The following is a 101,808-nucleotide window of genomic DNA, read 5'->3' on the forward strand; positions in this document are numbered from 1 at the left end:
CCTGGCCCGGGTACCCTGGAAGGATATTGACCTCATCCCGTCAGTTGAGGATGCCTGGTCATTCTTTAAATGTTACTTCCTCACCATATTAGACAAGCATGCTCCGTTCAAAAAATGCAGAACCAAGAACAGATATAGCCCTTGGTTCACTCCAGACCTGACTGCCCTCGACCAGCACAAAAACATCCTGTGGCGAACTGCAATAGCATCGAAGAGCCCCCGCGATATGCAACTGTTCAGGGAAGTCAGAAACCAATACACGCAGTCAGTCAGGAAAGCAAAGGCCAGCTTTTTCAAGCAGAAATTCGCATCCTGTAGCTCTAACTCCAAAAAGTTCTGGGATACTGTAAAGTCCATGGAGAACAAGAGCACCTCCTCCCAGCTGCCCACTGCACTGAGGCTAGGTAACACGGTCACCACCGATAAATCCGTGATAATCGAAGACTTCAACAAGCATTTCTCAATGGCTGGCCATGCCTTCCTCCTGGCGACTCCAACCTTGGCCAACAGCCCCGCCCCCCCGCTGCTACTCGCCCAAGCCTCCCCAGCTTCTCCTTTACCCAAATCCAGATAGCAGATGTTCTGAAAGAGCTGGAAAACCTGGACCCATACAAATCAGCTGGGCTTGACAATCTGGACCCCCTATTTCTGAAACTGTCCGCCGCCATTGTCGCACCCCCTATTACCAGCCTGTTCAACCTCTCCTTCGTATCATCTGAGATCCCCAAGGATTGGAAAGCTGCCGCGGTCATCCCCCTCTTCAAAGGGGGAGACACCCTGGACCCAAACTGTTACAGACCTATATCCATCCTGCCCTGCCTATCTAAGGTCTTCGAAAGCCAAGTCAACAAACAGATCACTGACCATCTCGAATCCCACCGTACCTTCTCCGCTGTGCAATCCGGTTTCCGAGCCGGTCACGGGTGCACCTCAGCCACGCTCAAGGTACTAAACGATATCATAACCGCCATCGATAAAAGACATTACTGTGCAGCCGTCTTCATCGACCTGGCCAAGGCTTTCGACTCTGTCAATCACCATATTCTTATCGGCAGACTCAGTAGCCTCGGTTTTTCTAATGACTGCCTTGCCTGGTTCACCAACTACTTTGCAGACAGAGTTCAGTGTGTCAAATCGGAGGGCATGTTGTCCGGTCCTCTGGCAGTCTCTATGGGGGTACCACAGGGTTCAATTCTCGGGCCGACTCTTTTCTCTGTATACATCAATGATGTTGCTCTTGCTGCGGGCGATTCCCTGATCCACCTCTACGCAGACGACACCATTCTATATACTTCCGGCCCTTCCTTGGACACTGTGCTATCTAACCTCCAAACGAGCTTCAATGCCATACAACACTCCTTCCGTGGCCTCCAACTGCTCTTAAACGCTAGTAAAACCAAATGCATGCTTTTCAACCGTTCGCTGCCTGCACCCGCACGCGCGACTAGCATCACCACCCTGGACGGTTCCGACCTAGAATATGTGGACATCTATAAGTACCTAGGTGTCTGGCTAGACTGCAAACTCTCCTTCCAGACTCATATCAAACATCTCCAATCCAAAATCAAATCAAGAATCGGCTTTCTATTCCGCAACAAAGCCTCCTTCACTCACGCCGCCAAACTTACCCTAGTAAAACTGACTATCCTACCGATCCTCGACTTCGGCGATGTCATCTACAAAATAGCTTCCAACACTCTACTCAGCAAACTGGATGCAGTTTATCACAGTGCCATTCGTTTTGTTACTAAAGCACCTTATTCGACCCACCACTGCGACCTGTATGCCCTAGTCGGCTGGCCCTCGCTACATGTTCGTCGTCAGACCCACTGGCTCCAGGTCATCTACAAGGCTATGCTAGGTAAAGTGCCGCCTTATCTCAGTTCACTGGTCACGATGGCTACACCCACCCGCAGCACGCGCTCCAGCAGGTGTATCTCACTGATCATCCCTAAAGCTAAAACCTCATTTGGACGCCTTTCCTTCCAGTTCTCTGCTGCCTGCGACTGGAACGAATTGCAAAAATCTCTGAAGTTGGAGACTTTTATCTCCCTCAACAACTTTAAAAATCTGCTATCCGAGCAGCTAACCGATCGCTGCAGCTGTACATAGTCCATCTGTAAACTACCCACCCAATTTACCTACCTCACCCCCCATACTGCTTTTATTTATTTACTTTTCTGCTCTTTTGCACACCAGTATCTCTTCTTGCACATGATCATCTGATGATTTATCACTCCAGTGTTAATCTGCTAAATTGTAATTATTCGATTTATTGCCTACCTCATGCCTTTTGCACACATTGTATATAGATTCTCTTTTTTCTACCATGTTATTGACTTGTTTATTGTTTACTCCATGTGTAACTCTGTGTTGTCTGTTCACACTGCTATGCTTTATCTTGGCCAGGTCGCAGTTGCAAATGAGAACTTGTTCTCAACTAGCCTACCTGGTTAAATAAAGGTGAAATAAAAATAAAAAAAATAAAAAATAGTCCACCACAGCTTTTCCTTTGCCAGATATGGATGTAAAGTTGTCTCTTAAAGGGTCATATCCTTCCATTAACAATACACATTTTAGAGTCACCAAGGAATTATTTTAGAGTCACAAAGGAATTCAACCTGTGATGGACTATCATTAATATCATTTATATAGTCATCTAACCTCCCAATTCGACTGTTAAGATCCCCACATATGTAAATAGCATCTGCTTCTGTATATAGGTATACTTGACTTAACAAATTACTATATAAATGACTATATCTACCCAATGTGGACTGTTCATGTGGCAAATAGCATGAAAACACAACAAAACAATCTGACTCCCTATGTTCAAAGCGCAAACCAATAATTCCTTCTATGGCTTTATCGATCATTTCAATTTTATATGCTTTCATCATATCAGACTTTACACATATTCCCTTTCACGTGAGTGTTCCTGGGTGATGATTTAACAAGCTCATTTGCGAAAAAAGCACTGCCGTTGCACCAATGTACCTAACCATAAACATCAATGCCTTTCTTTAAAATCAATACACAAGTATATATTTTTAAACCTGCATATTTAGTTAATATTGCCTGCTGACATGAATTTCTTATAACTAGGGAAATTGTGTCATTTCTCTTGCGTTCCGTGCAAGCAGTCAGGGTATATGCAGCAGTTTGGGCCGCTTGGCTCATTGCGAACTGTGTGAAGTCCATTTATTCCTAACAAAGGCCGTAATTAATTTGCCAGAATTGTACATAATTATGACATAACATTGAAGGTTGTACAAAGTAACAGCAATATTTAGACTTAGGGATGCCATTCGTTAGATAAAATACGGAACGGTTCCGTATTTCACTGAAAGAATAAACGTTTTGTTTTCGAAATGATAGTTTCCGGATTCTACCATTTTAATGACCAAAGGCTCGTATTTCTGTGTGTTATTATGTTACAATTAAGTCTACGATTTGATAGAGCAGTCTGACTGAGCGATGGTAGGCACCAGCAGGCTCGTAAGCATTCATTCAAACAGAACTTTCGTGCGTTTTGCCAGCAGCTCTTCGCAATGCTTCAAGCATTGAGCTGTTTATGACTTCAAGCCTATCAACTCTCGAGATTAGGCTGGTGTAACCGATGTGAAATGGCTAGCTAGTTAGCGGGGTGCGCGCTAATAGCGTTTCAAACATCACTCGCTCTGAGACTTGGAGTAGTTGTTCCCCTTGCTCTGCATAGGTAACGCTGCTTCGAGGGTGGCTGTTGTCAATGTGTTCCTGGTTCGAGCCCAGGTAGGGGCGAGGAGAGGGACGGAAGCTATACTGTTACACTGGCAATGCTAAAGTGCCTATAAGAACATCCAATAGTGAAAGGTATATGAAATACAAATCGTAAAGAGAGAAATAGTCCTATAATTTCTATAATAACTACAACCTAAAACTTCTTACCTGGGAATATTGAAGACTCATGTTAAAAGGAACCACCAGCTTTCATATGTTCTCATGTTCTGAGCAAGGAACTTAAACGTTAGCTTTTTTACATGGCACATGTTGCACTTTTACTTTCTTCTCCAACACTTTGTTTTTGCATTATTTAAACCAAATTGAACATGTTTCATTATATATTTGAGGCTAAATTGCTTTTATTGATGTATTTTATTAAGTTAAAATAAGTGTTCATTCAGTATTGTTGTAATTGTCATTATTACAAATACATTTTTAAAAATCGGCTGGTTAATTGGTATCGGCTTCTTTGGTCTTCCAATAATCGGTATCGGTATCGGCGTTGAAAAATCATAATCGGTCGACCTCTACTCCAGACGTCCATATTCAAGAGCTATGTGGTCATGTAGCTGCTTGTTATTATTCTCCAGTTGAGTCAGCAAAGCTGTATGATTATCCTGAATGGCTTTCTCCAAAGATGCACGTAAACTGTCAACTTTACTAATCATTCCTTTTTCAATACTCAACTTAATTTCGTCCATCTTCCTTTCCATTTTTGTTCCTAGACTCCGTATCTCCATCATGAGATTAGCCATGCTATTGGCACTTTCTTACTTTGATAAATTCGGCTCCATGCTTTTCTCACCACTGAGTAGATTTCTACCGGAGTCCATGTGTTTTGGCGGTTAAGTGTTTCTGTTTTTGCTGGTCAAGGTAACGTTAGATAGCCCGCTAAATGTAACGTTATAGCTAGGCTAGCCAGATTACTCGCCAAACAATCCCCGACAAGTATGTCTATTGACTGTCTTTCACCCTCACCTGGGTTTCAGCTTTATCATTTTTTATTAATTTGTAAACATTTCTAAAAACGACATTCCACTTTGACATTATGGGGTATTGTGTGGCACATGTTCGAATCACCAGCGATTGCAGCTGTGAGTCTTTCTGGGTAAGTCTCTAAGAGCTTTGCCCACCTAGATTGTACAATATTTGACCATTATTCTTAATCAAATTATTCAAGCTCTGTCATGTTGGTTGTTGATCATTGCTACACAGCCATTTTCAAATCTTGCCATAGATTTTCAAGACGATTTAAGTCAAAACTGTAACTAGGCCACTCATGAACATTCAATGTCGTCTTGGTAAGCAACTCCAGTGTATAATTGGCCTCGTGTTTTTGATAATTGTCCTGCTGAAAGGGGAGTTTGTCTCCCAGTGTCTGTTGGAAACCAAGTTTTTCCTCTAGGATTTTGCATGTGCTTAGCTCTATTCCATTTATTTTTATTTAAAAAAAACTCTAGTCCTTGCCGATGACAAGTATACCCATAACATGATGCAGCCAGCACCATGCTTGAAAATATGAAGAGTGGTACTCATTGATGTGTTGTTGGATTTGCCCCAAACATAACACTTTGAATTCAGGACAAAAAGTAAATTCGTTTGCCACATTTTTTGCACCATATTGTAAACAGGATGCATGTTTTTGAATATTTTTTATTCTGTACAGGCATCCTTCTTTTCACTCTGTCATTTATGTTAGTGTTGTTGAGTAACTACAATGTCGTTGATCCATCAAATTCTGTAACTGTTTTAAAATCACCATTGGCTTCATAGTGAAATCCTTGAGCAGTTTCTTTCCACACCAGCAACTGAGTTAGGAAGGACGCCTGTATCTTTGTAGTGACTGGGTGTATTGATACACCATCCAAAGTGTAGTTAATACTGTAACTGCACCATCTACCAATAGGTGCCCTTCTTTGCGAGCCACTGGAAAACCTCTCTGGTCTTTGTGGTTGAATCTGTGTTTGAAATTCACTGCTCGACTGAGGGACCTTACAGATAATTGTACGTGTGGGTACAGAGATGGGGTAGTCATTTGAATATCATGTTAAAATCCTATAGCACACAGAGTCCATGCAACTTATTGTGTCCTGTTAAGCACATTTTTACTCCAACTTACTTAGGCTTGCCATAACAAAAGGGTTGAATACTTTGATGCAAGACATTTCATTTTTTTATTAATTTGTAAACATTTCTAAAAACATAATTCCACTTTGACATTATGGGGTATTGTGTGGCACAATCTCAATGTAATCAATTTAAAATTCAGGCTGTAAAATTCAGGCTGTGTATACTTTCTGAAGGCACTGTAATTACCCGCACTGAATTTAATATTAATAAACAAATGTTGTTATTCTGCATCCTCTTTCAGATACACTGTTTTAAAGTGTCCTTTTTCATTGAGTCCTAGTAAAATGAGAACTACAAGATGTTCGCAAGAGGACTACCCGGTGGATGTGATTCTCTACTTTTCAGATGGTCTACAATTTAAAAAAAGACTCAGTAATGGGTTGAAGGGTAAAGGAACAGACTTGGTTCGGGTTGACTTAGACTTTGTCTTTGGATGTGTCTGATAGGAGCAGAGCACCTGGATGTGAACAAGGCAGAGGACCATGAGGTAGACAGAGCATGTTAGAATTGTCACAGAGCTCTGCTACAACAACAAAGACCAGGGCCTTATTCACAAAGCATCTCAGATAAAGGTCCTAGGTAGGAATCCTGATTAAAAACTGTTTTTAAAACCCCAAAAAACCTCCCAGCTCAGAGTAGATTTTAAGAGGATTTTAAGACAATGCCCAGACAAACTCTCAGCTGGTAATCACGACAGTTTAAGGTACCGCAAAGGAAAGATAGTGATGACACTCATTGACATTGTTGCAAATGATGGGGGGGACAATGGAAATGAGGCATCGCCAGCTGTGAACTCTATAGCACGCTTCAGACAACCACGGTGAATGTGACTGTACATGTTAATGTTGCAATGGGAAAACGTTTGATATCATTTCACGTGACACAATCACTTCTCCTATCGCCTAATATATTGGCATGCATAGCCTTTTTTTTTACCAATTCTGATGGTTGTTAAAAGCATAATTTTGACAATATTGCCGTTATATCAAAACACTCGTCACTCCCGTTTAAAAACGAATTCGCTTTGGCACAGTCGGCCTCAAGTCACTTGCCAATAATGTTGCATACAACTCGTGAAAGGTCTATCATTTTTATCGAACACAATCAAAGTTAACAGTCTTTAGATTCCTTCAAGTGCCCAATTTAGGCATATTTTTTTACAACGTGGTATTGCACTCCAAAGGGATAACTTGAAATAACAATGTAATTCAATAATCGAAATACATTTATTTCTTCACCTATTTGTTAAGTATTTAGGCATATCATGTGAAATAGGCCTCATGTGAAATCATTGGTAAAGGCACAAGAGATTGCCTTCTCGCCGTTCCTCACGGTTTGCCCTTGCTGCCCTGAAAGATACAAATAATTTGACAGGAATTCTAAACAGCCTATAGGAGGGCTAGATTGATCCATCACTAAGTGCAAAGGGAACCCTTTCTGTTTGGAGTTGTGCACAGCTGAACATTGAGCACGACACCTTCAATATTCTGGGCAAACTACAAAACATCATCAGTTTGTCATGAACTAAAACATATGGAAGGAAAAAGTTCAAACGTATTAAAATACCCTTGGAATAAGCAGTTTATTCTTTTACAATTTGGACTTATTCAAACTCAATGACGTAGTGCCGAGACTGAATTATTTCACAGATTTAATTGTCATCTGAGAAGAATTGTGAAAGAAAGATATCACTCCAATCTTCACGCCACAAGTCACAAAACCATAATATCTTAAAGATGTTTGTGGGGATTGATGTCGTGTCTTCCAGGCAGAGTATTGTGATCTGTCCATGCACTAATACCAAATATCACAGTGTAATAAATGTGTAATGAAGTCAATAAGCCAATACATGAGGCGGACAATGATAGGCATGATGGAAAGTCTCAAATATATATATACACACACACAAAATACATTTAGTTGAAAAAAATACATTTGAAATAAATATTTACACTACATCAAAATGCATCACGGTAGAAGAACGTGAGAGAGCTGCAGAGTAGAGTTTCAAATCTAATGCTTCACATCTTCAAAACCTTCCAAGTCACAACACCTCCACCACAGTCACAGTTTTTCCTTCTCCAGCCTTCTACTTCCTCTTCTCATTCTCAACCTTGCTTCTTCCCATACTCCAACCCGTTGACATTCTTCTTCGCATCTTTTCTCTGGACTACACATATTCCTTTAGGGGCACGCTGTTGGAGGTGATAGGTTTCGGAGGATCAGGTGCGAGGGGGGAGGGGCGCGTGTTAGGAAAGCTCCGGCCCATGTATCCCCGGCGGTACTCCCGTCCTCCGCTCTCGATATGGGGGCAGGTGCTGCTCAGCACGGCCCCGCTGATCATCAGAATAACCGCAGATGCCCAGCCCAGGTAGATCGCCTGGCCCAGCTCTCGCTTGTACATGACAGGCACTTTGGGGTTGTAGAAGTCCTGGACCACCGTGTTGGCGGTCCAGGAGACGGGCACCAGCACGCACAGGCCCGTCAGGATGAATAGCACGCCGCCGGAGAGGGCGATGCCTGCCTTGGCGCGGCGGTCGTCGCCAGCGCACGTGGTGCATTTCATTCCACAGCAGGACACTGTGCAGGACAGCCAGCCCAGAAAAATTGCCACACACATGAGGGCACGAGCTGCCTGGAGGTCCGGGGGCAGAGCCAGAATGGAGTCGTAGGTCTTGCACTGCATGTGGCCCGTGGTCTGGTAGATGCAGTTCATCCAGATGCCCTCCCACTTGATCTCGGAGGTGAGGATGTTGCTGCCGATAAAGGCGGACACCTTCCACTGAGGCAAGGCCGTCACAGCGATGGCCATGACCCAACCTGTCACCGCGCAGGTGAAGCTGATCAGCTGCATGCCTGTGTTGACCATGGCGGCTGCTCTCGATGTCTTCTGACCACCCGAAACTGACCTTTACCCTTGTCGATGTCTTCTTTCTCACTTCAAGGCCCACTTCTTTGCTATACCTGCCCGCTCTGTCTGGGGCTTTCACAATCCTGAATTTGAGTCACTCACTGTCCTTTTCTGAAACGACTTTCCTTTCTCAAGCTTCTTATGTCTCCGTTTCTTTTCAACATCTGGTCAGATGTCTTCAATTTAGCTTTTTTTTTTTACTTGAGGTTTTTCCCCCCCAGTGATTGGAGTGACAGGTGGTGGTAGAGGGAGAGAAGACTCAATTGCTTTCCTCCCTCTATCTATTGAACTGATGAATTATTTAAGAACCAATAACTGTGCAGCCACTTGTGGCAGCTCCCCTATTTTCGATTGATTGAGCTTCAGAAACGTCACCATCAGGCCCAGTGGGTTTGTGGGTAGGGTACAATTGGATGTCAGCAGCTCTGGCCCTGTAACCTCACACTAACACAAGCTGATTACAGGAAAAGTGTCTATTACCCCACAGGTTTGGTGTGGCCTTACCTAGATGGGTCATGCCAATAAAACCTGATACTCGATCAAGGGACGTCGCTGAAGATGTATGTTATCGCTGGAAGTCAAAAACAACTGATACAGTCCTATGAGCAAAAAGGTCCACAGAAGGTAAGCAAAAAGGCTGATGTCTTGATAAACCGCAAATAAGGCTTGGTCCAATAATGACCTTTGTCCAAGTGCATCCAAACTATGCCTCCAAATGCACCAAAGCTTGATAGTTGATGCAAAAAAGTTTCACCGCTACAGCTTAAATGGTGTTACGGTGTCTTGGAGAACAAAGCCTTGGAAAATGAAGCTGCAGACCTCAGCTGCCGCTGGCGCCTGCTGAAGTGTCTTCGTCACAATGGGCTCAGCCTGCCGAGGCCACTTCAGACTCAACGCAGTTTCAGCTTGCTGCCCCCCCCCCCCCGCAAACCCAATTGGGTCAGTCCAATCCGGGTGTTAGGGTTGATAGTAGGCAAGACCACTTAGTCAGACTGCCAGGTAAGTGGAATAGTAAGTCCGTCCGTCCCTCCCATCTTCAGAACAACCTCAGTTTACTGTCAACCTGTGAGAGCAACACTGTGTGCCTGGAAAGAGAGAGAGAGGGAACGAGACAGTACAGGGGGAGGGAGAGAGAGTGGTATCTGTAGGTGCGTCAATTAACAAAGACAATCCAGAGGGCCTCTACAATGGGGCTTAAATGCTCTGCTTTGCTCTACGCGTCTCTAAAGGAGCATTTACAACTCTTCCTTTTGCTGCAACCCCCCAGACAAAAAGCAGAGACGGCTAAAAAGGGGGCTAGGTGGAGTGAATGTTGTGTGAGCAGAATGAACCGGACTACAAAGCTGAACACCCACATGAGAAATACAGGTCAGGTGTAAACATTCACTTTCCATCAAAGGGAATGGAGCAGTGGTGTTACCTAAACAAGTACTATTAAAATGTACTCAAACATTTAATTTATAAAATGTATAAATTGAGGTAGTTTGATTCTTTCACTCTTGGATGAAAATAAACTGTCTATGGTCACAAATAACTGGTCTTGCATATCAATGGCGGATATCCCACTTTATGGATTATATCAATGGATTTACAATTTACTGCTGACTTCAGTTACAGGTGTAACTGTGTATACTGGCCAATAGCCCAACTGTGATAGAGAACAAATAATTTTTTATTTCTGCTCACTACATCATTGAACCTTGGTGTGCCTATGTTGATGAATTAAATATGGCAACCAGATCCGCGGTTTGAGTTTCCTTTCTTGTGTGAGTAGGACCTCTCCTTGACAACGGTGGTCATGACAACAGCACAGGACATAGGAAATGGAAGGAGGGGTAATGATACAATGAGAGCGGAGGAGAGAGGAGCACAGGCAATGGATAGCTGTCTATTGTGAATGAGACATGTTAACCTGTGGTACTGCATATGATGAATACCACAGCGTAAGAAATCCACTGGAATCATTAGCACACACGAAAGTCAAAAGAAATGATTGACAAATATATTGCCAGGTTTTCATTGATTTAAGATGGACATCCCTGAGTGGATTCATCTCTGAAATAGATCAGCTGACCACATTACTTATTGTCCAAGTCAACAAATGCTGTCAACAAGTACCCTAGAGACTTCAGATTTTAATTTGATTTTTGGAACATGATACAGTGGCATTGTCAAAGAGACAGCTTCTTATCTTTGGTTATCCTAAACTATGAGTAAGGAGGGTGTTTTCCAGGAGTCCCATCTCCTCTGCTATTTGTCAGCCAATGAGCTGATAACAGACCTGCCCTGCTCAGAGAAAACGATGCCATCTACTGGCCTATGCATGTAATCACTCAACACATTTATTAGTAAGAATATATTAGAAAATGGAATAGAAGACTAGCATTTTCCCTTTGTGTCATGTGTGGTGTTGGGATAAAAATAAGGAATAAAGAGGGGAAACACCAGCGTATGATATAGGCATAAAATACCAATTTATTACTTTGCACAATAACAAATATTCCCTGCAGGCAAAAAAAAAAAAGTTTAAACATGTCACATAGCAATACAGCAAGTGATTGGGCACCCTTGTGGGAGGGGAAGCCCCACCCCTCCCCAGCAGGTCAGACAGGGAACTGTTCTATTGCTGTTGGACAGTCACACAGCTCATACCACTAGCAGAAAACAGCAGAGCTACACACCAGAATAAAGAACTAAAAAAATGTAATTACACTTACAATGTCAAATAACAAATCTGTATATATATCAAAGAGGAATTAAAAAATAAATCATGCTCTCTTTCAAACGGGGCACAGAAAGAATGGATCGTTAAAAAGGTTAAAAAGAGGTATTCCTGTGGCCGTGGACGCCTTGGGCCGAGGCCCCCCACAGAGAGGAAGTGCGCTTGTGTGGGTGGCCAGCAGGGTGGCGCCACGAGACAGGGGAGCCCCAAGAGGCGTGGCAGGGGCACAAACCAGGAAGTGGAGGCCTAAATGGACACTACACTGGGGCCTGTGAGGGGGCGAGGGGTCAAGTCTTTACCGGGCCCACGTTTGAAGAAAGTACCTCGTTTGTCTTCGGGTCACGACGCAAAGGCTCGAACGCTCAACCTCCAGTGGCCTGTGCCTCCGTTTTTTTACTGACATTTGTGTAGGAATCTTTCAAATACATCTTGAAGAGACTGGACGATATTGCTAGCCTAAAACAGTCTCACTAAATTCATAAACAGTTACCCAATTTTTCTTCTCCTTCTGTCTCTCTTGATAAATATATATATATATATTTTTTTTTTTTTTTTTTTTTTTTAGGGACAGTACTCTGGCATGCAGGTGAGAAAAGTCTAAATGTTTTTACCTGTTTCTCTTTTTTCTCAGAGCCTAAAGAGCTTGTCCACTGAATGCACATTCCCACTGATTGATACAGGCAAAAAAAACAAGTTACAGAAACACAAACGGCAACAGAGAGCAGACCAACAGCCAAGTCGACAAGAAGAATTATACATTTTTCCTCATTCGAAAACTGGATTTAGAGTTAATATTGCTTTGCAATGATAATATGTTCAAAACTGAGTCGTCATCACCGCCTTTTGGATCCCCTGCTAGGGGACCACACCCCTATCCTGCACACTCCTCCAGTCTGGTCACACCCACAGAGGGCCACAGACTACAACACCAGGCTGATGTTTACAACACCAGGCTCTCTTGCAGCCCCCTTACCCCGTAGGAAAACTGTCTTCAACAGCTCAGCCCCGCTCCTCAAACGTATTGCATGCAATGCCTGGAACCCCACCATGCTTCACTCCCACAGGCCAGCACCCAAGCCCTCGACAGGTAGGCGCCCAAGCCCTCGACAGGTAGGCGCTCAAACTCATTCATAGCAAACCTGCTGCTTTACGGATGGTTTATTACGAAAGGGTTTTTCGCTGAGCCGACCCCCCTGACGAAGTGGGTGCGCCACAGTCGACCCCCCCCTCCCATCCTCACCGCGAGTGGCAGTGGCTTTGCACGACAATAACCTTAACCACGACTGGTTAAATAGGATCTTTAACCGTGGTCGTGACTGGTCAGGTGTTCTTAGGTCCATGGGCAGTGTTTATGCTTTATGTCAATTCATATCCGGTGTTCAAAACCTTAATAAAAAATATTAAAAAACGCCATAAGTTTAGACTTGAATAGATATACTTGTTCAAATACACACAAACCGTCATAGATACACATTATGAAGTTCGAAAAAGTCTACTCATTGCCTATTGCATACTTCTTTTTACCACTCGCTCTGCCCCAGTTTCTTCCTAATGCCAGCTCTGATTGTCACCTTCCTTCCATTCAAACCGAAACCCCCTGCTGCCAACAGTACTCTTCTGCCTCCTGTTTTACCAGTCAGGGGTAACGGTGATAGCTCAACAGAGATCTTTCCTACTGGAGAACATGGCCAAAGCCTACCCTACTACGTCAATGAGGAGCAGAAGGGAGCATAAACCGATACACCTTGGGCCTCCCTCCACCGTAGGCCAGAATGCTACCAAAGTGTCCAAATCTAAACTCAGCCACTCTTACCCTGATCTCATAACTACACATCCGATTGCTGCCGGTCTGATAATTATCATAATCGTAGATAAGAACAACAACATCAAATATAACTACTAAGTCTGAACAACAGTTAAGATTAGCCACAAAACAGTTTTATATTAAACTCTTACAAATTCTGCTTTTTGATTCTGATGTATAAATGCATAAAAAGGTAAGAGAGAGTGCCCTCTGTTGCTTGCCTAGCGTCCCGGGTCAGTGCAATGAATTGGCCGGTAGCAAAGGAGACCCCAAAAGTTAAGCGAATGGGTTTTCCGCCTCCGAACAATTCAGACGACTAGCGCCTTGCTAAAAAACCGTGCTCCGCCCCAACAATGTCATAACCATTCAGACAAACGGGTTTAAGGGATGAATCCCCTTCCTCACACGGGGCACCAAATAAGGTGGCTTAGCCCAATGCCGTAATCCCGCAAAAGCTCTCAACCATTCAATAGGTCCCAATGCCCAGTCAGTCACATGGGCTAAACCACGGTTGCTACTGCTACACATACACCCACCGGCCTCTGTGAAGCCTGTATTGTTCAATCTGTTCTATAGATGTAAATATTTATATATATATATATATATATGTCATGTGTGAATATTTAAAAAAAAACATCAACTGTGAGGCATTTTACAGCAGTTTTCTTGATTTTCCCTTTACAATTCAGTGGCCTGCCATGAAACACACGCACACACGTATATACACAAACACACACGCACACACTCAAGCACTTAATTCTTCGCTAAATGGGAGAAGAGTAATGGGTATGGATACCCAGGTGACCTCGCTTGTAAAAGACTGAAGAAAAGGAGACAGTTAAAACACAATCATAAAAAGAAAAACATATATATATATCATTCTCAAAAGATCCTCCCCACCCATGTTTCCATGCAAACCCCCCATGACCCCAACCCCCCCCCAAGAAATTGTGAAAGATTTTCGCCCAAAGGGGCTTTGAGGTAAAAAGTAGACAGAGTTCTGCTTAGCTGGGAGAGCTAAGAGCTGCCACTGACAATTGCCGTCAGTCCACTCCATTGCTCAGTGTATCTTTTAAAAACAAAAGAGACATTCAAAAATAAACAACCCTTCCCTCCCCCCAAAAATGTCTCAACTTGTGTTTTCTTGTTGTTTTCTCTGTGCATCGGAAACCCCAACGGTCTCTCGGTGCCTGATTGCTGGTAGAGGGCGGCTTCGATCGGGAACGCCGGATGTCGTTTTTCCAAAAAGGAAAATACTCCACTGGCACACTTCACTGGCTTCGAACCGTTTTGGTGCACATCAAGACGCAAGAGAAAGATAGAGAGACTGGCAAATAGAGAGAGAGGAGAGATAGAGGACAGAACTGCTCACAGGGCTCAGGCGAAATACATAGTGTGCTGAGTGTCATAGTGGATCTGGACTGCCTTGGCCAGGGCCAGGGGGTCCCGACCGTTACTCTGGCCCGACACGTGGCTGCCCTCCGCACTGCAGGACAGGACGAGAGAGACGGGTCAGATACATGACAACGTAAGAACAAAACCACTACTGTTGGGCTCCACCAACTGTAGTCATATTGAACATCATGTACCGTAATGTATTTGCCAAATTAAAATGGTATATTCAGTAAAAGCTAGACACACAATGTTGCAGATATAAATCGAACATATAGGGCAGCCAATACAGTCCATTCGTGTCTGTTCTGACTAAAATAACGTTTCCTGTTTATCTGTGATACCCCTCAGTATTCTGGCCATGTGCCTTGCCACATTCGTCATTACCTGTCGTGATCTTTGTCCACCAGGTGGTAGCGGGCGCGGAAGGCCACCAGCCGGGCGTAGTAGGCTGGCGCGGGGATGGAGACAGAGCGGGTGCAGCGGACGTAGGTGTGGCACAGCTGGTAGGTGAGCAGCTGGAGCTCGTCGGCCGTGAAGCAGTTGTCGTCCCACAGGACGTGGTAGTGGGAGGGCCGGCTGGTGCCCTGGATCCCAGCATGGCTGCACAGGTAGAAGTCAAACTCGGAGGGGTGGGTGATTGTGCTGTCCACCGTGGTTCCGGCTGGGACGTTGCCACTCTTTCCAACCTGTAGGGGGAGAGAGTTGTGATTACAAAAAGACATGCTGGAGTGCTAGTCGAAAAAGGGGCTATTGTTGCAACCCCTCTAACTTCAGCTGTGTCTAAATTATCAATCCAGTGAAATGCCAGCTCAGAGATTACGCCAAGGATATGTGGTTGGAGAGGTGCATTTAAAAAGTATTGGAACACTGCCACAGCCCTCGATGCCCTCCCTCATGAAGTACTGTTTGTAGACGTTGCCCCTAACCACAGATACAGGGTCAGAGGTTTCATCCCCTTAATGGCTTACAGTTGGGTAATCTGATCCTATACCCGCGGATAATTTAAACCTCTACATCAGGGGTGTCAAACTCAATTCCTGGAGGGCTGCGTGTCTTCACTCCTCCCATGTACTTGATAGATAATTAAAAAAGTTAAATTGCTTAGGAACTCCCATTAAAAACCACAGACACAGCCCTCCAGGAACAGAGTTTGACACCCCTGCTCTACATGGGTCTCCACTCACCCTCTCGGTCTTGTCTGAGCAGAAGAGGCGGGTGTGGTGACGTTTCTGAACCACGATGTAGGTGATGCCCGGTCGGTAGTCTTCCTCTAAGCTGATACAGGCCTTCCTGATGGCAATCAGCTCGGGCCACGCCACCTACTCACAGTCACACACAAAGATGGGGAAGAGATAAAAAAAGTGAGCTTCACATTGCATTGGAAAATGCGTTGCTAATGATTCTCTGGTTGAGGCGAAGTCGGTGGTGTTTACACAGGCAGCACAATTCTGATGTTTTGCCCAACTATTGGGAAAAGATTCAATTGGTCAAAAATATAACCAATCATTGCAAAATAACAACTACTTTGAGGGAAAATGTACTTACTATGACTGATATGTGGTTGTCTCAGCTAGCAATCTTAAGATGAGTGCACTAATTGTAAGTCGCTTTGGATAGGAGTCTGCTAAATTACTAAAATGAAAGATCAGAATTGGGCTGCCTGTGTAAACGCAGCCAGATCCTATATCCAGGGCACTATGACAAATTAAAGAGTCACTATTGCATCGTCAATGCCGATGTCCAACACTGACAGGGTTTTGCTGGGGTGCAAGTATTTCGTCAGCAAAAATATTACAATATAGCTAGAGTATGTCAAGGGGCAGGGCTCCAGACTGCGACCATTTAGTCACATTTTGTGACACTTTGACTTGGCGGTGCGAGTAAAGAAAAATGTATTGGTCGCATCATTACATGGTCACCTCGTTCAAAAATTTCAAAAAACGTCCTATTTGTTTGCTGGCTAAAACCGTGATTTGGTCAAACAGTTTTATTTATTTCATCTTTATTTAACCAGGTAGGCTAGTTGAGAACAAGTCCTCATTTACAACTGCGACCTGGCCAAGATAAAGCATAGCAGTGCGACACAAACAACAACACAGAGTTAGTTACACATGGAATAACAAACATACAGTCAATAACACAATAGAAAAAGTCTATATACAGTGTGTGCAAATGAGGTAAGATAAGGGAGGTAAGGCAATAAATAGGCCATAGTGGCAAAATAATTACAATTTGGCAATTAAACAACACTGGAGTGATAGATATACAGAAGATGGATGTGCAAGTAGAGATACTGGGGTGAAAAGGAGCAAAAAAACAAAATAACAGTATGGGGATGAGGTAGTTGGATGGGCGTTTTACAGATGGGCTATGTACAGGTGCAGTGAGCTGTGAGCTGCTCTGACAGCTGGTGCTTAAAGTTAGTGAGGGAGATATGAGTCTCCAGCTTCAGTGAATTTTGCTGGAGCACGTGCTACGGGCGGGTGCTGCTATGGTGACCAGTGAGCTGAGATAAGGCGGGGCTTTACCTAGCAAAGACTTATTAGATGACCTGGAGCCAGTGGGTTTGGCGACGAATATGAAACGAGGGCCAGCCAACGAGAGCTTACAGGTCTCAGTGGTGGGTAGTATATGGGGCTTTGGTGACAAAACAGATGGCACTGATAGACTGCATCCAATTTGCTGAGTAGAGTGTTGGAGGCTATTTTGTAAATGACGTCGCCGAAGTCGAGGATCGGTAGGATAGTCAGTTTTACGAGGGTATGTTTGGCAGCACGAGTGAAGGATGCTTTGTTACGAAATAGGAAGCCGATTTCTGGATTTAATTTTGGATTGGAGATGCTTATTGTGAGTCTGGAAGGAGAATTTACAGTCTAAACAGACACCTAGGTATTTGTAGTTGTCCACATATTCTAAGTCAGAACCGTCCAGAGTAGTGATGCTGGACGGGCAGGCAGCGATCGGTTGAAGAGCATGCATTTAGTTTTACTTGCATTTAAGAGCAGTTGGAGGCCACGGAAGGAAAGTTATGGCATTGAAGAAACCAAGGCTGTTGAGTCTGCCGATAAGAATGTGGTGATTGACAGAGTCGAAAGCCTTGGCCAGGTCGATGAATACAGCGGCACAGTATTGTCAACTATCGATGGCGATTATGATATTGTTTAGGACCTTGAGCGCGGCTGAGGTGCACCCATGACCAGCTCGGAAACCAGATTGCATAGCGGAGAAGGTACAGTGGGATTCGAAATGGTCGGTGATCTGTTAACTTGGTCAAACAGTAAAGTGCATTATCCTCACACCTCCTGTAATGAAAGTGTCTTGCCAGCCCTTAGAACTGTTCCACTGAGGCTTGTTTCGCTGGGGCCTGCTTTTGTGATGAGCGAGTCACTCTCTCCCCGATGCATGCTCCAGGTGAGAAAAAGGTTTCTAGTTGTATAATATTTCAAAATCCAAATTGCGGGAAATACATGGCTTTGTAAGCAACTACCATTCTCAGCTTTCTGTGGATATATTTTGTTATCTCTCAATACTGAATAAAAATAAAAACAACATGTAAAGTGTTGGTCCCATGTTTCATGAGCTGAAATAAAAGATCACAGAAATGTTCTATACGCAAAAAGCTTATTTTTTTATAAACACATTTGTTTCCATCCCTTTTAGTGAGCATTTCTTCTTTGCCAAGATAATCCATCACCCTGACTCGTCAAGAAGCAGATAAAACTGAATGATCATTACACAGGTGCACCTTGTGCTGGGGACAAAAGGCCACTAAAATGTGCAGTTTTGTCACACAACAATGCCACAGATGTCTATAGTTGAGGGAGTGCGCAATTGGTACGCTGACTGCAGGAATGTCCACCAGAGCTGTTGCCAAAGAATTTATTGTTCATTTCTCTACCAAAAACCACCTCCAAAGTCGTTTTAGAGAATTTGGCAGTACGTCCAACCGGCATCAACAGCAGACCACGTGTAACCACGCCAGCCCAGTATCTCCACATCCGGCTTATTCACCTGCGGGATCATCGGAGACCAGCCACCCAGACAGCTGATGAAAATGAGTAGTAGTTCTGTCGGCTCCCCAGTGAGTGGCCCTGGCTCCCAAGTGGGTGGGGCCTATGCCCTCCCAGGCCCACCAATGGCTGCGCCCCTGCCCAGTTGGGAAATCTATCGATTAGGCCCCAATTTATTTATTTAAATTGACAGATTTACTTATATGAACTGTAACTATGAACTGCAAACAAACACTCAAACTGGACAGTTTAATCTCAATCTCTTCATTCAAATAATTAATCATGGACACTCTTACTGACAGTTGTGGCTGCTTTGTGTGAGCTAACATATGGAATTGTTATAACGGTCACAGCAAGGATAATTTAGCTATTTGATTTTACATTTTAAGACCCCTTAAGGCAGGGGTGTCAAACTCATTCCACGGAGGGCCTAGTGTCTGCAGGTTTTTGGTTTTTCCTTTCAATAAAGCCCTAGACAACCAGGTGTGGGGAGTTCCTAACTAATTAGTGATGTTAATTCATCAATCAAGTACAAGGGAGGAGCGAAAACCCGCAGACACTCGGCCCCCCGTGGAATGAGTTTGACACCTGTGCCTTAAGGTATATTTACAAAAAAACATCTTTACACAAATGATTTGATGAAACATTGAATTTGGCCTTACTGCTATAAGCCCACAGAAACGTACTGAATAAAATATTCACTAAATGGAACATTTAGTTTTTCTGGAGTGTCTGTCTTTTATCTTTTTAAGACTGATTCTTCGAGATGTCTCATGGTCTGACAAACACCGCTGTTGCTCTGCCAGCTTTCACCGCAGATGCGGAAGGGCGACATTGGTGGATGCAGTAGATTGCGACACGTCCAATGAAAATTTTTTAAATAATAATGTTCTCTCTAGATTAAACAGACAGATTTGATGGGGAAGCGTGTGAAAAGCACAGCGGCCATTTTGAGTGCATAGGGTTACAGACTACAACTGCAAAGTTTTTTAGGACATTCAATTGACTGTTTAATAGATTAATACATGACTACTAGCAGTGAGTATTATATGTAGTGTTAGCGATCTAGCTCATGTGTTCTGAGTTCTCACTTCCTTGTGGTGAATTAGACCCCTATGATATTAGTGCACAAAGATTTAGGCAAATTCATCTCTATTGCACAACAAAATTGAGAAGGCCTATTTCAAAAGAAAAAATATAACAATACCCTATTGGTCACAATACATGACAATCACTGGATTAGGTTGCACATCGAATGATCTTGAATCATGCATTTCTGCTTGGACGTGTTCGATGAAACTACTTACTTCTCGAATAGCCTTCCATCTCAGAAATCTACGACACAATCTGAAGCACTGTGAATGACTTCAGGTATAATAATTTAAAGTATAATCTATTGTGTGACGCTGCGGGGAAAAATTGGGCTGGTGCCACCAACTGAGAAAAAAAATGTAATCTGGAGCCCAGTCAAGGGGTGTGATGTTCTATCTGCTGCTGAGTAATGTGTTCTTCTGCCAATGTTATGCAGAAAAATATGTTGGTAGGACAAGGCCATGTATGTTCGTGCACATGGAAGTCAGTGATTTAGGTGACTAAAAATGGCCCATTATTTTCATAACTAGACAAAATCATTGCTCAAATGACAAAAATATGACTTCATTATATTTTTGTCAAAATAACAAAAACTAGACTACATAAAATACAAAAGCGTCACGAAAATGAACACTGGCCCCGCACCTTCTAAACCCTTTGAGTACTGATAGCATATGCTACCCTTTACACCACTTAAGGTATTGCAAAAGGGCTGCGAATTATAGCCTTATTTCATCAGAAATTTCAACAAAGAATAACTACTCAAAGGGTTAACCAGCCACCGACTCAATATAAGACGCCATTTTGTAATGTAATTCAATGGTCAATTCAGTACAAGGCGAGAGAACTGAAAGAACCGAAATGACACACCACAGACGCGAATCACCCTCCCAGTTACCTGTTTCATTTGGCCCTCGGACACGCCGCCTCGGTAGTAGATGATGCGTGTGGGCTTGAAGCGTGTGGACTTGTAGAACTGGATGAGCAGCTCGCGCACCATGTTGGTCAGGTCCTGGATGACCTCCTGGCTGTACAGCTGCTCCTGGGACAGGTCCTGGCGCGACGTCTGCACGCGCACCGTGGCACAGTAGCGGCTGGGGTGGCCGTCCATGCTGCCCACCACCGCCGCGATGGAGGGCTTCTTGCCGTCGCCGGCTGGAGGGTGAGTGACGTCTGCCCCCAGGAAGATGACGGGTTGCTGGAACACAGAGGGTCTGGGGAGAAGATGTTTTATTATTATTTATTTTTTTAATGGGCAGAGATGGCAAATAAAATAAACGTACAGAGTTTATGGCGCGTGAGTGTACGCGTGTTGCTTTGCTCTCAGAGAAGAGGTGTAGGTCTTTGACACAATACATTTGATTGACATGTCATGAGGTAATTGTAAGTTTTGTGGGTGTATAGTGCCTTCATTGATGACAAAGCAGTGGTTTTTTTTTATTCCCAGTTTTACTGCATCTGTGTTGCCTGCAGGCAATTTCGTCAAAGCCATGAAGGCTTGGAAGACCATCGTGAGAACATCTGTGAGGGTCAACAGTGAGGGTCAACCTGAGTTAATGAGTGAGTGTGTGTTGTCACCTCTGATGGGGCACCAGGACGTTGTTGATGCCCCCCAGCTTGGCGTTGATCTTGAGGCAGAGGTTGGAGAGGGTCTGGGGGGACGTCTTCACCACGTTCTTCACCTGGACACACTGAGTGGCCATGCCCAGGAGGGTGTCTCCTACCCGCTTCACCTCCGCTGTGGTACCAGGGACACAGAATAATAATGTAGAGCTAATATTCTCAAATGAAAAGTGAAAAGAGTAGTTAGTTTGCCCTTTCAACAAAATATATTTCCCAAACAAAGAGGTATGAAAATGATTCTTACCGTAGACAGGGGTTTTTCCAGGCAGGATGACCACGATGAGCTGCAGTCCCACATAGGACAGCTTGAGGTGTTTGAACATGGGTTCCACACTGTCCGCTCCCTGGGCGTATTTACAGAAACACGGCTGGCCCTGGATGGGCATCCCCGCGTCCTTCGAGATCTTCCTCAGTTGGTCTGTGAAGCTCCTAGAAAACCCATGAACAAACCTTTAGGGACTGTAGTCTAGAGAAAGAAAAGTGCATTCAAACTGTTGAACAATAAGTTAAAGTTTTGTGGTCCAAATCCTAACTTAAGATACATTTGCTCAACTAGTTTGCGTACATCATCGAGAGATGTGAATCATTTTTGAGATAAGCCCACAGATCTCAAGTTTGGATTTGGCCCTAAAATGAGTAATGGTCACCACACAGACTAAGGAGGGCTATGGGGATTTTTGGGTGGAGTGGTGCGTCTACCAAGGTTGACGGGCAGATGACTCACTTGAGCAGGTCCTCTCTACACTGTTTCTGTGGGGCGAAGCAGGCCACGGCCCACACCTTGATCTCTATCCCGGCGTAGAACTGCTTCCCCCGCATGTCCCACACGCCCTGGTTGGGCGTGGCCACTGTCTTATTCTGCGGAGAGAGTCCCTACGCTCTTAGTGAACCCCCCGGTTTAACCAGCCGACACAGCAAATACAACTCCCCAGCCCGCACCACACACACACACACACGTTGGGGGTAGAATTTGCCACATACCACTGATACAGCGACAGATCATTTTACATGTGTGTCTAAATGGGGGTGATTAGGATTGGGAGGGTAGGAGAATCTGACCCTAGATCTGTGGTCCGAAGGGAACTATCGTATGCTCCTATTACACACTATCCCATAGCAAGTAGCCTATAGGTAAGACAGCACCAGAAGCTTATTAAACAGGGCAGAACATTCATGTATAGAATAGACATGACCGTCATAGTTACGATTGTACAATACAAGATAAGCCCAGAATTGTCCAATCCACAGGTGAGCAACTACTTTACAATGCAGGCTTCCACCCATCCAGTTCTAAACATATTTTGCTGATACACACTTAGGTGCCATGTGTTATTCATTTATCACAACTTAAGCAATAAGGCACGAGGGGGTGTGGTGTATAGCCAATATACCACAGCTGAGGGCTGTTATTACGCACGACACATCGCGGAGTGCCTGGACACAGCCCTTAGCCGTGGTATATTGGCCATACACCACAAACCCCTGAGGTGCCTTATTGCTATTATAAACTGGTTACCAAAGTAATTACAACCGTATAAATACATGTTGTCATACCCATGGTATACCATGGCTGTCAGCCAATCAGCATTCAGGGCCTGAACCACCCAGTTTATAATAAAAGCACATACAGTACCAGTCAAAAGTTAGGACACCTAGTCATTCAAGGGTTTTGTCATTTTTACTATTTTCTACTTTGTAGAATTATAGTGAAGACATCAAAACTATGAAATAACGCATGAAATCATGTAGTAACCAAAATGTTAAATTAAAATATATTTTGATTTGTAGCCACCCATTGCCTTTGACAGCTTTGCACTCTTGGCATTCTCTCAACCAGCTTCATGAGGAATGCTTTTCCAACCGTCTTGAAGGAGTTCCCACATATTCTGAGCACTTGTTGTCTGCTTTTCCTTCACTCAGCAGTCCATCTCATGGCATATCACTGCAGAATGCTGTGGTAGCCATGCTGGTTAAGTGTGCCTTCAACTAAATAAGTCACTGACAGTGTCCCCAGCAAAGCACCACCATAGCATCACACCCCCTCCTCCATGCTTCACAGTGGGAACCACATGCAGAGATCATCCGCTCATCTACTCTGCGTCTCACAAAGACATGGCGTTTGGAACCAACAATCTCAATTTAGGACTCAGACCAAAAGGACAAATTTCCACCGGTCTAATGTCCATTGCTCGTGTTTCTTGGCCCAAGCAAGTCTCTTCGTCTTACTGGTGTCCTTTAGTAGTGGTTTCTTTGCAGCAATTTCACCATGAAGGCCTGATTCACGCAGTCTCCTCTTAACAGTTGATGTTGAGATGTGTCTGTTACTTGAACTCGGTGAAGCATTTATTTGGGCTGGTAATTCTAATAAACATATCCTCTGCAGCAGAGGTAACTCTGGGTCTTCCTTTCCTGTGCCGGTCCTCATGAGAGCCAGTTTCATCATAGCGCTAGATGGTTTTTGCGACTGCACTTTCAAAGTTCTTGAAATGTTCCGTATTGACTGACCTTCATGTCTTAAAGTGATGGACTGTTGTTCCTCTTTGCTCATTTGAGCTGTTCTTGCCATAATATGGACTTGGTATTTGACCAAATAGGGCCATCTTCTGTATACCACCCCTACCTTGTCACAACACAACTGATTGGCTCAAACGCATTAAAGGAAAGAATTTCCACAAATTAACAAGGCACACTTGTTAATTGAAATGCATTCCAGATGACTACCTCATGAAGCTGATTGGGAGAATGCCAAGAATGTGAAAAGCTGTCAAAGGCAGAGGGTGGCTACTTTGAAGAAACAAATATAAAATATATTTTGATTTGTTTAAAACATGATTCCATGTGTTATTTAAGAGTTTTGATGTCTTCACTATTATTTTACAATGTAGAAAATAGTACAAATAAAAGAAAAACCTTGGAATGAGAAGGTTTACAAACTTTTGACTGTTACTGTATATCAGGATCTGTATCCACAAAGCGTCTCAGAGTAAGAGTGCCACTGCTGATCTAGGACCAGTTTTTCTTTTCAGTTCATAATGAATAATAAGATTGTATGGACAGATCCTAGACCAGCACTCCCAAACCCGAGATGCTTTGTGGATACAGGTCCAGATATTATCAGATCATTCTAGCTATGAATAGAAGTACCTCCAGTGTTCAGGGCCCATAGCGTCTACTTACATTTTGCATTGTGTCGAGTTAGCTACCCTCTCTTGTAACAATTGGGCAACCATATTGTATTCTCCAGCAAGCTATACATGTACTAATGTGCAATTCAAGAAAGAAAAAGCCCTGAAAACTGGGGTGCTGATCCAGCATGGAGTCACATATACATCAGATTGTGATTACACTGAATACTAATACAGTCATGCATGTTTAGTTCTCTGTGTGAAGTTCATTTAAAGTTTGGCCTATGTGATTGAATTGTTGCATCTACATAAACAATGTTAACGCACAGTAACCAAAAACCTGATCTAATTTACATATTCAGACAGCGTTTTCGGCAAATATGCAGCAAACGGTAGAATGTTCGCCACAAATTTACCAGAATTATTTGCCAGAAGTTCACACGTCGCCGCAACAGTTTGCCACAAAACTAATTTGCATGTGAAAATAGGGTCTTGCAGCACATTTGAGGCAAATTTGCCAAACGTTTGCAACAACTGTTTGCTAGAAGCCTGTTTTTTTGTTAAGAGTTATTTTATTTAATTCAAATGTGCTGTGTGGCATGAAGTCTCATCCTCCTCCCCTTGGTTAATCCACTCATCCTTTTCATTCACACACACAGACACGAACACCAATAGCCCGTCCCTCCCGTGATTGGCCCAGCCCTAGTACTCACCCTGCCACAGTCCCGCCCAGTGTCGGTACTAACCCGGCCACCATACTGCAGCATGGGTGCTGGGAGGACTCGGCCCGTCACCTCGGTCATGTCGTTGTGCACCACGATTCCGAACTCCTTCAGGTAAGGGTCAGGACCACCCACCATGCTGTTGCTTTTGACCTGGGGAGGACGAAGAGAGAGAGGTTGGTGTGAAAAGGAGGAAAACGGGTTAGGCAAGCAGAGAACACATGGATTTCCTGCTAGTGTCTAGAGCATTTGCGACCCGTTCCAGGAAGCTAGCCGTATGTCGCACGTCACTACTTCACATTTGAACGGAAAAAAAATGATTTAAAAACATTTTTGGGACAAGAGTGCCATCTGGACAATATGAACTTTCATGTGCCTTAATAAAAAACTTTATTAAGGTTTTGGGGGGAAATTGAATATTCAGAGTAGAGAAACCATATGACGCCAGGCAAGAGATGTGTACTGAGGTTGGCGTTTCAAGACTGGGGACCATTTCTGGACCACCACACATCTTTAGAAAACAGTAAAACTGACATGGCAAACACTCAAAAGACCCAACAGGGCATTTTCCTTGCAAAAACCTCACGGCTGCCTCAGCCTACGGCTGCCTCAGCCTACGGCTGCCTCAGCCTACGGCTCTGCACTTCCTGTGTTGCAGTTCACACTTGCACCACTGAGGGAGGAGCAATGACTCACCAGTCGGCTGATCTCTTCCTGCCTGTCGGGTGCAGAACGTGCTGTAGCTTTGATCATGGTGGAAGTCTGGTTGTCTGTCAGCTTCTTGATGCAGCGCTGCCCGGCCACAATGTTACAAACCTGTATGCGGACAGAGAATAGTTAGTTACTGAATAACGCTGTACTCAAGTAATGGAGAAACATGAAAAGGATTGTTTCTTATGGGACAGGTACTCGTTTCTGTCCATTTGGTGCCTAATGAACTGCAGTAAACTGGAAACTAAAGTCTGACCATGCCTACGTCCCAAACCTTTCAACAATGCATAGGTGCACTGAGTGCATCAGTGATGCCTTCAGGCAATTTCGTCAAAGCCACGAACGCTTGGAAGACCACCGTGAGAGAAACTTGCAGCGATATCTTGAGTGCACTCTATACATACAGTAGGAGTTAATTTGAGGTGTGTGTGTGTGTGTGTGTGTGTGTGTGTCTTTTAGAGCCACCCTCTCACCTCCAGGGGTAGGTAGGTGTGCTTCTGTTCCTGCCCCACTTGTAGGCAGGGCAGGTGGGGGTATTTGAGCTGTAGGCTGTACTTCTGCTTGAAGTACTGAGCCACTGTACACTCCATGGCCTGGCCATTCTCCAGCTGTAAGGGGAACCTGAGCAACAGGCAGACAAGAACATAATACAGTGGGGAGAACAAGTATTTGATATACTGCCGATTTTGCAGGTTTTCCTACTTACAAAGCATGTAGAGGTCTGTCATTTTTATCATAGGTACACTTCAACTGTGAGAGACGGAATCTAAAACAAAAATCCAGAAAATCACATTGTATGATTTTTAAGTAATTAATTTGCATTTTATTGCATGACATAAGTATTTGATACATCAGAAAAGCAGAACTTAATATTTGGTACAGAAACCTTTGTTTGCAATTACAGAGATCATACGTTTCCTGTAGTTCTTGACCAGGTTTGCACACACTGCAGCAGGGATTTTGGCCCAGCCACGACCCATCTTCAATGCTCTTACTGAGGCAAGGAAGTTGTTGGCCAAGATCTCGCGATACATGTCCCCATCCATCCTCCCCTCAATACGGTGCAGTCGTCCTGTCCCCTTTGCAGAAAAGCATCCCCAAAGAATGATGTTTCCACCTCCATGCTTCACGGTTGGGATGGTGTTCTTGGGGTTGTACTCATCCTTCTTCTTCCTCCAAACACGGCGAGTGGAGTTTAGACCAAAAAGCTCTATTTTTGTCTCATCAGACCACATGACCTTCTCCCATTCCTCCTCTGGATCATCCAGATTGTCATTGGCAAACTTCAGACGGGCCTGGACATGCGCTGGCTTAAGCAGGGGGACCTTGCGTGCGCTGCAGGATTTTAATCCATGACGGCGTAGTGTGTTACTAATGGTTTTCTTTGAGACTGTGGTCCCAGCTCTCTTCAGGTCATTGACCAGGTCTTGCCGTGTAGTTCTGGGCTGATCCCTCACCTTCCTCATGATCATTGATGCCCCACAAGGTGAGATCTTGCATGGAGCCCCAGACCGAGGGTGATTGACCGTCATCTTGAACTTCTTCCATTTCCTAATAATTGCGCCAACAGTTGTTGCCTTCTCACCAAGCTGCTTGCCTATTGTCCTGTAGCCCATCCCAGCCTTCTGCAGGTCTACAATTTTATCCCTGATGTCCTTACACAGCTCTCTGGTCTTGGCCATTGTGGAAAGGTTGGAGTCTGTTTGATTGAGGGTGTGGACAGGTGTCTTTTATACAGGTAATGAGTTCAAACAGGTGCAGTTAATACAGGTAATGAGTGGCGAACAGGAGGGCTTCTTAAAGAAAAACTAACAGGTCTGTGAGAGCCGGAAATCTTACTGGTTGGTAGGTGATCAAATACTTATGTCATGCAATAAAATGCAAATTAAATACTTAAAAATCATACAATGTGATTTTCTGGATTTTTGTTTTAGATTCCGTCTCTCACAGTTGAAGTGTACCTATGATAAAAATTACAGACCTCTACATGCTTTGTAAGTAGGAAAACCTGCAAAATCGGCAGTGTATCAAATACTTGTTCTCCCCACTGTACATACTAATACATTGTATTAATAAACCAAAAGAGAAAACCAAAAGGAAAGAGCAATGCATCTCGCCTTGGGTTTTGCATCAAGAGAAACGTCACGTAGGAGGGCTAGGGCCGCAGGGACACGTGAAAGACGCTAACTGGAATGTGTAGCGACTAGTGCAGCACTTACGTTTGGTGGCTGGCGGGGCGGCGAGTGACATTGCACACGCGATACTTCCTCTTCATCTGACCACAGTGGGTGACCTCGACTTTCAGACCTGAGAGCGAAAAACATACGCATAGAAACACCCAGAAGAGCACATCAAAATACGACCACAGAGGAAGACGGGGAGTATAACGAGGAGTTTGAAAAGACATTTAAGCATCATTGAAAATCTAGACAGTTGGCGAGTCACTCCATCTGAGTGTCAAAATGGCCTAACTCGAACTTACTATTGCTGTGCATAACTCAAACCCATTCACAGCAATGCATGATTTACACAAAAGTTAAAGTTAGTCAAACACGCATATCTCACGTTAGGATTCAGCCCATAGTGCAGATTATGGGTGTACAACACGGATGGTTATCAAATCCATCTCAATTCATATCCATTGAAATTCCAAGTCAAGAGATAAGTTATAAAAGGGTCTTTTATTTTTAGTAAAGATTCTTCACAATTCTTAAGCTTCCTGAATTGGAATGGACTTGACACGCGACCCTGAGGTACACTACAATTGTCTGGGTGGGTGGATGCTGTCTAATAAGGTGTGGTGCACCTCCAAAATGTCACCCTATTCCCTATGTAGGGCACTACTTTTGACCAGGGCAAATAAGTAGTGCATTATATAGTGAATAGACTGCTTGGTTGTTTAGCAACAAAACCGATGCGTGCGCAACTATGGGGCAAAACAGACGAGGTTGGCTTAGACTGTTGACAACATTAAATCTAGTTTACGTCTCCCAATATTTATTGAAAACAAACTTACATTTGCACAATGAGCACTTGTCTCAAATACATCGTTACAGCTGTTTAATAGCTAGCGAACTTTTGCCATATTTGCATAGACGTGACATCAGTCAAAACAAGACATTGTGTATCAAGAAAAATATAAAAAACTAGCTGAAACGAGACACCTACAATACCCCACATGGCCGCTTCCTGTCATTGTAGCTAGCTATCTGGCCATCCAGAATCACAACAACACAGAGCCTTCTGCCCCATTGAAGCGTGCGCACAGTTTGTGACGTTGTCAGCTAACACGTCTATAGGGTGCCATTTCAGATGCAGACTTGGTGTGTAGAAACATGGTAAAAACATTGGTCTGACCTGCAGGTCCCCACCCACCTCGGATCTCCTTGGTGAACTTGACGCGCTGGGAGTCGGTGAGTGGCTTGGTCTGCTCGTTGATGTTCTGGATGTCGAGCACCTCGCACATGAACTCGATCACGGGCTGGGCACGGTAGAAAGCAGTGGCGGAGACTGTTGGGGTCAAAGAAAATGTAGGGTTCATGACCAAAGAAACCCTAAATCTATGTTATATTACCCCAACACAAATGTAAAAGCACACACAGCCTGGGATTTTTTTATTTTGTATCTACACAAAAGTTACAGTAAGAAATTGACTACTGCGCTTACCATCGATGTTGAGCATCATGTTCCACATGGCAGGCCGGACCGACTGATGGAAGCCGAACCACACCTCCCTGCCTCCGCCCAGGGGGTGGTAGTAACCCTCCGGAGGGGAGAAGAAGGAGCGCCCCACTGGAGTGTACCTGGAAACAGCCACATGGACAGTCCGTGTAAATGCCAGACAAGATCATTCTGTGAGAGATCACTCTCTATGACACAACGTAAGTTCCCTCGGGGGAAAAAAAAAACGTCTCACTTTTGTTCTTATGGAATAACTCAATAGGCAGAGTTACTTGTTTGGTCGTTTTGTATGGGAACAGGCCATAGTTATTCACTGTCTATATAGGCAAGGCTATTTGATATAGGATACCAAGCAGTAACAATGCCATGAACAACAACTGATATTATGATAAAGAGATGTTATGGGGCCATGTTATTAAAGCCATGTACCTAATGCCTAGGGCTATGGCGGTCATGACATTTTGTCAACCGGTTGTTGTCATGCAAAAGACTGTCGATCTCACGGTAACTGCCCGTTAATTAACAGACACGTTTGACATCTCCAAGCATACAAGCCGCTGATGCGCGCCTTCGGAACATCTAACATTTTTAAAAAGTTGAATAAATCAATTACAATACACAAATCACAATCCATAATTTACACTGAACAAAAATATAAATGCAGCATGAAACAATTTAAGATTTTACTGCGTTATAGTTCATATAACGAAATCAGTCAATTGAAATACATTCATTAGGCCCTAATCTATGGATTTCACATGACTGGGAATACAGATATGAATCTGTCGGGATGGATCAGAAAAGCATTCCATATCGGATGTGACCACCATTTGCCTCATGCAGTGTGACATCTCCTTCGCATAGAGTTGATCAGGCTGTTGATTGTGCCCTGTGGCATGGTTGTCCCACCCCTCTTCAATGGCTGTGTCAAGTTGCTAGATATCGGCGGGAACGTGAACACGCTGTTCAGCACGTTGATCCAGAGCATCCCAAACATGCTCAATGGGTGACATAGGGTGACATTCACGGTATCTCTGTACATTCAAATTGTCATCGATAAAAGGCTATTGTTCATTGTCCATAGTTTATGCCTGCCCATACCATAACCCCACCACCTCCATGGGGCACTATGTTCACAACGTTGACATGAGCAAACTGCTCACCCACACGACGTCATCTGCCCGGTACAGTTGAAACCGGGATTCATCCGTGAAGAGCACACTTCTCCAGCGTGCCAGTGGCCATTGAAGGGGAGCATTTGCCCACTGAAGACAGTTACAAGGTTGAACTACAGTCAAGACCCTGGTGAGGACTACGAGCTTGCAGATGAGCTTCCCTGAGACGGTTTCTGACAATTTGTGCAGAAATTCTTCAGTTGTGCAAACCCACAGTTTCATCAGCTGTCTGGGTGGCTGGTCTCAGACGATGCAGCAGGTGAAGAAGCCGGATGTGGAGGTCCTGGGCTGGCGTGGTTACAAGTGGTCTGCTGTTGTGAGGCCGCTTGATGAACTACCAAATTCTCTATTAACGACATTGGAGACTGCTTATGAGAGAGAAATGAACACTAAATTGTCTGGCAAAAGTACTGGTGGACATTCCTACAGTCAGTATGCCAATTGCACAATCCCTCAAAACGTGAGACATCTGTGGCATTGTGTAGTGTGGCATAACTTCACATTTTAAAGGGGCCTTTTATTTCCCCCCAGCACAAGGTGCACCTGTGTAATGATCCTGCTGTTTAATCAGCTTCTTGATATGCCACACCTGTCAGTTGGACAGATTATCTTGGCAAAGGAGAAATGCTCACAAACAGGGATGTAAACAAATGTGCACAACATTTTAGAGAAATAAGCTTTGTGTGTGACTGGAACATTTCTGGGATCTTATTTCAGCTCATGAAACATTGGACAAACACATCACATGTTGCGTTTATATTTTTGCTCTGTATATTTTAGGCAGGTCAAAAGAAACATGATTTGAAGAAAATATGTTTTCAGATGAACAGAATGAGTTGCTATCTGGCTATGCGCCATGCCTTAGGCTGTAGGCTTGTTCATTTAGCAGACAAGATATGATTAAGTCCCGTGCCATTATCTTATGATTTTATAAGAATATAACTGAACTGAATAAAATAGGAAGGACGCTTTTCACCATTCCGGAGCGAGTGTGCATATCAAGTGGCTATGTTGAGCATAAAAGTGATCATTTGAAACAGGTCCTACACACTAGGATTTAGAGTTATTTGGCAACTTTAATTGTGAATGATACAAACCTTGGAATGACTTAGAAATCAGAGATATGGGCAGCATGATGCAATGATAGGCTATTGATGACTTGAGAAAGTACCAAAAAAGCTTGCCCAACGCATCACCGGGGGCAAACGACCTGCCCTCCAGGACACCTACGGCACCCGATGTCACAGGAAGGTCAAAAAGATCATCAAGGACAACAACCACCTGAGCCACTGCCTGTTCACCCCACTATCATCCAGAAACCTCTTTAAGGAATACCTAGGATATGATAAAGTAATCCTTCTAACCCCCCACCCCCCCCCCTTAAAAGAGTTAGATGCACTATTGTAAAGTGGTTGTTCCACTGGATATCATAAGGTGAATGCACCAATTTGTAAGTCGCTCTGGATAAGAGCGTCTGCTAAATGACTTAAATGTAAATGTAATGTAATGAAAGCAAGGTCAGTACAGGTGCATCAAAGCTGGGACCGAGAGACTGAAAAACAGCTTCTATCTCAAGGCCATCAGACTTTTAAATAGCCATCACTATCACATAAGAGGCTGCTGCCCTATATACAGACTAAAAATCACTGGCCACTTTAATAAATGGAACACTAGCCACTAATGTTTACATATTTTGCTTTACTCATCTCACATGTATAATTTGTATTCTATTCTACTGTATTTTAGTCTATGCCGCTCCGACATTGCTCGTCCAAATATTTATATATTCCTAATTCCATTCCTTTACGTTTGTGTGTGTTGTGAAATTGTTAGATATGGCTTGTTAGATATTACTGCACTGTTGGAGCTAGAAACACACGCATTTCGCAACACCCGCTAAACACGTGTATGTGACCAATAAAATGTGATTTCATGTCATCCTTATGCACTCGAATGGAGGCCACTTTCCCACCCGTTTGTTTTTCACTCATGTGGGGTAGGCTACTCCGGTTATTTCACTCTCTCACTGCAAGACAGGTGATATTCCACCCAAACTCTGTATGCCACGGGCTCTCCAATCCTATTCCTGCAGCTACCCAGTGCATACTTTGGGAAACCAAGTGAAATCGGTTGCGGAAAATGAATAGTAACATGTTTCCAGAACGAAACAGGTTTCATTAAACGGTTGACAGCTCCTCTCTATGCGCGCTTAAGAAAGCAATGAAGGAGAGAGGGGAGTAGATTGAAATGCACAGTGGTGAGATATTCTGTTGCTAAAGGGAATGTGTCAGTCAATGAATTATGCAAATATAAAAAATGCCTTAGTAGGCTATTCAAAATCAAATACAAAGTCACTAATTGAAGGCTAACTCTGAATTTACTTAATTTTGGCGTACAGGCTAGACCAATTATGTACCCAAGACATTTTTGTATGTTTTCCTGCCCTGCGTAATATGCGGGACGCTGTGTGTTGTATAAATAGCACAATCATTTTAATTGGTCTCTCTCACACACACACAAACTCAGCAAAAAAATAAACTTCCCGTTTTCAGGACCTGGTCTTTCAAAGATATTTGGATTTTTACGAATTAACTTCACAGACCTTCATTGTAAAGGGTTTAAACACTGGTTTCCCATGCTTGTTCAATGAACCATAAACAATGAATGAACATGCACCTGTGGAACGGTCGTTAAGACACTAACAGCTTACAGACGATAGGCAATTAAGGTCACAGTTATGAAAACTTAGGACACCAAAGAGGCCTTTCTACTGACTCTGGAAAACACCAAAAGAAAGATGCCCAGGGTCCCTGCTCATCTGCGTGAACGTGCTTTAGGCATGCTGCAAGGAAGGCATGAGGACTGCAGATGTGGCCAGGGAAATAAATTGCAATGTCCGTACAGTGAGACGCCGCTACAGGGAGACAGGACGGACAGCTGATCGTCCTCGCAGTGGCAGACCACGTGTAACACCTGCACAGGATCGGTACATCTGAACATCACACCTGCGGGACAGGTACAGGATGGCAACAACAACTGCCTGTTGTAAGTAGAGGTTGACCGATTAATCGCAATGGCCGATTAATTTGGGGCGATTTCAAGTTTTCATAATCGGTAATCGGCATTTTTGGACACCGATTATGGCCATTTACATTGCACTCCACGAGGAGACTGCGTGGCAGGCTGACTACCTGTTATGCGAGTGCAGCAAGGACCCAAGGTAAGGTGCTAGCTAGCATTAAACTTATCTTATAAAAAAACAATCAATCTTAACATAAATCACTAGTTAACTACACATGGTTGATGATATTACTAGTTTATCTAGCTTGTCCTGCGTTGCATATAATCGATGCGTGGCCTGTTCATTTACCATTGAATCACAGCCTACTTCGCCAAACGGGTGATTTTACAAGCGCATTCCTGAAAAAAGCACTGTCGTTGCACCAATGTGTACCTAACCATGAACATCAATGCCTTTCTTAAAATCAATACACAAGTATATATTTTTAAACCTGCATATTTAGTTAATATTTCCTTCTAACATGAATTTCTTATAACTAGGGAAATTGTGTCATTTCTCTTGCGTTCCGTGCAAGCAGTCAGGGTATATTCAGCAGTTTGGGCCGCCTGGCTCATTGCGAACTGTGTGAAGTCCATTTATTCCTAGCAAAGACCTTAATTAATTTGCCAGATTTGTACATAATTATGACATAACATTGAAGGTTGTGCAATGTAACAGCAATATTTAGACTTAGGGATGCCACCCGTTAGATAAAACACGGAACGGTTCCGTATTTCACTGAAAGATTAAACGTTTTGTTTTCTAAATGATAGTTTCCGGATTTGACCATATTAATGACCGAAGGCTCGTATTTCTGTGCGTTATTATAATTAAGTCTATGATTTGATAGAGCAGTCTGACTGAGCGGTGGTAGGCAGCAGGCTCGTAAGCATTCATTCAAACGTTTGCCAGCAGCTCTTCACAATGCTTCAAGCATTGCGCTGTTTATGACTTCAAGCCTATCAACTCTCGAGATTAGGCTGGCAATACTAATGTACCTATTAGAACATCCAATAGTCAAAGGTATATGAAATACAAATGGTATAGAGAGACTCATGTTAAAAGGAACCACCAGCTTTCATATGTTCTGAGCAAGGAACTTAAACGTTAGCTTTTTTACATGGCACATATTGCACTTTTACTTTCTTCTCCAACACTTTGTTTTTGCATTATTTAAACCAAATTGAACATGTTTCATTTTATATTTGAGACTAAATTAAAATAAAAATGTTCATTCAGTATTGTTGTAATTGTCATTATTACAAGAAAAAATATATTATAATAAATTAATAAATAACAGGCAGATTAATCGGTATCAGCTTTTTTTGGTCCTCCAATAATCAGTATCGGCGTTGAAAAATCATAATCGGTCGACCTCTAGTTGTAAGGCAACAGACATCACCGGCAACAACATTGCCTATGGGCACAAACCCACCGTCGCTGGACCAGACAGGACTGGCAAAATGTGCTCTTCACTGACGAGACGCGGTTTTGTCTCACCAGGGATGATGGTCAGATTCACGTTTATCGTCAAAGGAATGAGCGTTACACCGAGGCCTGTACTCTGGAGCGGGATCGATGTGGAGGGTCCGTCATGGTCTGGGGCGGTGTGTCACAGCATCATCGGACTGAGCTTGTCATTGCAGGCAATCTCAACGCTGTGAGTTACAGGGAAGACATCCTCTTCCCTCATGTGGTACCCTTCCTGTAGGCTCATCCTGACATGACCCTCTAGCATGACAATGCCACCACGCACAGAACGAGTAGTATGACTGATTTCCTGCAAGACAGGAATGTCAGTGTTCTGCCATGGCCAGCGAAGAGCCCAGATCTCAATCCCATTGAGCACATCTGGGACCTGTTGGATCGGTGGGTGAGGGCTAGGACCATTCTCCCCCCAGAAATGTCCAGGAACTTGCAGGTGCCTTGGTGGAAGAGTGGGGTAACATCTCACAGCAAGAACTGGCAAATCTGGTGCAGTCCATGAGGAGGAGATGCACTGCAGTACTTAATGCAGCTAGCTGGTGGCCACACCAGATACTGACTGTTACTTTTGATTGTTCAGGGACACATTATTCCATTTCTGTTAGTCACATGTCTGTGGAACTTGTTCAGTTTATGTATCTTATGTTCATACAAATATTTACACATGTTAAGTTTGCTGAAAATAAACAGTTGACAGTGAGAGGACGTTTCTTTTAATGCTGAGTATATATATATATATATATATATATACATATATATATATATATATACACACACACTGCTTAAAAAAATAAAGGGAACACTTAAACAACACAATGTAACTCCAAGTCAATCAGACTTCTGTGAAATCAAACTGTCCACTTAGGAAGCAACACTGATTGACAATAAATGTCACATGCTGTTGTGCAAATGGAATAGACAACAGGTGGAAATTATAGGCAATTAGCAAGACACCCCCAATAAAGGAGTGGTTCTGCAGGTGGTGACCACAGACCACTTCTCAGTTCCTATGCTTCCTGGCTGATGTTTTGGTCACTTTTGAATGCTGGCGGTGCTTTCACTCTAGTGGTAGCATGAGACGGAGTCTACAACCCACACAAGTGGCTCAGGTAGTGCAGCTCATCCAGGATGGCACATCAATGCGAGCTGTGGCAAGAAGGTTTGCTGTGTCTGTCAGCGTAGTGTCCAGAGCATGGAGTCGCTACCAGGAGACAGGCCAGTACATCAGGAGACGTGGAGGAGGCCGTAGGAGGGCAACAACCCAGCAGCAGGACCGCTTCCTCCGCCTTTGTGCAAGGAGGACCAGGAGGAGCACTGCCAGAGCCCTGCAAAATGACCTCCAGCAGGCCACAAATGTGCATGTGTCTGCTCAAACGGTCAGAAACAGACTCCATGAGGGTGGTATGAGGGCCCGACGTCCACAGGTGGGGGTTGTGCTTACAGCCCAACACCGTGCAGGACGTTTGGCATTTGCCAGAGAACACCAAGATTGGCAAATTCGCCACTGGCGCCCTGTGCTCTTCACAGATGAAAGCAGGTTCACACTGAGCACATGTGACAGACGTGACAGAGTCTGGAGACGCCGTGGAGAATGTTCTGCTGCCTGCAACATCCTCCAGCATGACCGGTTTGGCGGTGGGTCAGTCATGGTGTGGGGTGGCATTTCTTTGGGGGGCCGCACAGCCCTCCATGTGCTCGCCAGAGGTAGCCTGACTGCCATTAGGTACCGAGATGAGATCCTCAGACCCCTTGTGAGACCATATGCTGGTGCGGTTGGCCCTGGGTTCCTCCTAATGCAAGACAATGCTAGACCTCATGTGGCTGGAGTGTGTCAGCAGTTCCTGCAAGAGGAAGGCATTGATGCTATGGACTGGCCCGCCCGTTCCCCAGACCTGAATCCAATTGAGCACATCTGGGACATCATGTCTCGCTCCATCCACCAACGCCACGTTGCACCACAGACTGTCCAGGAGTTGGCGGATGCTTTAGTCCAGGTCTGGGAGGAGATCCCTCAGGAGACCATCCGCCACCTCATCAGGAGCATGCCCAGGCGTTGTAGGGAGGTCATACAGGCACGTGGAAGCCACACACACTACTGAGCCTCATTTTGACTTGTTTTAAGGACATTACATCAAAGTTGGATCAGCCTGTAGTGTGGTTTTCCACTTTAAATTTTGAGTGTGACTCCAAATCCAGACCTCCATGGGTTGATAAATTTAATTTCCATTGATCATTTTTGTGTGATTTTGTTGTCAGCACATTCAACTATGTAAAGAAAAAAAGTATTTAATAAGAATATTTTATTCATTCAGATCTAGGATGTGTTATATTAGTGTTCCCTTTATTTTTTCGAGCAGTGTATATATATATATATACATGCATAATCTCTAATATGCGTATGGGTGTTTTTAATTAATCACCACACTGTCCATTTCATTGTGTTAGGCTTTGAAACATCCACAACCACCATGTTTACCACTCAGTTTCAACCTGTTGTTGAACTTCTTTCTTCATATTGATCAATCACAGTGAGCGGAGTTTTAAACGCACAATACTGTTTTGATGTGGTTGATGTTCTTTTCGATTTCATTTGCATTGATGTCAGAGTGGTTAGAGGGACAATGAGTACCAGGCCATTAGCGACCTGATGATCGTTAGCGAATTGGGTACTACCAACGCATGTCCAGAGTGCATAAGAGGAGAATAGCATGACTCAACGCTCACGTGGAATTTTACTGCACTCATGACTGCCAGTAATACAGCCACCGCAACAGCCCTACCAATGCCTAAGTTTAAATTAAGACAAAACACATTGTTTTCATACATTTTTCACATTATAGCCAATTTTGACTTTGTAGCTTGGCAAATGTACAGTGTGAGCCATGTTTACCTCATGGAAGGCAGGTGGCGGGTGATGACGTCCAGGGCCTGAACAGAGTCCTCGGGGACCTCGTTGTGGCCTGACAGAGCCTCCAGGAGCATCTGCAGGCTCACCACCGACACCCACTGCAGAGACACCTTGAACGTCTGATCTTTCCCCTCCCCCGGCAGAGTTACTTCCAGATCCACCTAGACAGGGAGAGGGCAGGGGGTTAGGGAATGGTTGAAAAGCAAGGAAAGCCACACACAAACACATTTGTGATACGCTTTAAACCACACTGAGTGTACAAAACATTAAGAACACTTGCTCTTTCCATGACAGACTGACCAGGTGCATCCAGGTGAAAGCTATGATCCCTTATTGATGTCACTTGTTAAATCCACTTCAAAATCAGTGTAGCTGAGGAGACAGGTTAAAGGATTTTTAAGCCTTGCGGGAAATTACCTATGAATTGTATATTTACAGTGCATTTGGAAAGTATTCAGACCCCTTGACTTCTCCCACATTGTTACGTTAACGCCTTATTCCAAAATGGGATTACATTGTTTTCTTTCCTAATCTACACAATACCCCATAATGACAAAGCAAAAACAGACAAAAAATGTTTGCAGATCATCTAAAGCTGTCAGGAAGGATGGGGAGTATCGCTGCATAGCTATTTTCAGGTCTCTCCAGAGATGTTCGATCGGGTTCAAGTCCAGGCTCTGACTGGGACACTCCACGACATTCAGAGACTTGTCCTGAAGCCACTCCCGTGTTGTCTTGACTGTGTGCTTAGGGTCACTGTCCTGTTGGAAGGTGAACCTTCGCCCCAATCTGAGGTCCTGAGCGCTCTGGAGCAGGTTTTCATCAAGGATCTCTCTGTACTTTGCTCCGTTCATCTTTCCCCTTGATCCTGACTAGTCTCCCAGTCGCTGCCACTGAAAAACATCCCCACAGCATGATGCCACCACCACCATGCTTCACCGTAGGGATGGTGCCAGGTTTCCTCCAGACGTGACACTTGGCATTCAGGCCAAAGAGTTCAATCTTGGTTTCCTCAGACCAGAGAATCTTTTTTCTCATGGTCTGAGAGTCCTTTAGGTGTCTTTTGGCAAACTCCAAGCGGGCTGTCATGTGCCTTTTGCTGAAGAGTGGCTTCCGTCTGGCCACTCTACCATAAATGCCTGATTGGTGGAGTGATGCAGAGATGGTTGTACTTCCGGAAGGTTCTCCCATCTCCACAGAGGAACTCTTCAGCGCTGTCAGACTGACCATCGTGTTCTTGGTCACCTCCCTGACCAAGGCCCTTCTCCCCTGATTGCTCAGTTTGGCCGGGCGGCCTGCTCTAGGAAGAGTCTTGGTGGTTCCAAACATCTTCCATTTAGGAATGATGGAGGCCACTGTGTTCTTGGGGACCTTCAATGCTGCAGACATTTTTTGGTACCCTTCCCCAGATCTGTGCCTCGACACAATCCTGTCTCAGAGCTCTACGGACAAATCCTTTGACATGCACTGTCAAATGTGGGACCTTACAGTGCATTCGGAAAGTATTCAGACCCCTTGTCTTTTTCTGCATTTTGTTACATTACAGCCTTATTATAGAGTAGATTAAATAATTGTTTTTCCTCATCAATCTACACACAATGTCCCATAATGACAAAGTGAAAACAGCTTCTTTTTTTCTTTTTTTTATTCAACAAAAACACCTTCACGTATTCAGACCATTTGCTATGAGACTCAAAATTTAGCTCAGGTGCATTCTGTTTCCATTCATCATTCTTGAAGTATTTCTACAACAGGCGGCAGGTAGCGTAGTGGTTAGGGCATTGGGCCAGTAACAAAAGGTTGCTAGATCGAATCCCCAAGCTGACAAGGTAAAAATCTGTAATTCTGCCCCTGAACAAGGCAGTTAACCCACTGTTCCTAGGCCGTTATTGTAAATAAGAATTTGTTCTTAACTGACTTGCCTAGTTAAAGGTTAAATAAATAAAAATAGAATTGGAGTCCACCTGTGGTAAATTCGACTGAACATGATTTGTTAAGGCACACACACCTGTCTATACATAAGGTCCCACAGTTGAGGTCCCTCCAGAGGTGCACCTTCCAACAGGACAATGACCCTAAGCACACAGCCAAGACAACGCAGGAGTGGCTTCGGGACAAGTCTCTGAATGTCCTTGAGTGGCCCAGCCAGAGCCCGGACTTGAACCCAAACGAACATCTCTGGAGAGACCTGAAAATAGCTGTGCAGCGATGCTCCCCATCCAACCTGACAGGATCTTCAGGGAAGAATGGGAGAAACTCCCCAAATACAGGTGTGCCAAGCTTGTAGCGTCATACCCAAGAAGCGAGGCTGTAATCTCTGCTTCAGGCGCTTCAACAAAGTACTGAGTAAAGGGTCTGCATAGTTACGTAAATAAGGTTGCTCTGTCATTATGGGGTATTGTGTGTAGATTGATGAAGGGGAAAAACTAATTATAAAATGGATTAAAAGGCTGTAACGTAACAAAAATGTGCTAAAGGTGAAGGGGTCTGAATACTTTCCGAACATACTATGTGTGCCATTCAGAGGGTGAATGGGCAAGACAAAAGATTTTAGTGCCTTTGAATGGGGTATGGTTGTAGGTGCCAGGCAATCTGGTTTGAGTGTGTCAAGAACTGCAACGCTGCTGGGTTTTTCAAGCTCAATAGTTTCCTGTGTGTATCAAGAATGGTCCACCACCCAAAGGAAATACAGCCAACTTGACAACTGTGGGAAGCATTGGAGTCAACATGGGCCAGCATCTCTGTGGAAAGCTTTCGACACCTTATAGAGTCCATGCCCTGACGAATTGAGGCTGTTCCGAGGGCAAAACAGGGGGGGTGCAACTCAATATTAGGAAGGTGTTCCTCATGTTTTGTACACATTAAACAAACTTGTCTAGGTCTGGAATAGACAAATGATGACAATCGAGTTTGGGCAAATCAATCCTGTGGTTCTGGATGGGGCAGGAAAAACACCAATCGAAACAGAGGCTATTCAAAACTCTTTCAAGAACCGATACAGGTGCTTGGAAGGAGAAACAGCCCATTACATGGTCACAAAAACCAGAGGTACAATAGTGGTTAAGACGATTGCTTACCCTGTCTCTCCCGATGGGTAGTGGATGGGCCGTGTACATGTTCCTCTTCCCGTCGTAGCCCGGTTGCCGATCACCAAAGATCTGCATCTTGAAGTGGCGAACCATGGTGTCCACCACCTCCCTGCGAGACAGGGGGAATCATGAGCTGGCCAGATAATGCATTCACACAGACAGTACTGCTTACAAAAAGAGCAGTCTTCACTGTCCTTCCCTATACATTCATTTCTTCAAATAGGGTTTGGCCTGGGGTAGGCCGTCAACGTAAAAAGGAATTTGTTCTTTAACAGACTTGCCTAGTTAAATAAAAGGTTAAATAAAAATAAACTTCCCACCGGCTGCTCTGTTAAAGACACATTTTTATTTTCACACGTACAACTCACTTGAGTTTGACTTGTTTCACTGACAAGTACACACTTCCATTCCCACAACTCCCCGAAACCTAAACCCTCAAAGTACCAACTTAACCTCCCTCTCTCTGAAAATCCATTTCCACCTTCCAGTTCCCCTCGAAAGAGACATTTCTCTCCTTCCCTCCCCATGCCCAGTTGTATTTACCGGTTAACCCTCCGTGGCCGTTTCTCAGGCTTGATGTCGATATCGTAGTGATAGACATCAATCTTGGGAATCTGCACCTGGAAGTGGTTGGCCAGCAGGCGGATGGGCTTCCCCACGGTGCCCATGCCAGGCCTCCGCGGGGGCTGGAAGAGGGAGGTGGGGGCCGGCGGGCCTATAGGGGGGTCCAAACACAGAAACACACACATTTGTTGGTTGATACATTCATTTCGTATTCACTATGTACCAAACGGAAGAAAACAGCTTGAAACAGTGAGGGGCTACCTGAACTTATCCAACAAGAAATGCTTGTTTTGTTTGTGGAGCAAAAATTATTGCTACAGTGTGCTCTAATGAATAAGACCCTGTTAAAATGACACTAAGAGGAAAGGACAAGTACGTAGTAGTTCAGAGGGCTTTTGGTCTCAGATGAATGTGTTTGTTTTGGCAATGAGTCTAAGCAGCACGGTGACCACTGTGGGTGCAATTATTGGTAGCTAAGCGATATGGACAGGATGCTCAGAAATTCATCAAAGCTGACCCACAAAAATTGTTGAATGCGTTAGCCATTTCTTTTGCAATATTAGAGTTGTTGGTCAATTTGCGGAATCAATTTCTGAAATCAGTCCAATCACATTCCTTGCCACGGTTTCCCACATGAACTCTCACCAACAGGTCACGACTATCCGCCCACGACTACCCGCCCACAAAAACACCTATTGATCCATCTCCCTGGCCTCCGACCCAGATAGGTCAACAGAGGAGGAGAAAACAAATGTCCCACCCCAGCCCCCACCCCAGATAGGTCAACAGAGGAGGAGAAAACAAATGTCCCGCCCCAGCCCCCACCCCAGATAGGTCAACAGAGGAGAAAACAAATGTCCCACCCCAGCCCCCACCCCAGATAGGTCAACAGAGGAGGAGAAAACAAATGTCCCGCCCCAGCCCCCACCCCACTCGAGCCAGAACATAGACTGACGCACAGGGCCCGCCTCAGACAAAGAGCAGCACGTCAGACAGACGGCAGCAGGGCCAGATGAGGGTCTGCAGAGACAGCGGGGATTACCGCTGGACACAACACAAACACTGCCTCGCCACCCATCTTATACAGGATGTGCTCATACATTTAGTGTATATCCCACAATTTAATGTGTAGGCCTATTGTACCAAGCCCCAATACTGACTCACAGGCATGTAGTTAGCAATTTATACAGCCAATGAAAATGAGACAATTACTTGGGTGGATGTTGGGAAGTGAGATGCACCACTATTGCATTCTTGTCTTACATTTCAATTGTCCTTGGTGTTAAAGAATCTATTACAAAATAGGGGGAACTATCCAATTTAACCTTCCTACTCTGTAGACACTTAAAAAACATTTGTCTTAGGCCTAGACATTCAAGATTCAGAACATATAGAGAGGGAAAGGGGAGAGTTGAGTTTATCATGATTTAAGGCTGGGTGCAAGGGAGGGAGGGCAACGCTTACTGCTTTTGTCAACTGACAACGAGCGGGCTGCCGGGGTCATGAACCCAATGCACCACAACGCTTCAGTTAGCAAGTGAAGCCCGAGGGGGACAATCAGGACCCTCCCTCTGCTTCCTAAAAACACGCTCCATGCATGTCCTCACCCCCCCCCCTTAAAACACTTCACTCGCACCCTTCTTCTCACACCACGTCCCTGTAATACTAACCGCGACGGGACCAACCACAACAGCCACGGGGATACACGGTGTGTGTGTGTGTGTGTGTGGGGGTTTAAAGGTGTGCATGTGCTGTAGGTAAGGTTCAGAGAGAGGGATCCCAGCAGGTGTCACAGTCAGGTTGGGTCAACCCGACTCACCCACTTTCACCAGAAACAGCACCGGATCTATATATAGCCCCCTCAGCTGCTGCCTCAGGGCAGTTGAGAGGGGCTGTCAGTGTGTCACTGTGTGATATGCCTGGACCCTTCCCTTGTCCTCAAACCTACACCAGGTCCCTCCCTGAATGGGGGTCTCACACTGGTACCTCAACTATGGATTCAAGTCTGCAGCAACAACCTGCAGGGCTTGGCTGGCTGTCACATGCACTTCAGGCAAATTGCCCCTGATCAAGCCCACTGCCCACGCAAATGAATGTATTGTACATGGTCACGATGTGAGAATGTGGCTGCACCGTGATTCTTTGGCCCTGATTGGCTTTGATTACCTATCTAAAAAAATAAATAATTAAAAAGCCAATTGGTTACCGTGGTTGCACTGCACCAAAGGAGAATGCTATCAGAGAAAGCAGACCACCGCCAAAACTGCTGTCTGGTTATTTGATAAATGTGAGTAAATTACTGAGAATACCCGGCTTAAAATAAGGAGCACTGGTTGTTGACCTACTAATGGTCTAAATTTACATTTTAAGGTGATTTATGTAGTAATGGAAAGGTCTAGTATGTAAAAATCTGAAGAGTAACAGTGTGGCCAACAGTCTTAAGCCTAGCGGTTGGCAGACCCAGGTAAAGGCAGTAGGTTAGGGTTTGTGGTGGTAACAGATACAAAACCACCTTCAGTCATGGTCAACATACAGGCCGACTACCATAAAGCCTCCATGCTTTTACTCTGGTGCAAGTGAGAGAATGGGGACGGGCTTAAACCTGCAGACATGATGCACTGGGCTGATGAGTCAGTAACGACATTGACCGCGAGGGACGTGCAGTCACCTGTAAATCACCTGGATTACACAGTGGAGAATAGAGGGGCCTGGGGACTGCTGGGGCACATCAGCCGTTCACAACCAAAAGACGGGATAGCTCGTTGCCAGCTTGGCCCAGATTATGGATCAACTAAGGTTAGCCTACTGAACACGCCCACCTGCTGTCCTTATAGCAGCAACCTTGTGAAATGCATATTTTATGTCCTACATTTCTTCCTTTGTTTATGGTGGGTTTTTATGGATCATTCTGCAGCAAAACTAATTCCCCCTAGGAGGATAATTACATTTTCTAACCAAACAAGCTTTTGTGTACTGTATGTGATGATAAACACGCTTTCGTGTACTGTATGTGATGAAACACGCTTTCGTGTACTGTATGTGATGATAAACACGCTTTCGTGTACTGTATGTGATGATAAACACGCTTTCGTGTACTGTATGTGATGATAAACAAGCTTTCGTGTACTGTATGTGATGATAAACAAGCTTTCATGTACTGTATGTGATGATGCTCAGGGAGATGCAGCTGATAAGGTCTGAGGAGGTTATTTAGGTGTACTGCATTGCATTGATTTCTAGAAAGACCATCACTTGGCATTTTTGATGATTTGGCACAGACAATAGCGAGCAGAATGGCAGCTGTGAAGTGGTTGCATGCTAAACTAGTAGGCTCTATATAACATGGAGGAAAGTTACATTGCTACAACAGAGGTTAAACAACCATTGAAGCCTTCCACTATACCATAAAATGCAAATTAGGCTATTATATATGCCTATGCATAAATGCCCAAGCTTGTGTGTGGATGTAAACATTGTGTCCACCAATTCCACCTAAAGTGACACTTAACATTTGCATGGCAAACAGGAAATTGAGAAGAACGTATATGCTTCTGGTAGTAAGTGACAGCATGAGTTTAATTGCTGGGGGAAATTGTTTCTGTAAAATCAGGCGACAAAAGGGTGATAACTTGTTAATCCCTTTTAATAATAATAGGAATTCACACCATACATATTGGTAAACTGTCAATTGGCAGTGCAACATCCCGTGTGTGATATCCTTTAACTCAACTAGTAGCCATTGCGTCACAGTAAAATTGGTTTTGTTATAGTACGTATGGAGTACACGATCTACTCAAAAGCCAGGCTCCATTCCATGCATGCACGGGAGCATGATCATTTACTCCCAGGCGACCAAACCACTGACAGAAATCCAAGAAAGCATATCAACACGTTTTTAAAATAATGTACTGCCAACTAACAGTCAATAATATTTAAATATTTCAGGGTGAACAAAGACAGTGCTGCAGCATTGTAACGTTACTTCGCGTCTCTCGTCGCGTTCAATAGGTAGAAAGGAAGACAGTGTGTCGATTGCACAATTACCTAGTTACTAGGCTTCGTATTAACATTTTCTAAAGCTATGTGTGCATACGTATTTCAACTGGAATAGTTTTAAACGTATCATAAAGCTGAAAAAAAATTGCGTGTTTGATGATGAAACGACATGCTAGATAACAGACACACGACACGGAAGGCTTTGGTTAAATTCCCCCCCCCACACACACACACACACACAATGCCGTCTAGCCCTAGTATCGAGCTGCGCGCTTCAGTTAGAAAACCAGCAGCCGAGATTGACGAAAACAAGATCTCTCGTTGTCTTGCATAACATGTGTTCATCAGGCTGTAGTAGTCACGGTAAGAACCTGATCTCCGTTGTATTCATCTTACACACGTTGGGCCTGATATGCTCGTTTGTTTTTTCTCTGTCGTCGAGGCCTACCTACAACCACGGTCCCCAGTTGAGCAATGAATAGGGGAACACACTCCCGACACCGGATTCTCATATCATATTCTTACCGGGTCCGAGCGCTTCCATGGCCGAGGGCTCTCTCTCCGTCTCTGTCCCGGCCTGGCGGCTCCGTACCGACACTGAAATTGGGGGCGGTATCGCGAAGCTGAGGGGGGCTAATTTAAGAAAGGGAATATAATGCGTAAATGTCCAGCAGTGTTGTGGATGCGTTGTCTTCTGAGTGATTTAAAACAGATCCTGTAGATTTGGAAATGAGCATGCGCTAGGAGGTGCTATAAATTAATTCTGCGCTTGCGCAGCAGTATCAAAAGAGCACCACCCATGTAGTTATGGTTAGTACACTACTCCACCCGATTAGACAACATACCTTTTACTGTAAATGTGACTCATAATACATCAGGTTACTAAGTCATAGTACAGTACTTAAGTAGCTGTATCTTACTTGTTTGTCATTAGACTATAAATAATTGCATCCCCTATCTCCAGATCATCTTCCTACATTTCCCCCAAACTCTTGTTTATCTTACCCAGTTAAACACTCATTGTTATTTTGATTCCACCTACTTTTACTAACTCAGTTGACAATATTTTCTTGACATTGCATTGAAAACAAAATGTACATTATCTGTGTTAGAAAATAAAATACTTAATAAACTGGCCTGCCCTGTTTTTGTCGTGGAGTGGGGGTGGACATGTCTGGTCAGCTGTGTGACCGTAGATTTACCAATCAAATGTTTTTGCTCTGTTATTGGCATAACCACCATCCAACGATTGGATGAGGGTGGACATCAATTTTGAGTATCATCCAATAGAAAAGCACAACGACAATGACTGACAGATGTAAGGATAGACTATCATTGTCAGCGCGCGAAAGATAAAAAATTATTAAATCAGAACAAGAACAAGCGGGAGGGAGAGAAAGCTAGCTAAATGCGGATCAATAACACCATTTAATTTTATTAGGCAACCATTTTTACTTTTTTTGCACCAATAGTACTGTCTTATGGTCGGAAAGAATTGAACACGGTACGGAAGTCTTGATTTCACGGTTTTAATGCAGGTTCACTGCAAATACACAAGTAAAAGGAGGATAAAGTAACTTAATAAGATGAGTGTGGTGATCTCTCAACAGGTAAGAAATGTATATTTTCAAATTGTTAGTTACATTAGCTAGCTAAATAAAATACATAGTTAAACGTTCAACACATTAAACAAACGTTAACTAGGTTAATTTTGACTAACATTAGGTGGGGATTGATTGAGTCCGCCATAACCCCATGCTAGTTAGCTCGCTAACGTTAGCTCGCTAACTTTACTTGACTTGTTACTGATTGAGTTGGATTAACTAGCTAGCAATCCTCGTCCTTTGGCTAGTTTGAACGACTGTTTGTTAGACATTTGCATAGGGTAACAATGTGACTGTGTAAACAATTAACATTGTGTAAACTATTCTAGCCAGTTTTCTATGCTATGTGTAACATTAGCCACTGTTGAATGTCCAGCTGGCTAACTACGGTAACCGTATGCTCTTTGTGGCAGCTGAGAGAGAAGGCGCCACAACAGCCATTTGTCGACCCAACATTGAACAACAGACAAGCATCACATTTAAGCAAGCAAGATCATTCACCTACATTTACAATAGTTTTTCTTCACATTTCAATTTTTCTATGTTTACATCAGTTTTACTTATGTCTCGTCACTGGGAAGAAGACAGACCATGATTATTTTGTAGGAAAGAGAGAGGGGCATAGTCACCAGCATGGTTCCCTCAAACAACATAAACATTAGGTGAATTTCTGTCATTTCCCCCCCCTCTATCCAGGCACTGGAGCTCCCTGCTGAGGAACCAGTAGCCGAGAGTGATTCAGACAGCGGGATGGGCTCACCAGTGGAGGAGCTGCAGATTGTTTCTGAGATGATTACCAATACTGTCGACCCGCAAGGTATAGTGATGCAACAAAACGGGTGATCAGTGCCTAAACAGATCACCTGACCAGAGCCCCCTGTTAATGTAAATAGACTGTTCTGGACTGGGCCATTTGCTTCGTGATAAGAAACAATGGATTGTCTTTGACTTTAGACTATCCAACCATTGACGCAAACTACAGTACTTGGCAATTCAACTACCAATGCAAACTAACCTACTTACTTTAGTAGGAAATAGTTTGCTTTGTGACGTAAACGGAATAGCACCCTTCCCGCATTTAGTCATTAAGATGGCTTGTAATATTTTTCCCAGATTCGGATGATGACATCACAGTGAACCGGCGGTCCCGTTGTCGGAAGGCCCTGAGAGACAGTGATAGCGAGGAGGTGGTGCCTGAGATGGCAGAGGCTCTGGTCCTGTCAGCATCCAGCGGAGATGAGATGGAGACTGCTGAGGAAGAGGTCAAAAAGGCAGAATTAAAGAGCAAGAAGATATCCCGGATTGCCCCTATCAACAGTGATGACAGCGCGCCAGAGGAGGAGGAAGAGCTGGTAAAAAAGGATGTGAAACAGAAGGAAGGGAAGAGAGAGAAGAGCCAGAGACACAGAGAGAAGAAAGAGAAGCGCAGCAAAGCTGTGGAGCGACTGAAGAAGAAAGAGAGACCTGAAGAGGTGAGAGGTTGAGTTATAGTGACAGTATAAAATTCAGAGTTTTGACAATTTTTCTAATGAAGTAGACTCCTTTTCCCATCACTCTCTGTTTTGTAGGAGACCCCTTTGCCCCGTGCTCTGAATGACAGCGGCTGTCTCCTTGGTGACAATGACCTATATGACGCTGGTCTGGATGATGATGAAGAGTCTCTGGATGCCATCAGAGCAGCAGTAAAGCAGAAATCCAAGAAGCACAAGGTAAGAGCAACATTTAAAAGTCCTATCTGTAGTTCAGGAGTAGGTGTGAGGTCACTAAAAAGCACGCGTATGCCAGAAATAAATCACACAGGATAACTTTTTGAATGTGAAGTGGTTTGTGAGTTCATTTGAGTTTATGACTAATCTTACATAGCTTTGTGTCTGTATATTGTGCTGTGCAGGCAGACGATGTGTATCAGAACTATGCTCTGTATCTTTTCCTCAGGAGCTTTTATTTGATGATGATGAGGGAGATGATGATGAGGCTGGACCGAAACAGCGTCCCCAGGAGAGGAAGGCAGCTCGAGCCAGCAAGGAGGCCATGAAGCAGCTGCATAGTGAGACCCAGAGGCTGGTCCGAGGTCAGTTTGTTCTTACGTGCATATTACAATAGCGTGTCCCTATATGAAGTGTATTGCCCGTGTTCCACTATGCTTTGCCTCTACATGGCTTGCTACACACTTTTCCTGTGTGGCTTCTATTGTCCAACCCAGTGTTTCTTGTTGCATGTTCTTAATTCCTTTGCAGAATCCACTTGCGGGCTGCCCTACCACATGCCTGAGCCCAAGAGCATCGACCAGTTCTTCAAGAGGAGAGCCCGACCTGAGGGTTCTGCTATGGCACTACTGAAGTGAGAAGACATTTATCTACCAGGATTTCTTTACTTCTACCTGCTTTGTCTTTGCAATTACTGAACTATGCTCATCTAGTTTTGTCCAAATAATTTAAAGGGGCAATCTTATATACCCTTTGATTCTTTAAGAATATAACTTATAAATGCCTCATGAGGTTTGTTCAGCTGTCGTACCCTATCAGAACCTAAAATAGCTTGTTTAACTCCTTTGTTTGTGAACAAAATCATTGTAAACAAACACTGTATAGTCTCAAAACATGGTTAAAACTATAATTTTATATAGGTGGGGAAAATCAATACAGTTACATATCGCAATATTATTTCCGATGCTGTTATATCAATAGTTAAAATAAAAAAAAACTATATATATATATATATATATACAGTACCAGTCAAAAGTTTGGACACGCCTACTCATTCAAAGGTTTTCCTTTATTTTTACTATTTTCTACATTGTAGAATAATTGTGGAAACATCAGCTATGAAATAACACGCATGGAATCATGTAGTAAACAAAAAAGTGTTAAACAAATCAAAATATATTTTATATTCTTCAAAGTAGCCACCCTTAGCCTTGATGACAGCTTTGCACACTCTTGCCATTCTCTCAACCAGCTTCATGAGGAATGCTTTTCCAACAGTCTTGAAGGAGTTCCCACGTATGCTGAGCACTTTGTTGGCTGCTTTTCCTTCACTCTGCGGTCCAACTCATTCCAAACCATCTCAATTGGGTGGTTGTCTGTTGATTGTGGAGGCCAGGTCATCTGATGCAGCACTCGATCGCTCTCCTTCTTGTTCAAATAGCCCTTACACAGCCTGGAGGTGTGTTTGGTCATTGCCCTGTTGACAGTCCCACTAAGCTCAATCCAGATGGGATGGCGTATAACTGCAGAATGCTGTGGTAGCCATGCTGGTTGATTGTGCCTTGAATTCTAAATAAATCATAGACAGTGTCACCAGCAAAGCACCATCTCCAGCTCCGTACTGCATCGCGCCTGACAAATTTTGTAACAATGTGCAAGGCTCCGTATAGCTCCGCATTGACATGATTTGTTGACGTTAGGTGGGGACAGGAGGTATAAACACACACTCACTTCCTTGACAACTTCCTTCACAACAGCTCTGCTTAACAGCTCTGCACTGCTCCACGAAGCGCAAGAAGTATGAATTCCATGACTTCTGCAGAGGCCTTATCCCTGTAAATGCTGCACGGCCAATGCGGACGTCGTATTGACCATGCGTCTCCTTTTAGTATCGTGATAATATGGTATCGTGAGGTCCCGGGTAATTCTCAGACCTAATAGGCGGTCAGTCCTTGCATCCATATCTCTGTCTGAATTTGAATTGTTACATTTCTCCTGCCCTATCCCTCAGCTTTTTACCAAAACAGTGGTAGGGATCCCATTTTGTTATTGTTTGAACTCCAGATCGCCCCTTTTTAAGCATATAAACCCTTTTTATTTGTATTTATTTTTTAAGGTCTGCCAAGTATCATGACTTGATAAAAGAGGCAACCCCAACACCTCCTCCCCCCAACCCACCCAAGGAGTCCCAACAGCCCTCAGCCTCCCTGGACCCACCCTCCACCCAGACCCAAGCTCTCTCCCAGCCAACGGCCACTTCCTCCCCACACCAGGAGAACCACAGCAGGGCAGGAGAGACCTCTCCAACCCAGGAGCTCGACGACGATGAATTCCCACTACCTGAACTGGCCGCCATTATGCAGGGGGCTAATATTTCAGTGTTTGGTGGTGCTGAAATTCCACCACCAGAGTCTATGGAGGCTGGACCCCCAGAGCAGAACCAGGCAGAGCCCTCTGACTCTCAAGCCCAGGAGATGGAGGTGAAGGCAGGGGATTGGGATGGAGCTCAGCCGCTACCTGCTCCAGCCAGTGTGCACCCCGTAGCACCAGCAGTCCCAAAACTCAAGAAGGACAGGCTGGCTAGACTGAGGGAGCTGGGGGTGGAGCCCCCGCCTGTCCCCAAACTGTGTGCTGACGATGGGTCCTTTGATCCGGAGCCCTCTCAGGTTAACCCAGGTGAGAGCACCACAGCAAATGTTCAGCTCCTTAATGTCAGAGCTCTATAGCACAGTATTTTCCAAATGGTGGGTTGGGGTTTAAAGCCTTGTGTTTAGATGCATGCTTTTGTACAAGTTATGTGGCACACAAAAGGATTTTGGTGGGTCACAACACAAGCACACTGTATTGTGGTGAAATGGGTGACCTTGAATGAATTGGGTTGAGGAGAAACCCAGTCAAGTTGGTTGTGATGTTATGTTATGCTCTTCTGTAGTTAACCTGTTTGTTTCCCCCCTCAGGCGTAGAGGCGTTGAAGGAGCGTTTCCTACGTCACGTCCAGCCCGTGGCCCGGCCCAGAGGGGAACGCACTGTGCAGCTCAGCGTCATCCGTAAAGACAGCAGCGATGAGCTCCACCATGACACTGTCACCACCACCATCAGGGAAGAGGAGGAGGAGGCTGCACACACCGCGCCTGGTACAAACACCATCTCACACACACGTTCTCTCTAAACCTCCACACACACACACTTGCTAAAGAGGCATCCCATACCATGCATAGCAAGCCACACATATATTTCCAAATGTCTTAATTTCTCTGCCCACTGGCTGCAATATTCTTTCCTAACCAGTCTTGTTTCACCCTTTCCTCAGGTGAGAAGCTGACCAACCTGAAGTCCCGTCTGCAGCAGGCCATGGCCGTAAAGAGACGGGAGGATCGAGAACGCAAGGACGCCCTCCATCGCCTAGACAACGAGGACTGTGGCGAGGAAGAGGAAGAGGAAATGACGGATTCCGAGGGGGAAGAGGTAAGAGTGGATCGGCGGCTTTGACCTTCTACCCCCATCCTCAGGCAGTCTTGGGTCTTGCGTGTCAGTGCTTTCCGTACACTTTTCACAGTGATGCTCTGCGATGGGAACCAACACATTGAAGTCCAAAACATTTTTAAATGGAAAAATTTGAATAAAGGTAATAGAGGGAATGTCTTGTCCAATTTATGGTAATGGAACCATTAATTGTGTGGGTGTGTTTCGGACTTTGTCAAAACCTGTTTGTCTCTCCACAGGGTGTAGATGAGCTACTGGGGGGTGGTGATGCTGATGATGAGGATGACGACCAGGATGACGATCAGGAGGAGGGCAGCGCGGCACAGAGGGGTGTGAGGAGCCTCTCCCCGTTAAGATTAAAGGGTCCCTCTCCCCCACCAGACTTGCTCAACACAGACGGAACCCTCATGCTGTTTGCGAGCAGCTCCTGCTCGCGCACCGGGTATGTGTGTGTGGTGCTGATATTTGGGAGTCTCGGCCACGTACATAGGCTGACAATACGTGGCCTTCAGATTGCAGGCCTGCATAAGGCAAAGTAGCACGCGATGTAGCGCTCCATGTCGTTGGTCATGGGCAGCCTTGTCGAATGAAAAGGGTAGTGCTGTCTATATCCAAGTGTCCAGATGTCAGTGTCCTCGACTCCTTCTCGACTGTACTGGATTCAAGTAATGTATTGAAAAAGTGTGTAAGCCAGTGTTTAATTTCGTCAACAAAAGTAGTGACTCAAATATTCATCTAACACAAATATTTCTGTGGCAATTGACGAGACTATAACTGACTAAATAGACTAAATTATTTTTAATTTCAGTTGACTAAAACGAGACAGTTATCTCTGACTGAAATCTGACAAAGTGGACTGGACACGAGTTTTTGGCGAGATTCAGAACTTTTCAATGATGAGCGCAATTAATATTAGCAGCAGATATGCACAGGCTTTTTCAGCAATGGGAAGATAGTGCCTCACCTGGCACACCAGCTGGTGAGCTACCGGGTAGCAAGTGACGCGTGTGGGCAGATGCACCACACAGAACGCACTGCAACTTCCTTTCCAATTATACACTTCATTTCTGTTCATGTCATTTACTTAGGCACAATCTGTCAGTCAAGTAAAAATCAACGTCGGATCGTAATGACACTTCAACACGTCTGCGTTTGTGCATCACCTGCATGTGTGCAAGACGAGTGGTCAGGTGCTCAAGGAGAGAGCGAGACAGTCGGACATTGCTGCAGCAGGTAGGCCTAGCCTATAAAATATTCATAGAGAACTAACTAGGTAGCCATTTCAAGGCATCTTGTACCCTCGAGTTAACTGTTTAGCTGTTATGAGCATGTGTTCATGTTTTCGTCATGTCCCCAAGAATATTCCACCGACACTCGCGAATAAGGCCATCCAAAGTTGATTTGCGCCTCGACAGCGTCACCGACAGCGTCATTGCGCAAAATGGTACGCGGCATCATCTGGTTATGTGTGCAACCAAAGTTCAACATTCACCTTCCATTTTCTTTCAAGCCCTCTACACATACAGTTTGATGCATAGTTTCAATAAATCCAACGTATGCACCACACAGAACGCACTGCAACTGCCTCTGCGTCGCAACGGTACAAGGCAAATGCAGTGTTCCAATGGAAATCAATGTACTTCTAGTGTACCAAAATAGATGCACTGTGTGTGACCAAGACATTACTTTTTTAAACAATTAATGTGATTATTTTTTATCAATTATTTTTGGTGAAATTATTGATCTTTTGAATTTTATTTTGTAGCCTCGCTCAACCTTTCCCCACTGCATTTTTTAGCCACGTTCTGTAGCAAAGTCTCTCTTTTCCTTAGAGAAAACGTCTTGATTCTAGCTATTACCGTTCAAAAGATATGATCCATAATAGCAGCATTTTTGTTTTGGAACGTTGTTAGAAATATGCTATGTAGAACAAACATGCCTCTGACGTGTTGAATAATAATAAAATGTATATATTAATGGAATTTCTATCTTCAACATTCAAGAACGTTTTGCAACTTACTGTTTCCCAGGTAACATTACCAGTAGCCTATATGCAAACATTTGGTGGCACAGAAAGGAAATGGGATAGCAAACAAGTTATTGACAAAATTAATCTTGCCACTACACTATCTGACTGGGCAACTAACTCTTATTTTGAGTTAATTTGGACCCAGTGACTCCGACTTGAGTGCTTGGACCAGGACTCGCGCACTGGGACTCAAGATTTAAGCCATAGGGACTCGATTCGGACTCAAGGTTTTGTGATTTGACTAAATCACTGGGCGAAACGATCATTAGCTCCCATTCTACTTTTGGACAGCAATGTGGCTGCGACATCTGAACCGGTTCATAACAATGGCAGTGACGTGACGGAGGTGCAACCCATAGTACTTTAGGGGACCATCTGGTGATCTGTGACCAGCTCGCTCTCGCAGCGCAAGATAATTATCACATGGCCATATAATTATGATATATTCTTATGTTTGTCATGTTTCTGCTGTTGGGAGAGAATAGGATGTTCTTCCGAAAAAGTTGGTAGGACAAGGCTATGTATGTTTGTGCCCATAGAAGTCAGTGGTTTATGTTTACTATAGGTTAATGAGGCAATACTAGACAATCATTATTCAAATGACAAAAATGTGACTAAGACTGAGTGATATTTTAGTCAAAATGACTAAGACTAGACTACATCTAAAATAGAGTACCAAAATGAACACTGGTGTAAGGTAAGTGTATATACTAAGTGAGTTAGTAAGTGTGTGTGTTATCTGTCCCTCCAAGTTGTTACATTTTGTCTTTCTTACAGAGATGGTGTAAAGAGGACAGGGCCCGGTGGTCAAGACAGTTACACAAAGATGGGTGAGTAGACTGAACATCTCACTTTCAAGTAAATTGTCATAACTATGCTCCTTCATAAAATACTCTCAAATCCTTGATGGAATCAGGTGTCTCTTTTCCAGTCTAGGTAATAAAAGAATTTGGTGGGGTTCTGACAAAGGGAAGTTTCACTGGTAAAATTGTATTGCAAGTTCTATGTCTCTTTTCTACTACAGAGGAAGAAGATTCTCTGTCCCTGGCCAAGGACAACAGTCACAACAGTAGTTTTGAGCTGCTGGGCTCCATGCTGCCGTCCTACCAGCCTGTCAACCGCAGCACAACAGGAGGCAGAGGCCTGTCAGCCAGAACCTTCCGCTCCCCCTCACCCTGCTTCTTCAGACCCAGCTTCCTGGGATCTGCCTCCAAGGTGAGACGCTGACAGTGTAGGGGGGGGTTCATATCCTGTATGTCTAGGGCGCTGTGTTTTCCTTACCACTGTATGACAGTATAAAAGTGTCAGAAGAGAGCCAATCGTAACCACGCAGACCCAAGTATGGATGTCTCCCAGTAATGCATGCGTTATGTGAATTCAATCAGGGACCGCGGAATGATTTTGACTGGGGGTGCAGTGACCTATGTGTGCTTGCCAATTTGTTTCCATTGGGCATGATAGTAAAGACTAATTTAACTGTAAAAAATGTATTGCATTTTAATGTGTCATGAACACAACCAGGCTTGATGTTTCATCTGATAAACCACGTTTCCGTCACGACCGCTGTGATGGTTTGGTACCTTTTTTAAAATGCTGACAGATCATTTGTTTGTTGTGATCTTTGTCGGTAAAATTCATTACGCGAGAAATGGTGGTGGAAACGCCTTTGCGCAAGTATTGATATAATAACCATCATATGGAAGTAAACTATGGTGCGTGAGGTCCTCCCACTTCAACTCAGGAAAGCATGCCGTTTATTAGGCTACAGATGAAATAAGTTATGATGAACCTCACAGGGTGGTGAAGGTGCACGGTGACGAGCTTGATGCCCCTTTCAATAAATAAAGAGGGTCTTATTCTGGTGACATGGCGATTGTCAAATGGCAGTCAAGCATCAATCTAAGAATCATTATCCATAATAAGCTTATCTCATCATGTGACCTAGCCTACCCACACTGTATCTGCGAGCTGTTGGCTAGAGCACACTTGCAAAGTCCACAGTAAGCACATTTTACTATTTAACGCAACAGTTTTTGTGACAACTATCGGTCTAGTTGAAAATGCGATGGAAAGACATTGAACTTTTTTCTTCTTTTTTTCGATACATGAAAACTGAAAGCGGATAAATACATTGTGTGCACTATCACTCACTGATTACACCACTGGTGGGAAAATGCGCATATTTTCTTTATTCAGATTTTAGACTATTTGCATGAAACTCTGTCGCCAATTAGATGGACACCTAGCTACTGTCAAATCACGTAAGAGTAGGCTACCTGTGTGCGTTCGATCCACTCTATAATGATTCCAGCATCTGAAACAGTGCGCGCACCTCCATTTTGATGAACGGAAAGGGCGCCTATTAACACCGGACGTGTAATGACATTCAGCGACTATTAGGCACACATGTAGCCTGAATTCATTGATGCCTCCACTGCTGTTCGTATGCGTCACTGTCCCAGACAGTTGTCTGTCTACTTTCACCCCTATTTTAGCGAGGGGGGGAATTCTGTATATAATTTCCAACATTTTGTAGGCTATTTGTTGACCAACTTAGGCCTGCAGCTACTATTCTCTCATTACTTGTTGCCTTAGGAGACAAAAAAGCAGAGCTCACCAGAACAATGTAATAAATTAATAGAATGAATGTATCAGTAATAGTCCTAAGCCTAATCTAGTTGACATTGGTAAAGTTTTGTCTTCCATTTCTGCTCACAGAGCAAGGACGTGTAGCGACCGGGGCAAACCTGCAATAGCCTAACTCAACAAAATAAACTGCGAAAGCTTTTCCCTTCAAAATGTCTAAATGACGTAGGTTTCACCGGTTTCAAGGAAATTAAAAGCTGTGAAAACGATCCAACATGAATCTGATTTAGATTTCAGTTTGTCCTGGATATATATTTTTATGTGGTTGGAATAGCCTACTGTCAGCTTTTGTCACTGACAAAGGCCGCACGTTTGCACGGTCCCTAACTGTGCATTCTCTTTCTCTCAAGATGCTGAAAGTCATATTTCTCCACTCCTATTCCCAAGACTAAATTAACATTTGGTGTATCAGTTTACTGCAAGAAATCCCATTATATTAGGCAACATGTGAGAGTAATAGCCCTACAGTCAGTGTTTATATTTCAGTTGCTACATTTAGGCTAAAACTTCTGTGTCCAAATGTGTATTTTTAGTTCGGATGAGCAGCAGCACCCCTCCCCCAAATCCCTACAGACATGTTTATTGTTACGTTAGGATTCAGAAAGGCAGTTTCTATAAATGTTGAGACTGACTCCTTTGAGACTCATCCCCAGTACCCCCCCCCCCCTCCATCCCACAGAGCTCAGGGAAACTCTCCGAGCCCTCCCTCTCGCTGCCCGTGGAGGACTCTCAGGACTTGTACGCTCCCCCCTCCCCCGGCGAGTCTTCTGGCCCCCTGGGGGCCCCGTCTCAGGGTCGCTTCTCTCTGGAGGAGGACTCCCAGCTCCTGGACGCCGACGGCTTCCTCAACGTGGGGCCCCGCACTGGCCCCCCGCGCTCCCACAAGAGGCAGCTCCTACTGGCCAGCCTGGATGAGAACGCTATGGACGCTAACATGGGGGAGCTGTTAGGAATGTGCTCTGGTGGGTTTGGGATGGCCAGAGAGGGCGGAGTAGGGGGGCTTGGGGCCTCGCAGGAAGATGAATTGTTAGGGCTGTGTTCTGGAATGTTCCCTACCACACAGACGGAGGGAGCGAAGGAGAGGAAGAGCGAGGGAGGAGTTAGAGGGCTGGGGGCGACTCAGGAGGATGAGCTGCTGGGGCTGTGTTCGGGAGTGTTCCCCACCGCACAGGCAGAAAGGGAGAAGGAGGGAGCGGAAGGGAGGAAAAGGGAGGAAGAGAAGATGGAGTTGGAAATGGACCGAGACGATGACATGGATCAGCTGCTCGGCCTCTGCTCTGGGAAGTTTACTACTCAAGGTAAGGGTGTCTCCCAAGTATTGGGTGTATGTCTGGGTGATTGGGTGTAATAATGTTTTGGTTCCATTCCTCTCAATCTCTCTCCGTATAGGTGTCTCCCCCTTGCGATCCAACTCGAGCTACGCCCCACACTCCTCAACTGCGGAAGACCGGTAAAAAGAGCTAGCCTAATGTTTTTTAGACGCAGACAATCACTGACTCCAGACATTTAAATTGGAGTTCAGCAATATTAAATGTAGTGAACTTATTAGGAAATAAACTAAATGTGTTGTCATTTATTAGAAAGTTCATTTATTTGTCCAAGTTATAAGACAAAATGTAGAAATTCGTTTTTTCCTGCACAGGAATACCACTGTCTGTGTGTTGTGTGGTGCTCGTATGTCTAGTCTATGCTCTGTGCAGCCGTTAGCGATAATGCTAATGATAACCTTCTACTCTACTGGTAGATTGAAAGGCTTTTCCAAAAACCTAAATTAAATGTTAACTACAAAGTAGCCTATACCTACCTGGCAGAATGATATCATGATTATTTGCATTAAACCAGCCATAATTTATTTTGCTACAGAAACACTGCCAACCGAACAACGCTTTCTGGCTGGTGTGCGTGCACATGCATTAAAAACTGTGCACTACACCTACAATTCAACATTTCTTAGATTTTACCACACCTCAAGTTTTCTCCTGATGTAGTTTGAGCATTGTTGTGGATTTAGAACATCCCATTCTTGTTTTTCTTTTAAGTGATTTTTGAGGGTGAAAACCTGAAAAACAACTGAATTTTGGGGGGGGGAATAAAACGAAATCAGGCAAAAAATAAAACAGATTTTCTGGGGCCCTAATATTGTATCCGATGACTAATTTACCTTCTCGGTCTCAATAAAGTTTATTCAATTCAGGAATGGAGTACTATGTTATACTTCTTGTACTTACCACTATGATATACTAAGGCTATACATTCAAAGAAATCGAAAAGTTGATCCCTGTAAGGCTAAATGCGTTTCTGTGCGGTTTCAGTCGAGAGAAACTGGTGGAAGAGGATTGTGAGTTTCGACTTCTGTCAGACGTGGAGAGCCAGAGTGAGCAGGTAAGGCACACGCGATCGCACCTTTGCGTTGATGACTTATACCCCAAACAGCTAAACTAACTCCTTCCTCCTTTCCTTCCAGGAAGACGGTGATGGCGACGAGGATGAAGAGAACGAGGTAGAGGAGGAGGAGGAGGAGAGGGAGGCTGTGTTTGCACCCCGTCAAGGAAGGAAGAAAATGTACGTAGAGAACTCTTCCTGAATGATGAACTTACACAGCTCAAGTTTGTCACATGCACAAGTACAGTGAAATGCATTTGGTGCTTGCTTTTTCCTGACAATGCACTTATAAATATCAGTAGTACTATTAAAAAATAAAGGTTTAAGTTAAGACGTCTGTTGGGTTTCCTTGACGGTAGAGCCTATTAAAAGATGAGCTCAAAGACAGCATGGCACAGAAGGCATTACATACCACCCTGCATACAACACAATTCTGTTTTGCTTCGGCAAAGAGGATATGGGATTGATTATTTTTATAGTATTTAAGACAACATATCTCTCCCAGTGCCTCTACATTCACCTATACCATAGTCTGCCAATATAACTTTAGGTCTTAGGATGAGTGTCTGTCGAATGTCCTGTTTTGAAAATGAGCTCAATTGCACAAACTCTAAACCCCTTTTATGTATCAGAATGCGGTTTCCGCACAGAAGGTTAGTTCAAGCCCACTTGGTATTCATGTCGTCTGGTTGTGTTTTCCGTTCTCTGCAGGCGCATGGCAGAGTTTGTGGACTCTGAGGCTGAGCTCTCAGGTAGTGATGTCGGCAGTGAGGATGAGGATGACGGTGAGAATGAATATGAGGAGGAGGAGCTGCTGGACGAGCTGCCGTCTGATGAAGAGCTGCAGGACCAGGTCAACAAGATCCACATGTATGTACTGACGCAAATACCCCCACCCCCAAAAAATAACATTCTAAATACCTCGAGAGAAAAAAATCTAAGACCTTCTATAGTCAATACTATTACTATTGGGTTACCTTAACAAAGCACAATGTGCTTTATCTTCATAGGTAATGTTTGGTAGTAGAGAGGTTTCATTTGTTCATCTTTTTTGAAAAAAGCAACCAATCATATGGTGTCTGTGTGAATATTTTTTACCCTAAAGCTTAGTGTAACCTGCTCGTCTACAGGAAACAGGTCCTTGACGACGACAAGCGGCGACTGCGGCTGTACCAAGAGCGTTACCTAGCCGACGGGGACCTGCACTCAGACGGGCCGGGCCGAGCTCGCCGCTTCCGCTGGAAGAACATAGGTGGGTGTGTCCTGAGTTGGCGTTCTCCTACGACAGATATCCTGCTTTTCTGTTCCACAAGCTTTATTCAACGGTCGTGTTTTAACCCAATGCTGTCTCTGTTTTTGTGGTGCTTTTCTTTCTTTAGACGATGGCTTTGACATGGACGGAATGGGGGTGGAGGGGGAGGAAGAGGATGAGGAGGAAGAGCTGGACCATGCAGAGCTGCAGAGGAGGAAAGAGAGGCTGGAGAGGGAGCAGTGGCTACGAGAACAGGTACACTTCATGTACAAAAGTATGTGGACAAAAATCGTCTGTCCTCTGGTTATAACACTCACTACCGAGTTGGAGTTGGAGGATTCCAGGAGAATGCTACCTGCCCCAATACATAGTGCCAACTGTAGTTTGGTAGAGGAGGACTAATAGTCTGAGGCTGTTTTTCATGTTTCGGGCCCAATAGTTCCAGTGAAGGGAAATCTGAACGCTACAGCACACAATGACATTCTAGATGATTCTGTGCTTCCTACTTTGTGGCAACGGTTTGGGGAATGCCCTTTCCTGTTTCAGCATGATAATTCCCCCGTGCGAGCCAGGCTTAATCGCCCAACCAATACTTGGTCATGTAGTGTATGTATAGCATATGGGTGTGTGTCATTCTATTCTGTCAGGGGAAACTCACTGGGAACCAAATGGAATGAAACAGGGAGGCACCTACTTGAATTTGTCCAATAAACTCGTATTTGTTGCTAAACGTTTTCCTACGGTTTGAACTAATGATTACTCACCTGGTTTGTATTATATGTAGTGTGTGTGGTCCTCATGTTTGTCTAACTCCCTTTGACTTTCTAGTCAGATGCTAAGGCCAAGAAAGGGGAGGACTTTGATATGGATGAGGAGGAGGAGAAGATTGGAGAGGAGGACAGCCAGTTCATGAAGCTGGCCAAGAAACTGACCGCCAAGAAACTACAGAAGAAAGGTGAGCTGACGTACAAGCGATATGAGATAGATATATATATGAAAGATTACTGAATTTCTCAAGAGTTACTCTTTTTAACCCTCCCCTTATCTCAATCCCTCCGTCTCTCTGTTTTGTTTTCCAGAGCTGCCTGTTGCACCCCAGGCGGACAGAGAATTCCTAGCTCAGAACCCCTTCCAGAGACCTTTTCAACCCACCATGGTCAGTACCTTCCTCATACTAGTCTGGACTGGTGGTCACCCTCTCTCCTCTAGTGTGACACTTATGATTTTCACTGTTGTGTAATCGGAGCCTTCTAAGAATCTTTACTAGATGACTCTGCCTCTATGACCGTTTCACCTCCATTTAACCTTTGAACCCCACCTCAGGTGAAGAGGGGCTCGTTGCTCAGCCAGCCCCGCTCCGTCCTGCAGAAGCTGGCCTGTATCTCCGAGGGGAACCCACTAGCCCCCCGCAACACCCGAGGGTTCGTCTTCCAAAGCCTATCGCCAGAGAAAGAGGCCTCGGCTGCAGAAGCCCCCAAAAAACAGGCAGGTCCAACCATGGAGAGAAAATATAATGGTGTTATATGTAATCCTGTGGGCCTAACGCACACAGTTGGATGATAGTTGGTCAGTATTGTAGCTACAACCGTGTGTAGTGTTTCAGTAAACATGTTTTGTTTTTCTTGAAAGCCTCATTCCATTCCCAACAGTTATTTTTTTTCTATAGAATAAAAACATCCATTACACTTTTAAGAGCATTTAGTTTCTTCTCGAACTTGTGACAGTTTGGTTATTACTGTACTTGTAATTCTAATCATGGTAACTTTGGACTGTAGTGTAGTACCGATGTCTGACCATAGGGTGGTGCCAAAAGCCCAAGCTGTTAATGTTTCCCTGGTAAAAACTGTGTTAGTGCAGTCTTTGTTTGACTAGAACCATTGCTCGCTCTTATCCATACTTTTTTTTTTTTTCTATGTTTACATATACTGCAACTCGGTTTTTAGCTGAAAATGTGTACAACATGACATAATCCAAACTGGATCTGTGTGGAATATCTATATTATTGTATGTATAATCTCTGAACCGATCAGGGAAGACGCAGCGTCAACACGAAATTGTATTTTATCTCAGGGCATTGACATTGTCTTTTTTAAATTGGCTCAAATTTGTATTCGTCATGATGACATTTTAATTTTAATTACAATAAAATGATGCCGGATCATGCTAACCAGGTTAAGACTTTTGGGGAGTTCTGTTTTAAACTGAGGCGTAATTGATCTTTTTAAATAGCTGTAGTACTGCTCCGAGTCATACAGACGTCCACAAACACAGCTGGACATGTATAATTTCTAATGGGACTCCACGCTGGCACCAAAATCTCCCAAATAATTACATTCCAGTTAGAAATTAAGAATCCCTAAATCGGAATGTTATCGTCATGGGGCGTTTGCTTCTAATGTGGTGGAGAGTTTGTTGACAAGCTCTGTATATCTCTGACACGTTCTGGTCCATTTATTTTAGCAACAGGAGTCATTTACGATATTTAACTCTGAATATCTCTTTATTTCGCAGCTGAAGAAGAGGGGACAAATCAAGGTTTTGGCCCCGGCTGCTAAGCGGCCATGTCGAGAAAACAACGCACCAGCAGCCAAAGGACCCCAAAGAAGTATTTTCTGTTACCTGGAGAACTGAGGTGTCTGACAATTGTGCCTGATGTGCTAATCACACACACATCCAGAGTGTGTGTGCTACCTTATAAAATCTGGTGTCAACAACATTCACACTTTCTCCCGGGAACCACATTGACACTTGATTGTGTCCTACTTAATTTGTGTCCTGAATAATTATTAGGTTTTTTATCATGTAAATAGAATGGGTTTGATTTTATAATTTTTTTTTGCGGTTTTTAAATGTACTTGTTTTAAGTTTGTAAATTAAAGCGTGTTTTACCACATGCTCTAATATCTGTTTTATCCTGGTGTGTTCTATTCTACTCACATGCAGGTTGCTTGTAGGTAAATAGAGGTACAGTGCCTTCAAAGTAGTCCTACCCCTTGACTTATTCCCCATTTTGTTGTTACAGCCTATTTTCAAAATGGATTAAATAGAATTTTCTCTCACCCATTTACACACTACCCCATAATGACAAAGTGCAAACATGTTTTTAGAAATGTTAGCAAATTTTATTAAATGAAATACAGTAATCTAATTTTACATAATTATTCACATCCCTGAGTCAATACATGTTAAAATCACATTTGGCAGCGATTACAGTGTAGTCTTTTGGGGTAAGTCTAAGAGATTTGCCCATCTGGATTGTAAAATATTTCCCTTCGGGTTTTTTTATTCGTCGAGCTCTGTCAAATTGGTTGTTGATCATTTAAGTAAAAACTGTAGATCGGCCTCAGGAATATTCACTGTCTTTTTGGTAAGCAACTCCAGTTGTGTTTTAGGTTATTGTCCTGCTGAAAGATCAAATTGTATTGTTCACATGCACATGGTTAGCGGGTGTAGCGAAATGCTTTTGCTTCTAGTTCCCGACAGTGCAGTAATATCGAACAAGTAATCTAACAATTCCCCAACAACTACCTAATACACACAAATCTTAAGGGGTGAATGAGAAAATGTATATATGGATGAGCGATGGCCGAGCGGCATAGGCAAGGTGCAATAGATGCTATAAAATACAGTATATACGTATGAGTAATGTAAGACATGTAAACATAATGTAAAGTGGCATTATTTGAAGTGACTAAAACAAAACGACTGCATAGTTTCCTTATGACTCGAAGCGAGGCGACCATCTCTGTCGGCGCCATCTCCCAGTGTCTGTTGAAAAGCAGACTGAACCAGGTTTTCATCTAGGATTTTCCCTGTGCTTAGCTCCTTTTTATTTTTTTTATCCTGAAAAACTCCCCAGTCCTTAATGATTAATTACAAGCATACCCATAACATGATGCAGCCACTACTGTGCTCGGTAATGTTTGTGGCAAATCCAATAAAACACTGAATTTTATTGGAAATATTTTGCAGTATTACTTTAGTGCCTTGTTGCAAACAGGATGCATTTTTTGTAATATTATGTACAGGCTTCCTTTTCACTGTCAATTTGGTTAGTATTGTGGAGTAACTACAATGTTGATCCATCCTCAGTTCTCGTATCACAGCCATTTAAGCTCAAAATGTTTTAAAGTCACCATTGCCTCATGGTGAAATCCATGAGCGGTTTCCTTCCTCTCCGGAAACTGAGGTAATACTGGGTGTATTGATACACAATCCAAAGTGTTATTAATAACTTCACCATGCTCAAAGGGATATTCGATGTCTGCTTTTTTCTTTATTTACCCATCTACCAATACCCTTTGCGAGTCATTGGAAAAATTCCCTGTTTTTTGTGGTTGAATCTGTGTTTGAAATTCACTGCTCGACTGAGGGACCTTACAATTATCTGTATGTGTGGGTATAGAGCGGCGGGAGTCATTAAAAAATCATGTTAAACACTATTACTGCACACAGAGTGAGTCCATAGGGGCTCCCGAGTGTCGCAGCGGTCTAAGGCACTGCATCTCAGTGCTAGAGGCATCACTACAGACCCTGGTTCGATTCCTGTCTGTATCACAACCGGCTCTGATTGGGAGTCCCATAGGGCGGCGCACAATTGGCCCAGATAGGGTTTGGCCAGGGTAGGCCGTCATTGTAAATAGGAATTTGACTTGCCTAGTTAAATAAAATAAATTAAAGTGACTTAAGCACATTTTTACTCCTGGCTTGCCACAACAAAGGGGTTGAATACTTATTTACTCAAGACATTTTAGCTTTTCATTTTTTATGAATTTGTAAAACTTTGGAAAAACATAATTCCACTTTGACATTATGGGGTACAGTGGTGGAAATATTACCCAATTGTCATACTTGAGTAAAAGTAAAGATAGAAAATTACTCAAGTGAAAGTCACCCAGTAAAACACTACTTGAGTAAGAGTCTAAAAGTATTTAGTAGTAAATATACTTAAGTATTAAAGGTAAAGGTATAAATACTTTTAAATTCTTTGTTAAGCAAACCAGACGGCACAATTTTTAAAAATATATTTATCATTATCCAGGAACACACTTCAACGCTCGGACGTCATTTACAAACGAAGCAAACGTGTGGTTTGTGTGTCCGCCAGATCAGAGGATGTAGGGATGAACAGGGATGTTCTCTTGATAAGCGTGTACATTTGACAATTTTCCTGTCTTGTTTAAGCATTCAAAATGTAACGAGCACTTTTGGGTGTCAGGGAAAATGTATGGAGTAAAAAGTACATTATTTTCTTTAGGAATGTAGTGAAGTGAAAGTAGTCAAAAGTATAAACGGTATAAACGGTAAAGCTCAGATTCCCCCCCCCCAAGAAAACGACTGAATTTTTTACTTAAGTACTTTACACCACTGATGGGGTGTTGTGTGTAGGCCAGTGATGACAAATCTCAATTTAATCCATTTTTAAGTCAGGCTCTAACACAACAAAATGTGTAAAAAGTCAAGCGGTGTGAATACATTCTCAAGGCACTGTATCTGACTTTGCTAAGGGTGGAATCCTAGTTGGAGAAATGCCCCTCCCACCACCACACTAAGTTTTGTGCAAATTTTGCATCGATGTCAGTAGAATTGTGCGAAAGTTTAAGTAACATACTTATCGCATACTTAAATGTGTCCCAAATGTCACTCTCGCTCTCTGCACCTTCATTTTGCTCAGTTTTACCTTGGCTTCAGAATTCAAACAATAGAATGTTAGTTGACTCCGACTGAATCATGACTGTTGCCTATAGACCTCTGTCCCTTATTACTTCCAGCCATTCTCTGTTGACCTCTAGGCTCAGATAGGACCACTCTTGGTCCAGTTAAGATAATTGCAGTTTATAATCTAATGATTATGATAAGTGGCTAATAATAGGATCTCGTTAGGAGTACTCTTAATGACCGCTTTTATCTCTCCATCTCATTAGTCCATGGTGATTTAGCAGCAAGTCTCGGGGTTAGGGGCTGCAGGAAGGCTCATTACACAACATTAGGAGCAGGCATAGGGGCTGGAATGAACCCCGTGGATACCCTCTTAGCTTTAGGCGGAGATGTAATCCTGGTTTTGTTTATTCAGTCATAACATTATCCCAACTCCCAAACCAAGTCCCCCTCGTTTGAAAGATGGGGAAATATTATGTACATTAAGAAAAATGTGGGCCCTGACCAGCCACAAAATCTAAAGGAAAAGCTTTTATTTTACTCCCAACTAAGAGGAGGCTAGAATAATTCACCAGAAGCATGAGATCTTTCACTCTCTGTGATGCTTCCCAAGGGGTGGAAAATCTAAATGTGAGGGGGTTTATTTGATTTACTTTGTCTTGGCTCATTGAACGATCTCTGTTCGAGAAGAGAGAGCTGTAGGTCCACTCTACTCTGGTTTTCTGTACTGTATCTGCCGCTATGCATTGTGGTGTTGTGAGCTGACGGTATGGCCATGGGTCATTCCCCTTGGCCACTGTCACAGTAAGGACTGGTGTTGCTGGAGATGAAGCAGAACTGAGGGAAGTGGGTCATTACTCGGGGCTGTGTAAAACAATTTTTTTTAAATAACAAGGTCTTATTCACTAGGTAAGTCATGCTCTTTTTATTAAATGCCTGTGTTGTGAGATGGGTGCTTATGAGTTGCCTCGGTTGCGCAATAACCGACGCACAATATTTATTTAGCGCCCCGAGGGACCTCGCGGATGACCCTTCGTCTGAACATTTGGTCCACATGCACCGCAAAGCATGCTCTGTTTCTTTCTCTCTGTTTCTATTTTCTGGCCCTGTTGCTATCTGTTTCTCTATATCGGTGTCCTGCTCCACGGTTCTGTGTTCGGTTTTGGAAGATGGAGATGATTTTGCATGTGATGAGACCGCGGGCAGCCGCTGTGTTTGATGTATTTTTCATGCGCTTAGGCTACTATTGAACGATGGGGAGGAGGGGACAGCCTGGAGGTGCAGCACTTGAATGGGGATGTTGTTGAAGTGGAAAGGGGTTAAGGGGGGGTTGAGGGGGGGGGGACGTACGCTCTTCTGCCGCAAGCGACAGGAGATGCGGAGGGAGTATACTTGCAAAGTCTGTCTGATGTGCCACACCTCCTACCCGAAAACACACTCGCACTCAACACAGGCGTTCTCTCTAATCTAATACCGACAGATACAGTCACCAGTTTAATGCAACAAATGGCAGTCTGTCTCCCTTGACACAATTATGAGAATGTGTTATAGGTTACATTTGAGTAGCCTAAACAAATATTCGTTTGTGGTATATACTTTTCTGGTCGTACTTTCCCTTTAAAAAAACTAAGATATGGTGAGACATTCCAGTGTAATTTCTGCAGCACTCTACTTTCTGCTCACCTCTCTGCATTTTCCCGTTCTACCGTCCCTGCCCAGTTTAGGAAGTGAGTCATTTGGGTAGGCAGGCTAGTAGTCCGTTCTATCAGAGCGCTAGAAAGAGTGGATGAGAGAGCGAGAGAGGAGGGGGGGGGGTAGTCGCAGATAAACATCACATAGGAGGGTCGACCAGAGGAGGGGGAAATAGGGAGGGCTCCCAATCTACTTCCTCTACGAAGCACTTTACTAGCATACGGTAAGACAAGGCCCTCTTTTATGTATCGATTCACACATTTGTCAATCCGAATGATTGTGTATTCAGCGAATGAAATAAGGAATGGTAAAGGTTGTTTTGTATAAGTGGAAGCGAGGCTATCGCTGCCGACGAGCGAGGAGAACAAGGACATGGGGTGAGCTGATAGCGCTGCTGCTGAACTAGGTCTAGGCTATTACGTAAGGCACAATGGAGATTAATTCATCTTTTATATTAATTTCATAAAACCGTGTTTCTTTTTTGTCATCTATTTTTCTCAAACAACATTGTGTAGGTAGGCTATTCTAATGCCTTGTGTTATGATAAGCTATAAGCATATGCTTTCATCGGGCGTCGTCGTTCGTTCCTGTCAAATCGCGCATCTTAATTTTGCATCTGCTTAATTAATTTAAAGGAATTTTATGGTATTTCACTTCTGACTCTCACAAGTCTAAGAAGACGTGATTAATGGTGCATAAAGAACATCCTGTAGTTGACAGTTTTTATAGCCTAGCCTAAACATAGGCTACAAGAAGGATGGATGGGAGTGCGTTTTATTGTTCGGCTATTGCACGAACCTCAAACGAATATAAAACATAATATTGATATGTTATATCACATCACCCAAGGTCGATTTTACTTGATAACTTGATCCTCACCAATCGAGCGCCAATATTTACGTCAGTGCCAGTGGCGCGCGCAACCCTGGAACGTTAGTCGCTGTCCTTCAGCACCACGTGCCTGCGCATCATGCGACAGAGCGGAGAATGAGTGACAGTACCCCGAAGTAAGGATTAGTGAAATTTCCATTCTGAGGAGACATGTAAATATTTGATGGTAATATAGGCCTAAGTGGAGGGCAATTGGATGCACAGAGCAGCTACGATTTAATACATTAGAACGAGAAGGAATGGCAGTGATGGCTAGAAGATTAACTGGTAGTAGGCTAATATCAAACTTGTGAGTTATGCAGCAGCGTACAGGACTGTATCAGAGAAATTAGTCTAGATTTATCTGATATATAAGTGAAGGATTAACCTTGAAACAATTGCCTTAATTAACTTCCATATTTTATTCCCTTTTCTCTCCCTCCTTTTCTAAACAGTGACTCTCAGTCAAGATCAAGAAGTGAATCTTCAACAAGAATTGAGTCTCGTTCAAGAAGACTTGAATCTCATTCACAAAGAATTGAATCTCCATCAAGAAGAAGTGAGTTTCAGCCAAGCAAAATGCTCCACCAGGACAGACTCGTAAACCCCCAGTACCGAGGCCAGGGAGGCACCTCCTCCCCACTGCGGATCCTCAGCAACAACAGCCAGCAGCAGGGGGGCAAAAGGAAGCAAGGTGAGAAGGACGGCAACTTCAACTTCCTGGGTCAAGACGAGGACGTCATGACGGGAGGAGACGAGAATCGCAACCAGGTGCGTCCTCGTAACCTGGGCCCATTGGGCCGCGACCAGCCCCACCTTCCCCCCTCCTCCAACCACTACGGTCTGGGGCCCCTGTCCCCGCTCTCCCGTCTGCCCTGCTGGAGCCCCCTGGAGTCCCTGCCTGAGATCGAGAGTGGGGACGATGGGTACGGAAGAGTGCCCCCGGATGGCGCGGAGGAGGGAAAGATGGAGGAGGAGATGGGGAGGATGAGCGATGACGAGAAGGAGAAACAAGACCTGGGGGGAGGTGTCATGAAACAGGGAGTGGTGGTGGAAGAGGAGGAGGAGGAGGAGGTGGAGGACCCAGAGGAATGGGGCGACAGCGACTCAGACTTTGAGTTCAGCTACAGGTCCAGTGGCAGCCTGTCCTCTCTCAACATGGAGAGCGGAGGTGAAGGGGCTGGCATGGGAGGGTGGGACCGCATCGGTGTGGGGGAGACCAAGCCTGACCACCACCAGGGGGGAAACCAGGAGACCCCTGCCGCCCCAGCAGACCCCCTTACCCCCTCTTTGACCAGGAAGTGGGATGACAAAATGGAGAGGAAAAGGAGCAGCAAGCCTCTCAGAACGGGGAACAGTCTGCTTGACGGAGCAGCGTTGTCGGACTCGGACACGGACTGCGGCGAGCTGCCTGAGCTGGAGGACGCTGTGTGGACCCTGAGGGACCGCGAGCGCTTCAAGGCCCAGGAGATGGAGAAGCACCAGGTCCAGCTCACCATGTACCGCAGGCTGGCTCTGATCCGCTGGGTCCGCACCCTGCAGGGTCGCGTCCAGGAGCAGCAGAACCGCCTCCAGTCCAGCTTTGACGTCATCCTCGACCACAGGAAGGAGCTGCTGCGCATGGGCGCTGCCACCACTGCAACTGCCACAGCCAGCCAATCGTAGAGCAGGAAGGAAGCGCAGAGGCCCCAACAGGAAGTGGTCACTAGCAGAGACCGGCCAGTCGCTGAAGGGGAATACAAAGGCATTGATGCCTTGGCCATGGTTATTGTGCTTGTTGTGTCCCAGACTTGACTTTTCCCGAAACTAGACAATCTCCAAGCATCCTCTGAGATTTTACTCTGATGTGGTGTTTTAATAAGTTGGTAATGCAGTTTGTTTTTGATTTATTGGCGTCCTACCCTGTGTTGAGATCCAAAAATATCCAAGGCACCTTTCTTCTTGAGAGCCAGGATTACGTTTTTCACCCTAACCCTGCCAAACTATGGAAATATATAACATATTATATGAAGTTTAATATATGCCTGTATCTTCAAATGTTCTATATAAGTGTAGAATGTACCGTTTTATTTGTCTCTATAACTGTGATATAATCCCAAAATATTCCAAATACAACATATGAGATTAATTGTTTTTTTATTTTTTATATGTATATCATGTTTGTCTTCTCCAGTGACATAATAAAATTGTTTTAGAGATATTCGTGTATTGTGAGTTAATAATGTATAAAGTTATGAAGAAGATGTTGGGATTTTACTAGTCTATTTGCACTCATCGCACAGTATAAAAGCCAACATCAACGTTAGGTCGGTGTACACAGAAAGGTGTGGATTAGCAGACTATGAGAACAAGTAGGCAACGTCAGATAGTTTATATCGAAGACATGCTAAACCTAAGCTATAGGCCTTCGTTTTAGATAATTATTTGCGCATTGTGTTGATCTTCAATTTGAGATGAAGGAATTGATCCTTTTCATAAAGCACTAATAGAACCGTTAAAGCCTCTTTGTGTTCGTTGTTTAAATATATAAACTGCAGCCTCTGGTCCATGATAATTTTACTACAATCGTCTCTTTATCAACAGCACAAAGTTCGTTTGTATCGCCTCATCATGAGTGTGTTCTGTTGGGGGTGTGATAGCCCTGTGAGGAACATGCATCAATCTTTATAGGCATGGTTACTGCGTCTCTCGTCGCCGCGGGCAGGGAACGTCTAGCCGTACTGTGTGTGTCTGTGTGTGTGCTCCCAGAGATACCAGCCTTCGCCACCTAATCTGCAGTCTGAGTTGAGCTGGTCCTGCAGAGTCCAGTTCCCCGGGGAATCTGTCAGTTTGCGCCCCAGGGCCCGGTGGTCCTATCCGGCCCGGTGAGCACCCGCCGGTCCAGTCCCGCAGTATGAGCCAAACCCCGGGGCAAGTTTGTGATAATCCTCGCTTATGCCTCCGAACTCCGGGCGCTCAGGCTTATGTTCTAAAGCTTATCGTCTCTCCTGGACGCAGGCATGACAGTGAAAGTGTGAGAGAATTAACATATTTATCTGTTGTTTATTGGCTTTTAAGCGGGATGTATGTAGGGCATCAAACGGGGAAGCGTCTGGGATAACCAGCCAACACGTTTGTTTGTTCTGTTATTGTCCTGTGTACAAACACCGTTTCCAAAAAGCGCAGAGAAACAGTACACGGGGAGAACAAAACCAGATTTTGAGGATATACAATCACGGTGATGTGATTAGGCTATGTATTTACAGTGAAGTTAAAATGCGAAGGGAAATGTTACCCATAGGCCTATAGCCTATAAAATGAGATGTGATGGTCATTTTATTCGGGCTTGTTACCTATTCTGCCCTACCAAGCAAAAGAGCAGTAACTTAACATTAATTGACCTCAACTCCACAAAGGGCCAATTCAAGCAAATGTTTATATTGTGTCTCTCTCTGTAAGGAACAAAGTTTTATTGGATGCACATTCTAACTCAAATCGGTATTCTGCGTAGTGTCTCACGTTAAACACCGTGCCCTCACCCTGAATACATCTCTTCGTTTCAGCGACACTGTATAATAGGTTCGCCGCACGGCGGGACACGAGGCATGTGTGACGGGGTCCCTGCTGGGCGCGAACAGCGGCACCGGTGAAAGAGCACCCCGCCCGGGAAGAAACAGACGCACGGGGGGGGCTGCGGGATGCCGCACCGTCTCTCTCCTCGAGCAGAACTGCTAATTTTGTCGGTTAAAACGAGCGAAGATAACGTTAGCAACGCTGTTTGAGGCGTTTTCTCCCAAATTATCGCGGGCGAGAGAGAGAGGTGCACACAGCTGTGGCTCCTGTCACCCAATTCGGTTTCAAGTGTTTCCAAGTCTGTGTGACTCTGAGATATTCGCGAAACAACAATTCACCTGCTCATTAAACAAAAAAAATGGACTGTATGGAATTTACAGTTCAGACTTTTGGGGATATTGTGTAGACATCTGGCAACTTTGCCACTCCGTGCGCGCATTCGTGGGTAACGTGGATTTCAATAGCAGTGGAGTTCTGCCTAAAACGCTTACCATTGTCATGAATTATACTTTGTCTCAATGATATTGCCTTGATTTAGCCTAACCCCTGTAATTGTGTAAATCATGCATTGATCGATCACCGTCCAGATCAGGCTAATTTTGCGTAATAGTGCCATAACGATGGTGATTTTCAATGATTTGCCTTTTGTTGAAGTGTTTTTTTCCCCATCACTCCGTCATGTCTTTTTCACATGACAATGACAACAAGCTTAACCCACCATGACACAGTATCCTCACAGATAGAACAATGAGTGATAGTTATACAAATCTTTGGTATCCTCGAGTAGGCCTATAAAATCGAGTGAAATAAGAAAATATGTTTTAGTCCACCAGAGGGCGCCTGTTCATCACATAGCCCGTTGGTCACTTTTTTAAATAAAATTAAATAGCGTGTTAAGAACACAAGGGGGCACTCTTCTGTATGATCCAATGAAGTACAGTAGCTTCAGTTCAACCCCTGTGTTTTGTGAGTTGGACATACAGGCCCCTACTACCCAGTGCTGTCGGATGAGTCCATAGAGCAGACTCTCTCGCCCCTCTCTTCTTTCTCTCCCTTTCTTCCCTCTGCCTGATGTAGTGTGACAGTGTGCTAGCCCCCAGCACTCTGTTGGCGTGGAAACAATCAGCTTTGACAGAAAGGGGGTGGTGGGGGATTGGGGGAGGGAGGGCAGAGGGCTGCGGCCCGCGGCCTGTGTATGATGAACTGGATAGAAAGACCTGTGGCCAAAAGAGAAAGAGCAAACATACAGGAGAAGATAGATAGATAGATAGATAGATAGATAGATAGATAGATAGATAGATAGATAGACAGATAGACAGACAGACAGACAGACAGACAGACAGACAGACAGACAGACAGACAGACAGACAGACAGACAGACAGACAGACAGACAGACAGACAGACAGACAGACAGACAGACAGACAGACAGACAGACAGACAGACAGACAGTTAGATAGATAGATAGATAGATAGATAGATAGATAGATAGATAGATAGATAGATAGATAGATAGATAGATAGATAGATAGATAGATAGATAGATAGATAGATAGGTATCTTATCACTTTTACTAAGGATCCACATACCAAATTGAAAATGAACTAATATTTCCCATGAGCCATACAGTATATATATATATATATATATATACTGTATATATATATATATATATATATATATATATATATATATATATATATATATATATATCCTTCTTGAGTATGAAATTGTGTGGGTGGTTTGAGTACTGGGCTTTTTCTTTGTTTCCCATTGAAAATAAAACAAATTATTGGTTCATTTCCAGCCAGACTTTGTATAATTTTATTTTTATATATATATATATATATATATATATATATATATATATATACAGTGGGGAGAACAAGTATTTGATACACTGCCGATTTTGCAGGTTTTCCTACTTACAAAGCATGTAGAGGTCTGTCATTTTTATCATAGGTACACTTCAACTGTGAGAGACGGAATCTAAAACAAAAATCCAGAAAATCACATTGTATGATTTTTAAATAATTAATTTGCATTTTATTGCATGACATAAGTATTTGATCACCTACCAACCAGTAAGAATTCCGGCTCTCACAGACCTGTTAGTTTTTCTTTAAGAAGCCCTCCTGTTCTCCACTCATTACCTGTATTAACTGCACCTGTTTGAACTCGTTACCTGTATAAAAGACACCTGTCTATACACTCAATCAAACAGATTCCAACCTCTCCACAATAGCCAAGACCAGAGAGCTGTGTAAGGACATCAGGGATAAAATTGTAGACCTGCACAAGGCTGGGATGGGCTACAGGACAATAGGCAAGCAGCTTGGTGAGAAGGAAACAACTGTTGGCGCAATTATTAGAAAATGGAAGAAGTTCAAGATGACGGTCAATCACCCTCGGTCTGGGGCTCCATGCAAGATTTCACCTCGTGGGGCATCAATGATCATGAGGAAGGTGAGGGATCAGCCCAGAACTACACGGCAGGACCTGGTCAATGACCTGAAGAGAGCTGGGACCACAGTCTCAAAGAAAACCATTAGTAACACACTACGCCGTCATGGATTAAAATCCTGCAGCGCACGCAAGGTCCCCCTGCTTAAGCCAGTGCATGTCCAGGCCCGTCTGAAGTTTGCCAATGACCATCTGGATGATCCAGAGGAGGAATGGGAGAAGGTCATGTGGTCTGATGAGACAAAAATAGAGCTTTTTGGTCTAACTCCACTCGCCGTGTTTGGAGGAAGAAGAAGTATGAGTACAACCCCAAGAACACCATCCCAACCGTGAAGCATGGAGGTGGAAACATCATTCTTTGGGGATGCTTTTCTGCAAAGGGGACAGGACGACTGCACCGTATTGAGGGGAGGATGGATGGGGCCATGTATCGCGAGATCTTGGCCAACAACCTCCTTCCCTCAGTAAGAGCATTGAAGATGGGTCGTGGCTGGGTCTTCCAGCATGACAACGACACGAAGCACACAGCCATGGCAACTAAGGAGTGGCTCCGTAAGAAGCATCTCAAGGTCCTGGAGTGGCCTAGCCAGTCTCCAGACCTGAACCCAATAGAAAATCTTTGGAGGGAGCTGAAAGTCCGTATTGCCCAGCGACAGCCCCGAAACCTGAAGGATCTGGAGAAGATCTGTAGGGAGGAGTGGGCCAAAATCCCTGCTGCAGTGTGTGCAAACCTAGTCAAGAACTACAGGAAACGTATGATCTCTGTAATTGCAAACAAAGGTTTCTGTACCAAATATTAGATTCTGCTTTTCTGATGTATCAAATACTTATGTCATGCAATAAAATGCAAATTAATTACTTAAAAATCATACAATGTGATTTTCTGGATTTTTGTTTTAGATTCCGTCTCTCATAGTTGAAGTGTACCTATGATAAAAATTACAGACCTCTACATGCTTTGTAAGTAGGAAAACCTGCAAAATCGGCAGTGTATCAAATACTTGTTCTCCCCACTGTATATATATATATATATATATATACAGTGGGGAGAACAAGTATTTGATACACTGCCGATTTTGCAGGTTTTCCTACTTACAAAGCATGTAGAGGTCTGTAATTTTTATCATAGGTACACTTCAACTGTGAGAGACGGAATCTAAAACAAAAATCCAGAAAATCACATTGTATGATTTTTTAATAATTAATTTGCATTTTATTGCATGACATAAGTATTTGATCACCTACCAACCAGTAAGAATTCCGGCTCTCACAGACCTGTTAGTTTTTCTTTAAGAAGCCCTCCTGTTCTCCACTCATTACCTGTATTAACTGCACCTGTTTGAACTCGTTACCTGTATAAAAGACACCTGTCCACACACAATCAAACAGATTCCAACCTCTCCACAATGGCCAAGACCAGAGAGCTGGGTAAGGACATCAGGGATAAAATTGTAGACCTGCACAAGGCTGGGATGGGCTACAGGACAATAGGCAAGCAGCTTGGTGAGAAGGAAACAACTGTTGGCGCAATTATTAGAAAATGGAAGAAGTTCAAGATGACGGTCAATCACCCTCGGTCCGGGGCTCCATGCAAGATTTCACCTCGTGGGGCATCAATGATCATGAGGAAGGTGAGGGATCAGCCCAGAACTACACGGCAGGACCTGGTCAATGACCTGAAGAGAGCTGGGACCACAGTCTCAAAGAAAACCATTAGTAACACACTACGCCGTCATGGATTAAAATCCTGCAGCGCACGCAAGGTCCCCCTGCTTAAGCCAGTGCATGTCCAGGCCTGTCTGAAGTTTGCCAATGACCATCTGGATGATCCAGAGGAGGAATGGGAGAAGGTCATGTGGTCTGATGAGACAAAAATAGAGCTTTTTGGTCTAACTCCACTCGCCGTGTTTGGAGGAAGAAGAAGTATGAGTACAACCCCAAGAACACCATCCCAACCGTGAAGCATGGAGGTGGAAACATCATTCTTTGGGGATGCTTTTCTGCAAAGGGGACAGGACGACTGCACCGTATTGAGGGGAGGATGGATGGGGCCATGTATCGCGAGATCTTGGCCAACAACCTCCTTCCCTCAGTAAGAGCATTGAAGATGGGTCGTGGCTGGGTCTTCCAGCATGACAACGACACGAAGCAAACAGCCATGGCAACTAAGGAGTGGCTCCGTAAGAAGCATCTCAAGGTCCTGGAGTGGCCTAGCCAGTCTCCAGACCTGAACCCAATAGAAAATCTTTGGAGGGAGCTGAAAGTCCGTATTGCCCAGCGACAGCCCCGAAACCTGAAGGATCTGGAGAAGATCTGTAGGGAGGAGTGGGCCAAAATCCCTGCTGCAGTGTGTGCAAACCTAGTCAAGAACTACAGGAAACGTATGATCTCTGTAATTGCAAACAAAGGTTTCTGTACCAAATATTAAGTTCTGCTTTTCTGATGTATCAAATACTTATGTCATGCAATAAAATGCAAATTAATTACTTAAAAATCATACAATGTGATTTTCTGGATTTTTGTTTTAGATTCCGTCTCTCATAGTTGAAGTGTACCTATGATAAAAATTACAGACCTCTACATGCTTTGTAAGTAGGAAAACCTGCAAAATCGGCAGTGTATCAAATACTTGTTCTCCCCACTGTATATATATATATATATATATATATATATATATATATCAGTATCCACAGCAGTGAATTAGAATTAAATGAATGATGAAAAGATCCTCATAGAAATACTAGGCACATTTTAATTAATGAACTGAATTTCAAACCACTTCCTGAATTGCCTAAATTGGAAATGCTTAGCGAATGCTCAAACTACCTTCGGTGCAACTGGAGGGCTGTAGCGTTACAACAGAAAGCACAACTAGGCTGTATCATCATAACCTTTACAGTTCTGTGAGGATAGAAATTGTTCAGAGAGCCTTAACAAAAGTGTTGATGGAGTGCTTTATAAATGCCAAGGAGAGTCAGGGATGGACAAGAAACATATGTCCTCATATAGAGAATGGGAAGTGCTCTTTGCATGACATGAAAATTAATTAATCCACACATTTTTCCTTTGGTTTTGATAAGATGTTGAAAATGTATAAAGGTCAAATGTATCAGAAGTCCAAAGGCATACATGTTGTAAAGTTGCTATTGAAATGTAGGCTATGCCTAATAATAATATAATGTCTCCATAAAGTAATGTCTACATGTCTCCATAAAGTAAACCACCATTTAGACCTTATCTATTTATTTATTTATTTATTTAGGACTTATTGACAGATATCCTCATGAATGCATAATTCATAGAGGCCTGTATTTGTTTTTATGTTGAACATAAAATGGCCTAATTCAATGAAGTCACCATTCATCCTGACTAATGCGTCATCATCTTAATGCACGTCATCGTAGGCCTATTTTAACATATCAGATTTAACAAACCTGTTGGCTGACATAAAAGGATGACCCTGATTGTGACCACAAATTAGCCTAGGCCGATACAGTGTGCCTTTTGGCCTATATTTCAATTTGCTGACATGCCCGTGGAAATATTAGGCCTTCTGAAGTCTTGTATCACTGATCATTTTCCTGCCTTCTTGTCCAAGTCTGAGGGTTCTCTGCGGGTTTGCCAGGACATTCTGAATGTGGGGGTCTGAGACTGAGAGCATTTTTGGTGGGGTCTGGGGTATAAGGTTCAGCTGCCTCGGCTGCTTTAACCAGCTAATAAATATGAAAACAGCGTGTTAAAACTTTTATTCGTTCTCTGATTGAAATGATTATACCATTCTATAAAGTCCCATGTAAATCCTGAAACCTCATAAGGCCCAATGTTGTCCCATAAAACTGTGTCGGACAATAGATGGAGAAAGGGGGCTTTTTCACGCATAAGGGGTTTTCACAAGAGCACATTGAGAGAAGCCCCTCCACGACACGCCCATGGATTATGTGGCTGTCGGTGAAAGCGCTTCTAGGAGCGGCAGGTGTGTGTGCCAGGCACCGGGGTCGTGCGGCCGGCGACGGTAGGGGAGCTGGCTATGTCGAATGCGCGCAGCTGCCGGCAGGATTTTTTTCAGAGCTTGTCACTTCCATTTAACTTGCTCTCTTTCACCCCCTTGAGATGAAGTGGTCTCTCGTGCCCAGGTTCCCTCGACGTCCTCTCCCGGTTTAGATACGAAAGGGACCACTAAACGGTGACATCCCATCAACAAAAGCGAGCGGGGCCCACTACCCATCCCGCCTCAGCGCCATGAAATTGTGGATTAAACCGATAAACGGTGCCACTGATACCGACCTCGCATTTCTTCAGGACCTATAATTGAATGCCAAAATCTAAGAAGGCAAGGTTAAACAAAGCCTTAACACAATAACTCTGTCTATTCCCTCGACACTTCTATTCAAGCCCCAGATTTCTAAATCATGATCCACCACATCATAGGCCAGTCTGTTGGTTAGTGTGAAATTGTTCTTGCAATATTGCAGTAACTTATCAAATAAAACAGGTTACAGTCTAGCCTACTCGGTCAATTAGGCTATCTCACAAATCCATGCGAATGTTGTCTAAATTCACAAAGAAAAATCTGTGTGTGAAGATCAGGAATCTTATCTCAGTAAATTGAACCATGTCAAAACGCTTGAGCCTCACAGCCACAGCCCCATCTTCCAGGCTGTTTTTATCTTTCAGTGTTTACAAAAAGACAAGCATATTTATTGTTTTTTTGTATGGTGAAATGGGGGCTTTAACCAGTGTAGGCTATTCCCTCAAATGGTTTTCTCCGTGCACCTTGATCCCTAATCTCTGTCGTTCAAACCATGTCCCATTCCAGCAGCTCTCCCCTGCGGGCAAGTTGGGTCCATACATAATCCTCCCAAACCCCGTCACGTATCCCACTGGGGTTTGGCTAAAGTGCTATGTCTGTCAAAGCACAACATTGTCTGCTTTTCACACCATTTCTGGCAAAAAGGATTAATTCCCCCTATAAATACAAACAATACGACTAAATAACAGCAACCTTACAGTGTGTATGAGTGTGTATGAGTGTGTGTGTGTGTGTGTGTGTGTGTGTGTGTGTGTGTGTGTGTGTGTGTGTGTGTGTGTGTGTGTGTGTGTGTGTGTGTGTGTGTGTGTGTGTGTGTGTGTGTGCGTGTGCGTGTGCGTGTGCGTGTGCGTGTGTGTGTGTGTGTGTGTGTGTGTGTGTTAGAAGTATTGACTGAGTGTTTTGTGAAGATACATAGAAAGAAAAAAAAAATCTGCTCAGTTCACTAATGTAATTCATCATATTCTACTTGCCGTCTCGTGCGGCTTCAACCCGTGAGTCTCTCTGCTGTATCCACGGCTGTCAAAATGGACAGTGCTGCAGCAGCAGCCAGTGAATAAAATGAAATATGAAATAGTGTGATAAACTGGTAGATAATAATCTTTTCATTAAACTTTCATCCCGGGCTAACTTAAATATTCAAGAGGCCAATTACATAGCTTGTATCTTTTTTCTTTAACACGAGCAGTCAGGGTGAGTGTATCTCGCTTAAGGGTTCAGTGAGAGCATCATTACTGAGTGGTCATGGGGGAGTTGACCCATCTCTCATGTGCTGGGCAGGAACCAGACTGAGAGATGGAACAGGCTGGCTGATAGCTGTCTAAATAAAGGATAGACAGACAGAGAGGTGTATAGATTTTCCAGGCGGATAGTGGAAAGATGTGTGCATTGTGATGTGTGCCACAAACAGTGTGCGTGTGCACGCCACTCTGATCTAGTCTCTCTCTGTCTCCCTCTCTACTCTCTCTCTGCTCTCTTGCTTTCTGTGTGTGTGTGTGTGTGTGTATGCGTGTGTGTGAGTCAGTGTATTAGCAGTCAGAGCACTGAAGCCCAGGGGCGATTCCTGTGTGTGCTTGCGATAAAGGGGAAAGGGAGGAAGGATAGGGGGGGAAAGGGTGGGATAGTGTGTGTGTGTGTGGGGGGGGGGTTAGGGTGATTGTGGAGGGGAGAGAAAGAGAGGATGAAGTTGGGAAGGGGGGGTTGTGCAGAGAGAAGGGGGGTAGAGATATAAAGAAAGAGAGAGTATGAAGAAGGGGGTGAACAACTAGAAGAGCTGAGAGAGCTTCCTCTGTGCTATCAGTGCTCCTGGATCATGTCCCCATTGGGCGCTCTCTCTCTCTTTACCTCTCTCTCTCTCTCTCTCTCTTTCCTTCTCTCCCTCCCTTTCTCTTTCACAAAAAGAGGAGAAGAGTGTCTTGGCAGGGTAATTAAGAATGGCCTCTAAACACAGGAGTATGGCAGGAATGCTCCAGATGAAAGTAAATGATTAAAATAATTACAGGCTCAGAGCTGACGAGCCGCAGTGTGGGGTGGCCGCCGGACATTTGTCGGTAATTAGATAATTAATCTGAATGCAAATGATGAGCCCTAACGAAGCAGTCAAGCTGAACCAGCGACAACTGCCGAGAGTGAAATAAGGGGAGAGAGAGAGAAATATGAAAATGAGTATAAAATATCCAGCCTCCAAAGTCAGCCTACCAACACACAAAGCCAACACACATCAGAATTGTAAATCAATAACTCTAGCATCCAGTTTGAGTGGAGCTTGTGCATAAAAAACTCCTCACATCTCTACATCTATAACTTTCACTCATTGTGACAAGTAGACATGAATAACTTGTTAAAAATACACAAGCCTACAAAGGGTGCCTGACAGTCAGAGCTCGAGCAACTGCATAGCAATTTCTAATGTTACAAGGTGCATTTCAGAGAGCTCAAACTGGAGGCTTACAGAGCCCAGAGAGACAGAAAAAGACAGAAAACTAATGATGAGTAATGCTAAGACTTTCTGCAAGCAATTTAAATGCATCTGCAAATTGTGTGTTTATGGCTTTCTAACCTGAGTGTTTATCATTCTCTAACCTGACATTCAGCAGGTTACAGAGTTTGGACCGAACAAACTGAGTGAGCAATCCCACTTGAAAACCAAAGCAAACGGAAATCATACTCAATAAAAATACAAATTCATTATACAATCTAAGATGTATTATAAAAAATCAATTTTGCTTTTATGCAGAATGTGTGTGTGTGTGTCTCTTTCTGTCTGTGTGTTCAACAGTTTTTTTAATGTTTCTTTGTTCTTTGATCTTGCTTTAGGCTATTAAACATCCCAATTTAATTCAATACAATTAAGTAGTCTGTATATTCCAGAGATACAGTAGATTGTACCACAATCATTTGCAGTAGGCTTTCAGTGGCAGCACCCAGACCTGGGTCATCACTAGTTACCACAGCCACAAAGTCATAAACCTCGCCCATTTCGACAATTTATATTTTTAAAATATTATTTTAAGCCTAACCCTAACCACACTGCTAATCTTATGCCTAGCCCTAACCTTAAATTCATGTTTTTTTTGTTTTCAATCATTTCTGACTTTGTGGCTGTGGTAACTAGTGGAAACCCTGGGTCACATGAGGAGAAAAGCGTCATATTTCATGACGTCAACATTATGCGCCTCTCATTCAAGTTTTGCTGTGTAATCTGAGGAAACGAACGAGGTTGCGTTGTTCCTCAGGCAAAGTTTTACTTCAAAATTGTTACTTGGAAGTTACAGTATGGAATATTTGATCGGAATTCAGGGACAAGACTTTGTCATAGTTGCTGCTGATAATGTTGCAGCCCACAGCATCGTTAAGATGAAACAGGGTATGACATTGCTCGTTTGCAGTTAGCTAGTCGCTAAGTTAGCCAGCTAGCTAAGTTAGCCAGCTAGCTAATGTTATTTAGCCTGCTTTTGTTAGCGTTGAACTCATTTGTAAAATCAGCAAAATGTCCTAAATGTTTGTCTCATACATTTCTGTTTTGAGTCATATGACGTTACTGAAACAATTATAATTGTTGTTACCTAGCTAGCTAAGCATGCTAGTTTACATGTTATGAGTTAACAGTAGTTTAGCAAACTTGCTAGCACCTATGTGAGCTAATTAGCTAGCAAGCTTCCTCCCTGGCCAATGAGTCGAGATCAGAAAAGCGGACACTAGCTACCGAATTGATTTGGCTTCCAGTTATCACCAACGTTTGTTTGCTAACAATCGTGTTGGAAGAGCTAGTAAGCTTGTTTACTTACATGTCCACGAACTCCAAACAGATTTGCAGATTTGCGCTAGCTACCTAAAAAGGCTAGCCATCTTGCTAACTCGCTTCATTCAATTGTGAAAGTGAAAGTAAGCAAGGAGCGCACACACTAGCAGGCCCAGATTATTATCAAAATGACTTGCAATATTTTCCTCAAAGTAAGAAACATCTGAACGAGTAGAGCTATTTGTAATCAAACTAACTTCAAGAATGTATTATTTGGCTTTATTTCCATACATCATGTTGAACATGTCACTGGAGTGCGTATGTGATTAAATAACTAACACCTTGTCTATCGCCCTCAGACCAGGACAAGATGTTCAAGCTGAGCGATAAGATTCTTTTGCTATGTGTGGGAGAGGCAGGAGACACAGTACAGTTTGCAGAGTACATTCAGAAGAATATTCAGCTATACAAAATGAGGAATGGTAAGTGCCACCCATTTCTTGTTTCTCTGGTGTCAAAATAAAGATGGCCTAGTACTACTCGTGCCACCGCTACTGACATATGTGCATTCAATACTCGTTGTGATTATTGTTTGGACATTTTATTCATGAATATTTTCCCCCCGGTTATGTGCTACCCCATGGTGACATCTGATGGGCCTTTCAGGTTATGAACTCAGTCCAACAGCAGCAGCCAACTTCACACGCAAGAACCTTGCAGACTACCTTCGAAGCAGGGTAATTATTTAATGTGGACCAATGCTTTTATTTCTTTCCAATGTAGCCTAGCATACCATACTGCGATACTCCAACGTTGCTCTGTGCTATTGCCACTTAGCCTGTGTCTGGGCTGGGCAAACCCATTTTGGTGATTTCTGGTATGTCATCAACATAAATCAATCACAGCACATTTTTGGACTCATTCAGCAGTTTTTACCTGAATAAATACAATACCATTGGAAGTTAAAGTTGAAAGTTAAAGTTATACTGATCAAAAATATAAACGCAACATGCAATCATTTCAACAATTTTACTGAGTTTAGGTTCATATAAGGAAATAAGTCAATTGAAAGAAATGAATTAGGCCCTAATCTATGGATTTCACCTAACAGCGCAGGGGCGCAGCCATGGCCTGGCTCCCAAGGGGTTGTGCTATACCCTCCCAGGCCCACACATGGCTGCCCACCAGCCCAGTTATGTGAAATCCAACCACTGGGGAGCCAGGCTCAGCCAATCAGAATGATTCCCCCCACACACAAAAGGTCTTTATTCCAGACAGAAATACTCCTCAGTTTCATCAGCTATCGGGTTGACTAGTCTCACACGATCCCGCTGGTTAAGAAGCCAGATGTGGAGTTCCGGGGCTGGTGTGATTACACGTGGTCTGCGGTTGTGAGGATGGTTGGACGTACTGCCAAATTCTCTAAAATGACGTTGGAGGTGGCTTGTGAAAATTCACTTCCCCCCCGGCAAAAGCTCTGGGGTACATTCCTGCAGTCAGCATGCCAATTGCACGCTCCCTCAACTTCAGACATCTGTTGCATTGTGTTGTGACAACTGCACATTTTAGTGGGCTTTTACCTGTGTAATGGTCATGCTGTTTAATCCGCTTCTTGATATGCCACACCTGTCAGGTGGATGGATTAACTTGACAAAGGAGAAATGCTCACTGACAGGGATGTAAACAAATTTGTGCGCACAATTTGAGAGAAATAAGCTTTTTGTGCGTATGGAACATTTCTGGGACCTTTTATTGTAGCTCATGAGACATGGGACCAACACTTTACATGTTGCGTTTTATATTTTTGTTCAGTATATATTCCTAAAACTTAAATTGAAAATGATGCAGCTTCCTGTTGACACGACATATTGATAAATAGCCTAATGTCAAAACAGTTTAAGTGTCCAAGTCAATATCTAATATGCAGAAAGTTTGATATATTGAAAACTTAAACATAAAATGTGTTATCTACACATACATTTAAAAAAAATTATGAACACCTTTTAAACTGCACACGCACCAAAAACCCTGTTATTTTGTCAATTGGCAATAAATTACTGATTGATTGGGGGGGGGGGGGTGCGCTGTTAACTTCCACAAGGCAAAAAAAAAACACTTGGAAACTGAATATATTTATGTCATTGGTTAGAGGAAAACCTGCATAACACAGATGGCTACATTTTAGAATGTTGCATTTTAATATGGCGGTCACCAAAACAGAAAGAAAAACAACACTGTTTAGTCAATCATGTCTAAATTCCTAATCTGTCCCTCTTCCTATCATGGTCACCTAATCATCCCCAGTTTGCAATTGGCTTATTCATCCCCCCTCCTCTCTCCTGTAACTATTCCCCAGGTCGTTGATGTAAATGAGAATGTGTCCTCAGTCAATTTACCTGGTAAAATAAAAATCTATTATCACTTTGATATCAATTGCGTGAGAGGGGGGAGATGAGGTTGCATGTCCTGAACTAACATGCTGACCAAACCGAACGCGCACATGTTGATTTTGTACCCCCCACACCAGACACGATCAGGATACTATGCAGGTTGAAATATGAAAACAAACTCTGAACCAATTATATTAATTTGGGGACAGGTTGAAAAGCATTAAACATTTATGGCAATTTAGCTAGTTGGCTTGCAGTTGCTAGCTAATTTGTCCTATTTAGCTAGCTTGCTGTTGCTAGCTAATTTGTCCTGGGATATAAACATTTAGGTATTTTACCTGAAATGCACAAGGTCCTCTACTCCGCCAATTAATCCACACAAACGGTCAATCGAATCGTTTCTAGTCATCTCTCTTCCTTCCAGGCTTTTTCTTCTCTTGACTTTATATTGCGATTTGCAACTTTCATAAATTAGGTGCATTACCGCCACTGACCTCGTTCGTCTTTCAGACACCCACGTGGGTATAACCAATGAGATGGCACGTGGGTACCTGCTTCTATAAACCAATGAGGAGATGGGAGAGGCAGGACTTGCAGCGCGATCTGCGTCACAAATAGAACTGACTTCTATTTTAGCCCATGGCAACGCAGACGTTCGTTGGCGCGCACAAGCAGTGTGGGTGCAATAATTGAATAATATAGATTTCTACATTTATTTTGCAACGCTCGCGCATGCGACGCGAGCAGTGTAGTCAGCCTGTAAGGCTCCTATCTATATTTTGGAATGGTGGATGTTGATTTCAGGAGGCTGCCATCACAGAAAATAGGTATATTTTTTCTTTGCTTATCTTCAACGAAACACAACCCACCATAGGATACCAACAGTGACAACAGTTTGCTGCTATTTAAGGGATAGTTTGACTGTCAAATCTGAGTATTGGTGTGTGGCCGCGACTTTTATACAGAGACCGCCCCGAATTATCAGTGTCATTTGATAAAGAAAATCATAATTGCAGTCTTGCGACCCAGTGCGTATGACAAAACCAAAGATGTGAATCTGTTTTAAACTGGTTGGAACCAAAATAATTTTACAATCGTTTAGTTCTGAACAGAACCCCCCCCAAAAAGTTTTCATTCCAATGTTCTGACCAGCAAAAAAAAAAAAATCTGGCTTATATCGTAGATTTTTTAACCTGTGAAATCAACAGTATTTTACTTTTTGCTCATTGCATTACTTCACCAATCAGTGCGGATCTTTCAGACAAGCTAGTTGTTTACATGCATGATAGACATACACGTGTAGCAAATGGCTCGAGAGAGGGTAGAGGAGGCGGCTTGAAGCACTGTGCATCTTGTTATGACATGTATTATATGAATTAGGTCCACAGAATTATACTTAGGAGCTGTTTCTATAGAGGAACTTTGAATGCCCTTTGAGCGCTAGCTAGCTAACAAGCTTGAGCGAGGTAGCTAGCTAACGAGCTTATGTGCGCACCAGAATTAAAAACACATCTTACCTTGTTGTAGTTAATTAATCCAATGTGGAATGTGATAACTAGGCCTATAGTATCCTTAACTAGCATTGAAAATGTTAATCCATACATCTCTAGGTAATCAAAAAGCTCTCTCCCTGTCTACTGAATCAAGCTTGTAACGTCGGTACAGTAGCCTATGCTTTGGAGGGGCAGGTAGCCGAAACACACAGGCAAAGATTTTCAGCTTGCAGGTACGCTGGAGTAAGTTTCTAAGTGAGTTTGCATAGGGGTTTTTCTATAAATCATGGGGCCAATGTGTGACATTGGGATAAACAAAACCGATTTTTATCCAGTTCCACATGTGTACTTAGAGGAATATATGCACATTGGCACACAACTCCACCTATGCAACAACATAGGCCTAGGACTATACATCCTTTAAGCAGGACTCATAGAGACATTGGCAAGTCAAATTCAAGGACGTCTTCAAGCACTTAATTGTAATTTTTATATAATTGTACATAAGACTTAATATAGACCCCCCCCCAAAAAAAAAAGTGTAAAAAAGTAGGCCATTATCACTTTAAGAATAATGCATTGATATTCAAATTATTATTACATTTTAAATTATGTGAGAATGTGGAATTGCCTGACTAAATAAATTGGATGCATGCATGGAGATTTTTCTGTAGCCTATGTGGCCGACACAGGCACACACAATAAAGCCATAAATAGCTGTAGCATTAATCTCACCATGGCTGTTTTTTTAATGAGCAACCAACCAAAAACCTTGTTCCCTTTTGTAATGGAGGGATTTGTATAGGAAGCCAAGTTAAAGCCAGCATTAGATGTTGTCGTCCTCAAAACTACACATAGTTTTACCGCAACAGAGTAGCGCAACACCTTTCAATAGAAACGGCTGGAAACAAACCAGAGTGGCCAAAAACAATTATTAAAATGAAATCGCAAATAATTATAAGGGAGCAGGAGACCCTTTTGGCTACAATAATTACAAGGACTTCTCAAGCACCAACTTTAGGAAATGTCTGATTTTCAAGGTATGTCTGTTCCAGTACTTGAATTTCTGAGCTTCAACAAGTTCAAGTAGCCTAGGCTACTTCAAGCCCCTTGTAGTATTGTTTTTAAAATTGCAGGTGTAACATGGAAACCAAAATGTATTTGTCGTGTTATTTCATTACCAGATCTACTAGGCTATGTCATTTGTCATCTTTATATACATAATAATTAATAGGAATAATGTTGGGCGCTGCGAAATAGTCTATGATTGCGCACAGTATACTCCGTGTCTAATCGAGGAGCAAGCACATGAAAACACAAACTCATTACCTTGACGCTTTCTCTGTTCAATCTAACGACACCCTGCTGAAAATCAAGCAGAGAACAGATGATCAACATCAATACGCTAGGGATACTAGATCCAACGTGGATCCGGGCTGTCTTCACCGGCGTAGCGAATGAGACATAAATATTTTGGACGTTCCTCGCCAACACCTTTATTCCAGCACTTGGACTGTTGTGATACTCAAACAGCTATTGGTCACTTGACTGTCATTCAGGAAATTATTTCCAGGATAAGACGTGTGAAAATATCACAATGTAATTCTTTTTTGACCTTTATTTAATTAGGCAAGTCAGTTTAGAACAAATTCTTATTTTCAATGACGGCCTCGGAACAGTGGGTTAACTGCCTTGTTCAGGGGCAGAACGACAGATTTTTACCTTGTCAGCTCGGGGATTCGATCTTGCAACCTACTTGTCCAACGCTCTAACCACTAGGCTACCTGCAGCCCCTAATTAAACAGCTCAACACCAAATGCGCATCCAGCAAGTATTATGCATCATTATTGAAGGACCACATTAATGACATTATTGATTTAGGTTTTAAGTATCAGGGTCAGGTGACTGTTTTGGTTAGAAGCATTCGATTTTCCAATTGCATACATTTTGGGGGATTTGTGTGCACATAAACTGTTTTCACCCCGTAACATAAGGAGACACGAAATGTTACGTAGTTATGCTGTGTTTCTGATATCTATATACAAAAAAAACTGTCCAACAGCTAGATCCAGGATTCTTACAGGGTTCAAGTTCAATGTATAATTTAACGGATTAATACTTCATATATGATATAACTACAAGTTCCACTGCCATAAATGCAAGGACAGAAAAGTATTGTTTTATGTCAAACGATTTTGGACAAGTATGTCAAGACACCAAACATGAGAAATTAACAGGTTTTAAATTAATTTGATTAAATATAGCAATGTTCCCCCTTATAGCTTAATGTAATGCCATGATTTTTTTTTTATAGATATCATCAATGACTTATTGACATCTATAACAAGTTGTCCAGCATAGGAAATCCTCACTGGTACCCTAGTTTATAAATACCCATAGGCACTTTGTTTTGTTGTGGCACTATAAAGAAAAATGCCTGGGACGTAAAATACCGTTAACTGGTTCCCATGCTTTTAAAATAACGGTTCTGTTCCGGAACAGTATGAATCACTTTCGTTCCGTTTCTGTTCCTTGAAAACATTTTATTTTCATGTTTTCAGTTAATGTTCCTTGGACCGCTTCCAACCCCTGGTTTTAAGCACTTGATCTTGTATCATCGTGTTGACCAATCTGAGGTTTAAAAAGAAAAGATGTGTAATTCCCCCCAATTCGATGTGGTCAAAACGTCAGCTTGTGTAATGTAGTAACACATACTGTCCACATGAAAAGTAGCGTAAATATACATTAATTAGATATGACAAAATAATCTTATTTTAGGATGATGGTGAATTATTTGTTCAAATATCACATAGCTATATTTCTCACTAGTTTAACCATTTTTAAAGAGGGGGGGGGAAATGCTCCTAAGCTAAGTTTTACCAGGAGCTCTGGACTAGAGCATCAGTAGGGTCTGTGCAGCGGGCTGAATGTTTGACGTCCCTACTATGTCACATTCAGGTCGGAATTCAGTCTAACTGCGGCACTTGCGGCACTTAACTTTTGCGGAGCGCGAGACATTCCCATTTGTTTTCCGAGGAGAACTGGGCACAAGCATGCCTGCCTCTTCCAGTGAAGCAGCAAAAAAAAAAAAACTACTGCTGTCATGACGCGCTAGTGGAGCACACGTTACACGCATCTTGTGTCCGTTGTGCACCTCTACTATGTCAGTCTGCGATGTGGGCAACGAGTTTATTTTGACTGATCCCAGAGACTGTTGTCAATATGTTGCGAGTTGTGGCCTAAGTGTCGCTCCAGTCTCAAGGGTAGGCAACACCTGCGGCAGAAATGAAGCGCAACCCACCGGGAGCCTGTCCTACCACTCCCTGGTGTGAAGCATTGAACGTGTGTGTATGAAGATTGTGTGTGTGCCCGAAGGAGAGTGTGGGAAGGACATCCGAGTCAAGTCTCCTCGTATCCGTCCCTCTAAGTCTCATATGGTTGCGGCGAGGTTAATATGTTAGGAGTAGTGCAGCCGCTGCCTGTCACAATAGCAGAAGGATGAAAATAATTACAAAAAACAATTAGTGGGGCTGAGGAGGGAATGTGGGACACAAGGAGGGGGGAGCGGAGGGAGTGAGAGAGGGAGGCTAGAAAGGGGGGCAGTCCCAAGGGCTTTGAACTAGGCCCAGAAGTCAACACGGCACAGAAGGGCGTGTGCAAGTGAGAATCGGTGTTACAGTTGGGCTGCTACTGTTTCAATATGTGCTTTAGATATCGGATAACAGTACAAAATATTCCCGAATTCATGCTTGCCCAAAGGCAGTAAAACCTTTTCTTTCTTTTTTTACCCTGTGGTACATACAGTGGGGAGAACAAGTATTTGATACACTGCCAATTTTGCAGGTTTTCCTACTTACAAAGCATGTAGAGGTCTGTAATTTTTATCATAGGTACACTTCAACTATGAGAGACGGAATCTAAAACAAAAATCCAGAAAATCACATTGTATGATTTTTAAGTAATTAATTTGCATTTTATTGCATGACATAAGTATTTGATACATCAGAAAAGCAGAACTTAATATTTGGTACAGAAACCTTTTGTTTGCAATTACAGAGATCATACGTTTCCTGTAGTTCTTGACTAGGTTTGCACACACTGCAGCAGGGATTTTGGCCCACTCCTCCCTACAGATCTTCTCCAGATCCTTCAGGTTTCGGGGCTGTCGCTGGGCAATACGGACTTTCAGCTCCCTCCAAAGATTTTCTATTGGGTTCTGGTCTGGAGACTGGCTAGGCCACTCCAGGACCTTGAGATGCTTCTTACGGAGCCACTCCTTAGTTGCCATGGCTGTGTGTTTCGTGTCGTTGTCATGCTGGAAGACCCAGCCACGACCCATCTTCAATGCTCTTACTGAGGGAAGGAGGTTGTTGGCCAAGATCTCGCGATACATGGCCCCATCCATCCTCCCCTCAATACGGTGCAGTCGTCCTGTCCCCTTTGCAGAAAAGCATCCCCAAAGAATGATGTTTCCACCTCCATGCTTCACGGTTGGGATGGTGTTCTTGGGGTTGTACTCATACTTCTTCTTCCTCCAAACACGGCGAGTGGAGTTAGACCAAAAAGCTCTATTTTTGTCTCATCAGACCACATGACCTTCTCCCATTCCTCCTCTGGATCATCCAGATGGTCATTGGCAAACTTCAGACAGGCCTGGACATGCACTGGCTTAAGCAGGCGGACCTTGCGTGCGCTGCAGGATTTTAATCCATGACGGCGTAGTGTGTTACTAATGGTTTTCTTTGAGACTGTGGTCCCAGCTCTCTTCAGGTCATTGACCAGGTCCTGCCGTGTAGTTCTGGGCTGATCCCTCACCTTCCTCATGATCATTGATGCCCCACGAGGTGAAATCTTGCATGGAGCCCCAGACCGAGGGTGATTGACCGTCATCTTGAACTTCTTCCATTTTCTAATAATTGCGCCAACAGTTGTTTCCTTCTCACCAAGCTGCTTGCCTATTGTCCTGTAGCCCATCCCAGCCTTGTGCAGGTCTACAATTTTATCCCTGATGTCCTTACACAGCTCTCTGGTCTTGGCCATTGTGGAGAGGTTGGAATCTGTTTGATTGAGTGTGTGGACAGGTGTCTTTTATACAGGTAACGAGTTCAAACAGGTGCAGTTAATACAGGTAATGAGTGGAGAACAGGGGGGCTTCTTAAAGAAAAACTAACAGGTCTGTGAGAGCCGGAATTCTTACTGGTTGGTAGGTGATCAAATACTTATGTCATGCAATAAAATGCAAATTAATTATTTAAAAATCATACAATGTGATTTTCTGGATTTTTGTTTTAGATTCCGTCTCTCACAGTTGAAGTGTACCTATGATAAAAATTACAGACCTCTACATGCTTTGTAAGTAGGAAAACCTGCAAAATCGGCAGTGTATCAAATACTTGTTCTCCCCACTGTATATCCTTGTTTATGTATATTGAATTTCCGTACGCTGTTCTCAGTTCTCGCAGGGCTTCCAAACAGTTTCTCCTCGACATCCCACACCTTCCTTTAGCTGTGCTCTCCAATTCACACCCACCCCAGAGTATTTGGACATGCACATATGTTATACAAACACGTTTTCCACTCGCTCCGGAACATTTCTGAATATTTCTCTCCCGTCCACCTGAGTGGAGGGTCGCGAAGCTGTTAAGTGAGAAGGATGTCTCTTGTGGTTCGAAAACGTCAGGGGATGAGTGGTGGTGATAGAGCTTGGCATTGGGGGGGGATGCACTGTGTACCTACCAGGAATCCAGAAAAGCAAATGGGCCTCTCGCTAACCCCAGGTGCGAGCGCCAAGCGTCAGCGATGGTGTGAGAGAGAGCAGCCTGAAGTCAACTGCATTATGTATTTCAAAAACTTTATTCTTAAAATGGACAGCACAGCCACTGTTCTTGTTTAAAACGTGAGCGGTGATGGACTTCACATGCTTTCTCTGTTATAAACCATTACCTCAGTCGTATGTAGCCTCTTGGGTTGTATCCCAAAGAACAAGTAAACCCTCTTGCTTTATTTAAAGATTTAGCAAAAAGGCCACGGCAACAGTTTGTCTGGGGCTAGTGTTGCATATGGGGTTTTTGTTTTTAAGTACAGCGCGGGCACAAATAATTACTAGTGCCATATTGCACATGACTCCCCTGTTCCAGCACAGATGAACAATTAATACAGCAGATTGAGGGGAAATGCCAATAAAGAGAACATGTCCTGGGGCACAGTGCAAAGAGGGTGGGAGGGAGGGCACGGTGCAAAGAGAGGGGGAGGGAAGGAGAGAGGGAGCGAGCGCTGGCACGTGGAAGACGAGAGGGAGAGCGAGCGGGGTTGATTTACCACGGTTCACTTCGTGCATCACCAGACACAACCATACATCCTTCTTTTTAGTTGAATGCCGAATACCGTTGGACACCCCATCTCTCTGGTGTGTGTGTTTGGGTTCTTTTGAAGACATATGTGTTTGGGACTTGGCGTGAGTTCAGGTGCTGGATTTAACGAGCCTGCTGCCTGGTGGCCTCCGAGGTGACAAGAGGAGGAAGGGTTATTTCGATGCCAGCTCCAGCACTGTATTTTTACGCCGTAACCTGTAAGACAGGTGTTGCTCGGGTGAGTGCGGGTGACGCCACGGGTGTTTCCCGGTGCACACCAATGAGTTCAGGCATGGCCTGGCGAGACATATCACCCATTTACATTTACATTTAAGTCATTTAGCAGACGCTCTTATCCAGAGCGACTTACAAATTGGAAAGTTCATACATATTCATCCTGGTCCCCCCGTGGGGAATGAACCCACAACCCTGGCGTTGCAAGCGCCATGCTCTACCAACTGAGCCACACGGGACCACAGGGAGCGTGACAAGTCCGCCTTTCTTTCCCCTGTAGAAAGGGTCTCGCACATACACAACATTGATACTTGGGGCAGGTGTTCAGATTACAGCAGGTTACTGCAGCTCAGGGGATGTCACGTTCGACATCCACTGTGTCTCTCTCCCTCTAGGACTGGGTTCACATGCAAAGCTTAGCTGCTGAATTGTAATGTTAGTTTCATAGCGTCAGTGGGTTTAACTCATTTGAACCGGAAACTCCGCAATTGTCAAACGTCAATCCAGGGCGCGGCGCCATGACCGCTTTCTGTAACTTCAATTTGTCCTGATAGGGGGATTATAACAAGGAGGGAGGATGGTGAAAGGGGAGTCTTGCGAACGCGGAGAAGAGCTCGTTGAAATGGAGTGGCTAGAAGGGTAAAAAGTCATTTTAAGGGAGAGGGAAGGAGGGAGACTACTTCAGAAGTTTTTAATGAGCCCTGGCGTTACTCCAGGGCATAGGGTGAAGGCGGGAGTGGGGGGGTGATGGAGGGAGCAGCGGGGGTCCGTTTCCCAGCAGATGTCACACTGCCAGTGACACCACAACCCCCCCCCCCCCCCCTCAGTCCTCTCCAACACCCCTCAGTCCTCTCCAACCCACCTAACCCCCCTCAGTCCTCTCCAACCCACCTAACCCCCACCCAACCCGTCTAACCCCCCTCCATCTACCCCCCCCCCCTCCAGGTTGTGGCAGTTTCACACCCCTCCCTGTTGTCTTGTGCTGCTGCTGTTTTATCTTCCGTTTTGTTGACTCCCAAATCAAAGCTGATCATTAATAGCAGCGACGTTTGAACAATCTGAAAATAAACTGTCACTGGGTATCTTTTTAGTTGCCTTCTATTGTGCTCTTAATCACACTGCCGCTTCCTAGTGTCCGGCACCCAGCTTGTGCAATGATAGTTTGGTGTGCTGACCGTGGAGAGAAATCGCTAGAGAAGGTGTATTATTAAATCGTTTAGTCTCTATGGGACTGACTATTGGTCAATGTCGTAACACCAACCTCGGAGGATAATAACAGAGGAAGAGAAAACAGGACATTGTTGTTTGGATGCGGACTTAGAATTGTAATTGTGTGTTATAATTTTCTGTTTATCGTCCTTCATCACATCCCCATTGTGAGAACGTTGTCAACACGGTCATGTCAAGATATGGCGACAGTATCGCCGTAACAATCCCAATTGTTTTTCCATATCTTCACTGACCCATACCTCTCCTTTCCTCTCTCACCAGACTCCCTACCATGTGAACCTGTTGCTGGCTGGGTTTGATGAGACGGACGGCCCAGGGCTCTACTACATGGATCACCTGTCTGCTCTGGCCAAGGCCCCCTTCGCTGCCCACGGCCACGGAGCCTACCTCACCCTGTCTATCCTCGACCGCTACTACAGACCAGGTGGGATCGCTCTCTCTCTCTCGCTCTCTCTCTTACTGTTCCTCTATTTTATTGGCCTCTTTATCTCTCCCTTTTCTCCTCTTTCTGCCTCCGTCGCTCACTATCTTCTGTTCCATTCCTCTTCTCGGGTTCCCCTATTCTCTCTCTCTCAACACTCCAACGGGATTTAATATTAAATGATTGACGAGTTCTTCTATTTAAGTTCAACTTCATCTGGACGTGAAGCTAACCATATCTCTCTTGTCTCTCTCATCACTCTCATGCTTCAGATTTGACTCGGGATGAAGCCATGGACCTGCTGAAGAAGTGCATTGAGGAGGTGAGCTCGGTTCTTTTCTCTGCTTAGAGCTAACTGAATAATGGCACTGTGCTTCATCACCACCACCTTTATGGGGCGGCAGGTAGCCTTGTGGTTAGAGTGTTGGGCCAGTAACCGAAAGGATGCTGGATCAAATCCCCGAGCTGACAAGGTAAAAAAAAATGTTCTTCTGCTCCTGAACAAGGCAGTTAACCCACTGTTCCCCTGTAGGCCGTCATTGTAAATAAGAATTTGTCTTAACTGACTTGTCTAGTTAAATAAAATAAAAACTATTTGTGGGGTTTCAAGTCATCACATTTGGAAATGTTACTGGATAATCACATTCAGCAATCGGGTGCATGTGACTTTAATTTGTCAAATTGAGATGTGTTTATATTAGGAAAATATTTTGCGAGAACTGTTCAATGAACAGCCATAACATGCATATAGCTTTGTTTCTCCTATACACTTGCATTGGTATATGACTCATGACCTAACTCCCCCTCCCTCTCGCTCTCTTTCCGCTCCAGCTGAACTACCGCTTCATCCTCAACCTGCCCTCCTTCAGCGTCCGTTTGATTGACAAGGACGGCATCCATGACCTGGAGAAGCTTATCCCTGTGGGCGCCAAGTGACCGCTCACTGCTTACCCCTAATGCCCACATTTTTGTACCGTAGACCTTGCTCTTTATGTTCCAATAAAACATGACGCACTGTTGAGATATCTTTTTGTCCTCGTAGTGCTTTCTTCAGGGTCCCCTATAAAGAGAACAGCCTTCTGGCTGTGTTCTCTTGTTGACGCTGTAATCTGTGTGTGTGCTCCTCTGTGTTTGTATGTGTCCTGTACGTGCGTTGTCGACCATGAGAAAGTGGAGAGCCGTATGATCAGAAATGAATAATGAATACAAATATATAATAATAATGATGGACCTTTTCATCTAAAAGTACCTAAATTAAATGTGGGTATTTTATTGACTTTATTTCTGCTGTAGTTAAGTACCAAATAAATTATAATTACATTTTACAGATGTGTATTCTGTACACAGTATATTTTAAGTATTATGTTTATATACTATATACATAGCCTATTGACTCTTACCTACAGTGGTGTAAAGTACTAAAGTAGTTTTTTGGGGTATCTGTACTTTTATATTTTTGACAACTTTTAATTTTACTTCACTACATTCCTAAAGAAAATAATGTGTGTTGTACTTCATACATTTTCCCTGACACCCAAAAGTACTCATTACATTTTGAATGCTTAGCAGGACAGGAAAATGGTTTATTTCAATAAAAACTGCCGTCTGGTTTGCTTAATATAAGCAATTTTAAATTATTTATTTTTGAAACTTAAGTATATTTAAAACCAAATACTTTGATGCTTTTATTCAAGTAGTATTTTACTGGGTAACTTTCTATTAAGGTATATTTTACTAAAGTATGACAATTGGGTACTTTTCCCACCACTGATTATGTAGCTGTAACAAGTATCACCCTAATTTTCCTCTGCATTCAGGAAAAACTAAACCGCTATACATCCGGATAGGAAAACTGGGCCACGGTAGTGAACATCAAGCCAGTGTGTCTCCAACTCCTCTCTCCTATATCACAGACAGGTGATTAATAAACATTAAACAATCCCTCCTCTCCCAAACACACCGGAATCTGACGGGAAGAGCAGCATATGTTTGCCTGGAGGCACAGCGAGATGGAGAACAACCCTGCTGAGTGTCAGATATTGGAGAGGGAGGGGGAGAGAGAGGGAGGGAGGGGCAGGTCACAGGGAGATAGATGGATGGGGGAATTGACACTTGGGGTAATATGGAGGGAGGGGGCAGGTAAGGAGGTGAAGAGAATGGAGAGAACCAGAGAGTACGAGCAGGTGATGAGAGGTGGTGTAACAGATGAGGGAGGGGGACGGGAGCTGAGTTGTGGAGTTTGTTGTGCACTGCGGTCGTGGCGGTCTCCCAGGTACCGGTGGGGCTGGCTGCTGCCTGGCGCGGTGACACAGTTGCCGCTGTGATGGTTAGGGATCGCTTTCACCTCATCGCTTTGGTGTAAATGGGCTCTGAATTTTGAGTGGCCCCCGGGGTGCAAGTTCGCATCAGTAATTATTTTGTGTGTGTGTGAGAGAGAGAAAGCGAGGTGGGTAGTGTGTCTATGGTTAATCATGTGGTGAATTGCTACTCTTTCAGAATATTCAGTTTTTGTAATGATTAGCAACAAATATTTTTTTTTAAACTTTTTTGTAAATATTTGAATTGAATATCTTAAAAATTATTCTTCAGATTTTTTATATTATTTTCTAATCACCAGAAATTGTACTTTTTTTAAACCATTAATATTTTGAAGATAGATCTATTTTATAGCCAGTGGCTTGTAGGTATTAAACTCCTGAATAAATAAACGTATTAGAATAATCCTTGAATTGACATTAAAAATACTGCCGTAGGAAAAGCATCCTTTCACCATTATCGACAGTGAATGATAAAACATGATACCCAGACAGTCCGCATCAGTGATTCTTTAATAATATATTACATTTATGCCGTAATACAATAATTATAACAGTAATAACATTAACAATAAACATACACAGTAAGTACAAAATGATTAGGTTTTTTTCTTAACTTACCCACACCTACCCTCCCCTTCAACAATAGCTGCCTCTGACACCACGCCCCCATGCCCACCCCCAAAAACTCAATACCCAGCAGCACCCACATAGAATCGTAGTACACAAACTGCCCATCCTATGGGGTGGAGTTGGACGGTATCCAATGTCCAGATGAGGAACAAGCAAAACTGAGAAAGTTGGTTGTAATGGATATGGCTCATCTCTTGTGACGAGATGTTTTCAAAGCGGGTCCAAGTCCAGACAGTCAAACAGACCTTGAAGGGAAGTAACATAGAGATAAATAGTTGTATCTCTTTGGGAAGTAGAGGGGGATCCTATGAATGCAGGTTGGGGTATCATCTTGACAGTCAGACAGGGACAGAAGACCAGAACTCATCCAGAAAATGTCATTGGCAGTTAGAATTGGACACTGCCTAGAAAACCAGCAGCCCAGAAGAAAAAGTCCATGCGTCTTTGAGTGAGGTGGCCGACACATATACAGTACAAACATCACCACGCCCTTCCCTGTGAGGGATCGGGCCATAGCAGGAATTTCAGAAAGAAATCTCAGTCATTGTCTTCATAAAGGAGGCTACGAGAAGATGGAATAGAGAAATCAGTCCGTCCGTCAACCTCCAATCTCCATTCTCCTCCAAAGATGTAGTTTCATTATTTGCGGTGCTTCATCTCCTTCTCGTGGTGGCCCTTGCCAGCCCCCTGGTCCTTGTCCAGCATTTTGATGGCCTCCACCAGGTAGCTCTGGAAGGCGGAGAGGGCGGCGCAGATAGCAGGGGTACCGAAGCCGTGGGTGAGCAGGCTGAAGTGGGTAAGATTGCTCTGGACCCCGTGCTCCAGACAGGGGTTGGGACGACTCGCCCCCAGAGGAGAGCGGTCCTGGGACATCAGGTCCACAAACTCCTTGCAGATATCCCTGAGGAGAAAAAGTAGGAGAAGGGTTAGAATTGTTCAATGCTAACGTTAGTTTTGAATAAAATGTTCTTCATTATACCCGTTAACATTTTCAGGTCAACATGTAACAATGTAATGGGACGATAATCACTGTCATTAAATCTGTACACATTTCCTAAATAGCTTTGTCTGCTTAAGTTGAGCTGAAAATCTTTCACTCAATGCACACTATGTATATCTGTTTGTATATGCGATACTGGAGATTGTTCAGTATTAGTGAGACTATCAACTGTAAGAGTATACTAGGCCCAGACGGGGATTATGAGCCACTCACTTGGTGGCCAGCAGCATACTGCGTCGTGTGGGAAGCTGCTCGGGGTCACTCTGCCTACACAGATACTCTGCTGTCGCTCTGGCAGGGAACTCCGTCTCGCACACGTACCCAAAGTCACGGGCCAGGTGGACCGCCTCACCTGGGAAGAGATAGAAAAGGTTAGTGAATGACCGGATGTCAATTTGGAAGGTTGGCAGGAAATAAGGCAAAACATAGCTCTTTGTGTGATGCTCTTGTTTGGATTCACTATTGGTTTATGTTACTGAAGGGACTCACGTTGTTATTACCAATTTACATTCAATTTAATTGTGCAAATACATTGTTGTTGAAAAGTGAATTACAGTGGCAGTAGATTTTACTAGAGATTTTACTAAGCGATAACTGGGAAGTATGTCCTCTACCTAGAGTTGTTCTTTAAATCTGTGTGTGTGTGTGTCTGTCAGTACGTCTACAAGTCACTGTGGGCCCCTTACCCTCCACTAGAGCCGTCAGGAGGGTGACGTTGGCGGCCTTGCGTCGCCCGGCGGGGAGATTAAGCCCGATCTTTTCCAGACGCTCTCTCAGACAGCGCCCGCCATTCTTTGACTTTGCCCTGAGGGAGGAGAGAGGAGACAGAGGGAGCAGCTTAAGACCTGTCTGTGTGACCACGTAACAAACCACTGAGCCTAGTCCCTGGCTGCTCACTGAGTGTCCTCATGGCCATAGTCTAGTGCTGCTGCCACTTGAGGGTTTCATTTCATACCCAGCCACCATCATGTCCTGAGACATCTTAAGACCTGTCAATTAAAGACGTCTGGAAGACGTGTTCAAAAGTGAAGACGTCTGGATGACATGTCTATGGACGCATCTTAAAGACACCTCAAGACATCTTAAATATAGAAGACGTCTTAGAAATAATGCGACGTTTTAAGGAACACTATAAATAGTATTTCTGTGATTCCATTGCTTTTTACCCCTTTTTCTACAGTTAGATATGGTGCCGAAGAATTTCATAGTAGGCAATGATTTGAAATATGAACCACTGTAATATAATGTATGAACAACGAACAGGAAAAGCGCTTCATTAAAAAAAAAAGATGCATTAAAAATGAATAGAGGAATTTAAAATGTTTTGTATAATGTATGCATTATTACATTCTCTGTGGAGGAGTGGGACTTTTCTCACTGGATACATTAAGCAATCAGGGGTGACAAATAATGTATTCTATGGTTCAGAATACATGAATATATCTATTGTTCAGACTTTTCTTATTTGATTTATTATCATGTGTGAAGCCTCTCCACTGTTTCTCTCTCCCCACCCCTAACTCCAAACCCCACCCCTCTCACCTGCGCAGGACTCCGCCCAACAGGGAAGCGTTCAGGCACTCAGGCGGGGCCAGCCGTCGCTGCACCTCCCCCACGGTGACCTTGTACTTGGAGGTGGAGCTGAGGAGGGAGAGGCGGCCGGGGACGGAGCAGAAAACCTCCCCTGGGTTGGACACGGAACCAATCCCTAGACCATCCTTACTGAGGTGGAGAGCCGACAGGGACGAGCCGTTCAGCTTGGAGGGGATGGGAACTGTGGAGAGAGAGAGAGAGAGAGAGAAGGGAGGGAGGGAGAGATCGAGACAGATAGAGAGAGACGGGGAAATGGCGAGATAGGAAGAGAAGGAGAGATGACAGAGGGAGAAAAAAAGAGTGAATAAAAATCATATTTCCACAATCCTTTCTAATAGACTTGAAAAATGGTCCTCCTTGATGTTCTAATGAAAGTCATGTGTTTATTACATTTACAGCTCTATTTCTGGTACCACTATTGTTGTTGTTGGGGTCACAGCAGCTGGGTGCCATGTTTCTTTTAAGTAACACATCTCATATAGATCTTATTCACGCCTCACTACTTTCACAGTCGCTTTTCTCTGACTGCTAAGCTTGAAGACCTTCATTCTCATGTTGCTACAACGTCAATTGCCACTTTACAGGTTTAAAAATGGGGACAGGCAACACTATCATATGAACGCAAATTATAGAATTGCCGTGGCTAAGACAGCATTTGAACCGTCAAAATCGGAAGCGTTGTGGTGATATTTGCCGTTTACTTGAGAGGAGTATTCGAAAAATGATTACGATTTAAATTGCCATTCAGTTCCTAATAATGATTTGTGTTGACGTTAAAAAAAATTGGTCCCCTTAGCTT

At 43.8% G+C, this 101,808-nt stretch overlaps 6 protein-coding genes and 1 non-coding gene across 20 annotated transcripts in view; 3 read left to right on the forward strand and 4 right to left on the reverse strand.

Annotated features, from left to right (window-relative positions):
* Positions 1-7,113: 7,113 nt before the first annotated feature.
* On the reverse strand, positions 7,114-9,633 carry LOC139554292 (claudin-7-like). Its single transcript, XM_071367062.1, has one exon. The coding sequence runs from the start codon at positions 8,759-8,761 to the stop codon at positions 8,063-8,065; it is 699 nt and encodes a 232-aa protein (XP_071223163.1). The 5' UTR covers positions 8,762-9,633; the 3' UTR covers positions 7,114-8,062.
* A 4,623-nt stretch (positions 9,634-14,256) lies between these two features.
* Positions 14,257-46,709, reverse strand: LOC139554537 (protein argonaute-4). 6 transcript variants are annotated; one of them, XM_071367407.1, is made up of 17 exons: positions 46,492-46,709; positions 41,950-42,121; positions 41,395-41,515; positions 38,300-38,478; positions 29,674-29,810; positions 29,383-29,517; positions 28,227-28,314; positions 26,481-26,628; positions 25,993-26,112; positions 25,288-25,449; positions 22,174-22,322; positions 21,694-21,878; positions 21,405-21,564; positions 20,725-21,040; positions 15,909-16,043; positions 15,109-15,410; positions 14,257-14,815 (listed from the first exon to the last, which is right to left on the reverse strand). In XM_071367407.1, exons 1-17 carry the CDS (start codon positions 46,508-46,510, stop codon positions 14,707-14,709), a joined length of 2,637 nt encoding a protein of 878 aa, XP_071223508.1. In that variant the 5' UTR covers positions 46,511-46,709; the 3' UTR covers positions 14,257-14,706. The 6 variants fall into 6 exon arrangements, with proteins under 6 accessions (XP_071223508.1, XP_071223504.1, XP_071223509.1 ...); XM_071367403.1 differs by having other exon boundaries at positions 29,365-29,517; XM_071367408.1 differs by lacking the exon at positions 46,492-46,709 and having other exon boundaries at positions 22,174-22,307; positions 41,950-42,170.
* Positions 26,304-26,382, reverse strand: LOC139555417 (small nucleolar RNA SNORD35). Its single transcript, XR_011670999.1, has one exon. It is a non-coding gene; the product is annotated as a small nucleolar RNA SNORD35 (small nucleolar RNA).
* LOC139554535 (claspin-like) lies at positions 46,195-65,023 on the forward strand. Of its 3 annotated transcripts, XM_071367400.1 has the most exons (24): positions 47,290-47,576; positions 47,984-48,053; positions 48,267-48,387; positions 48,684-49,042; positions 49,139-49,279; positions 49,506-49,641; positions 49,808-49,910; positions 51,393-51,952; positions 52,234-52,410; positions 52,587-52,741; positions 52,999-53,201; positions 55,566-55,618; positions 55,813-56,003; positions 58,114-58,732; positions 58,824-58,884; positions 59,747-59,816; positions 59,899-59,996; positions 60,528-60,686; positions 60,947-61,068; positions 61,196-61,323; positions 61,897-62,023; positions 62,148-62,224; positions 62,392-62,553; positions 63,580-65,023. In XM_071367400.1, exons 3-24 carry the CDS (start codon positions 48,321-48,323, stop codon positions 63,697-63,699), a joined length of 3,888 nt encoding a protein of 1,295 aa, XP_071223501.1. In that variant the 5' UTR covers positions 47,290-47,576; positions 47,984-48,053; positions 48,267-48,320; the 3' UTR covers positions 63,700-65,023. The 3 variants fall into 3 exon arrangements, with proteins under 3 accessions (XP_071223502.1, XP_071223501.1, XP_071223500.1); XM_071367401.1 differs by lacking the exons at positions 47,290-47,576; positions 47,984-48,053 and adding an exon at positions 46,195-46,329; XM_071367399.1 differs by lacking the exon at positions 47,984-48,053.
* A 2,481-nt stretch (positions 65,024-67,504) lies between these two features.
* On the forward strand, positions 67,505-71,488 carry LOC139554538 (UPF0500 protein C1orf216 homolog). Of its 4 annotated transcripts, none has more exons than XM_071367412.1 (2): positions 67,505-67,635; positions 69,744-71,488. In XM_071367412.1, exon 2 carries the CDS (start codon positions 69,868-69,870, stop codon positions 70,951-70,953), a length of 1,086 nt encoding a protein of 361 aa, XP_071223513.1. In that variant the 5' UTR covers positions 67,505-67,635; positions 69,744-69,867; the 3' UTR covers positions 70,954-71,488. The 4 variants fall into 4 exon arrangements, with proteins under 4 accessions (XP_071223513.1, XP_071223511.1, XP_071223510.1 ...); XM_071367410.1 differs by lacking the exon at positions 67,505-67,635 and adding an exon at positions 68,502-68,641; XM_071367409.1 differs by lacking the exon at positions 67,505-67,635 and adding an exon at positions 68,649-68,795.
* An 11,254-nt stretch (positions 71,489-82,742) lies between these two features.
* On the forward strand, positions 82,743-96,493 carry LOC139554539 (proteasome subunit beta type-2-like). The gene is made up of 6 exons (XM_071367413.1): positions 82,743-82,975; positions 83,710-83,832; positions 84,017-84,087; positions 95,309-95,471; positions 95,741-95,790; positions 96,300-96,493. Exons 1-6 carry the CDS (start codon positions 82,885-82,887, stop codon positions 96,402-96,404), a joined length of 603 nt encoding a protein of 200 aa, XP_071223514.1. The 5' UTR covers positions 82,743-82,884; the 3' UTR covers positions 96,405-96,493.
* A 1,785-nt stretch (positions 96,494-98,278) lies between these two features.
* LOC139554540 (transcription factor AP-2-epsilon-like) overlaps positions 98,279-101,808 on the reverse strand; it is a 13,274-nt gene continuing 9,744 nt past the window's right edge. For all 4 annotated transcript variants that reach the window (XM_071367416.1, XM_071367415.1, XM_071367418.1 and 1 more), the window contains exons 4-7: positions 100,959-101,190; positions 100,103-100,221; positions 99,630-99,768; positions 98,279-99,317 (exon numbers count right to left, since the gene is read on the reverse strand). In XM_071367416.1, the coding sequence (XP_071223517.1) occupies positions 99,056-99,317; positions 99,630-99,768; positions 100,103-100,221; positions 100,959-101,190 (752 nt within the window). In that variant the 3' untranslated portion in view covers positions 98,279-99,055. The remainder of the gene's footprint in view (positions 99,318-99,629; positions 99,769-100,102; positions 100,222-100,958; positions 101,191-101,808) is intronic.

The sequence above is a fragment of the Salvelinus alpinus genome, chromosome 26 (genome assembly GCF_045679555.1).
Source record: "Salvelinus alpinus chromosome 26, SLU_Salpinus.1, whole genome shotgun sequence".
Lineage (NCBI taxonomy): Eukaryota > Metazoa > Chordata > Actinopteri > Salmoniformes > Salmonidae > Salvelinus > Salvelinus alpinus.

Excerpts from the sequence above, each read along its gene's own strand:
- LOC139554292 (XM_071367062.1), bottom strand. The coding sequence starts at position 8,761 with ATGGTCAACACAGGCATGCAGCTGATCAGCTTCACCTGCGCGGTGACA.
- LOC139554537 (XM_071367402.1), bottom strand. The coding sequence starts at position 42,155 with ATGTGTGTGTTTCTGTGTTTGGACCCCCCTATAGGCCCGCCGGCCCCC. Across the intron at positions 21,041-21,404 it reads GTCCTGGTGCCCCATCAGAG|ACCCTCTGTGTTCCAGCAAC; the intron begins GTGACAACACAC and ends TCTTCTCCCCAG. Across the intron at positions 15,411-15,908 it reads GCTCAGACAAGACCGAGAGG|GTTGGAAAGAGTGGCAACGT; the intron begins GTGAGTGGAGAC and ends CTCCCCCTACAG.
- LOC139554535 (XM_071367399.1), top strand. The coding sequence starts at position 47,553 with ATGAGTGTGGTGATCTCTCAACAG. Across the intron at positions 52,742-52,998 it reads CGGATTCCGAGGGGGAAGAG|GGTGTAGATGAGCTACTGGG; the intron begins GTAAGAGTGGAT and ends GTCTCTCCACAG. Across the intron at positions 56,004-58,113 it reads TCCTGGGATCTGCCTCCAAG|AGCTCAGGGAAACTCTCCGA; the intron begins GTGAGACGCTGA and ends TCCATCCCACAG.
- LOC139554539 (XM_071367413.1), top strand. The coding sequence starts at position 82,885 with ATGGAATATTTGATCGGAATTCAGGGACAAGACTTTGTCATAGTTGCT. Across the intron at positions 84,088-95,308 it reads CAGACTACCTTCGAAGCAGG|ACTCCCTACCATGTGAACCT; the intron begins GTAATTATTTAA and ends CTCTCTCACCAG. Across the intron at positions 95,472-95,740 it reads CGACCGCTACTACAGACCAG|ATTTGACTCGGGATGAAGCC; the intron begins GTGGGATCGCTC and ends CTCATGCTTCAG.